This window comes from Enoplosus armatus, chromosome 1 (assembly GCF_043641665.1).
Source record: "Enoplosus armatus isolate fEnoArm2 chromosome 1, fEnoArm2.hap1, whole genome shotgun sequence".
Lineage (NCBI taxonomy): Eukaryota > Metazoa > Chordata > Actinopteri > Centrarchiformes > Enoplosidae > Enoplosus > Enoplosus armatus.
In genome coordinates, this window is record NC_092180.1 from 1,159,925 (window position 1) to 1,304,103 (window position 144,179).

Sequence of the window (144,179 nt, forward strand, 5' to 3'; positions counted from 1 at the left end):
TTTGGGCGAGTACACTGCTGTCGTTCTTGATGCTGTCACCAGGTGGCGCTAAAGTCTAAAGGGGTTTCACATCCTGCACACAGAAACTTGTGGACACTCTCTTCTGGCTCCAGAACCTTGTGAAATGAAAAATGAACTGAACAGAAAAACACAAACAATTATACAATAAAATAACCTTAAAACTCTCTTTTAAAGATTCAGGACGTTCATATTGAGAAAAACCTTCAAACTAGACAATTGATGATATTTTTGGATTTTGCTTTGAATTTGAAATAAATTTGTCTCCCTGTATAATCCTCATCATTTGACTGGTTTGACAAACGTGATGTCTTGTCTAGAGCAGCCTCTCTTTCTTTACAAGTTTTTTAAGTACTTCATTGGAAATAATGAACAATGTGTGTAGCCAGATTAGAGTGTAAAACACAACCTGCATACAGCTGAAGGCGTTGTTGGCTGTAGCAGATCTTCATCTCCATCTGATGAAGAGCTGACGGAGGACGCTGGTGGTGACAGCGAAAGGAGGACCTCTTCATCTTTCCAATTATGAAGCACCCAGGAAGCCACAAGATGGCGCTCCAACACCACAATGATACAGAGAAGTGACCAGCGGGCATAGTTCTGCTTTCACCTCACATTACTTGAGGTAGCGGTGTTGGATCAGCTGTTTAAATTATTTAGTAAGTAGGTAGTTATACAATATAATACATACTTGATATTCGCTGGTTCAGTTCGTACAAATTCACTGCATGGAACCTGTAATGCTGTCTCGATTGAAGCTTTGCAGGTGTAATTGGCCGTGTTCAGACAGATCAGCACAGTGTGAAAATGCAGCCCCCCTCATTCACTTCAATGACTCTACTGTGCTGGCACAGTGGGGGTCCTGGGCAAAACAAACGTAGCATCACCCGGCAAAAAATCCCAACCTGACTCAAGTTCTGATGACATTGACTCACGCAACGTGATCAGGTGACGCGGCCTGTACAAGCACACTTTGTCGTTTCAGTTACAGGCTTCAACATCGGGCCTCCGGGCTTTAGATGGGAATGTTTTTTGACTAAAAAACTCAAATCTATAATAATCACGAAATGTAAATAATCACACTCAGCAGACGTAACAACACTACACCAAAAAGGTAAGGTATAAGTCCCACTCGTGACCGTACGGCCCCTACATTTGAGAACTACAGGTTTATTGACTAATTTAGCTAAGCAAACCTACCAGCCTACATGAAGTAGATTTTTGTTTTGTCGGGGCTGAACTCGCCCCAGGTCTCTGTTTATCTGGCGACAGTGGAAGCTGTCGCTTCTTGATAGTTGTATAAACCTCTGTGCAGTGTTTTAGTGTCCGATACGCCTTCGAACTCATGCATGTGTTAATCAAACTGGACTTCTTGAGGCCCATTTTACCAAATTTGCAACGTTTGAGCTGTGATTTGACGTCACTTCCTACAACGCTGCAGGACCTGATAACGTATCCCTACGCAGCCTCTTGCAACTCAAAGCTGTTTTCAGTTCCCAAACGTCAGATAAAGTCCTCATCTTAAGTGTACAAACATACAATTAGAGAAATAAAGTTACTAACTTTTCCACGAAGAGGCAGGATATTTATATCCACTTTGTGTATATAATGTACGGCGACGCAGTGTTTGACCCTCAGAGTTTCAGAGTTCAATGTTTCACAGTGAAGTTACACACCGAGTAGAAAAAGAGTCAGAATACAACTACGCAATTAAGGAATTGCCTTAATTGCCTGACTTTTTACATCATTTGTTGAGCCACATTTTTACAGACTCTGACAACTTTATTCTGGTTGGTTTTCCTGGTTTGTTCTTGTGCAGCTCTAAACTGAGACACTTTGAAACTTTGAAAGGTTGGGATTGAAAAGGAAGGCCGACGATGGGATTATGGGAGCGTGACAATTGAGGATTAGCTCTGCTTTAAACAAATAACACTCGTGCAGGTCAGCAGATCAACACTCAGTGTGGAGAGCTGACAGAAGAGCTGCTGCTGACTTCATTAATACATCATCAGTCCATCTACCTGTCTGTCTGTCTGTCTGTCTGACATAGAAAGTCCTGAATCTGCTGGCTAACGGCCGTAAAGTTTGATCCTTTATAGAAATCTTGAAAGAATTTGCTTTCAAACACCAGTAAATAGTTTTTGTGATCCTCTGACTTTTCATCTAGCGCCATCATCAGGTCAACATGTTAATGTGTCCAAATACCTGCAGAAATAATGACGTTCATCAGCCTCAGCTGGACTCTGTCTTTACTGCTAATTAGCTAATGTTAGCATGCTAACACACTAAACTAAGATGATGAACATTATACCTGCTAAACATTAGCATGCTAGCATTGTCACAGCGAGGATGTTAGCATTTAGCTCAAAGCACCACTGTGCAGCATCACAGGGCGGCTAGCATGGCTGCACACTCTTACAGCTGTCTGTAATAATACACCTTAAAGTGCGCACGTATTGTCAGCTGAATAACTATCGCCTGTGTCGTTGTATCGCGAAGCCTCTCTGCATCTGCAACATGTGCACGATACTAAAGTTCAACAGCAGCTGAACACAGCAGCATGCAGCAGCCCAAAAGACACCATTTTATTCAAATATGTTAATTTGTGTCAAACAGTCTCAAAATGCTGTTTTGAATAATCCTTTAAGACTTAAGTTATCCATAATGACAGCTGCCGTCTTCATATCTGTGACTGTACATGTTCAGACTCAGTCAGGAGAAGTTTCACCAGCTGTCAACACGTCCAGTCTTCAGTTCACGCTCACAGTGTTTTAAAGGGAGGAGACAGAGTGAGACATCGAAGCTTCTTCACTGTTCCTGACGTAAAGCTTCATTTCTCGCCGCTCGACAAGACGCTGTGTGATTCTTTGTTGCTGATAACTGAGGCAGAGAGACAGCCGATGTGTCTGTCTCTCAGTCTAACAGGAGACATTTAAAAAGGGTTCAGTACCAAAAATGTGATGTCCTTCCTCTCACATACCTGCAGCCGGCAGAGACGTTCAGTCCGTCCAGAGTGAGACATCTTAACATGTCCTGCTCAGACTTACATCAGATGCTCCTCAATGACCTGATGGCCTTCAGGACAAACTTCACATTTTTATCTCCACTCCTGGTGAGACTCTCAGGCCATGTTCAGATTGACTTGAGCCAACGTCATCATGCAAAAACAAAGACGCAACTTCATCATCAACCATCAATCATCCAGCAAGAAGCTGCTTTGGCCACTCAAACACATGCAAGCGCACACTCCTGGTAGATGACTTTGTAACATGGACGCTGTATTTCTGCTGTTTACCTCGTCACAACGAAAGATAAAACAGTTATCTTTGCCGTGATAACTTTCCAGAGTTGTTCAGAGTTTTAGCATCTGATAAACCTTTAAATTCATGAATCTGTTACTCAAACTGGACTTCCTGTCTGGATCACATTTGTCTTACAGATGCCTGAAGCTGTAACGCTGTTTTTTGGCAGTTTTAACACCGGCCTGATTTCAACAAATCTTCAGGCTGTTGTTTGTTCATATTGTGGCTGTAATGAACCCTTCAGTCTCGAGGGGACACGAGCAACACTTCAGACTGTGGGTTTCGATCCAAAATGATTTCTGATCAGTTTCAGATAATGGCTAAACAAAATAATTTGTCTCTTCAATTCAAGTAAGGGCTGCAACTAACGTTTTGTTATTATCAATGAATCTACCAATTACTCTTGATTAAATCATGAATTAGTCATTTGAAATATTAGAAAATGGGGGGAATGTCCTTCATAATGAAGGTGACATCTTCGGTTCTCTGTTTTATCTGACGATCAGACCAAGAAGCAAAGATATTCATCATATGTGATATTCATCAGACGGACGGACGGACAGACAGAATGATGGACAGACAGACTGACAGAATGATGGACAGACAGACTGACGGACGGACAGACAGAATGATGGACAGACAAACAGACAGACTGATGGACGGACAGAGAGAATGATGGACAGACAGACAGACACAATGATGGACAGACAGACTGACAGAATGATGGACAGACAGACTGATGGACGGACAGACAGACTGATGGACAGACAGACACAGATAGAATGATGGACAGACAGACAGAATGATGGACAGACAGACAGACACAATGATGGACAGACAGACTGACAGAATGATGGACAGACAGACTGATGGACGGACAGACAGACTGATGGACAGACAAACAGACAGAATGATGGACAGACAGACTGATGGACGGACAGACAGAATGATGGACAGATAGACTGATGGACGGACAGACAGACAGACAGACAGACAGAATGATGGACAGATAGACAGACAGAATGATGGACAGACAGACTGATAGACGGACAGACAGACAGACAGACAGAATGATGGACAGACAGACTGACGGACGGACAGACAGAATGATGGACAGACAGACAGAATGATGGATGGACAGACAGGCAGACACAGACAGAATGATGGACAGACAGACAGAATGATGGAAAGACAGACACAGACAGACAGACAGACTGATGGACGGACAGACAGACAGACTGATAGAAGGACAGACAGACTGATGGATGGACAGACAGACAGACAGAATGATGGACAGACAGACAGACAGAATGATGGACACACAGACAGACACAGACAGACAGAATTATGGAAAGACAGACACAGACAGACAGACTGATGGACGGACGGACAGACAGACAGAATGATGGATGGACAGACAGACAGACACAGACAGAAAGACAGACACAGACACACAGACTGATGGACGGACAGACAGACAGACTGATAGAAGGACAGACAGACTGATGGATGGACAGACAGACAGACAGAATGATGGACAGACAGACAGACAGACAGAATGATAAAAAGACAGACAGACACAGACAGACAGAATGATGGAAAGACAGACAGACTGATGGACGGACGGACAGACAGAATGATGGACATACAGACAGACAGACAGAATGATGGATGGACAGACAGACAGACACAGACAGAATGATGGACAGACAGACAGACAGACAGAATGATGGACAGACAGACAGACAGACAGACAGAATGATGGAAAGACAGACACAGACAGACTGATGGACGGACAGACAGACAGACTGATAGAACGACAGACAGACTGATCGATGGACAGACAGACAGACAGACAGAATGATGGACAGACAGACAGACACAGACAGACAGACTGATGGACGGACGGACGGACGGACGGACAGACTGATAGAAGGACAGACAGACTGATGGACAACAGACAGAATGATGTGGTTCACGAGTGCCGTCCCAGCATGCTTTGCACCTTCAGTGGAGGAGAGAGGGAAACGCTGCAGCGTCTCTCTTCATGATCACAGATGAATCTGTCCAGCCATAAATGTACAAACTGCAGCTCTGGAACCAGACTTCATTATGAAGTGGGATGTTCTACTTCATCATCGCTACTTACATTTTTTCATTTTCAGAACAGAATTCATCACCTGCCTGACAAAGACCTTCATTACATTAATGTGTGTTTCATTCGTGTACATTTATAGACAAACTCATTTGTCCAACAATAAAATGATTACTGAAATTTTATAGAACTTTGCAGAAGATCCTTTGAGATATCAAGTTGAGCTGACTGAAATTAGACATTTGCTCAGATAAAAGATTTTATCCTCAACACACAGTTTAAAACCATCACACACACTCTGCCTTGGACTTCTGCAGAGAGGAACACATCCAGTGTGTTTTGAGATGTGTTGGGGGTTTTGAACACTTGTTGATGTTTAGCAGCTATAACGTTCACCATGTTCACCATCTTAGTTTAGCGTGTTAGCATGCTAACATGAGCTAACTAGCAGTAAACACAGAGTCCAGCTGAGGCTGATGAACGTCATCAGTTCTGCAGGTATTTGGTCATAAACCAAAGTGTTGGACACACACTGACTGACTGACAGACAAGCAGACAACAAGACGGAGAGACAGACAGACAGACAGGTACGCTTCTTCATTACTTTGACTTTGAGTTTGTGGACGTCCTGCAGACGTGTGAGTGAACAGCGAGGACTTGTTCTGTGTCATGTTGGTGAAAAGGTAAATGAAAGGCCGTCTGTGTTCCTGAAGTCACCACTTAGCTGAGACTTTAAATAACAATATTCACATATTCTATCATGTGACTGCATGTTGTCGGTAACAGAAATGATCTGTGTAACGTTTCCAGGTCATATTCCAGCTGTGACGTGCTGACAGAGTCAGAGAGTCCTGAGCCATGCGTCCTGTTGTGGTAACTGCCATCCTCCTTCTGGTGGTTCTGATGTTCATGTCGGACTCTGAGGCCTGTAAGAACCAAACAGTCACAAAATAATACCGACAACAAGAACACAAAACTCATCGTTTTCTGTTTTACAGTTAATATCGGGAAAACGTGCAAAAGACATCCACCCAAACCATGTAGGAAGTCTGTGTTCCTGAAGTCACCACTCACACAGTGACCTGCTGCATCTTTTCTCTTACTGGACACCAGAGCTTCAGTACAACACTCAGCCTCTGCTGCCCTCTAGTGGCAGTTTGATCAAACAGCAACAAACAGGTGAAACGTTTAATCACAAGCTGAATAAATACATGATTTCTTACTTTTATCTATACCATGCAGAGAGAAGATTGGTAATGAAGACTGGTTCCAGGTGGTGACAACCGCTGTGTGAAGGCATTCTTCTGCACCACATTTGAGCTTTGATAATGCGGAGGTGATAAAAACAAACACACACTTCAGAGTACAGACAGTAAATGTGACCTTGTCCTGTTCAGTCATGGTGAATTGTCAGTGAAGGCTAATTTCTGGCTTATTTCTGTCTATTCCAGGGAACCTGTCACAAGTACGGAGGTCATCCGGTGTCAATCCACAACATAGTGGAGCTGGATCAAGTGGTGTGTACCATGTACCGAGTCCACTCCAGAAGACCTTTCAATCATAAAGCAGCTGACTGAGTGGTTTGAGGGGAATTAGGATTCATCATTGTATTCCTGCCAAGATGGAGATGATGTTGAGGATGATGTTATGAAATAACATTTAAGGCCATGTGTCTCAGTGTCATGTGCCTCGTTATATTAAAATACACACCCCACTTGTACTAATACAACATGCCACTTACTTCTTCACACGCTGTTCTTTTCTGTGTTTGAACATTAAAATCGACATGTATCCAGGGCATCAGAGATGAGTGCTGAAGTGCAAACATGAGACTGGCATCCAGACACAGATAGACGTGAAACAACCTGCTTTGGCATTACTGCTAATGTTGCAACATATTTTTTAAACGTACAGCAGATATAGCTTGTAATGAAGTTCCATAAACACATTATGAATTTGACAAATGTCTCTTTGTTATGGTGTTGGGTCTTTTCATTTTGCACCTCTTTGTGGTTGTTTTGCGTCTCTTTGTGGTTGTTTTGCATCTCTTTGTGGTCATTTTTTGTTTTGCATCTCTCTGTGGTTGTTTTGCGTCTCTTTGTGGTCATTTTTTGTTTTGCATCTCTCTGTGGTTGTTTTGCATCTCTTTGTGGTTGTTTCGTGTCTCTTTGTGGTTGTTTTGCAACTCTTTGAGGTCATTTTTCGTTTTGAGTTTCTGCAGCACACCGGATTTGAAATCAAACAATGAATATCAAGTTAAAGTGCTGACTTTCTGCTTTAATGTTGAACTGAAATTAAAATTCCTTTTCGCTAACTGCACCACAGTTACTGACTGAGTTTTACTGGGTTTTCGATCAGTAATGAATAGACTCAGTATCTCCTTGTATTAGAATTGTATATCTGGATGGAGGAGACTGAAAGAACATTCAGACCCTCAGGAAGGTCTCTGTGAGCAGCAGCACACAGGCCATGTGTCTCAGCGTCTCTTTAAAATGCAAATCAAGTTCACTGCACGATGATGTGTCTTTGTTTACATTACTGGAACATTTCACAGGTTTCAGGTGTACTTTTCTGTGTTTGCACATTAAAATCAAGATTGACTTTTATATATTTATATATGCTGCTAGGTGGAGTGGATCGTTGCCAAACCAAACTTCTAGTGTTACGGCAATAACGTTTTATCTATCTTTGAATGTATCCAGGGCATCAGAGATGAGTATTAAAGTGCCAAAGATCAGGGTGACATCCAGACGGCAGACGGACTTGGAGCAACACCGACACACCTGAGGTGAGTCCTCTTTGGAGTAAAAACTGAACCAACAGTCAGCAGCTCAGATACTTTGTCTCTGAACTGCAGCACATTGGATTTGAAATATCGTCTATGAGGTTAAAGTGTTGACTCTCAGCTTTAAATGAATGTGTTCACATCACATCTATACTGGGTGACCAGTTTAGGAATGGACTCGTCGTTGTCCTCGTCTGTCCTCTTGTCTGTATTGTCCTCTCTCAGGCGTCCTCTTTACCATGTTGATAGTTTTGTCTTTAGGGGTCCTGGGGAGCTCATTGATCCTAATTTGGTTTCTTTCATTTTGTTAATCTACCAATTATTTCATGGAATAATTGAATTGTTTAGTCTGTCAAACATCAGAAAACAGAATGTCTTGCTTTGTGTTTGCAAGAAATTCTCACATTTGAGAACCTGCCATCATTCATTGTTTGGCATGTTTGCTTGAAAAATGACTTCAACAATTCATCAATTATTAAAATAGTTGACCATTCATTTTCTGTCAGACGACTAATCGTTGCAGCTCTAATGTCTTTAGCTTATTATGTTGGTCTCGTCCACCCTGAAGTCAATCAGAATCGGGACTTTACTCTAATTATCTGGTTTTATTGTTGCTGTGTAATTTTAATACTTTCTCTCATGTCCTCTGTTAAAAGCACTTTGTACCTATGTTAAAAAAAAGTCTCACCATCAGAAAAATAAAACAAAATGAATTAACTGAGACTTTAAATAACAATATTCACATATTCTATCATGTGACTGCATGTTGTCGGTAACAGAAATGATCTGTGTAACGTTTCCAGGTCATATTCCAGCTGTGCCGTGTTGACAGAGTCAGAGAGTCCTGAGCCATGCGTCCTGTTGTGGTAACTGCCATCCTCCTTCTGGTGGTTCTGATGTTCATGTCGGACTCTGAGGCCTGTAAGAACCAAACAGTCACAACATAATACCGACAACAAGAACACAAAACTCATCGTTTTCTGTTTTACAGTTAATATCAGGGAAGGGTGCAAAAACCATCCACCCAAACCATGTAGGAAGACCGTGAGAAATGAAAAATGGCACCAGATTGGGAAGAACCAGTGTGTGAAGGCCTTCTACACTTACAAAACCCATGACAATGCAGAGGTGACACACACACACACACACACACACACACACACAGAATCAGAAGAGAAATCTGGTCTGGGACCTTGGTCGGTACCGATGTTTGGCCCAGATTATCTGGTGATGTGACGGGTTTACAGATCCAGTCTTAAACCTCCTGAACTGCTGGCAGACTCATCGGGGCCACCCTCATCATTTCAAACGTGTTTGACATTTAGGAGTTCAAATCTGGATCATTATGTACTTTCTGAGTGGGGCCACAATAGCCAATGAGAGACCAGTCCAGACCGGACCGGAGCAGCTGACGGTCTAGCTAAGCAATGGTAAACAAGCTAGCCCTTGAGGCTAACGTTAGCTAGCATGCTACTGTTGGTAGATATTAAAACTAAAATCTCCCCTCCAGTTCTCGCTGAAGAATAGACGACTCCAACCAGTTTCTCATCCAGATTCGCTCAGCCTTCTGCTTTTGTTGTTTTTCACAAGTTGTTGCGCCACGTCAGCCTCCATTTTGTTTACATCTGCTTCCCCATGAGATCCCGTTGGGTGGTGCACTGCTCCCTCTTACCACTAAGTAAGATTTCTAATTCTGCATCAGCTTTACTCTATAACTGATCCAAGTGGACTGTAATAAAAACTTTGTCTCAGAGTGATGTTGGTGCATCATTCAGGTTAAATGGGAGAACAGCCACAACAAACTAACACATAGCTGTTTCAACAGACTGCAGGACTATTACAGTGTTGTATGTATTAGTACTTTTACTCCAGTAAAAAGGATCTGACGACTTATTCCAACGCTCGTGGAGACTAATTCTTCTTCCTGTTGGATTTCAGAAAGCCTGCCGTGGGTATGGAGGTCATCTGGTGTCAGTAAGCAATGTTGAAGAGTTTGATGACTTGATGTGCACCGTGTACAGAACCAGGTCTGCAAAGTATCACTACTGGATTGGACTCAAAAGACATTCGGTATGTCCAGCTGACCTGTTTCTTAATTCATTTTTGATAAAAAGAATAACAGAAACAATTTGCAACTTACATTTGCTCCATTAAAGTACAATAAGAGCCACAAGTGTGACAAGTCTTATACCCTCGGAAACACAAGCAATCTTTGGAAACATCTAGTGAAAGTGCATCACATACAGGCGGGGAAATGCACATTTTGACCGCCTAGTTCATAATTCATCTCTGGTGTCCCCATCCACCTCAGGTACATGTTATGTATGCTAGCAGCCCACAGAAGTTAACTAAATGATACAAACACCTGTTTTAAAAGCAACGTTAACTGGTCCAAATAAAATATAGGAACGTTACAGGTAGTAACGTTATTCTAAATATGATATAAATGACAGTAAATCAGTCTGGTGTCACTTCACTGTTTTGGCTCGTTCGCCTACAGACTGCGGGCACGAGCAACAGGATGCTGACTGCAAAAGTAACCATTACCCAGCCATTGTTTAGTTATAAATATGAGTGTGTTCATAAACAAAGGAACCGATAAGAGTACCGTTAAAGTACCGGATAGATAAGCAGTAGTAATAAGAGTCGTAGTACCGTTAAAATCTTAACGATACCCATCCCTACCTATAGCAGCTTGTAGACTGATTGACTGATGACACATTTTCTGGGAAAATCCAAAGGTTTTGACATTGACGCTCCCGAGTGCCTGAGCCCCTCTTATGTGAAACTGAAATTAACCAGAATAAAATATATTACTAAGACAAACTTAATGCAAAATGAATACCATCATCATCATCATCATCACACCTTTTTATATGATCAGGAACCGGTGAAGTCGTCTTTTCTCTTTCTGTTTAGAGTCATGAGACCGATATGCAATATGGTGTCTTTTGGTTTGCCTGGACTGATGGAAGCAAATATGGGTACACAAGATGGTTCAGTGGCCAGCCAGACAACTTCTTGTTCCAAGAGAACTGTGTGGAGATGAACTATTGGCGTAAGTAAGAAAATAAGGATACATTTCATGTATCGTTCTACAAATTATTGTATTTAATTTAAGCAATAATTAAGGTAAATTATTTTGTAATACTTTAAGGAGTAGTTTGACATTTTGGGAAATGCACTTATTCGCTCTCTTGCCAAGTTAAAGGAGGAGATTGACACCACTGTCACGTCTGTGCGTTAAATATAAACCTAGAGCCAGCAGGCGGTTAGCTTAGCTTAGCATAAAGACTGGAACTGGGGGAAAGAGCTAGCCTTTCACTGAAGTAGAAGAACCTGCCTACTAGCACCTCTAAAACTCAGATGAAACAAATGAGATCTAACCTGTTATATCTTGATATATCTTGATTTCATCAAGTGTGATGTTTGTAACTCTGATGTTCTCCCGTGTGTTTTACAGATTGGGGAGTCTGGAACGACGAGAAATGTTGGTCCAAGAGGCCCTATGTGTGTTCAGTGCGATATTAAATAAGTGGACACGTGCGCCAGTCTGCTTCACTGTAACCACTGTGAACACAAGCTTTTACATTTACTGCAATAAATATTCAGCATCAGAAAACACGTTGGAGGTTCTTGTTTCATTTCTGTTTGTGTTCAGCAGTTTGATAGTTGTAGCCACTGTAGAGGCGCCCACCATCCATCGGTCCTAATGTCATGACATCAATCGGAAACACAAAGCCTTCTAATACGACTGTGTCAAGACAGAATGAAGGCTGAGAAACCAGGAAACCAGGACAGAATCAAGAGAAACGTGTTAAAACTCATATATAGTTTGTAAAGTTATGAATTTGACTAATGTTGAGTTTTCACCGACAACACAAATTAATGAGAGAGCGAGAGAGAGACCAACATAATAAACTAAAGACATCAGAGCTGCAACGATTAGTCGTCTGACAGAAAAACAGTGTGTGGTTCCTTCATTCAGTCATTTGATCATGTTTCCTGTTTTATTGTGATATTTTACTCTCGTTTCTGAGTCCTACACTTCCTGCCTTTGTGTGTTTCCCGCCTGTGTGATTGTCTTCACCATTGGTTAGCAGGTGTCACTAATTGTGTAACTTTAAAAATGAAGAGCTGAAGTCACAAAACCAACATGATCTTTGTGCAATGCCCATAACAACACTGGAAACTCTACCAACAATTAAGCGTGTGTGAAAGCAGGTGAATGTTTTACAACAGAAGTTTGAGGTCGGTGTGTTGCGGGCAAAAGGAAAAGCCACTTACTTCTAGAATACAAACTCCATAGCACAAGAATCTGAATCGTTAATGAAACATGGTATTCCACCTAAACTGGAATCCGACACTTGTTGGAAATCCGACTCCAGCTCGTTTGGTTTCTGATAGCAAGACGTTAGAGCAGAAAAGTCCTTTTGGGCCTGCCGCTGACCTTTCAAACTGTTGGACCCCGTTGTGAGATTGTCTCACTCACGGTTCTGCAGCAGCAGCAGCTGACTCACAGATGTTTTATTCACTGTCTATGCAATGTCTCCGCTTTCATCCACTTCCCTCGATTTCTAGAACTGCAGTTCAAATAAAGGAAGAGTCTGGGAATTTGCTTTCTTGCTGAGAGTTAGATGTTGGTTCCACTCTTACTTCCATATGATAAACATGAAGCTACAGATAGCAGCCACTTAGCTTAGCTTAGCATAAAAATTGGACAGAGGGGGAAGCAGCTATCCTGGCTCCGTCCAAAGGTAACATCCACCTACCAGCTTATCTAATGCTCACTGTGTCACAATCTCCTCCTGTCCCCTCAGCCCCCGTCCCCAGCCCCAACCTACAACCACTTACTAATGAATATACACCGATCAGGCATAACATTATGGCCATCTGCCTAATATTGTGTTGGTCCCCCTTTTGCTGCCAAAACAGCCATGACCCGTCGAGGCATGGACTCTACTAGACCCCTGAAGGTGTGCTGTAGTATCTGGCACCAAGATGTTAGCAGCAGATCCTTTAAGTCCTGTAAGTTGCGAGGTGGGGCCTCCATGGATCGGACTTGTTTGTCCAGCACATCCCACAGATGCTCAGTTGGATTGAGATCTGGGGAATTTGGAGGCCAAGTCAACACCTCAAACTCGTTGTTGTGCTCCTCAAACCATTCCTGAACCATTTTTGCTTTGTGGCAGGGCGCATTATCCTGCTGAAAGAGGCCACAGCCATCAGGGAATATCGTTTCCATGAAAGGGTGTACGTGGTCTGCAACAATGCTTAGGTAGGTGGTACGTGTCAAAGTAACATCCACATGGATGGCAGGACCCAAGGTTTCCCAGCAGAACATTGCCCAAAGCATCACACTGCCTCCGCCGGCTTGCCTTTTTCCCATAGTGCATCCTGGTGCCATGTGTTCCCCAGGTAAGCGACGCACACGCACCCACCCGGCCATCCACGTGATGTAAAAGAAAACGTGATTCATCAGACCAGGCCACCTTCTTCCATTGCTCCGTGGTCCCTTGTCAAACTCGCTCAAATCCTTACTCTTGCCCATTTTTCCTGCTTCTAACACATCAACTTTGAGGACGAAATGTTCATTTGTTGCCTAATATATCCCAGGTGCCATGATGAAGAGATAATCAGTGTTATTCACTTCACCTGTCAGTGGTCATAATGTTATGCCTGATCGGTGTAGGTCGGCATGTTAAGGTATGGCCACGTTACACCTCCATCCAGCAAATAGTTGTGCGGCCGTTTGTGCCATTCACGCCTTCATTAAGTCTGTTGAGACATCCTGGAAGTGAGAGAGTCCGCATCGGTGAGGGTCTCGGGTCTTGGTGATGAGGCCAGCTGCAGATGTGAGGAAACCGTTCTTGTGGCGTGAGGCAGAATCCTGCCGGGGAGGGGACTGACTCAAAAATGACTTTCTGTGATCCACTACTATCTCCACTGTCTTCAGAGTGTTGAGCTCCAAGTTGTCCCGACTGCACCAGGTCGTCGATCTCCCACCTGTAGACGTGCTGCCTCCAGTCCGGTGGAGTCAGGCACACGTAGCTTGTCCCGCACCAGATCCGGGGTGATGGTATTAAAGGCGGAACTGAAGTCCACAAACAGGATCCTGGCATAGGTTCCTGATGAGTCCAGGTGCTGAAGGATGAAGTGGAGAGCCATGTTTATTGCATCGTCTTCAGACCTGTTGGCTCTGTAGGCAAACTACAGGGGGTCCAGGAGTGGGTCAAGGATAGCGTTGAGGTGGGACCGCACAAGGCACTCAAATGACTTCATTACCAGAGGACAGGGCGGCGGGTCTGTAATCATTAAGTCCTGTTATTCATGTTTTTTTGGGGACGGGGATGATGGTGGAGGTTTTGAAGCAGGCTAGCATGTCTCCAGTTAGGTGTCTGACCAGAGCTGATCAGAGTTTGGTCTGGTTGCTTTGCGGGGGTCCTGCCTTTTGAACTAGTCCCGTGAGTAGTCACTAGTAGACTACTGCTAGAACCACATATTTTACAAAGACGCGGATTCATTCAGTTGTGGCCGTTTCTGTTCTTAAGGCTGAAGTTGGTCTTTTCCCCGGTGAAATGTGCGGTTCAACTCCAGCGGACAGCTGCTGGATAAGAGCTCAGACTTTTACTGTGGTCTCCAAAATCCTTTGAACAGTCTGCCGTCATGTATACAGCACTGATATGGACACGGCAGAGTCAGTCAGAGGGTCTGAGGACTGACCAACCCCTTCACGTTTAAGAGAAAAATAACATACCAGAAGTTATTCTGGTACCTCCTTTAAACTGTCAAAAAGTCAGTGGTATTCAACAAGTACCTCATTTTATTGAAATGCAAATCCAAGTTGATTTTAGGATGTGTCTGTTTATTCTTTGTGGCACAATTGTGTTCAAAATCACATGTCTTCGGGGCATCAGCTTTACTATTAAACTGTGACAAAGACCAGACTGACAGCCAGACGAGTGAGGATCGAGGATCGAGACTGACACACTTGAGGTGAGTCCTGTTTGACTGTGTGTTTCAGGAGAGCAGAAAAGGATCTTTTAGGAGCGTCTTTACATGAAACATAATGTGTCACTGACAGACATGAACTGAGTGACGGCTCCAATCAATCTGTTATTTAGACTATTTGTAAAGCAGCTTTCATCTTTTTAGAAAAATGTTCTGGTTGGATTATTATGAAAACCTTGAGTAGGGTTCCAGGAGGGGAAGCTCTTTTTTGATGACTTTGGATCAGAAAACAAAGTTCTTTATTTTTTTGTTTGTTTTATGTTATGTGTTGTATGTTCATGAAGTTCTGTTCATGTCTCTATGTGCTTGACACCATAGATAAGTTAACCAACATGCAGGTTAGTGGAATTCAAAGTGTTTCAGATTTTTAGTGAATTACAAATTAAAAATAAGACAAATATAAACCGTAAAACATTCTAATAAAAAAAATCAGCTAAAAGAGGTTTTAAATTCTCAACACTTCTGCTCTCAGATCAGCATTAAAACTAAAAGCTGCACTTTTAGACAACTAGCAGACTCCAGGACCTGAGGGGGGAATCCTGGTTCGTACATTAAAAACATGTCAGACAGACTGCTGCTGCAACACCATGAAGTAGAAGAATTTTAATCAACCAATACAAAAACTGTTTGAGCTATGTCATTTTGGTGAAGTGGTTAGCCCCATTTTCTTTTGGTTTGAACAAATTATGATGATTTAAGAGAGTCGATGTTCCATGAAATGTCCCAACAAAACCCTGAAATATTCTGGTGTACAGATGAGCAGCAGATTGATGTGTTTAACTTTGTTAATTTTGTCTCAAAAGCCTGGAAAAGAACGTAAGATGGGTTATTTTCTTATCCTTTATTTAGCCAGAAAGGTCCTGTTGAGATCTCTTCTTCCAGGGAGTCGTAGTCAAGACAGCAACACTAGCAAAAAAACATTTCACATGTTAGAACACATACAACACATGAAAACACATGCTATGATGTGATGACGGTATGATACAATAAAAGGCTGAAGATATAAGTAGGTAGTTTAGCTAACGTCTTAGCCAAAAATAGCAACATGTGTATTTTTCTCCTCTGGTATAGAGAGGACCATCCTAAAGATTCATATAAAATACAATGGTGAGTGCGTGAGCCTGCATTTGTTACAAAACGTAATGCAGCGTGGTATGCAGAATCCATTCTTTTTCAGTAGGGATGAAGATGCATGCATGTAAATCACATCACCAGACTTTAATACAGGTAGAAATGAGCTTTGCACAATTTTCTTTCTGGCTTCAAATGGAAAGCCCAGTTTTGGCCTCAGCCTTTTCAATAGATTATCAACATGCACATTAAAAGAGCCAACTTTTCCTCAAGCCATATGCCTCTGTATGTATAAGTAGTGACTCTTTCTATACATGTAGCTTCTAATGTCAAGATCAGCTTCCCTAGAGCGAGAAAGAGTGAAGGTCTTCTATTTGGTCCAGTTTTAAAACAGTGAGAGCTGCAGTCATTAAAAAGAGCTCTATGGCTTTATTCAAAGAGGGAGCCACCGTACAAAAGATTGTGTCATCAGCGTACAGATGTATCTTAGCTGGGTTCAGGATATATAGCTTCTATTTTCTAAACATGTCTGAATTATTATGATAGAAGACTGTAAAAAATATTCAAGTTTGTTATATTTGTATTGTTGTATAATGTCAAAATGTTAAAACAGATGAAAACTGAAATTAAAGTAAAGGCTATTACATATTTAAGATTTGGGAGCCTTAAAGAGGAATTAGCACTCGATTATTCTTGTATTTGTTTTGATTTATTTCTTTTTCTATCCATAATCACAGATTATGTAAGAACAGTCACAAAATAATACAGACAACAGGAACACAGAACTGACACTTCATCACTCTTTCTGTTACAGGGAATCCTAAGGCCTCGTGTGAAGCTAAATATCGCCCATACCATGTAAACATAAGATCAGTAATGAAGTCTGGTGGCAGATGGGTCCCAGACGCTGTGCAAAGGCCTTCTTCGATGTGCTGCACTTGTCCTTTGAGGGTGCAGAGGTGCTAAAAACAAACACACACTTCAGACTACAGACAATAAATGTGACCTCATACGGTTCAGACAGTCATTGGGTGCATCTCAATTCCCTTTATTGCATCTATGCTTCTTGCAAGTGACCGAAACGAGAGGAGGAAAGTGGATTTGATGAAACTCCTTTGGCAAATAAATGGTTATCATTTTAGTACTCAGGATAATCAGAATCAAATGTTACAAAGAAAAAGGAAAGAAATGCTCAAATGTAAATGTGTACTGGAAAAATAAAACATACATAAGAAAATTTGAAAGAGATACTACGATATTAAGTTATCTTTTTGTTTTCTCAACATTTTCTATAGTCGGTCTTGTGTATCCTCGCTCCTCAGGGCAAAGATAAGGGACTGGATCAATTTCTGAGGAAATAAGGGAATTGGGATGCAGCCATGGTGAAGTGTCGGTGAAAACGAATTCTTATTATTTCTGTTGATTTCAGAAAGCCTGTAACAAGTACAGCCATGGGAGATTTAAGAGTCATTTGGTGTCAATTCACGACATTGTGGAGCTGAATCGAGCGGTGTGCATCATGTACAGAGTCCACAGTCATTACTCAAAACCTCCTTACTGGATCGGACTCAAACTGATAATGGTAAGCAGTGAATGTTTCTGTTCAATCTTCAGTATATTCCCAGTTTGTCCCTCTAATTTGTCCCAACTCTGGAAATTAATCTACAGTATATCTGTAAAATATGTATTGGTATTAATGAAAAAAGGTAATATTAATGAGGTTTGTTACAACTTTTATTATTCTTTGTCTTACCTCAAGGGATGATGATGCTGTAAGTTATGGAGCTATAGTTCCCATGATGCTTTGAGGGATGTAACACAAAATGAAGTCAGCGAGTTAGCTGAGAGCAGAATCAGCTGTGAGCAGCTCCTGTCTGCAGTTACAGACAACCGGTCACGGTGACACTGAAGGAAACTTAAAAACAGGAGGATTCTCAGGTTCAAGTTCTGCCGTTTAAAAGACCATTTTATAAGTTTGTTCACAATGTACAGATATGTTCATATCCTCAGAATCCACAGACTGGGGCAATCATAAACCAGCTGACCCAGTAGATAGTCCATCTGAAAAAACACACCTTATGAATGACAGCAAAGTAATCACCATCAGGTAATAACTTCTTTTTCTTTTTAGGGCAAATATTATGGTATGGCTTATCAATGGACCGATGGAACTAAACAGGTTTTCACCAGATGGGCTTCTGGCCAGCCAGACTTCTTGGGGTACAAAGAGTATTGTGTGGAGATGAACTACTGGCGTAAGTGAACAAAAGGTTATCATTGAATGTAGAAGCTTTACTGAACCTCAGACAAGATAAGAGAGGATGAACACTTTTATTAAAGCAGCACACAAGAAGATGTGCTTCCCATTCTGCCACAGTATTTAAAAACAGATCTGTTTCAAAGTGATCCATTTTTATAATACAAGCTTTGTTGCACGAAATAATAGTAATAATAGTGGGAGTAATAATAATAGCTAGCTTGACTAGCTAAGTCATTTCAATCAGGAGAGTGAAGAAATATTGTATTGACGTGCAGAATAAAGATAATAAATGTGAAAGTGTTTGGCGATAGACCCCATCGCGACCTTGAGTAGCCTTGAGTAGTATAGGATACCCTGTATGGAGTCCAGACGCTGGTGGTGGTGAAAGGATGGAGCTCAACACGGACACTGAATGTGATGACTGGAGGTGAATGGCGAGCTGACAGCAAGCGAGAGGAGAACAGATTTAAGTTTCGGCAGCAGCAATATGATTGGCTGTTGGATAGTGAGAGAGTAAACGCCCATGATCAGCTGATTAGAGAAACAGGAAGAGAGAGAGGGATGTGGATGAATGAGTTGAGAGCTTCACTAAAACCCCACTGACACTGAATCACATGTTGTTTCTGTTTTCCAGACTGGGCCCTGTGGAACGACGAGCAGTGTCACCTGAAGAGGCCCTACATGTGTGCAGTGAACCTCTATTAGTTCACAGTGAACATGAAGAGCTGCAGGTGGACCAGTCAGCTGCACTGTAACCGCTGCAAACGCACACTCTGACTTGATTTACTGCAGTAAGTATTCAGCATCAGCATGTTGAGAGTCCTTGTTTCATTTCTGTTTGTGTTCAGCAGTGTGAGCGTTGAGGCCATCGTAGGTCCGTCTGTCCCGATGTCATGACATCAGTACAAAACACGAAGCTTCCTACTGTGAGAAACAGGCTGAGAAACCAGCGGAAACAGCAGAAAATGCAGGAATAATAAGGAAAAATAGACAGTTTGTGATCAGATTGTGTTATATACACAGATGAGACTGAATTCACTGCAGCCATATTTCATATATTTCATATATTTCTGAAATATAGTGAATAAACAGAAGTCACTGATTGATGAAAAAGGACAAAACATCTACACTGTAAAACATCATACGGCAATTTAGTGGAAACAACGAGTCTTTTACGATTACTTGATGTAAATACATACATTTTATTAATGTCAGGTTAAGTCAACTCAGATATTTAATACTGTACAGTTTTACCTCTTCAGGCCTCTAAAAATATCCAGAAGAAACGATCTACAAAGGAAACAGCACTTTGTGATTTTTCCTGTCATCGTAGGACGTGAGCATGTGCTCAGTGTGTGACGGACATGATTCGTTCTGTAGGGAGACATCGATGCTATGACTCATTCTGAGCATTAATAAAGTGTGACAAGAGATTTTCTTCTCTTCCTCTTTGGTAAGGTAGAAACAAAAGTCCCACTCGTGACCGTACTGCCGCCAGATTTGAGAACCACTGGTTTATTGACTAATGTGGCGAAGCAAACCCTGCCAGCCGACATAAAGTAGATTTTTGTTTTGTCTAAAACATTGTGTTCATCGGGGCTGAACGTGCCGCAGTTCTCTCTGTGTTACTGTCCAAACCAAACTAAAAGAGATGTTACACAGATAAAGAACAATCTGAGGCAATATACTTTTTACATTTCACAGAAGAACGTTTATGGAATCAATTAAATGTAAATGATTTCACTTTTCCCAGTTGTTTTTTTTAAGCTACAGGTGTGTTTAGCAGTCTGACGAAGCATCACAAGATTGTGACGTGAACAAAGCAGTTCAAACCTCTCCTATGCACCGAAGGTGGTTTGTTAGATTATTTGGGCGAGTACACTGCTGTCGTTCTTGATGCTGTCACCAGGTGGCGCTAAAGTCTAAAGGGGTTTCACATCCTGCACACAGAAACTTGTGGACACTCTCTTCTGGCTCCAGAACCTTGTGAAATGAAAAATGAACTGAACAGAAAAACACAAACAATTATACAATAAAATAACCTTAAAACTCTCTTTTAAAGATTCAGGACGTTCATATTGAGAAAAACCTTCAAACTAGACAATTGATGATATTTTTGGATTTTGCTTTGAATTTGAAATAAATTTGTCTCCCTGTATAATCCTCATCATTTGACTGGTTTGACAAACGTGATGTCTTGTCTAGAGCAGCCTCTCTTTCTTTACAAGTTTTTTAAGTACTTCATTGGAAATAATGAACAATGTGTGTAGCCAGATTAGAGTGTAAAACACAACCTGCATACAGCTGAAGGCGTTGTTGGCTGTAGCAGATCTTCATCTCCATCTGATGAAGAGCTGACGGAGGACGCTGGTGGTGACAGCGAAAGGAGGACCTCTTCATCTTTCCAATTATGAAGCACCCAGGAAGCCACAAGATGGCGCTCCAACACCACAATGATACAGAGAAGTGACCAGCGGGCATAGTTCTGCTTTCACCTCACATTACTTGAGGTAGCGGTGTTGGATCAGCTGTTTAAATTATTTAGTAAGTAGGTAGTTATACAATATAATACATACTTGATATTCGCTGGTTCAGTTCGTACAAATTCACTGCATGGAACCTGTAATGCTGTCTCGATTGAAGCTTTGCAGGTGTAATTGGCCGTGTTCAGACAGATCAGCACAGTGTGAAAATGCAGCCCCCCTCATTCACTTCAATGACTCTACTGTGCTGGCACAGTGGGGGTCCTGGGCAAAACAAACGTAGCATCACCCGGCAAAAAATCCCAACCTGACTCAAGTTCTGATGACATTGACTCACGCAACGTGATCAGGTGACGCGGCCTGTACAAGCACACTTTGTCGTTTCAGTTACAGGCTTCAACATCGGGCCTCCGGGCTTTAGATGGGAATGTTTTTTGACTAAAAAACTCAAATCTATAATAATCACGAAATGTAAATAATCACACTCAGCAGACATAACAACACTACACCAAAAAGGTAAGGTATAAGTCCCACTCGTGACCGTACGGCCCCTACATTTGAGAACTACAGGTTTATTGACTAATTTAGCTAAGCAAACCTACCAGCCTACATGAAGTAGATTTTTGTTTTGTCGGGGCTGAACTCGCCCCAGGTCTCTGTTTATCTGGCGACAGTGGAAGCTGTCGCTTCTTGATAGTTGTATAAACCTCTGTGCAGTGTTTTAGTGTCCGATACGCCTTCGAACTCATGCATGTGTTAATCAAACTGGACTTCTTGAGGCCCATTTTACCAAATTTGCAACGTTTGAGCTGTGATTTGACGTCACTTCCTACAACGCTGCAGGACCTGATAACGTATCCCTACGCAGCCTTTTGCAACTCAAAGCTGTTTTCAGTTCCCAAACGTCAGATAAAGTCCTCATCTTAAGTGTACAAACATACAATTAGAGAAATAAAGTTACTAACTTTTCCACGAAGAGGCAGGATATTTATATCCACTTTGTGTATATAATGTACGGCGACGCAGTGTTTGACCCTCAGAGTTTCAGAGTTCAATGTTTCACAGTGAAGTTACACACCGAGTAGAAAAAGAGTCAGAATACAACTAAAAGCAGACACGAATCCGGTGGAAATGATTACCGAGACACAACACGGCTCCTGTTGTCTTGGTAACAGGACCGTATGGTAGGCTACACCCAACACTGAGCTCCCACGGCAGACTCTGTGCAGTCACCGGGTCTAACCTTCTCCCCCCTCTCCAGAGTCCAGCCGGCGATGTGTTTCCTGGACTCTGAGCTCATCCCACTGGGGGCTCGTTACCAGGTCTTTACACAGTCAGGCTGGGGAGGGAAAGAAAGACAACATCCTCAGCCAGAGGGTCGCCTCACTGAGCGTCCTGCGCGAAGGGAGGAGGGCCGACGAGCCGGGTTTTAAAGAAGGACTGCAGAGGACTAGTCTGGTTCCAGACGTCTGAATCACTAGTCTGACGTCGCCCGACCAATTCGCAAATACACATTAGTCTGGGACCCCTCAGTTCATTTTCAGTTTCCAAGGGCCGTAATCAAAATGCCTCTGGATGCAAGGATAGACCTACAACCAATCAGAGCAGTGAGATGTGTGACGCAGCGCTGAGCGTCCTTTCAGCACGGCAAACAACAAAAGCAAACAAGTGCAGCTGTTTGTTCTTCTTTTAGAGAAAACATGCCGTAAAGTTCGTTTAATATTGACAGATATTGACAGACATATTCAACAGAACGTTCCAGTTCGTCATCAGCGGCAGCCATCTTGGGACTCCTCTGCCAGTCATTGTACCAAACCTGCCCAACATGAGATGAACAGTTGTGATTGGCCCGACCTGGGCCAGGTGGGCCTGGTCTGAACGAGGGGCGGGCCAGATGCATCTGCCAGAACAAATAAAACATGAGCTCACGGATTCGTCTGGTTCCTAGGCTACTGAATCACTGTCCTCCTCTCAGATTCTTTTGCCAGTTCATACAGAAACAAATGAGCCAATCAGAGCCGTGTAGGTGGGATTAAAGGTGCTTCCAGTGGGCAGTTACCACTTACAGTTACGCAGCACAGTGCGACTCTGGTTCTGAAACCTGCTTCCTGTGGTTGTTCCGTGCCTTCCAGGACAACACAGAAGTGTTTTCCGATCCGACTCCATTATCAGCCGAACAGCCTCATCCGTCTGTGTGTTACATATCACGTTCAAGAAAATAAATGTATGATGTGACAACGCTTTGGTCACACTTAGTGTTAGTTTAGGCACAAACTGGACTTAGTTAAGGTCAAGGAAACAGTCCAAAACCTGGCTTATTGCAGGTGATATGAACCAGACAGCTGTTATAGTTTTAATTCCTTAATTGTTATTCTGTCACTAAAGTTAGTTTTGATCACTTTTCCGGCAAAAAATGAATGAATCCATTTAGTTTCTGAATGTGTGGTGGATTTATAATAATAATGTGTGGTGTAATTGACTGGTGGCTCTGATGTCTCCTTTGGGCATTTGAGTTGAAATCTAACAAACTGGTTTGTCTGAAGGTTAGACTTACGGTTCATGTTTTTATGGGACAGTTAACATTTTGTGACCTCTGAGTCCTTTTGGCTTCTTATAGTCTCAGTTCTATAAAACCACAGCAGAAAGTCATGTTTATACAGACTTACTGTTCTCTGCTGGTGAAGAGGTGCATCATTCACTCCTGTGTCACTCTCCTTGCTGTGGTTGCCATGGTCATGCAGCAAGTTGGGAAAACGTTCAACCATCATCAACTCAGGTGTCAGAAGCAAATTACTGTACTGAGTTCACAAAGTGCTGCCACAGTGTAAACACACAAAATCACTTTTTACATCATTTGTTGAGCCACATTTTTACAGACTCTGACAACTTTATTCTGGTTGGTTTTCCTGGTTTGTTCTTGTGCAGCTCTAAACTGAGACACTTTGAAACTTTGAAAGGTTGCCGTGCAGCAAAACAAACAGTAGTTGCTGCGGGGCTGCCTCCCCACTGGGCCCTGTGGGGGCCCTGTTTGATAACAGATCAGCCATAACAAACTGACAGTAATGTGATAATATGTCTGTCTCTCAGCCCCAAAAATAACAATGAATGCAGCGTTAACAGTTTAAAATTGTGTTGTGTTCAGTCTGAACGCACAATAGTGCACCTGACCTGTGGCACGGATACAAAGATATATTGGGGTTCACTCCTCAAAGCTGCAGGGGCTTGGCATGATAATTGGGCTGGACCCCTTCATTCTTCAGTGTCATGTTCATGTTAACTGTTTCCTGTGTTGGAGCAGGGGGGTGTGGACACATAACAGACCGAATGTGAAAGAGTGAATGGTGTGCAGAATGAAGAATGAATGAAGAGCAGCTCATAACAGGATTATTAGCAAAGCAGCTAACTAGGATGCTAAGGACTACAACGTAATGTAAACAATCACAATATTCATTTTCGAACTCTCGGATGTTTTCTTGCATGCTTGCGATCTTTTACTCCAGCCCAGAGGAGCGTTAGAGCCACACAACTCTTCAAGAAAGGAATGTTTATTTGCAGAGTCGCTGTCTTCGTTGGAAATACTGGACCTGCTCAGCATGTCGCTCTTGTTGGTCTGAAAGCGCTGTAAGAGTTATCTGTTACAACAACTCGTACGGCTGCATTCATATCATCACCACACTTTCCTAGTTTCTATTGTTCTGGCTGTCGTGCAAAAAGTTGACTTCTCTGTTCTTAATCAGCTTCAAAGCTTCAAATACAGCAGTGATAAACAACAAAAAGGGACCGTGGAGTGAAATCATATCAGACGATGTCAGTGGAGATTGAAGAATCTTTCTAAACGTCTTTATTGAAACCTTTACTGCGGCTTCCTTCCTCACATGCCGTCCACGTCCAACACTTCTCCTCCGAGTCAGAGGAGTTTGCAGAAAATGCTAATTAATGCAGTGTGTCTTATTAAAATGCATCCGGTTAAAAAGAAAGGAAATATTCAGTGAGTGCTAATGCGCGGCATTATAATTTAAAAACTTCCCTTTGTAGTTTGTGTTTCATCAGGACCGGGTGTGATGAAATGACTGTGACACTTTATTAGCGATTCATGTGAAGATGAGAGAGGAAACCGTATGCAGACGGTTCAGTTTGTTGTAGTGCAATGATAAGATGAACAGCAGGCTGCATGTTAGAAGTAACAAGACTTTTGTTATATTAAACTACAGTTTAGAGTTTTTATGGCCTTTTAAAGGACTTTTTATGCACTCTCTACTAAAATCTGTACAGTAGATTTTACTCTTTACTCTTGGTGCTCAATATTAGCTCCCTAGTTCTGCTCAGTCGTCTGAAGGCAGCACATCTTTACATCCGTAAAGTATTTTCAAGACGTTCTCTCGAAGCGCATTCGGCCTTCAGCTGGTAAAGTTCCTCCTGGTATGTCTCCCGAATAGTTGCACTCGTCCAGAACACAGGAGCTTCTTCCGGTGTGTACTTTGTCGCTCCTGGTCCTGACACATCTGACACATCTGTGGTTTGTAGTGATGCATTTTGGTTTGCTTGGACTTTTCTCTGCGTGAAAAGAAAGCAAACCAAGAAAACGCTCCATCAACTAATTCAGACCAGAGCAAACAGACTATAGCTGTGCTAAATTTAACTTGAAAAAGTGAAAACCAAGTGTGGTTACGTTGGTGATGCAACAACATCAGTGAAGCTCAGAGTGTTCACTCTCGTTCTGCTAAGACGTGCCACCGTGACAGCGTGTCAGATGCTTGTGTATTTGTATGCGTTTCTTATTCATATTGTTTGTATGCACTGTTGAGTTTAAAAACCGAACGCTGTTACACTCTCCTGACTCCAGATCATCTGAGAAGAGAAAAGCTGTTCCTGATAAGAGGAGAAATATTCAGCCGAATGGTTTCACAGTCTCCAGACTCAATAATTCATGCTTACAGAGGAGCGCTGAATTATTGAACTGAGCTGTTAGTCCGATGATGACTCGCACACTGTTATTCTGAGAGCACGAAGCTTGTGTTTCCTCTGATCGGCGAGGAGACGTCTGATCTTCTATCAGAGCAGCTGATCTGTACAGGATGTATGTTATCAGAGCTGGGCTTCAACACCATCATCTGCTAATTCACTTATTTAGTTAAAAAACAAAAATCAATCTGGCATCTTATTGACTGGAACAGATGAGTAAACAGCAGGATAATAGACTTTTTCACAGCAGAGTTTGGCTTCTCAAAGCAGGAAAAGATGTAATCGACAGGGCAACTAAGTACATTCACTCAAGGACTGTACTAAAGTGCAAATTTGAGGTACTTGTACTTTGCTTGAGTATTTCCATTTTATGCAATTTAACATCACTACATCTCAGAGGCAAATATTGTACTTTGTACTACATTTGCTTTAGTTTTAGTTACTTTACAGATTCCACTTTTCAGAGGAACGAATCAGGAACGACCTGATGATTAATGAATCGTTAATGGTTCCTGAATAACTATGTAGTAGATAATGATGAGTTACTAGAGGACAGACTGGGAGATGCTATATTCATGAATCATTTGTTACTCTGTTTGTGCACCTTGGACTTAAATAGTTTAATAGTTGTAAAGTCCAATCAAAACTTTCACAAAAAGTTGGTCCAGTAATCACGAAGTGACGAGGGACTACATTGTATGGGGGTGCACAAACAGGGTAACTGATTATTAATTAATTAGTTTGACAGTAACTCATATCAAAATAAAAGGAGCCTTCTCCTTCATGTTAGATCATCTTTTGAACTTCCGTCTGGACTTCAGCAGACCTCGGCTCCTCTGCACATCTGAGCCCTGTGAACGCTCCTCTGGACCCGGCTGAACTCTGCTGGTATGTTAGTCTGCAGAGACGCTGCTGGTCTGAGGCTCACATTAACCCTTCAAAACTCAGAGCTACTACCAGGCGTCACAGTCAGACGGGAGCAGCAGTCGTGTTCATTTCCCCCATTTAGTGTGTCGAGACGCAATCAACATCTTTTATTTCTCTTTTTATTCAGATATAACGTGACGAAGGATTTGCTTTATTTATGCTGATGCTGTTTCATAAAAACTCCTGAATCATTAACGAAGGTTTGAAAGAAAAGTGAGATTTTCTGTATTCGCAAAAACACACCAACAGCAGTATTTTAGACTCAAATCTAAAAACTTTTATTAAAAATAGTGATGGCGGTAGAGTTCAGGTAGTTATGAAGTAATGTTTTTATACCTTATGATTAGTTGTAATTCCAGTTTAATTTTGAACTTGTTTCCGTGAACTTGTATTATTCCAAAATAATAAGGAACCTTTGAAAACAAGAGCATCGAAGGAATGTATTACATTTGTCATTTTATTTAACAAAAGGGACAAATGAACTAATTCCATCTGTGGAAACACATGAGGATCCTGATTGGTTAAATCCTCGGCCGACCGTTTGGACCAATAAGCAGCATCTTGATGTTAGCTTTAGAGACAGATTCATTGACTAGATTTATTTATTTGATTAGATTCAACTTTATTGTCAGTACACAGAGTACAAGTACTGCAATGAAATGCAGTCATCATCCAAAATCCCACTGAAAATGAGAGCAGCATGACAGCTGGCAGGCCAGCATTTATAAAAAGGTAAACTAGCGTTGATGGGACGTCATGGAGGGCTGTGTGTAGACGCAGCATTGTAACATGTTGGCCAGCTTTTGTGTTTATAGGCAGAATTAATGTCCGCTGTCAACCCACAGAAACGTCCTGCAGGTGTTTTACTAAAGAAATATTACGGCGTTCATGTTCTCCATCGTTGTAGCTGCCGCTCTCCAGCTGAACAGAGTTTAGTGAACAGGTGAGTGAATAATAACGACAGACGTGAACACCTGTAACCATGGTAACCGCACACATCAAAGATGCCTCAGGATGATTAGAAGACATAAAATGAAAATGTACATGTAAACTAGACTAAAGGTGTTAATGATCAAATGAGTAAAATGTGACTAAAGTTAATTTACAACTCGTTAAATGAGTCAAACTGAATCAAAACCAGGTGCCAGAACTAACATCATCTCTGACAGACTTTAGGCTGATTCCCAGTCAGTGATTTCCACGACAACATGTTAATCTCTGGATCGACACATCATTAGTCACAGACGTATTTAACCAGCAAGATGACAGAATATCACAGCTGAAGTTCTGTCTTTGTCATCTGAGTCGGACTCGCTCTGCGGACTCGTCCTTTTCTTCGCTCGCTGTCACTTCACTGTCGTTCACAACGAGGACAAACCGGCTGCTGAGAGCTTCACTCACCGACAAGATAAATGATGGCTGCTGCCGAGGAGGGGGGAGGAGGCAGAGAGGCGGACGCACTCTCCCCACAGCGTGGACAATGATGGATGAGGCGGTGAGACGGCGACAGAGGTGTCACAGCTCGTGTGAACGGGTCACACAAGCTGTATTTACACGAAGGCCGAAATCTGCCTCAGGTCTGAGGCTGCATTACACCGAGGTGTTTCAGCTCCGGGACAGCAGGTGCTGGCTCAGTGGATCACTGGGACTCCTGCTGGTCAGCTGTCACTGGTTCAAGGGGCTCAATGCCAGGGGTAAAGATAAACAGGTAGAAGGTTCTTTCTGACATCAGCAGCTCAGCTGGACTCATGTGATTACACTTCTACACACCTCAACTTCCAGCTGCATCAACAGATACTTCTGCTCTTTCCACTGTAATGTAAATGTACAAAACCGTACATACACACAAACCACACTGCCTCTGTTCATTTTCAGATATATTCTCCAAAAACATCAGAGCAAATGTTGAAACATGCATTATTTTACACATATTCAAAATCTAAAATCTAAATTTCTCACCTACAACAAATGTTGAAACTTAATTCAGTGACAGAACAACAGACGTAGAAGGAAAACACTTGCGAGTCTTGTTCTTAACCCCCACCACTGCCGCTGGGTGATGTAAAATGCTTGCGTAATTTGTCCCAGTGGCTACCCACGGTACTGCAGCAAAAAGCATTCTCCCCATAGACCTCCATTACAAAAGAGACGTCTGTAAAACTGTTGCCAAGCCACCTCCACCTGCAAACAAGGTCAGTTATTACTCTTTGTATTATGAATTTTTAAACCATGGAGGTTTAATATTTGTAAGTTTCCACAATGTGAAAACAAAGCAGCCAGCGAGCAATTTAATGGGTGCCATCTTTGAGTCCGGTAACCAGTTCTTATGTGACATCCATACACACAAGTCAGCTCCCAAAGCATCCTGGGTAAAACAGGCAGAGCCAGGACACTTTGACAAAAGTGGACCACCTACAGGTCTGTAGACGACGCCGTCAACCTGGCTCTACACTTCATCCTCCAGCACCTGGACTCCGCAGGATCCTATGCCAGGATGCTGTTTGTGGACTTCAGCTCTGCCTTCAACACGATCGTCCCGGCTCTTCTTCAGGACAAGCTCTCCCAGCTGAACGTGCCTGACCCCCCCTGCAGGTGGATCACAGATTTCCTGTCTGACAGGAAGCAGCACGTGAAGCTGGGGAAACACGTCTCAGACTCGCGGACGATCAGCACCGGCTCCCCTCAAGGCTGCGTTCTTTCTCCACTACTCTTCTCCCTCTACACCAACAGCTGCACCTCCAGTCACCAGTCTGTCAAGCTCCTGAAGTTCGCGGACGACACCACCCTCATCGGACTCATCTCTGGAGAGGATGAGTCTGCCTACAGGTGGGAGATTGACCACCTGGTGACCTGGTGCAACAGCAACAACCTGGAGCTTAACGCTTCAAAGACAGTGGAGATGGTTGTAGACTTCAGGAAGAGCGCAGCCCCACCCGCCCCCATCACCCTGTGTGACTCCCCAGTGGACACTGTGGAGTCCTTCCGTTTCCTGGGCTCCATCATCAGCCAGGACCTCCGGTGGGAGCTGAACATCAGCTCCCTCATCAAGAAAGCCCAACAGAGGATGTACTTCCTGAGGCAGCTGAGGAAGTTTAACCTGCCACAAACAATGCTGGTTCACTTCTACACCATCATAGAGTCCATCCTCACCTCCTCCATCACCGTCTGGTACGCTGCTGCCTCCACCAAGGACAGACGCAGACTGCAGCGTATCATCCGCTCTGCAGAGAGGGTGATCGGCTGCAACCTCCCATCTCTTCAGGACCTGTACTCCTCCAGGACCCTGAGGAGAGCAGGGAAGATCGCTGCCGACCCCTCCCACCCCGGACACCATCTGTTTGACCCCCTCCCCTCTGGCAGGAGGCTGCGGTCCATCAGGACCCCTCTGCAGTCAACCTGACAAACTCACACTGACCCCCCCCCCCCCCCCAGAACACAAACACAAGTTATACGTTATATTAACGTACATCACCCCTGTCCCCACTGCGTTACATTAACGCACCCACCCCCTACTGGACACTTTATCTGGACACTTTACTTTATTCTGTCACTGCACTGTTTGTTATTTATCTTATTTTTATTCTTATTTTACCTTTTATATTCTACTTATTTGTTATCGAAACAATAGCACCATCAGACCACAGCAAATTCCTTGTAATGTATGTTACTTGGCAATAAACAGTTTCTGATTCTGATTCTGATTCAGGATAACCATCAGTCCAGGATTACATGACAGCGGCTGTCCGGTTCCTCTGAAGTGTTCTGTGTCACTGTGATCTCATCAAAATATTTATACACCAGAAATAATGTAAGAATATGAAAATGAGAACCAGGTTTGAGACAGATTACAGATCTTTTGCAGATTTTTCGCAGTGCACAGGTGTGTATGTGTTTCCACTTTATGTCTGTTACACAGCAGAAGAGAGAATGGTTGGTCATAGTTATTATATATAAAGGAGGCTAGTCATAGTTATTATATATAAAGAGGAGGCTGGTCATAGTTATTATATATAAAGGAGGCTGGTCATAGTTATTATATATAGAGAGGAGGCTGGTCATAGTTATTATATATAAAGGAGGCTAGTCATAGTTATTATATATAAAGAGGAGGCTGGTCATAGTTATTATATATAAAGGAGGCTAGTCATAGTTATTATATATAAAGAGGAGGCTGGTCATAGTTATTATATATAGAGAGGAGGCTGGTCATAGTCATTATATATAGAGAGGAGGCTGGTCATAGTTATTATATATAAAGGAGGCTGGTCATAGTTATTATATATAGAGAGGAGGCTGGTCATAGTCATTATATATAGAGAGGAGGCTGGTCATAGTTATTATATATAAAGGAGGCTAGTCATAGTTATCATATATATAAAGGAGGCTGGTCATAGTTATTATATATAAAGGAGGCTAGTCATAGTTATCATATATAGAGAGGAGGCTGGTCATAGTCATTATATATAGAGAAGAGGCTGGTCATAGTTATTATATATAGAGAGGAGGCTGGTCATAGTCATTATATATATAGAGGAGGCTGGTCATAGTTATTATATATAGAGAGGAGGCTGGTCATAGTCATTATATATATGGAGGAGGCTGGTCATAGTCATTATATATAGAGAGGAGGCTGGTCATAGTCCTTATATATATAAAGGAGGCTGGTCATAGTTATTATATATAAAGGAGGCTAGTCATAGTTATTATATATAGAGAGGAGGCTGGTCATAGTCATTATATATATGGAGGAGGCTGGTCATAGTCATTGTATATATAGAGGAGGCTGGTCATAGTTATTATATATAGAGAGGAGGCTGGTCATAGTTATTATATATAAAGGAGGCTAGTCATAGTTATTATATATAGAGAGGAGGGTGGTCATAGTCATTATATATAGAGAAGAGGCTGGTCATAGTTATTATATATAGAGAGGAGGCTGGTGATAGTCATTATATATACAAAGGAGGCTGGTCATAGTTAATATATATATAGAGGAGGCTGGTCATAGTTATATATAAAGGGGAGGCTGGTCATAGTTATTATATATGGAGAGGAGGCTGGTCATAGTTATTATATATAAAGAGGAGGCTGGTCATAGTTATTATATATGGAGAGGAGGCTGGTCATAGTTATTATATATAAAGAGGAGGCTGGTCATAGTTATTACATATAGAGAGGAGGCTGGTCATAGTTATTATATATAAAGAGGAGGCTGGACATAGTTATTATATATAAAGAGGAGGCTGGTCATAGTTATATATAAAGAGGAGGCTGGTCATAGTTATTATATATGGAGAGGAGGCTGGTCATAGTTACTATATATAAAGAGGAGGCTGGACATAGTTATTATATATATAGAGGAGGCTGGTCATAGTTATTATATATAAAGGAGGCTGGTCATAGTCATTATATATAAAGGGGGCTGGTCATAGTTATTATATATAAAGGAGGCTGGTCATAGTCATTATATATATGGAGGAGGCTGGTCATAGTTATCATATATATAAAGGAGGCTGGTCATAGTTATTATATATAAAGGAGGCTAGTCATAGTTATTACATATAAAGGAGGCTAGTCATAGTTATCATATATAGAGAGGAGGATGGTCATAGTCATTATATATAGAGAAGAGGCTGGTCATAGTTATTATATATAAAGAGGAGGCTGGACATAGTTATTATATATAGAGAGGAGGCTGGTCATAGTCATTGTATATATAGAGGAGGCTGGTCATAGTTATTATATATAGAGAGGAGGCTGGTCATAGTTATTATATATAAAGGAGGCTAGTCATAGTTATTATATATAGAGAGGAGGCTGGTCATAGTTATTATATATAAAGGAGGCTAGTCATAGTTATTATATATAGAGAAGAGGCTGGTCATAGTTATTATATATAGAGAGGAGGCTGGTGATAGTCATTATATATACAAAGGAGGCTGGTCATAGTTAATATATATGTAGAGGAGGCTGGTCATAGTTATATATAAAGAGGAGGCTGGTCATAGTTATTATATATGGAGAGGAGGCTGGTCATAGTTATTATATATAAAGAGGAGGCTGGTCATAGTCATTATATATATGGAGGAGGCTGGTCATAGTCATTATATATATGGAGGAGGCTGGTCATAGTCATTGTATATATAGAGGAGGCTGGTCATAGTTATTATATATAAAGGAGGCTGGTCATAGTCATTATATATAAAGGGGGCTGGTCATAGTTATTATATATAAAGGAGGCTGGTCATAGTCATTATATATATGGAGGAGGCTGGTCATAGTTATTATATATATAAAGGAGGCTGGTCATAGTTATTATATATAAAGGAGGCTAGTCATAGTTATTACATATAGAGAGGAGTCTGGTCATAGTCATTATATATAGAGAAGAGGCTGGTCATAGTCATTATATATATAAAGGAGGCTGGTCATAGTTATTATATATAAAGGAGGCTAGTCATAGTTATCATATATAGAGAGGAGGCTGGTCATAGTCATTATATATAGAGAAGAGGCTGGTCATAGTTATTATATATAAAGGAGGCTGGTCATAGCCATTATATATATAGAGGAGGCTGGTCATAGTTATTATATATAGAGAGGAGGCTGGTCATAGTCATTATATATAAAGGAGGCTGGTCATAGTCATTATATATAGAGAGGAGGCTGGTCATAGTCATTATATATAGAGAAGAGGCTGGTCATAGTTATTATATATAGAGAGGAGGCTGGTCATAGTCATTATATATAGAGAGGAGGCTGGTCATAGTCCTTATATATATAAAGGAGGCTGGTCATAGTTATTATATATAAAGGAGGCTAGTCATAGTTATTATATATAGAGAGGAGGCTGGTCATAGTTATTATATATAGAGAGGAGGCTGGTCATAGTCCTTATATATATAAAGGAGGCTGGTCATAGTTATTATATATAAAGGAGGCTAGTCATAGTTATTATATATAGAGAGGAGGCTGGTCATAGTTATTATATATAGAGAGGAGGCTGGTGATAGTCATTATATATACAAAGGAGGCTGGTCATAGTTAATATATATATAGAGGAGGCTGGTCATAGTTATATATAAAGGGGAGGCTGGTCATAGTTATTATATATGGAGAGGAGGCTGGTCATAGTTATTATATATAAAGAGGAGGCTGGACATAGTTATTATATATAAAGAGGAGGCTGGTCATAGTTATATATAAAGAGGAGGCTGGTCATAGTTATATATGGAGAGGAGGCTGGTCATAGTTACTATATATAAAGAGGAGGCTGGACATAGTTATTATATATATAGAGGAGGCTGGTCATAGTTATTATATATAAAGGAGGCTGGTCATAGTCATTATATATAAAGGGGGCTGGTCATAGTTATTATATATAAAGGAGGCTGGTCGTAGTCATTATATATGGAGGAGGCTGGTCATAGTCATTATATATAGAGAGGAGGCTGGTCATAGTCCTTATATATATAAAGGAGGCTGGTCATAGTTATTATATATAAAGGAGGCTAGTCATAGTTATTATATATAGAGAGGAGGCTGGTCATAGTCATTATATATATGGAGGAGGCTGGTCATAGTCATTATATATATAAAGGAGGCTGGTCATAGTCATTGTATATATAGAGGAGGCTGGTCATAGTTATTATATAGAGAGGAGGCTGGTCATAGTTATTATATATAAAGGAGGCTAGTCATAGTTATTATATATAGAGAGGAGGGTGGTCATAGTCATTATATATAGAGAAGAGGCTGGTCATAGTTTTTATATATAGAGAGGAGGCTGGTGATAGTCATTATATATACAAAGGAGGCTGGTCATAGTTAATATATATATAGAGGAGGCTGGTCATAGTTATATATAAAGGGGAGGCTGGTCATAGTTATTATATATGGAGAGGAGGCTGGTCATAGTTATTATATATAAAGAGGAGGCTGGTCATAGTTATTATATATGGAGAGGAGGCTGGTCATAGTTATATATAAAGAGGAGGCTGGTCATAGTTATTATATATGGAGAGGAGGCTGGTCATAGTTACTATATATAAAGAGGAGGCTGGACATAGTTATTATATATATGGAGGAGGCTGGTCATAGTTATTATATATAAAGGAGGCTGGTCATAGTCATTATATATAAAGGGGGCTGGTCATAGTTATTATATATAAAGGACGCTGGTCATAGTCATTATATATATGGAGGAGGGTGGTCATAGTTATTATATATATAAAGGAGGCTGGTCATAGTTATTATATATAAAGGAGGCTAGTCATAGTTATCATATATAGAGAGGAGGCTGGTCATAGTCATTATATATAGAGAAGAGGCTGGTCATAGTTATTATATATAAAGGAGGCTGGTCATAGCCATTATATATATAGAGGAGGCTGGTCATAGTTATTATATATAGAGAGGAGGCTGGTCATTATTATATATAAAGGAGGCTGGTCATAGTCATTATATATAGAGAGGAGGCTGGTCATAGTCATTATATATAGAGGAGGCTGGTCATAGTTATTATATATAGAGAGGAGGCTGGTCATAGTCATTATATATAAAGGAGGCTGGTCATAGTCATTATATATAAAGGAGGCTAGTCATAGTTATCATATATAGAGAGGAGGCTGGTCATAGTCATTATATATAGAGAAGAGGCTGGTCATAGTTATCATATATAGAGAGGAGGCTGGTCATAGTCATTATATATATAGAGGAGGCTGGTCATAGTTATTATATATAGAGGAGGCTGGTCATAGTCATTATATATATGGAGGAGGCTGGTCATAGTTATTATATATAGAGAGGAGGCTGGTCATAGTTAATATATATGTAGAGGAGGCTGGTCATAGTTATATATAAAGAGGAGGCTGGTCATAGTTATTATATATGGAGAGGAGGCTGGTCATAGTTATTATATATAAAGAGGAGGCTGGTCATAGTTATTATATATAGAGAGGAGGCTGGTCATAGTTATTATATATAAAGAGGAGGCTGGACATAGTTATTATATATATAGAGGAGGCTGGTCATAGTTATTATATATAAAGGAGGCTGGTCATAGTCATTATATATAAAGGGGGCTGGTCATAGTTATTATATATAAAGGAGGCTGGTCATAGTCATTATATATAAAGGAGGCTAGTCATAGTTATCATATATAGAGAGGAGGCTGGTCATAGTCATTATATATAGAGAAGAGGCTGGTCATAGTCATTATATATAAAGGAGGCTGGTCATAGTTATTATATATAAAGGAGGCTAGTCATAGTTATCATATATAGAGAGGAGGCTGGTCATAGTCATTATATATAGAGAAGAGGCTGGTCATAGTTATTATAAATAAAGGAGGCTGGCCATAGCCATTATATATAGAGAGGAGGCTGGTCATAGTCATTATATATAAAGGAGGCTGGTCATAATTATTATATATAAAGGAGGCTAGTCATAGTTATCATATATAGAGAGGAGGCTGGTCATAGTCATTATATATAGAGAAGAGGCTGGTCATAGTTATTATATATAAAGGAGGCTGGTCATAGCCATTATATATATAGAGGAGGCTGGTCATAGTTATTATATATAGAGAGGAGGCTGGTCATAGTCATTATATATATGGAGGAGGCTGGTCATAGTCATTATATATAAAGGAGGCTGGTCATAGTTATTATATATAAAGGAGGCTGGTCATAGTTATTATATATAGAGTCCGAATCCCAGAGTGAAAAATAGTGAAACCTCCTCAAGACTGGTATGATCTGTTGTTTTGGTTTAGCAACAATCATCGATTTGTGTCATTTTGTTCCTATTTGTTCCTATTTGTTCCTATTTGTTCAGGACTCTAATCACAAGCCGGGTGAGCGCTCCCTTTATTTCTCCGTTTAATGGCATCATTCCACACGTGACTTGTACATGTTCCAGTAATTGTTTAATTAAAAAAGGGAGTTCAAAATATGTTATTAATTCAGAGAACTCAATATATCCGTTTTTACAGCGTGAAAAATCATGCACAAACTTTGTCAACACTTAATAGTCACTTAAAATGACGTTTAAATAACTATTCTACCAGATGTTAGATTTTAGATTTGTCAGGAGCCTCTGACCACCATTATTATTATTATTGTCATTATCGGTCATAAGTTTTGCTGGTCTAATTTAATTTCCACTGTTGAGGTCAGACTGGATGAGAATATCAGATCAAAGCTTAAACTTCTCTGATCCGAGATCAGTTTCAAAGAAGCAGCAGTTTGAAGCAGGTGAACGGTTTCTTTACACGGCGGTGAGATGGAAATGAGTAAAATGTGAGCGTTCCTGAGGCTTTTCACTGCAGGCTAAAGAAGGCTGCCAACTGCTTCAGTCCTCATCCCGGCTCTAAATAATCATCATATTCAGCGCTTTTATTTCATCTGAACTAATTAAAGTGATGAAATCTGGAGCAATATCCTCTTTTTAAAATGTTCCAGGCACTGTGAAGCTTTTGGCAAAAGGAAATTAGTGGTAGAAAAAGCTGCTGATGAAAAGGTAGAGAGGGAGGCAGTAACACAGCTGGCAGGGCTCACTGAGCGGAGGACGGCTGCAGGAGGGAGGCCAAGACCACATGAAAACCTGAATCTGGGGATAACTATGACTCTGGACTAACGATTATTTCCTTACCGTTCATTTGTTTCATTTAGTCGTGTTGTCTCGATTCACTGGGCTGCTGTTTTGTCTATAAAATGTCAGAAAATAATGAAAAATGTCCCTCACAGTTTTCCAGAGTTCAAGGTGACGTCCTGAAACGTCTTGATTTGTCCAACCAGCAGTCCAAAACAGTCAAAAATCTGTCTGTCTGTCAGTCTGTCTGTCTGTCTGTCAGTCCGTTTGTCTGTCTGTCTGTAAGTCTGTTTGTCTGTAAGTCTGTTTGTCTGTCTGTCAGTCAGTCAGTCTCTCTGTCTGTCAGTCTGTCTGTCTGTCTGTCCGTCTGTCTCTCTGTCTCTGTCTCTCTGTCTGTCAGTCTGTCTGTCTGTCTGTCTGTCAGTCAGTCAGTCTCTCAGTCTGTCTCTCAGTCTGTCCATCTGTCTCTCTGTCAGTCAGTCAGTCTCTCAGTCTGTCCATCTGTCTGTCTGTCTCTCTCTCAGTCTGTCTCTCTGTCAGTCAGTCAGTCTCTCAGTCTGTCTGTCTGTCAGTCAGTCTGTCTCTCTGTCAGCCTGTTTGTCTGTCTGTCAGTCAGTCTGTCTCTCTGTCAGTCCGTTTGTCTGTCTGTCTGTAAGTCTGTTTGTCTGTAAGTCTGTTTGTCTGTCTGTCAGTCAGTCAGTCTCTCTGTCTGTCTGTCTCTCTGTCCATCTGTCTCTCTGTCTGTCAGTCTGTCTCTCTGTCAGTCAGTCTGTCTCCCTGTCTGTCTGTCAGTCAGTCAGTCTCTCAGTCTGTCCATCTGTCTGTCTGTCTCTAGATGAGAGGGTTTTGCTGATAGTCCATTAAGCACGAAAGACAAATAAACAAAAAAGAAACACTGATAAAAAATGACAATACAAACAACATATCAAAGAAATATATAAAACTAGCTCACTCATCATCCCTATATCAGCACACACCTTCAAACTTATTTCATAATCATAAGTTGAAACAAAACACTTTAAGTAAAGAAGCGGAGTAGTTGGTCCACCTCTGCAGTTCTGGAACATGTGGCTCCTCACTGACCTGCCAACATCAAACCCACTTCAGATCCTCCTCCATGTAATCAGGGTCATGTTATTGCCACGTGTGACATTTTCAATATTCATATCTGGGAGTGATGAGGGATCATTTCTGACTCTGTAATGTGACTGCAGTGTTCAGTCATAGTGACACTTAATGACAGCAGTCAGAAACTTTATTGTTCATGACCGTTATGACAGTGTTTCCCGGGTTTCTTTGCATCTCAGGTTGTGCTGCAGATTCAGAGGAGGTTCAATATGAACTACTTCACCTTCACCTGCTTCATCAGTAGTCTACAGACAGACTGACAGACTGACACACTTTACATCTGATTTGTTTGCTTTGCACTGAGAGACTTGAAAGTCCGGGTCTCAGCCTCCAGGGAGGGCAGCCCAGCTCTCCACAGCGCCGCCCTCCCTCTCTCTCAGGCGGCTTCTTCTTCCTCCAAACGGCGCGCACAGCAGCGACCTGACAGCCGCCCAGCAGCCGCGCTCCTCCCGCCGTTGTCGCTCCGCTCCGCCGGCTGTTCTTCTGTCCTTCTGGCAGCTACTGACCGCGGAGGAGGATTTTGTTCGTTTTGGAGTTTTCTTCGGTGCATGGATGGAGTCGTCCCTGCAGGATTCGGCGAGCGACGCGGGCAGGAGCGGCTCTGAGCCCGCTACGCTGGTCACGGAGACTCCGGCGAGGAGACACAACAGCTCCGGCTCCAGCTCCTCTGGATCCGGATCCGGCTACAGCAAAGGTAAGACTATCCTGTCTGTCTGCCTGTCTGTCTGTCTGTCTGTCAGGCTGCAGCTGCAACTTGAAACGGTCTGTGGAGCAGCTGGTCTGTTGAGGCTCAGACGCGGCTTTGCTTCATTACAACACACACATTTCCACCTCCACACACACTCATGATACACTCCTGCACGGGACTGTGTGACACCTTGACCCGCAGTGTGTGGAGCCTCTGTTGTTGGTGGAGTCGGACACTGAGAGGAGTGAAGTGGGTGGAGTAAGTCACTTTAATTTGACACTACATGTCTGCCTGCTTCGGTCTCTTAGTTCCACTGAAGGTGAAACTCTTAATGTCACAACTACAAAGATTTTTCAGACAACAGTGTTCCTCCATCTTTGTGTTCGTCTCTTTCCTGTTTCAACACGACCACGTCCCCGAGCACCAAGCAGCTCCAGAGGGAAATGCTTTTCCCAGTTTGATGTGGAAGAACTTGACCTCGACCCCATCCAGCACCTGTGGGATGAACTGGAACTAGATTAATTGATCCATTAGTGGATTGACACAAATTAATTCTGTAATATTTCAAGCAAACATTTGGGAGTTCCAGCTCCTCCGACGTGAGGATTTGATACTTTCTTTGTCATATATGAAAGTGAACGTCATATTTTTGTCTTTTGGACTGTTGGTCGGAGAAAACAAGAACTCTGAAGACGTCACATTCGTCTGTGGGAAATTATAATGAGCATTTTGAACTACTTTGTGTCCTTTGTAGACAGAAAGATGAATCCATAATGTGATAATGTAATAATAATTGTTAGCTGATTGGAACTCCGACTGTGAGCTAGACCTGATCACCGACATCAGGGTTGGACCTCATGATGCTCTGGTGTCTCTGGTGGAAAGACTGAAACCAGGAGCAGCACGTTCATGAACACGGTCACAACATCACGTCACGCTGTCACCAAGTGCGTTTCCATCCACCTGTTTTTATACACAATTTGTACTCGGGCGCTGATCCCAGGGGGGTCGGAGGGCACGAAGTCTCCAACCCATGAAAAATATGAAGTTTTCCCCCCAGTAAATGATTTGTAAATAAACTATGTAATTGAATATATATGTTTAAGCTTCCTGCTCAGCGGTCTGAACCGTTTACTAAACTAAGCGTGAATTCAGGAAATGAAGTGAACAGTTTACTTCAGCCTGAGACCTTTGCTTGCTATTGAACTCCGTTTCCCAGGTTCCATCTCTGTAGCACGTGAGTTGCGTCCTCAGTGAGTCTGCTGGCTGATGGGACTCTAGGCTGGTCCTGAGACAGATGCCCTGTAAGTCATTTTGTTGTCTCTGTCTTGTTACTTGTTCTATCAACAGAAGAAAAGGTTTAAAATGCCTTTATGCCTTTTTTCAAAGAATGAATCATTTGATATGCGCTGGTGGGATATTATTGATATTATTGATATTATTGATACTCCTGTTTGTGGTCCCCCACAATGAATCATTTCCACCAAGCTGCGCTCTCTCACTCGTGCACTCTCAGCTGGCAGCTGGCAGTCGTGTTATTTCTGACAGCCCCTGAAGGCAGCAGGCGTGTGTTATGTAAGAGGTGACGGGTTCGAAGGGCACCGAGCCAGAGCAGCCAGTGACAGCTTCAAGAACAGACCTGTGAACAGCTTCAAGGCTGAAATCACTAACTAACCTGTTGACCGGCATTCCTGCTGCCTGCAGGAGAACAGCAGCAGCAGACTGTATTCATAAATCTGAACTATCACGAAGAGATTCTCTCGATCCAAACGTCACATTTATTTAATACAATATTCTATTATAAAATACTCGATACGATATTATAATGAAGGTTTCAGTGAATCCTTTTAAGCACTCACTAATATTCTGGTTGGGATCATATTCAGGATGTGATATCTTCATGGAACATGAGAAACCTGCTTCTTCTTCTCATTGTTTACATGATTCTAACATCGTCCAGGTTTCAAACCAAAAATATCACCACTTTCCAACATATGTCCTCACTAACCAAAATCTTCTCACTTTTTCAGAAATGTCCTAACTTTCCAAATCAACCCACTTTTAGAATATTGTCATCACTTTTCAAAAATATCCATATTTTCCAAAAACTTACTTAAATATGTCCTCACAATTTGACCAAAATGGTCCCACTTTTCAAACTTACGAAAAATGTGCATACGATCAAAAAATGAATGAAAGTGTCCCCACTTCTTCAAAATGCCTCCTGACTGTTTATACTCTCCAGAAATAATGTCAATTTCCAAAAATGTCCACAGTTTCTACGACAATGAAATAAGTCCTAACTGTCCAAAATGTCCTCATTTCATAAAGAAACTCTAAAAGTGAAGGTTTAAAACTCGTATTGGTCCTCGCAAAGGTAGAAATACAACATTACACACACAGTTCATTCCCCCTCTGCGTTCAGTGTCTTTACTTTAGTTTCTGTGTTTGTTCTCGTCTTCGCAGCGTTTCTGTCCTCACACAGTTTTGATGTTGTTGTGTCGTCACTTGTCATTTTGTTTTTTTCTTCTTCTCTTCTCTTTCTTCTTCTTCTCCTCCGGGATGAGACGAGCGTCTCAGCCCCTCGAGGTTTCTCTGTCTCACCCACACAGCTCGTCTTCCTCTGTCCTCCTCTTCTTCCAGTCGCTTTTAGCATCATTACAGACAATAACTCTGAACCTTTATCTTCTGCTGTCTCACTCTGGACTTCGTCTCGTCTCGTCTGGCGTTCTCTGGTGATAATGAAGGTCCCTCGCAGTCAGACGATGGAGATGAACACGACTTTTCCGTTCTGTGATTCTGTGTGATTCATGAATGAAGGAGATGAGGTTCTTCAGATCTCTTCAGAAATGTAGCAGCCGTTATCACAGTGGAAGTAAAACTCTGGGCCTGTTCTCATGAAGTGTCTCCGAGTTTGTCCTGAGAATCACTGTGAAAGTGAACCGACACTAAAGACACTTGGAGCAGGAGTCACCTGAAGCGTCCTCCAGAGAATCACTTCCTGCCTGTAACCGTTTGAAATATTAGACCATAGTTATTATTATATTAAGCATGTAAAAGAAAGAAAAGGACATGTAGTCGTTTTTACCTGCTGTAGTTGACACATTCCACCATTTAACTGATGAAGTCGTTGCTTCTGCCAGAATCCGTTTGCTCTGTTGTAAAACATCGAATGGTACGAGCTGCTTTAGTTCCTAGTTCTAAAAGTAGTTGGCAGTGATTTCTCTGATAGATAAAGTCAGAAACACAACACCCAATTTCACAAAGGAGCTACATCCCTGAGCATCAAAGCGTCTCTGAACTCCACAAACCCCGTCAGGTCAAAGGTCACATGCCGTTTAGTTGTTATCAACCCCGATGCACCTCCTGCCGCTGCTCTGGCTTTACTAGAGCCTCGCAGCTCTGCTCAGACCTCAGATCAGTTTTACATGAACTGCTTTTGTCACTTTCCGAGAAGTTGAATGTGAATGTGTGACCCAGTTTAAAGTGTTTCACAAACTGGGTGACGATGTGCTCAGAACACAGCAGAGAGTCTGGCCACGCTGGTGGGAAGTTATTTTGGCCGGCGGGTCCCCGGTGGCTCAGTGGTTTGGATGCTGGAGGAGGTTTGGTGTGTTTCAGGCTGGATGGGACTTCTGGTGTTTTGATATGTTGAAATAAAGTCCAGCAGCAGCAGAATGTTTTCATGAAACTAACAGGATTTAATTGTCTGATTTGGGATGTGATCAGCTGGACTTTTGACTTTGTTTTCTTCTTTTATACAAAGAGAAACTGGTCTGAGTCTCTGAGACGAGCAGAGCAGACATGCTCCCTCACGAGGATGCTTTTCTGTTCTGTGTGCTCGTATCACGTGCACACGCCTGGTTTCGTGGTTCCGTGTGCAGGTTTTGGGACAAATGAAACGGCATACATAACGGTGTGTGTTTCAGATGGCGCTCAGCCTCGCGGCCTCACGCTGACTCTGAATGAGCTCCAGACAATCTGCTGCCAGTCGGTGACTCGTCCTGCAGTCTGTGTCGTACAGGCTGCTGCCGATCTGCCCGGATACCTGCCCTGCCAGGAGGCCCCCGCCGCCTGATTGGTCACCTCTGATGTTTTTCCATCTGAATATTTCAGATGATCGTCTGCTGATTTGGAGCTGAGCAGGTTCAGTGAGCACAGCTGGAGGTTTGAGGCTCGCTGCTAATTAAAACATCTAACGGAGGCTCCGAGGAGTTCTGCTCATCTGTACAAATACATCACATGTTGCACAGAAACAACCACTTGTTATGAACTGACGTGCCATGCTCAAGTCTCGTGATGACACCGATGATGGAGACCAAAAGATGCGGTTGAAAGCTAGTCAAAAAGCTAGTAAGTGGACCTCGATTTAAACTAAGTCTCCTGATGATGCTGCCACAGCGAGTGTCTGAACCTTTGGAAAATGTATTTAAACATTTTCACAGATTTTGGCCTAAAGGCTTTTTGACTCACTGGAACCAAGTGGATCAAATCTAATTCATCACTGTGATTCATTTTTTAAAACTGAAACGTACCAGATTAGACACGCGGTTACCCGTGTACATGACCAAGAGATCAGGTTTCTCTAATCCCCTACCCTGATCACTGAAACCAGGTTTGTTGTTGACGTGACAGTAAAGAAATCAAGCCGAGGTTTTACTTTGAGAGAAACATGAGGATTCACTTCTCCTTTCCTTCCTGCTTGGTAAGAACTGTCCATCAGGTTATTACACCTCCTCCTCCTCCTCCACCTCCTCCTCCTCCCTCCAGACTCATACATGAGGTGAATTACTCCGCTCTAATGATAATTACCCAGAGTGCCTCTTGCTCTGGTCCGAAGCCAGCTGTTAATTAGCGTGTTGACGGCTGCTTTGTGCAGCGGCGGGCCTGTTTGGCCGAACACGCCTCGTCGCTCCCTGATAAAGACAGAACAGAGCGGTCATGGAAACTTCATTATCTCTGTCAGAACTGGATCCGGCTGCAGGATCAGACGGAGGAGAGCTGCGATCAGATGTTCAGAAGCAGAAGAAGACACAGTCTCACTCCTCGGATCCATTACTATATCATGACTTCTGTGTTTCACAATTTCACAATGTGTTACACGACTACAGATCGACTTCTCGTCCTGACGAAACACTTTCAAAAACACCGAAATAAACGTAATAAAATTGATACAAGTTTTTCCTTTTAGTCTAAAAATATGTATGAAAAAAACATGATTTATTATTTACACCCTGGCTTTTCTTTTTCTTTTGTGAACTCTGCCTCTGATTCATTTACAGTTTCTGACTTTGACATCCAAGAAAAGCTTTTCTCATTTCATTAACTTGCCCTGACAGATCTTCTAACCATGACCACAGCCGTATCCTAAAGTTAACCAAGTAGTTGGGGTCTGATTCAATTTATAAGCTTAAAATATGGATATTATTTGAAAGAAAGTTTAACTGGAGAATGTGACCCCTGACATTGATGTGATGAGATCCACTGGAGAGAAGACGTCTCACTCTGTTGGAACTACAGACTCAGTCCACTCCGATTGAACAGCGGTGTTACAGAGTGGAGCTTCTTCCCTCATAGATGATCTTTGGCTGAGTACAGACACACAAACCGACAGCAGACAGTCAAAAAATCCATAAACAACAACAACCATAAATGATAAAGAGGGAAGTTTTGAGTTTCACTGACATTAAGTTAAACATGCTCGAAACTGTGACCATTCCATAAAACTTTCATACTTTATTAGTTACAAATCATATTTTTGTCACTGAATTCACCAGCAGGTCTTTAGGATGTGCAGAACATCTGGATCTCAGAGCAGGGATCCACTTCCCTCGTCCGTCTGAGCTTTTGTTCTGGAGTTGTTCTTAAATTCCAGGCAGCGTTAAAAGATCTTGAACATCCTTAAATTTGTCGTCCTGAGTGTTGGTGGCCTGTTTCTGCTGCTGGTGTCCCTCCTTCCTCCTCCATTAGCCCTCCTCCTCCTCCCTTTCCTCCCCGACAGGTGGCCGACCTGACTGCAAATATCAATTAGCAGTTAAAGAGAGTCAACTCCTGGCTGGAGTCTGCTCAGAGAGTCCAGATGGCGAGGAGCGGTGAGTCGGAGCAGTGGAGGAGGACAGGACTGAGGAGGTTTCCCCGGTCAGTTCATGCGTCGGATGCCGGCGTTTCACATTCGTTATGTTAACGACGCGACTGCAGTTATTAATAAGTGTCTCTCCCTCATGTGGCATGCAGCCTCAGCAGGTTTGATATGTTCATACGTCGCTGCTGACGGAACACGTTTCACTGAAAAACACCTCAATAAAGAAAAGAGGTATTTAAATGACTGTGAAGCGACACACAGATCTCCTCGCTGATACAGTTTATGATGTCTGATGTGGTGAACTTCAGGTTTCCTTTAACTTGTATCATGTAGAAAACGTCATTAAAGTTAATAGAACGTGGTTCTTCAGCTCCTTAAAGAAACATGGAGCTGACCGGAGTGAACGTCAGCAGGCAACGCTAGACATGGCGGCCATATTGGATTGATCAAAGTTATAACATGAACTAAATAATAATGCAGTTCTATTACAATGGAAATTTGCTCTGTTGTTCTCATCAACACCACACTCGAGTTTGATGAATTGTGGAATCCAGAGCTACGATTACCATGACTGATCGATCAATCGATCAATTAACAGCAGATCTACATGTCGTCTGTTCAGACTGTAGCTGTCTCTTTAAAAACCTCCGGCTGACTCCTGTTTCACTGAAAATCTGAGAATCTGTCACAGTCTGAACCTCCTCCTGCAGAGATTAGACCGCTCCCGTTTATACACTCGCCTCCCAGCAGTGTCGCGCGCACACACACACACACACACACACACACACACGTTTCTGCTCCCCTCATTGATTTATAACGCGTTCCCGACCAAAACCTTTGTAGCCTTAATGTTAGAATCACTAAATTCAAGATAATTTCAGACAGTAATAATGATGATAATGCCATTTATTTAGCTATTGCTATGTACGTTTTCCTCCTTACCAACACTTAAATACCTTTATACTTCTAAATATATATGTATAATAGTATAATTAATATAAATATATTGATGTATGCATGTAGAGTGGGGGGGGGGGGTTGAGTTCTTCCTGCTGAGAGTGAAGCGGCTGCATGAACATCATTCACGTCTTCAGATATCATCAGAGTTCAGCCTTTAATGATGAAATGATGAGGACGATCCGTCTGTGTGACGGCTGATCAGACCTTTTCTTTATCTGCGTGCTTCCTGCTGCACATTGTCATTAGAGTCAACATTAGTTAATTAATCAATTCAATTAATTAAAATTTTAAAATCTGAGTCCCTTACTAATAATGCTAATGTAGCAGTTGTATCGAATATTTCTTCTATAACACAGAAAATGTCCAACAGATTTTTGTCTTTCACTCAAAACAAATCACCACTAAATGTAGAAGTTGTGTGTGTGTGTGTGTGTGTGTGTGTGTGTTCACCTCTGTGGTTCCCCTTAAAGGAAAAACAAAAGCATTTTCAGATTTAACATTTCCGTGGTGTTGCTCGGTGGTCAAAGCGTTTGCTTGGACACTAGCGTTAGCATGCTAAAAGCGCTTGACTTGAGCGCTGGGATGTTCTCAGAAAGCACTGTGTTCGTGGGGAATCCTGGGTAACGTAGTAACTGTTGAAAACACTGAACTTTAATCAGTAAAATAGCATTTTCTCAGCCAATATTGGGTACGCCTGAAAAATGAACCACCAACATTGTTTCCTGGCATCAGAATGTGGTTAGCTTAGCATAAAGACTGGACGCAGGGGGAAATAGCTAGTCTGGCTCTGCCCAAAGCTCAAAAATACACCTCCCAACACCTCCAAAGGTCAGTAATTAACATGTTGTATCTCTGCTAGCTGCTGTAAACAAGCAACACATGCTAACTTCAGCTCCATACTTAACACACAAACATGAGATTGATATCAATCTTTTCATCTCAGACTCAACAAGAAAGCTACTAAGCCTTTTTTGCAAAATGGCAAAAATTAGTTCTTAATCAGTTGTTTTAAAAAATATATATTTTGTTGCGTTGTTGCTCGGTCTAACACTTTGGTTCAGACTGAATTATCTCTAAAGGTTTTGGATAAATTGCCATGACATTTGATACAATCATTCATGGTTCCCAGATGGTGAATCCCAATGACTTTGCATCTAGCGCCACCTTGAGGTTGACATTTTTGGTCCAGACTGAAATATTTTGAGAACTATTAGATGGATTGTGATGAAATGTGGTTCAGACCATAGACTGTATATAAAGATGGACGACATGACAGCTCCCCAAAAGTGGAGCCAAAACATCTCGATCGCCCCCCTGGTGGCGGGCTGCAGTATAGGTCATAAGCCCCGCCCCCTCTATGTTAGCAGATGGGACATGGGCCAAACTAAAAAAATCAGTCATATCAGGTAGTTCTTATCATGCTGATGTTTGTTCAAGTGTTCATTTTTCTGATCAGTTTGGTTTTAATTAGTTATTAGATGCTATAAAAACGGGGTGAAACGTCTTGACTGACAGCTGAGATTGACTGTGGTGTGCTCGCAATTGGGTCTGGCGGGTGTATCGGCGGGAGCTTGATACCGCGGCCTTGCCCCCGATCACTACTGTGCAGATTCTGGCTCCAAATGACGTCACCAGTGCAAGATGGCAGTGGCCGTATCCGGCAGAGTTTTGCTTCATTTTTGTACAGTGGGGAGGAAGAGGAGACACGTCGGCCATCTTTATAGACATGTTTCTGTCAGGATGAATTTGAATAACTTTGGTGATCCTTTGACTTTCTTATCTCATCTAACTCCATCATCAGTTCATCCAGTCCTTCGGTTCATGAGCAAACACCTGCAGAACTAAAGACATATTCAGCCTCAGCTGGACTGGTCTCATGCTGAAATAAGATGTTGAACATGGTGAACATCATACCTACTAAACATCATCATGTTAGCATGACATTAGGTGAAAGTAAGTACAGCCTCACAGAGCAGTTAGCATGACTGGAGACCAGTCTGGTTCCCTTTGAAGCACTTTGTAAGTGCTGTGAAGATGAACACAGTGGTTGTGTTGATATTATTCTGACTGCTGTATGTGTGTGTGTGTGTGTGTGTTCAGGTGAAGTTTCTCTGCAGGATTAAAGTGAACTATCATTTAACTGCCGTGAATCCTGATCAGCCTCTTGCTGTACGCTGCAGTCAAGTCAGCCGCTGCCTTTGATGTCGGTACGTTTTTTCCAGCGTCGGTGGAGGTGGAGCGAGGGTGGGGGTGGGGGTTGATTTGCATTTTTCAGGCTATTCTTGCCTCTTTGTTCTTGCGCAGAGAGTGGAAAGAGTAATTGTCTTCATCAGTCAGAAGTGTTTATCTCACTGGTTCGGTGCAGATTCTGCGTGACGTCGGGCGCCGGCAGAAAATGCAGAATGGAAACACTCCTGTGTGGGATTATTGCTGAAGACCCTCACACTGTTCTGTCAGATGGCTGCAGTGAAAGAGACGGTGTGCTCTGAATGCAGATGAACTGAAGAACAATCAACTTTGTTTGGTTTGTTTCTTCATCCTCTCCACAATCTCACCAGCTGTGTCTCAGACAGCAGGCTGAGCGCACAGTTTACTAAATCGTTTCCACGTCGTCTTTCTTATTCTGACCACCAGGGGTCCTGTACTTCTATCATTTCATACATTTCTTTTAAATTGACTTTGGCCTCCCGCTGTTTCTCCTAGATGGGTCCTAGAACACCTGTTGGCCTCGAGTAACATGTTATCTTCACCTGGTTCACTGTGAGTGTGTGTGTGTGGAGGGGGGGGGCAGAGGCAGCGCCACCAGACAGAACGTGTGTCAGCATAGTTTGTTTATCTTCATTGGTTTTTCGGAGGGAGGGAGAACCCGGCTGTCTGTCGCGACAGGAAATACTGATGTCAGAAGAAATCCAACCTCTTCTGTGGCTGATAGATGGTAAATAGATGGTTGCACTCTCCATACCATGCCTTTCAGTCTTTCCAACAACTTCCACTCATCTACATGGACTCCTGAATACCTGACATCAGGCCAGTAATGGCCCCACCCAGCAGAACAAACATGAGCAACAGCAGTAACAAGCTGCTTGTTTTATCTTGTGATAGTGGAACATCGTGGAGCATCTTTGTTTGCTTTCTCTCTTTGAGTTCCAGCTCCTCATTTATAAAACCCTGATTGATTATTGGTGCTGTCAGCTGGAACAGTTTACTGTACCAATCACCTCTGTCAAAGACAGCGAGCTGTGATTGGTCAGGGCCTTACAGGTGTGTACGTATAGGTTGTTAAATACCAACTTGTATGAGCCGTTCTTTTGCACAACATAGACTTCAGCAAACGTCACAACTCGTAAACTTTTGGGGGAAATTCTACTTAGAAAGTCATGAAAACAACATTAGTGGGTCGTTCAAATGGACTATGGTGAACACAGTAAACAAGACTGTAAGTGAAGGCACCATGAGATGTTCAAGGTGTCCTGACAACCGTTTCACAGGTGAGTCTTTTATAACGGAGGTTTATGGACTCTTAATGGAGCAGCATTGAGTTGAAGGAACAATGTTCAGTAGTACACTGAGACCCACTGTCAGATCATAGGTGTGTGTGTGTGTGTGTGTGTGTGTGTGTGTTGGTGAGTCCCTGAAGACTCTGAAACCAAAAGAAAAATGAAAGTAGTTCTTCTGCCTCTGATTATTTTCTCTCTGTGAATCCACCAGGGAGCCACACATGACGCAGAGATGTTTGTTTTTCTATCTGAGATGAAAAACAGTGTGTGTGTGTGTGTGTGTGTGTGTGTGTGTGTGTGTGTGTGTGTGTTGTACAGGAAGCAGACCAGCTTGTCCTTCAGTTTATCATCTGCTGAAAAAAGTAAAGGAGCAGCGTGTTCAAGGTGACAAACTGTGTTATCACGTCTGTTTCTGGCTGCTGGCGGCTCTTTGCGCCACAACAGCTTCACAAACTGATTCTGTATCAGATCTGTTTTTGAGTCTTTCGGCCTCTTAGTGGTGCAGAATCACTTAATGCAGCTTTGTGAGTCTCCAATGAGTTACTGCAGTAAATAAAGACACAGATTCAAGAAACATTGGTCAAAATCTTTGCGGATCTGGATCCTACATTTCCCATAATGCAAATGGAAAGCACCTTTCGTTAGACCCTCCCTACCTGGTAAATTTGAACTCCACCACCAGGCTTTCTGTTGGGGTGTTAATAATTAACCGTTTAACCATTAACAATATGAATAAATATAAACAATAATTAGTTAATCAATACTAATATCGGTAGTGTCTTTAATAGCCTGGGAGACGACTACACCCCTTCATCAAGCTAATGACCCAGAGGCAGAGGTGGACACCTCTCATTGAACCCTCCTGACCAGTGGAAAGTATTTGGTACCATCTCATTAGTCCCCGCCGCGGGTCTCGCAGTCAACAGGAGCAACCAAGCTGCCTGGCTGCCTGCGAGTCAGGACTGAGGTAGGCCTGCCCCGAGTGTTTTATTTTAGGCCTATCTGAGGTCTGAAAATGTGGCTACAAGTTTCCGTTTTGTTAACCTGTCGATCCAGGCTGTCATGCAGACTCAAGGTTAGGTCAGTTAACAGTTAATGATCGATTAACAAGGGTCAGCAATCGGTCGGAAAAAAGCATATTATATGTATATATATACATATATATATATATATATATATTACAAGCCCAGTTACCCCGATGACATCACTATGACATCACCACCGGGGTTATTATTATTTCAAGATTGGGTAGTTTTGAATTTCCCAGATCAGCTGAAGGACTCAGGTCCAGATGTTTTCCGGGTGCAGACGTGACACATTCTGCCCCAAACACACTGATGTGTTTATCAAACCAGACTGCAGGCAAAGTTTGCATGTTTTTTGAGTCTGCGTGGTGCATCGCTCTCCTGATGGCAGGATCGTGTAAATAACAGGAGGAGACATCTTAACAGAGGTTGGTTATTTATTCTGCTGGATTTATTTAAGACATGCAAAATGTGACAGTCAGTTTTGTGGGCAAAGTTCTCCGCCTCTGAAGACCAGGCGTAAACAAGTGCAGGCTTTCATACAACTAAAGACTGATTGTTAGAGAGAAAAGTGAGGCAGTTTGGCTTTTAATGAACACAATATTTGATTATTGGGATTACTCGTGTGTTTGGCTGCTTTTAGCTCAGTATTAACATCCATATCAACACCACCTCCACCTCCACCGGCTGCTCGTTCTCTCTCATCCACCTGCTTTTATTCCATTTTCAGCTTGCTGACTGTGTAACGAGCTGCTGTCTCAGTGAATCAGACGTTGAACACACACAGATTTCAGATGCGAACTCTGCAGGCACTTTCTTAGTGAACCTGGCCTTCAGTGTTCCTGTATGGGCTGAGAATAGAAATCATTTAAAAACCTTCCCAGTAGATTATTAGACTATTTTACTATCTTTTCTCATGAAAGCTTTTTGAAGATACGTGGTTTTGGCAGGACAGTGACGTATGGTAAATCCACTGAAGCTAACAGACCGAACTGTAAACCTGGTCTCATCTCATACTGGACTGGAGAGACTTCCAAACACTGACAGCCAGCGGCTCTTTGAAATGCAAAACTGAAGCACTCGGCCGAGATCAAAGCAGGTGTTTCCTGTCAGCTGGATCTGATCTGGTGTCAGTCTGCAGCTCAGCCTGCTGCTGCTGCTGCAGTTTTAAGGCCTCAGCATGCTCATGGTATCTCCTCTGCAGACTTTACAGGAGTCGTCAGAGCAAAAAGCCACCAGAGGCTCCACATAGAACCAGGAGAACCCGTCTTTCCATGAACCCGGTGTACCCTGCTCCAGTCGCAGCACCAAACTGAACAGGGGACCCTGCTGACCGCAAACCTTTGTCCCCCCCGGTTTCCACCTGCCACCAGTTCTGTCTCTGTGTCTGCAATTGGGTCCTACTCCCAGTGTGCCTCTGCCCCCCCCCCCCCCCCCCCCCCCAACAGAAATCCTGTAGCAGATCCTGTAGAACCTGAAAAGATGTTCATCCAAATGCCGTTGAAGGAAAAGTTGTAATCTGAAACACTTTCACTTACAACAAAATATAGTCCAGATTTTAGCCGTCTGTCTGTAACCAGCTGCCTCAGCAATAAACTTCTTTCCACTTTGGAAAAAAGACAAAAGGCAAAATCCATAAGCTTCTGCTCCATGAAATGAATTTCACTTTCATTCATCCTCATTAAATCCTCACATTCAGACGGCTGAAGGCAGGAAAGAAACGGATCTCTGCGTAATGTTCCCTGAGTGAATCCACTTTCACAATTTCACGCTTTTTACATTTCATTTCATTGAATTATGTCTTGAATTTGATTACAATACAAGAAATCTTGGCTCGCAAGTTTGTAGATCACAAGATAACAAGTAATGCACTTTCACGTCCACCCTGTGGAGCTCGCACAACAACTTTCATGATGAAATTATTTTTATTTAATAAAACACAGTCTTTTTTCCAAGGCTTTGCCAACTGCCAAGGTCCGATGTGCCCTGCCCCCCCCCCCCCAGCTGACAGAGACTCGCTTCATACTCGTCTGCTTTATGTCCGAAATATTTTGTCGTTGCTGAATTGCATGACAACATAAACTGTGTTGACGTGACGAAGGATCTGAGTCTCCGAAGGTTCTTCGTTGGTTTGGTTTGAAATGTTTCATCGGGAAGATATGAGGTTGTATGAGGTTCTGAAGGGACACCCTGACTGTCCATGCTGTAGTTTTATTATGTTGGTCTTTTGTGTACACACGCCATCTGTTTCCTGTCTGTCCTGCAGAGGGATCCCTCCTCTGCTGCTCTTCCTGAGCTTTCTTCCATTTTGTCCAGGGTTTCCTTCCCCGTATGGAGGGTCTAAGGGCCGAGGGAGTCGTGTGCTGCACAGACTGTAAAGCCCTCTGAGGCAAATTAGAGAGAGTTTAAGAAGGCCTCCTTTTAAAACATTAGAAGCCCTGGGGGGTTTTGAAGGGTCCAAAAGGGTTTTTGAAGGTTTTGAGTGTTTTAACACGTCTGACAGTGGCTTGACTTATAATATTTCAAAGGTTTTTGACGAGTTGTGGAGGCGTGTGGAAGGTGATAATACCTGTTTGTGCCTATTAATCCGTTGGGAACATACTGATCATGGACGTGAGGAGTAAAGAAGGGGGTTGTATAGTATGTTTTTATCTTTGTCACTGTGATAAAGATTAACCGCAGCTCCTTCAGTGAGGCTACTACAGTTTTTGGGTGGTGTGTCACTTTTTCAGTCCAGTTTCCTCAAAAAGAGCAGCAGGAAGTTGAAAGAAATGAATATAATCTAAATGTGTGTAGCAGTTACGGAGCGCTGTGTGTTCAGAGTCGTGCTGAGAGAACATCACACATACTAACACACAGTGTGGCCTCCTGCCTGCTCTCTGAGCTTCAGGCCAAAACAGCAGAGATCACTTTGATCTGACTCTGCTCTGTCTCAGCCAATCAGGAGCCTGGCAGCCACCGGCTTTGGCCAATCACTGTCTCCTGCTGAGAGAGAGAGAGAGAGTGTGTAAGAGAAAAATGAGTCAATATAATGTATGGCTGTTACACTGCTGTCCAAATACTTGAGTGTGCTTTTGCTCTTCAGCTCCAGTGAGGGTGAATCTCGATGCTCACAACAATATTTCAGACAAAGTGTTCGTCCGTCTTTGTGTCAACAGTTTGTCTCTTTCCTGTTTCAACATGACAACGTCCCCGAGCACAAAGCAGCTCCAGAGAGAAAGAAATGCTTTTCCCAGTTTGGAGGTGACGAACTTGCCCTCGATCCCATCTAACACCTTTAGGATGAACCGGAACACCGACTGTGAGCCAGACCTGGTCACCAACGTCAGTGCTGGACCTCACTGATGCCGGGTCTGTTAGAGCATCGTCACCATCACATACATGGACGGACTATGAGACAATGGGTACAGACCAGTAAAGGCCGCCCCCTCCTGTCAGAGCGCCCGGTCACTGACTCTGCAGGTTAAAGTGACCTCTGAAGTGCTGCTGTTGTTCTACTTTGTTCTAGATTAAAGTGTCCCAAAGCTACCTGCTGCAGCAGGTCCACACTGACACACACCTCCAGTTATATCTCACAAAGTGTGAGGCAGGTTAGACACCAGTGAAGCATCTTTACTCACAGGTGTAATGGACAGGTGTCCACGTATTTATGGCCATGTAGAAGGTGACCAGAGTGGAAAACGGAAGATTAAAGACATTAAAGAAAGATGAAATGAAACAAAAAGAACTGAGAAAAAAGATGTCAGATTTCTGAACAACCACACGTCCTTTCACACCTCGACTGAAGACACTTCCATCCACAACATCCTGTCTGTCCACGTGCTGTTTCTTTCAAATCCAAAGTGACCATTAAAGCGCTTGAGAAAAGTTTCCTTCTTCCATCAGAGTCCTGCGGCGTCACCTTGGTGTCCGCTCGCCTTTCAGGATCTCCACGAAGGAGAGCGAAGAGGCGGCGGCCATCTTATTCTCTGAAAGTGGGACAATATTTGGGCAGCTGGTGATCGATGAGGAAGTTTCTCCCATCTTTTATACCGGCGGGTCGGTGTGAGCTGGTATTCTTAGACTGACCTCACACACACACACACTCGCGTCGTCTTTGTATAATAATGTTTCTGAAGGAGGTCGTCGTGTCTTTTCGCTGTGAAACGTGTCGCGATGGATCCACTTCTGATGGTGTGTTTGTCTTCTGTAACTTTGAGCAAAGTTAACCAAAGTTGAAGTGAAAGTGATGTTTCACTTTTTCTTTTTTCATCTCTCTCGTTGGCCCTCAGGAGCTCAGCAGCTTCTCACAGTGTTGATTCATTTCTGTTTCCCAGACGAGATTTTTAGGGAGAAAACACACGCGCAGACTTACAAAATGACTGATAGCATCAAGTGGAAACAAGCTGTGTTGCTCTTTTTAAAGGACAGCAGGGAAGTTTAGTCCTCAGGTGACAGAACGTTACAGACTGGATCTTCTGTATTTAGGGTTCTAAGCTTCAGATAATGAGGTTTAGTTCCAGAGCAAAGAAACACCACAATAACTATCCGATATGAAGTTTTAAAGTAACTGTAATAATAATAATAATAACAACAACAACAATCTGTGAGACCTCAACACAAAAGGAATGGTAGTAACTTTTCACCTGTCTTCCTGGCAGGTCAGACATGACGTGATCAAATCAAATCAGGTTCATTGATTTAGCACGTTTACGGATTATTACTGCAGTATACATCATACTGCGTACTACTATGAACAGCAGTGTGCAGTACGCGGTAGGCGGTTTGGAATACAGCCTGTGAGTCCGGACGGTGGACGTTAGGATTCAGCCAAAGTCATCGAGCTCAGAGGCCGCAGTTTAAATGATCGATGCGTTCACAGGCCGTCGGAAACCAGAGTGACTGAAACTGAGGCGAGAACGCCGCACGACACCGAAACACAAAGTCAAGAACAAGCTGTCAGCGGTCAAATCCAGAGTGTAATATTTCTCCTGAGGCAGAAACACCATCATCTCAGTGATGTGACACACACACACACACACACACAGTCCAGTGTGTGCTGTTATCGCTCAGCCACATGTGTGTGTGTGGGAGGCTGGCGTTTCCAAACCCATTTCAATTCCAATATCAGGCTTTACAGCTCGTCATTCACTGCGCAGCCCGACGGGTTTCCTGTACGTCGTCTATTCATGGAAACTGGAATCAAACAAAGTTGTTTGTCAGAAAAACTTAAAGCGTGTCATCACGTGTGTGTGTGTGTGTGTGTGTGTGTGTGTGTGTGAGAGAGAGGAGGTCGTTTACATTACTTCATGTTTAGATACAAAATGTGCAGATGTGTTGGAAAATAAACACTGTGTCCTTCCACGTTAATGTTCTCCTCCGTCCTCTCCTCCATCCTCTCCTCCGTCCCCTCCTCCGTCACCTCTCTTCTGTCCTCTCCTCGGTCTCCTCTCCTCCGTCCTCTCCTCCATCCTCTCCTCCTTCACCTCTCTTCTGTCCTCTCCTCCGTCCCCTCCTCCGTCACCTCTCTTCTGTCCTCTCCTCCATCTCCTCTCCTCCGTCCTCTCCTCCGTCACCCCTCCTCCGTCACCTCCTCCGTCACCTCTCCTCGCTGTCTTCTCCTCTGTCCCCTCCTCCGTCCCCTCCTCCGTCCTCTCCTCCGTCCCCTCCTCCGTCACCTCTCCTCCGTCCTCTCCTCCGTCCTCTCCTCCGTCCCCTCCTCCGTCCTCTCCTCCGTCCCCTCCTCCGTCACCTCTCTTCTGTCCTCTCCTCCGTCCTCTCCTCCGTCACCCCTCCTCCGTCACCTCCTCCGTCACCTCCGTCCCCTCCTCCGTCACCTCTCTTCTGTCCTCTCCTCCGTCCTCTCCTCCGTCCCCTCCTCCGTCACCTCTCTTCTGTCCCCTCCTCCATCACCTCTCTTCTGTCCTCTCCTCGCTCTCTTCTCCTCTGTCCCCTCCTCCGTCCTCTCCTCCGTCCTCTCCTCCGTCCCCTCCTCCGTCACCTCTCTTCTGTCCTCTCCTCCGTCCCCTCCTCCGTCCTCTCCTCCGTCCCCTCCTCCGTCACCCCTCCTTCGTCCCCTCCTCCGTCACCTCTCTTCTGTCCTCTCCTCGGTCTCTTCTCCTCTGTCCCCTCCTCCGTCCTCTCCTCCGTCCCCTCCTCTGTCACCTCTCTTCTGTCCTCTCCTCGGTCTCCTCTCCTCCGTCCCCTCCTCCGTCACCTCTCTTCTGTCCTCTCCTCGGTCTCTTCTCCTCTGTCCCCTCCTCCGTCCTCTCCTCCTTCACCTCTCTTCTGTCCTCTCCTCGGTCTCTTCTCCTCTGTCCCCTCCTCCGTCCCCTCCTCCGTCACCTCTCTTCTGTCCTCTCCTCCGTCCCCTCCTCCGTCCTCTCCTCCGTCCCCTCCTCCGTCACCCCTCCTTCGTCCCCTCCTCCGTCACCTCTCTTCTGTCCTCTCCTCGGTCTCTTCTCCTCTGTCCCCTCTTCCGTCCTCTCCTCCGTCCCCTCCTCTGTCACCTCTCTTCTGTCCTCTCCTCGGTCTCCTCTCCTCCGTCCCCTCCTCCGTCACCTCTCTTCTGTCCTCTCCTCGGTCTCTTCTCCTCTGTCCCCTCCTCCGTCCTCTCCTCCTTCACCTCTCTTCTGTCCTCTCCTCGGTCTCTTCTCCTCTGTCCCCTCTTCCGTCCTCTCCTCCGTCCCCTCCTCTGTCACCTCTCTTCTGTCCTCTCCTCGGTCTCCTCTCCTCCGTCCCCTCCTCCGTCACCTCTCTTCTGTCCTCTCCTCGGTCTCTTCTCCTCTGTCCCCTCCTCCGTCCTCTCCTCCTTCACCTCTCTTCTGTCCTCTCCTCGGTCTCTTCTCCTCTGTCCCCTCCTCCGTCCTCTCCTCCGTCCCCTCCTCCGTCACCTCTCTTCTGTCCTCTCCCTCCTGCACAAATTAAACTCAGATTGGCCGCTCGCCTCCTGCTTCGAGAAGTAAATTAACTTGGGGAAATTGAATTTTTTAGGTGTGAAATATTTCTGTCCCATCAGTTGATGATTCAGCGTGGAGGAGGGAGTGGGGGTGAAGAGGTGGGAGGGGGTTGGAGGGGTATCAGACTTGGAAGCATGCTTAAGGACGCTCAGTAACAATGATGTGTCCTTCTTCTTTGATCTAAACTAGAGTTAGGCAGCGTCCTCCTTCCTCGCCCCTCACCAGTGGCTAATTTAAACCGACATGAAACCATCCTACAGACGCCTAAATGGGCGGGAAATCGCCCACTTTGGCAACATGATCCAGTTATTTTCTGGTGCCGTGTCAACCAATCAGACAAAGACTGTAGGCAGAGCTTTTTTATTAGTCATCGCACGTTTCTGTAATAATGTCTGATTTATGTGAGAGTAACAACTTAAATGTACACACACACACACACACACACAACGCTAACATTAACGATTTGTCATTAAAATATGTATTTTTCAATTGGAATTGCAGGAGGGGCGGCGCCCCAACGCCCTTAATGCACCACACGCCACCGCCCCTCACATAGGAAGCTTCCTGCTGTGTTTCTCCTTCCTGTTCCCCACATTAGGAAACGTTCTTTATCCTTGTCTTGGAAACCTTTTCTTTCCTTTTCCCCTGCTTGCTAATATGGAAGCTTCCCTCTGTCTCGCTCTCTAGGATGGATGGAAGCTTTCTGAATTAGAAAACCTCTTTCTTCCTCGTCCTGTGACTAGACAGCCTCCTGCTTCATTGTTCATAACTAGGAAGCTTTCTAATAAAGCTTCTCTGATCTGATTTCACAATAAAACACTAAATTACACAGCAAACACACACACACACACACACACACAGGTGGTGTTCAAAGACACTCCTCTCATATTTCACTGTGAATTTGGGGAGCATGTTGCGTAACAAGCTGCAGGTTATATCACCGCTCCTCCAATTATTAACTGGAGGAATTCATTCTTACACACATTATTTTCATTACTGAGTGATTTCTCCACCTCTGCTAGTCCTTCAAATCTTTACACTTGAAGCTTCTACTGTGTTTGTGAGAATAAAGGGTTGAAAAAGACATTGACTGCCCCCCATGTTCTTCTCTTAGAGAGAGACGCTCAGCTGCAGTTTTAACTGAAGACTCTCTGAGTGATAATCAGCAGATTGTGTAAATGAAGACGTGTGACAGTGTGCGTTTGATTCGTCATCCTGGCTCTCACCTCCTGACAGTGAGGTGGGCGGGGCATCACCTTTCACCTCCTCAGTCTGCTGCGAGCAGATGGAGGAGGAGACGCTCCGTCACCTCTTCCTCCTCAAACACACCGAGGCGACAAAACCAGAGCGCTTGTTGGCCACCTGAAGTCCTTTGCAGACGTGGAATACGTGACGCCGCCGCCTCATCTATCTGTCGCCGTCATGCAGAGAGACTCGAGGTTCACGAGACGTTTGGCTCCTGGTGGTGTGATGGATTTATAAAACTTAAGCCGATTCACATTTTATTGAGCAGAAACGACTGAAACGTTCACACTAATGTCTGAACGCAGCTTTTGTAATATGTCTGTTTCCTCGCTGGCCTTGCCCCCCCCCCCTTCAGGGTCTGTTGTCGTCTTGGCTCGAACACCGACAGATTCGGAGTCCTCTAATGGGATTCATCTCTGTTAGATTTGTCTGACCGGGGTTTATGTGTTTTCTTGTTGTTGGGGGGTTTTTGATTTTGGCTGGGGTTGAACAGAAATGTGTTGGCCTTTGATTTGTCTTTGACAGTTCGGTGCTGCAGAGAACATGCGCTGTGTTCAGGCTCCTGATGGAGCTTTGTACCGCTGGTCTGTGATATGTGGCTGATGAAACCTTGATGTAACACAAACCCTCAGAGCTGTTTGTGAAGTACACAACCAACACTATCAGGACATTCAGTACAGATACACACAGCAGGCAGCTAACATCTGTGATTCAGTTATTATTATGAGAGAAATAATAAAACAAATGATTTTATCCTTCAGTGTTTGCTGAGCCGCTGAGTGTCACGTGACAACAAGCTGCAGGCCGATAACATTTACAAAACTCTTTCATCAGGTTAAGAAATGGACCAGAAAACACTTCAGCAGGTTTATTTGCAGCTTTCAATGTCGAGTGCTTTCCACGAGACATAAAAGGCATCAAGAAAAGAAACACAAGGTGATTTAAAAAGAGAAAAATGAAATAGAAACTATAAATTAGCAAGAAGACTAAGAATAAGACGGATTAAACAGTAGAACAAACAGTGCAGATGTGAATGAATAGAACCAAGTTTAACTTAATAAAATGCAAACAGGAAAGTCTTCAGCTCTGATTTAGAAGAACTGAGTCGGAGCTGACCCACCTGATGAGAACTGGACTGATGTGGTCTCTCCTGGTCTTAGTGAGACCTGTTTAGACTACTGAAGATAGATGGACGGGATTTTCTAAATCAGAAGACAGAAGTCCTTTAATTCTTGATATATTCCTAAAGTGACAGTCGGCTGATTTACTTACAGAAATGAAAGTCTGAGGAAACTTCAAAGCGTAACTTGATTTTGGGAGTCAGATTGGAACGTAACAGGAAAACCAATTTAAATTTGATTCAGTTCATAATGATTTTATGAATTGGAGCCTACAGTCAGAGAGAGATCCAGTACAGAAGCCTGAACCCAAAACGTCGGATTGTAAAAGACAAACGCGGTCTTACTGATTGTGAGACGCTGCATTGTTTTGTCTCTGAACTCCGGCACAGTTGATCTGAGAGGCTGAAATGCTCACATATATATTAAAGTTCTGTGGCCTCTACCTGCATCTGTAATACCCGACCTGACTAAACCCGACTGGCCACAATGCAAACCCAAACCAGGACCCACATATATATATATATATATATATATATATATATATATATATATATATTATATTATATATGTGTATATATATATAAGTATATTTAGTTTTATCACAGTTTGTTGAGCTAACAGGGAGTTAAACATCACTGGGGTCTAACTCACCACATGAGTTAACATGAGGGTTACATCACTCGAAAGAAATATAATATAATAATATATATTTGTTCATGCACAGTCCAAATAACATAAAACAGAAGAAATGAAGAAGTCAAGCAAAAAAACCCACGAGGTTTAACTTCATCAGTTTACTCAAAGTATCTTTTGCAGTAAAACTATCTGCACACATGAAAACAAACAGTCTGTGGTGAATTATTGATAATCTGATATGATGAAATAGTCGCAATACACAAAGACTATAAATCACTTCAGTGTGTTCTGTAACCTAAGACACATTCAGGTTCATTCTGTATACCTGAGCGCCGTCTGTTGTGTTTAAATGCATCACTGATAGTTCGAACTGATGAGCCTGCAGGTCTGTTTTCTCCTCTTGAAGGTTTCTTCTGCATCGTCCTTCACACATTGATTTTTCACCACTGAGTCCCCTGATGGATGGAGCCCGTCTGAACCTGGAGGCGTGTGTGTTTAAGTGTGTGTGCTTCTGAGCAGCGTCACATGTGGGGACACATTGTGGACGAGGGACAGCTTGTTTGACTGGGACAAACCTGCTTTTCTACAACTGGATGCAGCAGAAGTGGTAACGTTCAGGTGGGGGTTAGCCTCCAGAATACAAAAACAATGCTGTGTCCCCCATTGAATATTAAACCAATGATTGTTTATTCATGTAGAGAATACGGGTGAGAAATCCAGGATAACAGGAGTGGAACAAGGCGAAAATATTCTCCTCAACTGCAGCCCATGTTCCTCTGCTGAAATTACTAGAAATAAAAATAGATTAAAACGCAACGTTATTATTTGAAACAAACTCAAAGACAGAAAACCTCAGAGAGAAGAAAGGGACTGGAGACTCTGACTGATTTGCAGCCTTTAATTGTGGAAACAGACAAACGTTTCGACACCACTGCGTCAATAGACATGAAGCAAACACACGTATAGAACCTGGGGCAGCTGGACAGGATTTCAAGTCTATTGGAAAATAGATCCCGGGGTGGGATTTGCCCAAATGTGGTGGTGGATGGGGGAGACTTTCACTCTGGAGAGATTGGGGTTCATTTCCTTTGTGAAACCAAAAGTCAACGATGACTTATCTTAACCACGTAACGAACTTAAGTTACGTAACTAACGTACTCTTTGTGACCCAAACCGTGATCTATCCCTAAACCTGAACAGGTAGTTTGGGTGCCTAAGCCAAACTGCGACTGTCAGCTGAAATGTTTCTCAGCAAGCTTTATTTTGAAAGTCTAACTGGACGTTGCATATTTATTTTTGCTAACTCGACCGCAGAATGACGACGTATTCTTTTCGGACGCGGTGGACCGGCGGGTCTATAACACGCTTTGCCATGAGATATACACATCTGATCTGTCATCATTTTAATTGTGTTTATTTCTTTTTTATGTTGTTGTTGTTGTTGTTGTTTATTCTGCTGGTAAATGGTAAAAAAAATATCTTTTTCGAAAAGGGCAACATCCACTTCTGTTGTCAGCTGCCTCGTAACAGGATGCAAGGACTCTAAGTGCTTGAGCACCAAACACAAAATGCATTTGACTTCTGTGGAAAATACAACCTCACAGGTTCCCTCTGAAAGCAGTACGACCTCACAGCGTAGTATAAACGTGTAACTCCGGCAGGTTAACACACTGCACTGCGGTCAGTGTCAAAGTCGGCGGTTTAAACTCTGTTTCCAGTTTCACAGCAGGAAGCGATGAGCTCACTGATGAAGCCTCAAATTTCACATTCAAATTGAAACACTTTACAGGAACATGTTATCCATCGAAAAAAAAGCCTCATTAAAGCAATTTACAGCCGCTCGAACAAGAAGCGGGCAGAGAGCCGTGGAAACTCCACTGATTAAACATCTGAGGGAGAATAAGAGAATGATGGAGGGCAGAGGAGACGGGAGAATCTAAAGCAGCAGAGATGGATGACCGGGGGGCATCTGTTGGTTTGATGGGTAACAGGCTGCACAACAGTTCAGCAGCAGAGGCAGCAGGGAGAAAACCTTCCAACTGTTTCTCCCATTTTCACATTGTGTTAAGGATAATTAGTCTGTTTCTCCACCAGGTTTAGAGTTAAACTGATTTTCATGGAGTTTATGTTGCCATGATTCAACACGTGTGTGCCCTGTTTTGTTAGTGTGTGTGTGTGTGTGTGTGTGTGTGTGCATGGTTTCAGTATTGTGTGTGCACCAGGGTTCAACAAACACTGGTGTAATGCAGTGTATCGATGTCTGAAAAAGTTTGAATCACTTAACGTCCATTTTAATCAATACAAATGTAATAATCTCCATGAAACACACTGTTTGTTTTCATTTGAACAGCAGCTGACAACATACAGTGCAGACATTGTTTTGATTGGCCAAAGTTTGAGAGTTTTGAATACATTATCACGCTGGCACACAGACCTGTTATTGTTTGAGGCTCATTGTTTGTCGTAGTGTGGAGCTAGCATACGTGTGTGTCCACTGACTGAATCATTTTAGCATTTAAATTGTAAATTTGAACAGTTTTTAGCCACGTTAGCAGCGCGGCTCTATGAATGGAAAGGTTGGCCAGTCAGTCATCATCTCATCAACTACTGGAGATTCATTCCTGGTTCCCAGAGGATGAATCCTGTTCACTTTGGTGATCCTCTTTTCTGGTGTTGAGTGAAATATCTCTAACTATCCTCTTGTGGACCAGTGGCACTCGTCATTCTCAGTCAGTCAGTTATCTTCTCCTTCAGAGAAACTAAGCTAATGCTCAAGATCTGACCTCTTCTGTCGTCTGGCTTTTCTCATTTTTTTCATGCAAAGTGTGTTTCTAGTTTCTCTTTGTGTTCTCAGCCTGTGCGTTAAATAACCGGAGTCCTTGACTAACACTAGCCTCCTCTCGTGTTTGTCGAGGCCCCGCTGTCTCCATCATCTACCTCCCGTGGCGGCAGAACAAACAGTGTGTTTGTTCATTAGCCGGCCGTGTCTCCTGCAGGCCGAGCTTCATCCTGAGCCGAGGATGAGGAGTAGAGCAGGAGTTAATCAGACTGTTTGGGATCTCCTGCTGCCTGATCATCCACATCACTGGCTGCAGCTGCAGGAGCTCATATGTTTCATATTACAAACTCAGACTTATGTTTGACTGTTACACAACTTCAGCTCAGAGGAATGTGAATGTGAACTGGCAGAAAAACAAGACTGAAAAAGAGAGAAAAGAACTTCCAGGCAGGAAACTGAGAAAGCTGGTTCAGGGCTGCTGTCTTCATATTACTTTTACTGCACTTAACCTTGAATGATCTCCACATTATGACAATTTATCGAAAAACGTTCACACACACACACACACACACTTTTACCTCAGGTGTCAATTTTTTCTCACTGAACTTTGGGTGACTCATATTTTCTGTGTTAGCCTCCATCATAATGAGTTCACCTCTCCATCAACCCGGGGGGAAGTGTGTGTGTGTGTGTGTGTGTTTGAAGGACGGGCATGTTGATCACTGACGGCCTGGACCTATCTCTTTCTCCCATCATGCCTTGCTGCAGGCAGGACTCTCCTCATTCTCACCTTTGATCGTATTGAGGAATGAAAACAGAAAGGCATCACATGCAAAAATCTTAAAGCAGCAGTTTAGTGGTGAAATGATTATTTAAATGATTGATCAAAAGAACAACATTATCAGTTAAAGTGGACTCCTCTTTTAGCTCTAACATTATGACATGAAGTGATACCCACAGTCCAATATGGATAATTAGACAGAAGAGCCAATCAGCATTAAGATTGATCCTAATTAGAAGATGTATCTAACTATTCACTATTGTCATAAATCGCACATTTATAACTTTTCTGTGAACATTTGCACATTCCATACTCTTCGTTGTAAACACTCTTTTCAATTTAAAAACCAAAGTATTTTACATATTTTTAATACATTTTAAATATATTTTATTGTTAATTTGTTTCTATTTCATGTTTATGATAATTGACTTTTGCAGCAGTTGTTTTGTCATATTTCTTAATTCTTACTATGTTTATTGTTATCCACCAAACACCAAGGCACACTCCTTGTATGTGAAAACTTAATAAACAATAAATGTGAGAGCTGCTATATTCTAAGAAGTTATTAAGAACAAATACAAAAGTAGATGTGAAGCACAGGATGAAGAAAGTGCTGTCTTTCAGGAGGTTCATTCTACACCACTCCACACATTTAATAGTAATGACATACAGTAAAATGTGAGTACCCCTAATGGAAAATTAAAAAAATAAGGTCACTGGTGTGATAGAGTATCCTTTATATGACTAAAATTAGTGTTCACCGCAGCCCATTTCTCTGCAGGCTGTGGATGTCCCCTCTTTGATATGTACACATTGTTCAGGTTTGCAAGTTGCCACTTGGCATTTTTTGTTTTAAATGGGGATAAAAAAGCATATTTGCATTTATATTATGAAAAAAGATCTTCAAAGAGAATTTCTATTACTTTTTGTTTTTTCAAAATGACCAGAAACAGAGGTCCGTATTTTGTTGGTGTATAATTATAGTCCACTGTTGGTACGGTATACGTGTGTGTGTGTGTGTGTGTGTGTGTGTGTGTGTGTGTGATGGATGCAGTGTGCAGCCTCAGGTAATAATAGCCATGATGGATTCTCACCTGGCTGCGGCTCGGTCGAGGAAGATAAAGATGTGTTGGAGCTCCTGCTGCTGAGCTCCGGGTCCAAGGGGCCCGAGCCCGGGGAGATATTAATGACAACCCCCTAACACCAACACCCCCACCCCTCCCTACGTACCACCACACCATTGGTCATCAGCTAACAATACTGTTTTTAGGGCAAGAGCATCAATCTGCGTGGCTCCCAGCATGCAGCTAATTCAACAGGGAAACAGTGTTTGTGAGTTATTAATGAGAAATAATATCAACATGTGAATTTGAGTCCTTTGTGTAACAGCATCAGTTGGACTGTGGCATAATATGGCAACACAACAACGTCATGTCCAAATGTTGTCTTTAATATTAACAAATCAAACCTGGATTCAGAGATGTCCGTTTGGGACTCACGCCTGCATCTTGCTGATTGTCTTGCTGGTTGGTCAGTGTTATCAGCTGACATGTATGTAGATTCAGATACGTATCGTCCATCATTGTCAAATATACGTCCTTCACACTGTATAGAGACCAGTGGTGGCTGGTGACTCAAAAGATTGGGGAGAAGACAAGACGATAACCAACCCAGTGTGACGAACTGGCGGTAAAGAGAGAGAGTCAGAATTTCATACAGTAGATTATGAGAAAAGAAATTATAAAGTGCAAATTGCGAACTACTTTTAAACACAGGTGGTGTACACCGAGTTTGTCAGAAAACAGCTGCTGCTGGAAACTCCTTTTCATCTTTCCTCCCTGGCTTTTATTTGGGACTGGCCTTTTATTTCGTTTGTACAGGCCCTTTAGCTTGCTTCCATTTTAATCGATGCAGCTGTCTACGCCAGCATATTCGTTTGTGATTCACTCCTGCTTTACTCCATACACCATTATAAGATGTTAGAGTAGATGTGGCTACATGAAATGACTAGGAGATAGACACAGGAGTGGTGTGACTCTCGTTCCACAGATCGACTGTGGACTGACTGACATGGCCACCACTCCTCCCAGACGGGTGAAAACTGTCCTGGAAGTGAGCTGAGAGACTTTCTTTACTCTTTGTCATGTTTAAAATGACTCTGGTCGAGGGATGTTCTGTCGAGTGGTTTAAGACACAAAGGTTTGAGCCCGGCCTGGGACTTTTGATGCACGGCAGGTAAAAACACCATAAACAATGTTAGAAAAAAAGACACTGGTCATGGTGGGAGGATAGAGCTCAAGAAACAAGCAGTCAGATACCTTGTTTTCTGTGTAGAGCTTGTGTTCTGAGTCATTTGTTGGAGCGGCAGTAAAAACTTTGCATCCATTTTTCTCAGTTTGCCCAGGAGCGTAGCAGCCTGCGGCCTTTGCAGAGCAGCAGAGATATTTCAGATGTTTCTCGACGCTCCGCAGGGACGAGCGAGCCGGCCTCTCTCTGTCTCTGCTGTCCTGTTTTTAGCTCCTGAGCGTCTGGAGACGCTGCTGTGATTTATTCAGCCTCTCTGCTGCTGCTCAGGTGAGAGTCGGCTGAACCAGCAGGATGAATGAGCGGCTGTCACGCCTGCTCACTCACTCACACGTACAGGCTTATTTTAGGCTGCCAGGACCGTGTTTACTGTACATCCAGTGAAGTAGTGAGTGACAGAAATACTAAGTAAATAAAGTAAAAGGAGTTAAACTGACAGATTAAGTGTGAGCATTAAAAGGAACTGAAAGTGTCAGTGGAAGTTGAAGTACTGAGTGGTGTGTGGCGCATGAAGAGCAAGTACTGAAAAGAGTTTAAGTTGTCATTTGAAGTGTAAGCAGTAAAAGGAGTCGAAGTGACAGTTGACGTGTAAGCACTAAAAACAGTTGAAGTGTCAGTTTAAGCTGTAAAACCAAAGGGAGCTGAAAGTGTCGATGGAAATTGAAGCACTGAAAGGAGTTCAAGTGCCAGATGAGGTGTAACTACAGATCCAGCCCAGTGTCCCGAGGAATCGCGTCCATATTGACCTCACGGTGTACATCCAGTGTCCACTTCAGTGCCGCTGCAGGAAGTAGTGTTGTCCTTTATGAAGAGAGGTGGGAAAGAATGAATGTGGAGACCAGAGTTTGCCTCCCACCACATTTGTGTTTTCATTAACCATAACCAAGATGTCCTCCTAACCCCAGCCAAGTGTTTTGTTGCCTAATAATAACCATGCCGTACCCACATTGTATTTGCCATAACCACAACCTAAATTTGATGTTTTTGTCATTTGAAGAGTTCATCAAACCCTTTGTTGGAGTATTTTATTCTCTGAGTGCGTTCGAGTAGAAGAGTGCGACGTGGAGTCATGCACAGAAACATGGCTTTAACACGAGTTATTCCCTTTGGTGAAAGCTTCAGTTTTAGACTGGGGGCTTTCTAGTGCCCCCCCCCCCCGTGTTGCTACTGCAATGCCCTTTTATCCACACAAGTCAAGTACAGTTTCAAGACGAGAGGAAGTCAGGGAGAAGCCGACTGTAAATCTATTAAGCAGAAGTCACATTTATTCACTCTTGCAGTCAAATACAAACGCAGTTGATATCTTTGTTAATTCCCTCTCAGTTCTCGCCTTCGGTGCTGTGTTTCCCTGTTCCCTCCTCTCACACTCGCAGCTCTTAGACTTTCCTCTGTCACCAGATTCCTCCCAACTCCCATTTCAGCGTTTATTTTGGTCGCCCCGCGGCAAGGATACGGATAAAAGGATTAACTTATCGTCTACCAGTTTAGAGCTCTTAAACTCAGCCTGACGGCCCCCCTGAAAATTGACAAGATGGATGCCAGAGAGGCTCCATTCAATACACGTTAAATTCATTTCCCCTGTTTATTACACAGAGGGATGTTGATGTTTAAAGCCTGAAGAGTTTGGAGGCTGAAAGATGGAAGAAAGCCAAAGCAGCAAATGCAGCAACAGTATGAGCAGGTAGGAGGGAATCAAAAACCGTGTTTAAGCTCCACTAATCAATATCTTTTAAATAAGTAATGGACCAAATGACAGGGATTGCTTATATGGAGCCATATAATTTTCCTCAAAGTTTCCTCAGAAGAGACCGTTGTAATGTTGTCAGTGTTTTTTACCAGCAAGTGGCCAAATATTCAATAAATGCAGCTTTAAATATCATAGTTTTTCAGTGTAATTAAAGTATATTTACACGATGAGTTCAGCTTCAGTCAAGCAGTTCTCTTGGTGGTCAAAGATGTTTTTTGAGTTGATGATTTTTTCCTAAAATATCCTTGAATGCATTGCCTGCCTACAAGGTCTTCAGGGCTACTCGTAATTATAATGATCTTTTTAAGTATTTCAATTCATTGGTTACTCGTTTAGTTTATTAAAAGTCAAAACGAACTGCCGGCCAACAGTCCACTCTAACATCAGTTTCACATTTGTTCACATTTCATTTCATGTTATATTTAACATGTGAGAACATTAATTTCACGTGTTTTTTCAGAAGGCTGAACGAGTAAATAATCGATATTGTCATTTACTGAAGGGACTTCTAATGATGAATCATTCCCGCCGTACTGGTGCTGCATTTATTGGTTGAATTTTAAATAAATGAGTGAATTTATTTAGCAAAACACCGTATTTAAGTGTCATACAAATGGTGGCTGCTCTGCGAGGACTCAGTATGAAAGTAATTACTGAGGTAAACAAACAAACAGGCATGAGCAAACAGACAGATGAACACACACATGGCAGCAGCAGCAGCAGTGAAGCTGCAGCCCATCACCAACACCCACTCTGTTCCCAGCAGATGTCAGTGTTACATAATGACTCTCTGATGTAACACACACACTGAGCATGTGTTCACTGGCACATACAGATGAGGAAACACAGGGAACCATCTCCAGAACAAATGCAGCCAGAACACCTGGAAATTTCAGGTAGTCAAATATACAATTTGAGATTTACAACATCTTTGTTTGCTGATAAATTTGAGCCACAGTGATTTTTATTGTTTGATGAATCAGAAAATGTACCACATCTCTACAAAGTGATTTTCATTCATTACAAGTACTGAATCATTTATTACATAAGTATTCATTACAGTTGGGTGATATTGCCTTAAAATAAAATCACAATATTGCAGAGTAGTTTTGTAGTTCTGTAGTTTTGCGGTTACAATATTTATGACAATATGATGCAATTCTTTATTGTTAATTGCAGCCAACGTAAGCTCTCAGTGTTCTCAGCTTGGTGATCTTCTTCTTACAATTTTACATTTTTATATCCAAACCTCTTCCACACTTTCCATGTTTTTACCTTTTTGCTGGCAGCAGTGACACTTTCAGCCGTGCTTCCTGCTTCTGTATGAAGTCATGAGGAATGATGTGACACGTCTTTATTACATAAAAAATGTAACTGAGGTTATGAACAACATAATATGGAACACCTCTAGTATTCACTCTATTCCAAGTCAACCTTTAGTAGAGGACATTATTTAGTTTGAAGGCCAAAAAGCTTAATTTTGGTGTCATGATACTGAAGATCTGGTCTCGTCTCAGACCTGTTAATCAGTGAGTCAAACAGGTCTGGTATTGTGTTCACTGACGACTGATTACTCAGTCTGGAGAAACAACTAACCAACCAGAGCCACTCTTAAAAAGCAGACGAAACTCTTAAATCATTATGTTTCTTCAGTTGTGAGTTTTATTGCTCTTACTAACCGCCACTGCTTCTGTGAACTGAAAAAGACAGTTTGATATACAAAGACTTTTTATACACAGAGAAACTCTGTGTGGCTGAACTCGGAGTTCTTTATGGATTTCAGGCATTAAAGCAAGACTGTCACTTTTTTTATGCAACTTTTGTTCAGTGTGTCTCCTGTCAGCAGGTCACTGAACAACCAGCATGTGACATTCTCCCCTTGTTCATGTGATGCTTTGTGATGTCAGATAATACTTTGAAAAGATAAAGATGAGATGCTTTAGAAACATCCTGTCTGATAAGGACGTGACTTTGTGCAGGCAGGTGATGTGCACATTCAGCTGATTGAATACTTGATATCTCAGGTGACAGTGAGGATTAATGAGAGCTGCTCCGCTGTTACTCTCTCTGCACTTTGAATTACACCAACCAGTCTGGTTTTTATCCACAGAAGTATGTTATCATGCGTCTAGCTTCTGTTCACAGCTTGGAAAGTCATTCTGTCAGTTGGTTATTGTTCACTTTGCGTGTGCGGCAGCTATACAAAGCCAAACATATGACTCCGTGATTGAAATCACTGTTTTCTATACAACACAGAATCAACTTTATACATCTACAGATAGTCTTTAAAGACTCTTACCGTAACTTGAATGAGATCCAGATCTGGATCTGTTCTCTGGAACAAACTGCCTGAAAACGTTTGTATTTTCTCAGGTTTATGATTAGTTACTGTCTGTGTGTCTGTGCTTGTTCCTTGTTGCTGTATGCATTTCAATATAAAGTTATAGTTTGCTTGTAATGAACGTACTTTATGTTACGCCCCACGCTGAGACGGCCGTATGGGGCGAACAAACACTCCACCACTGACCCGATCAACCACAGAGAAACACCTTTAAACCACCAAAGACATGGGATTTATTAATATAAAGACATACAAACAACCAAGACACTAAATCAAGACAACCAAACAGCACAAAGGAGCTTTTCAGCACATCATGCCCAGGCCAGGTGCACCTCGCTGGGCAATCATGATGTAGCACACCTGGGCAGAGAGGACAGAAGAGAAGGGACAAACAGCACAGGGAAACACATACAGCCGTAACATATATACATAAAGTAGTCTTGCCATGAGTATGATAGAAAATGCAGTGACAGGTCACGGGTTTGTTGCAGCTACAGGGGAAACAAAGAGAGATCGAATCACACACATGTTCACAGTTGGAGTATCTTCAGTCCTTCAGCATCTCGTCTGTCTGCAGAACAGAACAGCAGTTAGTGCAGAGATAACACACACACACACACACAAGCAGCTTTGTTTTCATATTAACTTCTACGTGTTCTCCGGAGACGTCCTCCTGAGACCAGCTGTAGGTGTAGTGGTGCATGTGCTCCGGTGTACAGCGTACAGGTACCTCTAGTCAGGGGGATTTACCGTATATACCTACCTGGCCAGAGCTACGTAGCACTGCTGGTGTTACAGTCTTTCATGTAATCTGTGGAGTTTATTGTGCTTGTGAGACTTTTTCTCCCTGACTTCAGTGCTTAAGGCAGCGCCTACTCCCAGGCAACATAAGTAACCGACACCAAGCCTGGAGAGAAGCGCTGTCTGAAGGACAAACTGGACCACGTCATCTGCAAAGAGCAGGGTTTTTTTAAGCATTTCTAACTGCTAAAGTGTTCAGAACCACATTTACATCTTAACTACAAAGAGGTTCCATAGTGTAGTAGTCATCACGTCTGCTTTACACGCAGAAGGTCCTGGGTTCAATCCCCAGTGGAACCAGAGCTTTTTCACCGCAGTTGATATGTACGTGTACGTACATGTTCTGCCAAAGCCAGATGTCAATACGAGTTTACCTTTGATTATCGTCACATTTATGTGTCTTAACTTCACAATTCATTTTCTCCATGTGTCCTTCTACGAGTGAAGCTGACGTGACGACCGCTGCACTATGAAACCTCTGATCTTCATTCAGTTGAGAAATTAAAAGTGCTGCCTCCGGAGTCGTCCAAGATGTCAACCTGACTGAAATGTTTATTTTTAACAACATAAATAAAGATCCAGACCGGATTGAAAGTCACAGTCTTACTTTTAGCAGACCTGCTTCTCAACCACTCATATGAGCCCTACATGCTGCGCTGGACTTATTGCTATACTGCACTGGTGCACGGTAGTGTTTGCCATGTGCAGGGCTTTCTGCTCATGTCTGTGCAAGCAGCTTTGAAAAGGCGCATCCATCGGGTCCATATGGGGGCCCTGAGGGCGGGAAGGGGGGGTGTGTGTGTGTGTGTGTGTGTGTGTGTGTGTGTGGTTTGGGGAGGGTGCACAGAAGGCTGAGCAGCATGTTTCTCTCTCAATATGGAGTCCAACTGGAGCACCAAGAGGCTCAAACTACCTATTTAATATATTTAATAAGCATGGGAGGGGATGGTGTGTGTGTGTGTGTGTGTGTGTGTGTGTGTGTTGGGGGAGACTGTTACTGAAGGGCCAGTGGGTTGTTTTACATTCATTTTTAAGGATAAGTGTGGTGATATTTTATATTGTGTGTGTATCACAGCCTGATGTGTCTTCTTCCTCTGAGCCATTAAAATCATTAAAACACACCAATGAGCCACACTGTTGTTTCCTCCATCACCATGAACACACACACTGTAGTTTATCTCGACACACACCGTCCTGCTGCCCCAAACACTCACAAGAGCACCATGTGGATTCATCCGCCGCTGAAAATAGCCCCCAACTGCACTTTTTCCTCCTGTTTGTGTAACGTTCACTAAAAACTACAGTTCAATATTTTTCAACTTCTGTGGCAGCATTTTGTAGCCACAATAATAACTGAGTAACGACAGGTAACAGGACAGGTGAAGAAAGTGCAGTGACGTCTTGAGCCTGTAGGTCCAGTCCTCCCAACATAACAGCAGAGTGGGGACTTTCTTTGACCACAGACACCTTTACAGCAGCGCGTGACTGCTGTTCGGTTGCTCGCTGGTACTTCCCCGGCTCAGACACCTGACGAACACAGTGTTCGGAGCTGCTTCAGTTGCAGCAGCAGTGTGTCAGTTGTGTTTGGCTGCTGGTGATAAGCTGCTGCTCTTTCATGTGTCACTGTCTGAGGTGGCAGAGAACGTTACTGTGGTTAGACAGGAAACAACCACCAGGAGCCCTGTGTGTGTGTGTGTGTGTGTGTGTGTGTGTGTGTGTGTGTGTTTGTTTGTACTCTCAGTGTGTATGCACTGCACTGTTGTCATAAAACCTTGCATCTTCCTAATAGCCCATGAACTTCAGTTCCAGTGTGATTAGAGGCATTATCTACACAGTTTTAGACTGATACCGCGCTCATGTTTGTACGATGAACATGAAGCTACAGCCAGGAAACCCTTAGCTTAGCTTAAAGAAAGGACAGAGGTTCCATGTTGTAGTAGTCGTCACGTCTGCTTTAACTAAGAAAAACCGGACCTAAACCTGGCTTACTGACATATCCTCAGTAATGCTTACTTATCAAACGTGCACTGATTGAGAGGCATAGGGGTTCCATAGTGTAGTAGTCATCACGTCTGCTTTACACGCAGAAGGTCCTGGGTTCAATCCCCAGTGGAACCACCTCTGTGAGTTGCCTACGTACCTTTTCTGTTTGTTCTGCATTTGCACTGCTTGCCAAGGTAGTTCTGAACTGTGTAGTGGTTAACATGGCCGTTTCTAGCTTTCTGGGGGCCCTATGCAAAGTGTTGTTTGGAGTTTGAGAACTATTTTGCTCACAAGACATACAGTAGCTCCCCTATCCATAGCAGATTACAGATCACATGAAAGACTGTAACATGATTGGCTGCAGCATTGGTATTTCATTTATAGGTGGGTATAATTATTGTCAGTCTGATTGTCAAATTTTCAGTAATTCTGTTTCACAGGAACATGTTTGGGTTTTGGTAGATATGTACAAATCAACTCCCATGAGGCTTAATGGGAACAAAGAGATATGAGGTAGACGTAAAAACAGTTAGAAATGCTCTAAATAAAAGCTATAAGTAGGCCCTCGTCTCAGCTGATATAAGGTTCTATGTTGTAGTAGTCATCACGTCACTCCCCAGTGGAACCAGTCTTTGGTCTCATTGCCTGAAGTCAGTTGTAAATCCTTCTCATACTGAGCTTAACATCGTGGACGGCAGGTCGTCTTCTACTGGTGCTGAAGTGTCCTTAAACCTCAAACTGATCCCAATTGTTGGAGCAGCAACGTGCTGAGTTTTGGATGAAAGTGCTGTATGAACTCCTTGTTAAAACTTTATTCAACACGGGTGCTGCTCAGTGACGGCAGGTAAAATGCAGATCAAATATCTGGAAGTGTGTTAAAATGCGCTATGAATCATTAATATGTGCAACTCATGTGAGTTGTTGTTTTTCTTTCTGTCTGTTGTGGTTTTATTGAAACCATCTTTTCTGTCATCCTCAGCAGCAGCAGCAGCAGCAGCGTTACTCACTTCCTCTTGTCATTTTAAAACAAGTCACCAGAAGTTCACTCACATCTCTCTGTCTAATCCTTAAATCTCTTTTTATCTGCACCATCTTAAATCCTCAGTTCATTTGATGCTGCGGACGAGGAAGAGTGTTTTTTTTTGTCTTCTTGTTTTGAGCTCCCTGATGAGCGGCGATGAAATGACTTTGGCGGCTGCTGCTAATGCGCTATAATTGGTACGAGGAGCCACTCGCTCTGAACAATTATAAGATGCAGGAGCTGTAATCTCTGCTGAGACTCTGAGGAAGACAGATTCTCTCCATCGTTGGTGTCAGCCTGCTGGGTTTTATGTCTCAGAGTTTAGTAGTTTTTGACAGCGCAGGTTGTACCTGCTACGACTACCTACTTTAGTCTTTCTGTTGTGGGTTGTTGACACCTGACAGCCTCAGCATCAGTCCTTAAAAGGTCTTGAAATGTCTGAAATCTAACTTGACAAAGAGCAGGCCTTGAAAGCAGCCCTGTGGAGTTTTGGTGTAAACAAACAGAGTTATGTTGGTGTATCCAAACATGTTGAACATTTCCTTCCTCGTAAAACATTTGGAATATTTTGAAGCTTGCATTGTTTGCATCATGTTTGCCAGCTAGCCGCCCTCTTCTTGGTTTGTTACCACCATCAACTGTGCAACAGCGTGAAACGGCAGCAGGTGTTCGTATCGTGTCCCCCGTGTCCTTCAGAAGCCTTCACTCTTTATTGTGCTACAGATTCATTTAAAATGGATTATATTGATTTATGATTTCTACAGGAAGTGATGCATAATCACAAAGTGGAAACACATTTTTACACCTCAGCAGATTTAGTTAAAATCAAAACCCTCTCATTTACTTAAGTATTCAGACCCTTTGCTCTGACAGGTGCGTCCTGTTTGCTCTGATTATTGTTGAGCGACGTGTAGAACTTGAATGAAGATGGCAGTTTGCAGACGCCGTCCTCCAACCAAATCCATTTGTCCAAGAAGACTTGAAACTCTAAATACTGTTGCGGTGTTTAAATGCAAATCTAAGACTCTTCTCTTTGTCACTACGGGTTACTGCATGTGGAATTGATTTAAATTCGATCAACAACACAATACAGTGTGAAAAGATGCGTCTCCTTGTCCGTCCGCTCTCTTCAGGTCGTCCCGTCACTCCAACATGTGACTCTAACGGTCTGACAACAGATCACTTAGTGCCAGCCGTCAGCCGCCTGTGTTCTTCACTTCTGCAAAATGGCAGAAAGTCGAGGCACTCTGTGGTTGGAGAGGGAAACCTGAAGCTGTTTGAAACAAATCAAAGCCTTTTTCAAATCAAAATAGAAACGTCTGTGCAGGGGGAATGAATGAAATGACAACGTCAACATTAGAATCAAACCAAAAAACCTTTCAATATTGACTGTTTTCCAGAAATGTCTTCTTGTCCAGGTGAAAAGCACATAAGTACCGTTTCCTCTGCAGTCTGGTGCCCTGCAAAGTGCTGAAATCCAGTCCTGGGGTGTCTGGTCCATGTCCACTAAACAGCACATGTATTCACTGGTATCCAGTTATGTTTTTGAATATTTGTTTAAACACAACTTCATCATGTTCACATTAAAACATATCTAGAAATCCATAACAGAAGCAGACAGCTGGCTAAAAGATTCATGAGCAGGGAGTGTTAGTGTGTGGAGTGACGTGCTGGTGGGAAAAGAACCAAAGACAGATAAAACATTGGGTCTGTAATAAAGCTGTTCTTGCTGAAGAGTTCACTACAGTAGAATTCAGTTGGATTTACTTGAGCTCCGCTGTAGATGGCTGCCTGAGCTGTTTGTCAGCATCCTCGAGGCTCGGCTCGTTGCGAGCAAATGTTTCTCCCCTCCATCCATCAGAGCCCTGAGGGATCCACTCACCATGTTGCCGCCTTCTTCTTCTTGTTAAAGCCTCCTCGCTCTGCCACGGCGTCCGGCACGGCCCAACCCTACAGGGAGGCAGCTTCTACGTCCCTCATGTGTTTCCTTATGTTGCTGCCTTCTGCTCAGCTCAACTGATGAATTATGGAGGCGAGCAGGATGACAGAAACTCCCCGATATTGAGTGCATACTCAATGTTTGATTAGGTTCAGAATGCAACAGTAAAATACAACAGAAGACTAAGAGTCTGCAGTCATGCTAGCAGCTCTGTGAGGCTGATGTTTAGCAGGTATAATGCTGTTCACCATCTTAGTTTACATTAGCTCATTAGCACTAATCTCAAAGTACAGCTGAGGCTGATGAGAGGGTCTTTGAGTGTTTCTCCAGGTTCAGTTCACAGTCGTGTCTTCGGTGTTTGAGTCTGTATGTGTGAAGGGGGTGTAAGGTTTGTGGTATTGTATTACTGAATAATGTTATATCATGAGTTCTTCTCCTCCTCTTTCTGACAGATACCAAAACAGATAAACAACTAGTTCCATGTCTCCAATTTTCTTCTCGAGTCGTCATAAGAGAAACTCATCTCACTTTAGGCCCCAAATAAAACGTTGAAATACAAAAGTTAACATGAAAAGGAAGATAGATGCATACATATAAAAAACAGTTCTCTTCATAAATATCATGACCTTTCACCTCTGTGATCGTCCGTAGTGCCCATCAGTGCATCTACTTTGTTTTTCAATGTGAAGATGTCAGGTTCATCTTTAGGGAGGAGGTCACTTGTGAACATGCTGGTGGATCCTTCGCCGTCATCTGTAACAAGACTGTTAATGTCCCGCATAGTGAATCCCAGGCCGTCCCCTGACAGACCGGCAGTCAGAGTCGTCTCCTTTCCTCAGTGAAGCTTTGAATATTTCAGCAGTGAGCTGCAGGTTCTGGGTCAGTGTGTCAGTGTGTGATCTGCTGTGACAGACTGCAGAGAAACTGAACCAGGAGCAGGGAGGAGACGGTCTACCCAGACTGAAGAGGAGGAGGAGGAGGGAGGAGGAGGGAGGAGAAAGGGCAGCTCACTAAATAAAGAGTAAATCACCAACTGCTGATAACTGAGCGACTTGAATGGTGATATTACAGACAGACATTGTTCCATATCTGTAAAACAGGAGTCGACATCTTTGTGACACTAATGCACTCGTTCATCTGCTGTGCTGATGCGGTCTGTTGTAGATCTGATTCCGACACGGTCACTGTGGACACACAAAACTCGAAGACATGGACAGGAAGTTAGACCCAGTTCCACGGGCAACACTAAAGGGTCAAATCACCACTTTCAGCTTCTTTCATCAGCTACTCACAGCTCACATATGGATGGATTATTGAACGGGCCTGCTGGGTCCAGGGGCCCATGGGGCCTCGACTGACTACATAGAGACGTAAACGCACCATAAAGAGACCAAAACCACAACGGGGGGACGCAAAACAACCGCAGAGACTCCAAATGTCTACAAAGAGACACGAAACGACCAGAAAGAGACGCACAGCGATCACGAAGAAACACAAACCAACTAAAAGGAAACGCAGAGAGATGCTTCTCTCCTTCTCAGGCCGTTGTGCTGATTCGCATCATTTTCTTGCCGCGTCCTGACATCCTAAAGTATTCTGGGTTTCTGGGTTTCTGCGAGCCGAAGCAGCTGCTCCTCCTCCTGCAGCCTGGAGTTGAAAAGGGCAGAGCTAATGAATATTCTAATCTGGCCTAGATTCCATGATAAAGCCTTGTAGGTGCTTGATGACAGCGCCTACTATCCATATGTCTTTGAAATATGAAGTGTATGGGGGGGGGGGTCAAAGGTTGCTGCAGATAAACATCGTCGCCCGCTGAACTCGGAAACAGACAGCGAGTGTTTTTCTGCTGATGAGGGTTTTTGCAGCCACATGAAACCAGGTCAGCGTTTGATGATCAATGAAATCAACAGGATCGTTTATTTTTACCTTTTTTTTCTTCTTCTGCAGCGTGAGTGGTGGCATGCACCTCGCTCAGGTTTTCTCAGTAATACCACAATACGCTCCGTTTGTTCTGCATCCTCTGACAGGACGCAGATCACATCAGGGGGCTGTAAAGTTGTGAGTGTTATCTGACACCATCAGGAACAGATCCAGGGTCAGTGTGGGCAGATGTGCAGCACGTTGTGAAGCTGTAACAGCAGCATGAATGTTTGTGATGTAAAGTGAGTGCCAGAGATCCTTCACCTCCTCTGAGATATTTACAGAGCAGTTTTATTCAGAGAGTAAAGCTCTTTGTCTTTGAATGATAAGAATAACAACAGGACTAAAAATACTTTTATTACAACTAGTTTTGGCCATTTTACTCCCTTCTGTCCTCACACGGCACATATGCAGTTTCAAATGATAACGCTGAAATTCATATACATCTTTGATACAATCGGTCCTTGATTTCACACAGAAATAAACAAACAAGTTTCTTTCTAGAAGCTTCATCTTCTAGCTGGCGACCATTGACAGTGTTGGACAGCATGTACACAGGTGTGCACATGAACATGGACACTGTGATGGTTTACTCACGAACAACAAGTGAAGTGTCATAGTGGCGAGCTCAAGACCTCAACAGTCTTGTGGCCTGAGGGATGAAGCCGTCCCTGAGCCTGGTGGTGTGGGGCCGGATGCTGCCGGACGGCAGCAGGCAGAACAGTTTGTGGTTGAGGTCTCTGATGATCCTGTTGGCCTTCTTCCTGCACCGCTGGATGTAAAGGTCCTCCATGGGTGGCAGCTTTGTCCTGGTGGTGTGCTGTGCTGTCCCTTTGCAGAGCCATACTGTTCAGGGCGGTGCAACTGCCGTAACAGTCGGGATACTCTCAATGGTGCACCTGTAGAAGTTGCAGTATCCTGGAGTCCATGTTGATCCTCCTCAGCCTGCGGTGGAAGAGCAGCCGTTGTCTCGCTGATTTTATTATGGTGTTGGTCTTGTTAGTCCAGGTCAGGTCCTCGCTGACTCTCTCCACCATAGTCCCATTGATGGTGATGGGGGTGTGTTAGTTAGTTAGCATTGTCTCTGTGAGCATGTTAGCATGCTGATGTTAGCATTTAGCTCAAAGCGTCGCTGTAAGTAGAGCTCCACAGAGCTGCTGGCTCGATCCTGTAACCCCACAAACAAATGCACTCAGGTCATGAAATGCTCGGTGGCTACTTTTCCACTGAGAGTCTTTTCTCATTATAACAAGGGACTGGCTTGTTCCCTTCCATTTGTCTCTCCCAGTATGACCTGGAAACAACAACATGCCAACGGGCATGAATCACCTTCTGTGGCCCCCGGGGGACAGTCGTCCTGTTATAGGCAGTAAGATGTAAAGAGGGTGACATGCAAAAAGGTTACCAACCCATCAAGGTCATTTTTCTCCTTCAGTATTAAATACATAGTCTTTCCTGGACATAAGTATTTCCTGGACAGTTTGAGGACAAAATGCTGTCGGTCACAAGATGTTTATTTTCCACTTTAACAACATGACGTCCTCTTTGTCCTTCAGGAGGCAGCTGGAGGTAAACTGTCAGTTTAAAAGTGACGCCTCAGAGCTGAAGGAGCGGTTTTTCTTCCTGGTGTTCAGACTCCAAAAAACATTCAATGGCAGCAAAGGAAAGAAAGACATCATTATCTGCTCTTAAACACCCGAGACAGTTCAGCTTCAAATCAGAGATTGTTTTTCATCATCAGTTCAAACTGTAACTTTGTCTTTCAGTCTCTCTTCACCTCCGTACCTTCCAGTTCAGCTGCTCCAGTCCGTCACACTGACAGTATAAAGAGATGCAGCTCTTAATGTGGAACAAATGCTTTAATCAAACCAAAGTGAAGATGTGATGGGATCATAAGGGAATCAGTGTTTTTGTCTGAAAAGATGAATTGTGTCTGCAGATGTGAGCAAACATCTGCTTGTTCATTTTCAAAGCTGCGACGTGTCCACGAGTATCCAGCTGTGGGGGTTCTGTTCGGACATGAGCCGTAAAACCTGCCACTTTCAATTTCAAGACTGCAGGTGTGGACGTTGTGACAGACCCTCTGGGGGTCTTATTCTCAGAATGATCTGTCAGATGTTTTATTTGTCGAGATGTCACGAGGTATCGAGCATATTTCAATAGATATTTGTTAGTGTTGCAGCGCTGCTCTCCTTCACGACAGAGCTGCATTTCACTGCGTATAAGAGTGAAAATCAGAGTGTGAAAAACTACTCAGAGGTTAGCAAACTATGTATGTATGTGTGTGTATGAATCAAAGAGTAGGAAACTGACGTCACCTTCACCAGTTACAATGAGAAACATATCAGCCGTCCATAAACGTTCATTCTGTGAGTGACTTGATGACAAAGGGAAACTCGTCTGTTGTTGGTTTGTGTTGTGGGCAGCTGTGTCATCAGGTCAGGCTCCGTATCAGTCGATACTATGGACTCAGAAGGCCAAAGGGATTCATACTGTGAAGTTAAATGTTCAATCCGAGAAGAGAAGAAAATGTAAAAACAATAAATATCATTAGAGACTTTAAAAGTTTTGTTGGCCTCAGAAGCTGAAGAAGGAGACGCAGCGCTGCATGTCTGTGTGTGTGTATGTGTGGTGTGTGTGTGTGTGTCTGTCTGTGTGTGTGTGTGTGTGTGTGTGTGTGTGTGTGTGTGTGTGTGTGTGTGTCTGTGTGTGTGTGTGTGTGTGTGTGTGTGTGTGTGTGTGTGTGTGTGTGTGTCTGTCTGTGTGTGTGTGTGTGTCTGGTGTGTGTGTTGTGTGTCCTGTCTGTGTGTGTGTGTGTGTCTGTGTGTGTGTGTGTGTGTGTGTGTGTGTGTGTGTCTGTGTGTGTGGTGTCTGAGTGTGTGTGTGTGTGTGTGTCTGTGTGTGTGTGTGTGTGTGTCTGTGTGTGTGTGTCTGTGTGTGTGTGTCTGTGTGTGTGTGTGTGTGTGTGTGTGTGTGTGTGTCTGTGTGTGTGTGTCTGTGTGTGTGTGTGTGTGTGTCTGTGTGTGTGTGTGTGTGTGTGTGTCTGTGTGTGTGTGTGTGGTGTGTGTGTGTGTGTGTGTGTGTGTGTCTGTGTCTGTGTGTGTGTGTCTGTGTGTGTGTGTGTGCTGTGTGTCTGTGTGTGTGTGTCTGTGTGTGCTGTGTCTGTGTGTGTGTCTGTGTGTGTGTGTCTGTGTGTGTGTGTGTGTGTGGTGTGTCTGCTGTGTGTGTGTGTGTCTGTGTGTGTGTCTGTGTGTGTGTGTGTGTGCTGTGTGTCTGTGTGTGTGTGTCTGTGTGTGTGTGTGTGTGTGTGTTGTCGTGTGTGTGTGTGTCTGTGTGTGTGTGTGTGTGTGTGTGTGTGTGTGTCTGTGTGTGTGTGTGTCGTGTGTGTGTCTGTGTGTGTGTGTGTGTGTGTCGTGTGTCGTGTGTGTGTGCTGTGTGTGTGTGTGTTGTGTGTGTGTGTGTGTGTGTGTGTCGTGTGTGTGTGTGTGTGTGTGTGTGTGTCTGTGTGTGTGTGTGTGTCTGTGTGTGTGTGTGTGTGTGTGTGTCTGTGTGTGTGTGTGTGTGGTGTCTGTGGTCTGTGTCTGTGTGTGTGTGTGTGTGTGTCTGTGTGTGTGTGTGTGTGTGTGTGTCTGTGTGTGTGTGTGTGTGTGTGTCTGTGTGTGTGTGTGTGTGTGTGTGTGTCTGTGTGTGTGTGTGTGTGTGTGTGTGTGTGTGTGTGTGTGTCTGTGTGTGTGTGTGATGGCAGACGACCAGATGGCTGATGTTAGGAGACTTGACAGAAGAGGTGAATTGTACCGTGTGGGGGAGAGCTGAAGGGAAAAACACACTTAATACACAGACTTAACCTCGTGATTTGATCTGTTTTCAAAGACGGATTTATTCAGACGTGAGACCGACATGTTTAAGTGACGAGCTGTTGTCATGGAAACCTCTCAAGCCACCGCTGGGTGTTCAAACAGCCAATCAAAGGTCACTCCAATGATCTGTGTTCCTTAAAGAGGAGAAATGTTCTGCACTCTTTTAACAGCGCTGTTGTGACACATTTCTGTTTCAGTGACCGTCATGTTACAGTCACGCTGCAGAGCTGCACAGCTGCAGAGCTGCAGAGCTGCACAGCTGCAGAGCTGCACAGCTGCAGAGCTGCACGCACAGCTGCAGAGCTGCACAGCTGCAGAGCTGCACAGCTGCACAGCTGCAGAGCTGCAGAGCTGCACAGCTGCAGAGCTGCACAGCTGCAGAGCTGCACAGCTGCACAGCTGCAGAGCTGCAGAGCTGAGGACAGACTTACATCTAACCAAGCCGCATAGAAAAGATGCCTGAAATCATCTTCTTCTTCATGACCACGAAAGGTTTAAGAACAGTGTTCAGATGACCCCCCCCCCCCCACACACACACACACACACACACATGAATTGCCATTTATGATCTTGCCTGATCACTTTGGACTTGTACTGAGGTGAGACCTGGTCGCCACGGTAACAGCCTCCTGTCAGTACTGAAATGCAAAAAGACACACATACATTTCGCAGATGGACACACATGTTCAAGTAATCACACACACACACACACTCTGTGCCCTCGTCCAGATGGGCTGAGCGAGCGGAGCGTCACCAGAGGAGCGAGTCACCGTGGCCCCGACAGATTTTGGCCCCAGGACCGTCTCCGGCCCCCCACGGCCTTCTGGAGGGCGGCCAGACGACGAGCTGCACCAAACATTTATCCCAAAATATCAGTCGCACATTGGGACTGATAACACACTGAGATGTGTCTTCAGTCGTGAGGGCTTATGGGAAATAATGTATGTGTATGTAAAGTAAAACACACGAAGCGATCTGTACACATGGTGTCACATGTGCTCCTCAAAAACCTGAAAAACCAGTGAGCGACAAGATCTGAGCCGAAAACGATGATCGTATCTCTTGTTTTCTGTGTTGCAGGTTTGTCGGCAGCAGTGAAGAAGACACACACATGTAAGTTCACTGTTTCTTCCTCTCTGTCACCAGCTGTTTGTTGCACGGGGTGGGTGGGGTGGGGGGGCTGGAGCACCCGGTCTGGTTAACTCTGAGCTGGTTTATCTGGTTTATCTGGTCGCTGCGATGGCTGCTCGTGGATTTTGGGTTGAAAGAGACATTTAAGATGCTGCTTGTGGGTGCAGGAGCTGGACTGACTTCCCAGAATTCTTAGCTCTGGGGCCTGTTTGTTTTACAATACTCTGGTTGTTAATGAATGTGATCAGGTGTGTTATCTGTTGATGAAGAGGCAGAGATGGTTTGTCATAGATGGATGTTGTCATTTGGGGAGATCTGACCCGTAACGGCCAACTGCTCCAATGATTCTATAAATGTTTCGCACAAAGACTATTTAAAGAAATGCTTTGTCTTCCTTCCTTCTGTCTCTTTCTACTTCCTCTCTCCTCTTTGAGGAATTCATATCAAACATGATGCTTTTCACTTGTGTGTGTCAAGATTTTGAGATATCTGTCTGTGTTCTGTGTGATTAAGACACTGTTTCTCAAAAAACACTTTGCTGTCAAGTTTTTCAGATGTCGTTTTTCAGCTCCACGAACTGGGTTCCATTCACCAGGATTGTATTGGGGTGGATAAACTAAGCATGACCAGATACCACGAGGGGGTCTCAGCTGAACTGAAACACGTTCACTAGGAGACTTTAATTTGCAGTTTTTGCTCTCTGTGGTGCACTGAAAGTTTATTTTTCCACATTAGAACCAGTTTTTACTGTAAAACATGTCAGACTTGCGAGCGTGCAGGATAGATGAAGATAAATGAGTGACGGGGACTGCTGCCAGAGTTTAGTCTCTCTCATTAGAGCTGATAAGGATGGATAATGAATGTGAGATCCTCCTGCAGTCGACTGTGCGTGGGATGATCGGAGGGAGAAACACTGATCCTTCAGGCGCTGTGGAGGCATTTTCCAAACAACTCGTAACGTGCTGCTGTGAATCTATTGACTGGGTGTGATGAGGGGAGGCGGAGAGCTCCGCCGCCAGCCGACGAGCCCTTCGAAGCGTAAATCGTCCCCCTGTTCTGCCAATTTGGAGGAAGAATGAAGCTCCTGCTGCTCCTCAGTTTCCTCTCTCTGCTGGCAGGAGTCGTTCTCGCCTGCAGCCCTCACGTCTTCAACACACTGAGGTTTATTCTGCGCGGCTGTTTTCAGGCAGTTCAATCGTCTTCAATGAGGCTCCGCAGCTCAGTCGGGATTTGTTTTACGAAGCAGAGTGGGATGTCGGGTGAAGCGCTCTGTTAGCTCGAGCTGCACTTTAGTCCTTTCAGTTATGTAACTTTTTTTAAGGAAGTTTTTCTTCACTGCACAGATCCGCCGGAACAACATGGGAGCAAAAGAACACCGTCCTGTTACAGTGGATGGGTGATACAGGTCACAGTTATAATAGTCAAGCTTTTTCTGGCATTGACCCCCATCTGAGTCCTTTAATATTATCTGTCGATACAGAGTCCAATAAGATGCTTATATTCAATTGAATGATGATTAAATATGATTCTGACACATTCAAACCGTCTGCTTAATGTGACACACCTTATATTTATGATCCTTCAGAGCTGCTAACTTTATACATTCAGATTATTGATATGATGTGAAATATTTTACTCTGCTGCTCTTTGCTAATGACGAGTGACTAGTGTCACACTCACATAGCCGGCTTTCACTGAGGACAGCAGAGGAGGAACAAAAACACAGAGAGAGGTGGCAACAAGCTGCAGATCAGCCAGGACTCCTCTGTTGAGGCCGCGATGGACAATAAATGATGAACTCTGAAGTATTTTAGTTAGTAGTTTAGTTTCTTGCTGCGGTCAGTGGGTGGGCGGTCCGGAGACGTTTCACTGTGGACAGACAAACTTCTGTCTGGCCTTGTTGTAGTAACTTCACCCTCAGCTCCCAAAATGTTCCAGTTTTTTCATCCTTCATGCTGAGGACGATGGACAGTTTGATATCCCCCCCCCCCCCAACATCCGCAGGTGCTTTACTGCAGGTGCACGTGAGACGGATATTCATAGAGGATGTTTACTTGAGGCTGATGAGCAGTCAGGACTCCTGCTGCTTGTTGTTCGCTGGTCAGCTGATGGACATCTTTAGATTTGTGCAGCTGGAGGATGAACGGATGGACGTGATTGGTGGACAGATTTGTGCTGAAGCTGCGTTTGGCTGTGGTTTCTTGTTGTGTCGTCCTCTGTTCTCTTCCTCTTTGTTGTTGGCTCTTTTCTCTCTTGTTCTCTGTATCACACCCCCTCCTTGCCTTTTCCTGTCTCGTCTTCTGTCTTTGAACTGTTTGTTTAGTGAACCGCAGTGACGTGAGGAGGCAGCACGATCACGTCATGTGGGTGACGGCGTGTCCATCGTGACGCTGCTCTCAGTCTGTCCGGATGAGGAAAACAGATGTCTTTTAATCGTAGTGAGAAAACTCAGTAAATACTAAACCATGACACACACACCCACGGGAACACACACCTGGTTGTTTGCTTTGCAATGTTTTCCATCAACGCACAGACCTGAGACTGAGAACCATTTTCTCAAATAAAACGAAGCAAAGGGTCAAACTCTTCTCTTTGTCATTGAAAGCATGTAAGCCTGCTGACATCCATTCGTTTATTTCATCTTGATTTGTTCTGGAAAGATTTAGGAGACGCAAAGAAGGAGTTGAGGAAGTTGACAATGGCTATAATAATTAGCATTGCAGCCTCACAGAGCTTATTTAAGAAAATGAATGAATGTAAAGGTTTAGGGGAATGTGCCTATTTTCTTTCTTGCTGTGAGTTCGATGTTCAGACTGATGCCACTCTCATGTCTTTACGCTAAATATGAAGCTGCAGCCAGCAGCCGGCTAACTTAGCTTAGCATAAAGACTGGAAACGGAGGGAAACATGTAGCCTGGCTGTCATGGGGTAACAAAATCCAGCACCTTGAAGCTGATTAACATGTTATATCTTGTTTAAACTGAAGAATGAAAACGTCAAATCGCTGTTTACACACTTTATTTAAACAGAACAAAAGCCGTGCTTTACATGGCTGAACTTGGATTAAAACATTTCAGGACATCAATGAAACAAATAAAATCAGACAATTAAAAATAAAATAAAATCAGTCTTCTCCTGTTGGAGCTGTCCTTAAATCTGAATTTGAACCGAAACTTTATTGAGAAGTGAGGAGCGGGAAAACCTCCTCTCATTAGAGGAATTTCACACTCACACACACACAAGTAGCCTATCAGAGCTGTCTCTTGCCTCCCTTCTGTTCTGATTGGCTGACAGCTGTGTCAGTCAGAGGGGCAGGCCAGGGGGAGGGCGGGGCCAGAGGATGACGTCACAGTCACATGGATCCTGGTGTGGTGCAGAGAGCAGCAGAGGATGTCAGAGCTGAGAGGGAGCTGCCGCTGGTCTCACACACAGAGAGGATTCTCCTGCTGCTGTTTCCTCCATGAGTCGGGATTATAAATATGTATTTTGTGATTTCTGCCATGAAAGGTAAGAGTTAAAAAACCTGTGTGTGCTTGATGGTTTCTGTTGAGGCAGACCGAAGGTTTCATGTTTATCCTTCAGATTCTTAAGTTCTCTCTCTGTACACAGGAGTTCTGTCAGAGACGTTTTCTGTGTTTTGTCTGAGAAGATGCTCCACTCTGTGTGTCTCTGTCCAGCTGCTTGTCCTCCTCAAAGCGTCTCTGAAGGGGTGATGTGTCCTAGTTTCACTTCAACAGATTCTTCTCTTGCTGTTTTAACAGTGGTGGAAAATAAATAAGTACATATACTAAATACTGTACTTCACTACATTTTGAGGTACTTGTACAATTTCTACTTTACAGTATCTCTACTCCACATTTTGGAAGCCAATATTGTAGTTTTTACTCCACTACATTTATCTGACAACATCAATAACTAGTTACTTTGTCGATTCAGATTATTAATACAAAATATAGATCAACTAATAAATGATAATCCTTTATGTATTATTGAAAAGAGCTCCATCGTACCGGCTGCAACATGAATGACGTACACATTCATAACTGATTATAATCCAGTAATATTATATTTATTATTGTGAAATGAGCCATTTTACATAGCAAGTACTTTTACTTTAAGTACTTTGAATATATTTTGATGCTAATACTTTTACTTTTACTTTTACTTCAGTAAAAAAAAGTTAGTGTGTTCTTGTGTTTACTGTGGAGCCTGGAGACATGACACCTTCACTGATCTGTAAATACTATTTTGGGAATCGTCGGTCAAATGAATTACAGTGTAAAGGAATGTGATGAGAGGCGACAGGGAGCAGGAGAGGAGGTGTGTGTGTGTGTGTGTGTGTGTGTGGACAGGAGGAGGATGTGAAACATGGATGATGAGGATGTGGTTGTCAGATCTGCGTCTGGTAAATCTAGTGTGACAGTTTGAGTAAATAAAAGTTTCTGGTCTGGATGAAACCTGACAAGGTTTTAGTTGTTTCATTAAGTCAGATCCTCAGTGGATTTTCATATGAAACACACACACACACACACACACACGCACACACACACACACACACACACACACACACGCACACACACACAAAGCTATAATGGATGCATGCACCCTCCAACATTACATGGAAGAAAGAAGATTCATGTTTATGTTAAACTGTCGTTCCACTTTGGTCCAGACTGAAACACATCAACAAATATTAGAGGGATTGTCATGACATTGAATACAGACATTCATGTTCCCCAGAGGATGAATCCTGCTGACGATGATGATCCTCTGACTTTTCATTTAGCTATTGCTATGTTCCCCTCAAGATGAATTGTAATAACTTTGGTTTAATTACTTTTCTATGCCGTACACAGAATCACATGGATTCTTGTTGGTGTATTATGTTACTACACATCTCAGTACCAGCTGGTATTCACCTCCTCGAAGTTGAAAGTTAAGTAAAGCAGAACTCTGTTTCTCCTCCTCAACACTGAGGAAATAACCAAAAGGAGGTATATTTTGTTTGTTGACCCCCCAACTGTGCAGCAAGTACAAAAAGGGGAATACTAGCTCTGAGAATATAATGCACGAGGTTCACGAATATCAAAATAACACCCCCTTCGGTGGGGGGGGTTCAGACCTCCGTGATGTTCTGACCCATTATCGTGGGGAGGCGCTGGAGAGTCGCCGCAATCCCTGCTAGCTAAAAGTGGCTAATGCGATCGTGATGGTGAATGTGTCTCTGTACCTTGCCCCCCCCCCATGCTACCATGGCTGTAGACTAGTTATTGTTAGCTGTAGTTATCGTTAGCTCTAGTTATTGTTAGACTAGTTATTGTTAGCTCTAGTTATTGTTAGACTAGTTATTGTTAGTCTAGTTATTGTTAGCTCTAGTTATTGTTAGACTAGTTATTGTCAGCTCTAGTTATTGTTAGTCTAGTTATTGTTAGCTCTAGTTATTGTTAGACTAGTTATTGTCAGCTCTAGTTATTGTTAGCTGTAGTTATTGTTAGACTAGTTGTTGTTAGCTCTAGTTATTGTTAGACTAGTTATTGTTAGACTAGTTATTGTTAGCTCTAGTTATTGTTAGACTAGTTATTGTTAGCTCTAGTCATTGTTAGACTAGTTATTGTCAGCTCTAGTTATTGTTAGCCTAGTTATTGTTAGCTGTAGTTATCGTTAGCTCTAGTTATTGTTAGACTAGTTATTGTCAGCTCTAGTTATTGTTAGACTAGTTATTGTTAGACTAGTTATTGTCAGCTCTAGTTATTGTTAGACTAGTTATTGTTAGTCTAGTTATTGTCAGCTCTAGTTATTGTTAGACTAGTTATTGTCAGCTCTAGTTATTGTTAGCTCTAGTTATTGTTAGACTAGTTATTGTTAGCTCTAGTCATTGTTAGACTAGTTATTGTTAGACTAGTTATTGTCAGCTCTAGTTATTGTTAGCTCTAGTTATTGTTAGACTAGTTATTGTTAGTCTAGTTATTGTTATCTCTAGTTATTGTTAGACTAGTTATTGTTAGCTCTAGTTATTGTTAGCTCCAGTTATTGTTAGCTGTAGTTATTGTTAGACTAGTTATTGTTAGACTAGTTATTGTTAGCTCTAGTTATTGTTAGCTCTAGTTATTGTCAGCTCTAGTTATTGTTAGCTCTAGTTATTGTTAGCTCTAGTTATTGTTAGCTCCAGTTATTGTTAGACTAGTTATTGTTAGACTAGTCATTGTTAGACTAGTTATTGTTAGCTCTAGTTATTGTTAGACTAGTTATTGTTAGCTATAGTTATTGTTAGACTAGTTATTGTCAGCTCTAGTTATTGTTAGACTAGTTATTGTTAGCTCTGGTTATTGTTAGCTCTAGTTATTGTTAGACTAGTTATTGTTAGACTAGTTATTGTTAGCTCTAGTTATTGTTAGACTAGTTATTGTTAGCTCTAGTTATTGTTAGACTAGTTATTGTTAGACTAGTTATTGTTAGACTAGTTATTGTTAGCTCTAGTTATTGTTAGACTAGTTATTGTTAGCTCTGTGTGGTGGTTGTTTTAGGACATAGAGAGTTCAGAGCTTTAAGCTCTTATCAGATTTGATTATAATGCATCAACACCTCTGACATGAAGTGTGTGTTCTGGTGATGACGGTTCACTGTGGCTGTTTGGCATCACATGATTATTGTGAACGTTGCACACTGTAATGCTGGTTGGCATAAAATCATCCATGTTGTTAGTGCAGTTCGCAGTGGCAGTGTTTTATTTTGACCCACAGTTTGATTTTTTTCATGTCCTCTCAGAAACTGATTCACATTCTCAGTTTCACTATTTTTTTCTGCATCTTTTTACCTTTTTATTAAAGTTTTAGTACATTTGTCCTAACTTTAATAGTTGCCCAATATGCACTTTGCTTTAATGCCAGTCATCATTCTTTTAGGAGAGGGGTTAGTGTTTCTCCTTCAGAGAAACTTTTCATTCATTCAAACTGTTCAAATCTGTATTATCCAGGCTTGGCACTGTGTGTGTGTGTGTGTGTGTGTGTGTTAAATCTGTCTGGTCCAGATTCACAGTCTGTGAGAAAACGCTGCAGGAGGCGTTGAGCCAGCCTGTTATGTCACAGGATTACAACAGCCAGGAGATTATTTAACTGTTCTCTGCGGGGAGGGGGGGTTGGGGGTGGTGACATCACTGGTCACATCACTTCTACTTCAGCCTCTAAAACACATGAAGAAATGGCTGAACACGACGAGCATCAGTCCAACTCATTTTATTTTCTCGTGCAGCTGCTGCGTCCGTCTCACGTCATCACATGAGGTTTTCATCTTTAGCTGTCTGTTGTTGCTTTTCATGAGTGAAAAGGCAAAGTGAACTGATGGAGATTCACTGGAGGTTGATGGAGGTTTGGATGAGTGGCAGGTTGACGGTTTTGGAGGTTAGACAGACCTCCCGACTTGAGCAGGAGGAGACAGTCGGCCGTGGACCGGTCAGGCCAGCAGGAGGCGCTGAAGGTCGGACTATAGGTCAGGAGAGCAGGCCTGCGGTCCACCAGCCTGTGGAGACACATACAATCCTGGCTCAGACACTGTTAGCTAAACTGTCAGGTTAGAGGTGGATGTTGAGACGATGATACAGCAGCTGATTTTTACATTAAAACAGAAATGACATCCAGATCTGATCTGAGTTCCAGCTTAAAACGCCTGCTCTCTCTTTAGCTTCATATTTAGAAACAGTTTTTGTTTCCGAAACAAATGGAAAAACTTGTGAGCCAGAGGAAAAACAAGCGATAAGGAGGAGAAAAAAGGAGAATGGGGGTGTTGGAGAATTGCGGTTTTACATTTCCCAACCAAACCTTGACATATTTCAAAGGCTCAGTGGCAGCTAAATGGCCCTCCTCTCTCCTCCCTCTTTGATCCGGTCTCTGAGAAACTTTATTTTAGCTCTGGATTTCAGATAATTTATCCATCAGGGATTTGTTTTGCCCGAGCTTTAGCATTTCTGGAGTAAACACAGTAAGCAGCGGTGGCTCTCATGACGTTATTCCAGCTCATTAGCCTTCAATTAGCACTGCTATACTGCTAATTATTATGCTATACAGTGGTATCTATACAGCGAGCATCTGCGGCGTCCACAGGGAAAACACTCTGACTTTAATTACTTTAGATGCAGAATATGTTTTTAATCGCCACACAGAGTCTGCGTCAGCACAGATCTGGAGACTTCACACCAGCATCTATAGCTTCCAATTTCAGTACAAAGATGTTGAAGATAAGTGTGAAACGTACTGTACGGTACAAGATGCGGAGATGTTCTCTGAGCTGAACCACGTCCGTTTGCTACAAGATCGTCCAGATACAGAGATGTTGCCGTTTTATGGTCTGACAGACAAACGGCCCCGGAAAGTGTTGAAGTAGGTCACCAGAAGCTGGTGTAAGTGAGGGGTTTAGTTTATCAGCAGATTCAGATTCAGCAGAACTACATGAGGACCACAGATCAGGTAACAAGACCAAGAGTCTACATCCATGCTAGCAGCTCTATGAGGCTGCACTTAATGCTACTAACCAACCGGTCAAAGCAGATGACCGCCCACCTGCTAACATGCTCACAATGACAATGCTAACATGCTGATGTTTAGCAGGTATAATGTTCACCATGTTCACCATCTTAGCTTAGTGTGTTAGCATGCTAACATTTGCTAATTAGCACTAAACACAAAGTACAGCCGAGGCTGATGGGAATGTTATTTGTACTTGGTGATAAGTATTGGACAAATTAAAAGGTTGACCTGATGATGGCGCTAGATGAAAAGTCAGTAGGATTCATCCTCTGGGAACCAAGAATGTCTGAAGCACACTTTGACCTGCTGGTGACAATAGAGGACACTTTGATCATAAATGTCAATAGGATTCCTCCATGAATGTCTGTGCAGAATATTATGGTATCTATCCAACAGATGCAGAGATACTTCAGTCCGTCCATAGTCAAGCTGCTAGCATGAAAAATGTGACAAGTTCCTGAAGGGACATCTATAAACAGGGAGCTTGGGTTTACTCCTTGTCAGCATCTTTGTCAGTTAATGGACACATCAGAATTTGCGAATCATGTTATTGGCTGTCGATTAGTGTCAAGCGACTGCAGCAGTAGGAACAGAGAGGAGCACCAGTGAACAGCAGGCGGCAGCTGGGTTTTAGAGCAGAGGTGCCGACACATACTGGACTAATTCTACCATATTAACGTCATTTGTTCTGGACCCCTCAACACTTTCATACAGTTGTGATGACAGACTGAACGTTGCTCCGGCATCACTTGTTAAGTTGGGCTGCTATCAGCTAGCTGATGTTGCCTGATGCTGAGCAAAAAGTGTGAAAGTTGTCCCAGTCAAAACAAGCTGCATGGGTTTAATACAGTTTTGTTCGTGGATGTACTTCTACTTCACAACTTTGTGTTTATTTGACATGTGTTTTACAGGATAAAAGATTTTTCAAATCTGAGCAGCACAATTGTCTTGTCTTTAGTTTGGAAAGTGATTCTGCAGAAGTATAAATAGGTGGAGTTGGTTGCTGATCGTGATGTTAACGTCAGAGTTAATGTATGTGAATATAAAGAGACTCACAGTTTGGAGATTACTATGCCGACCAACTGGAGAGGTGACTAAGCGAACCACCAACTGTGGCTATTGAACAAGCTGCTGCTTCATCTGCTGACAGGCTGAATGGGTGTGTTGGTGCTCCATGTGCGCTGCCATATGTCTGCCGTTATTACATCCACTCTGAGATTATCTGGAAGCTGGACGAGGAGATTAAAGAACGGAGCCTGCTGGCAACGTCTCAGTGAGAGAATGGATGGAAGATGTTTGGTCCTCCCACCACAGCGGCCCACGAGCAAGGCATTGCATCCTCAGTTTGCTGAAGAAAGTCGAAGTCGACGACAGCATCGTGAAACAACAATTACAATTACTACGAGTGAGGCTGTAGTGAATTATAGTGGAACTGCACCAGTTCTTCACACCAACACGTGGAAAGGGAGCACGACTGCTGATGGGAAATAGAAGAGCTGTGTGACGTCTGATAGATGTCCTCAGTGAGGAAAGAGAAGTGGATAGAAGAAGAAGATAGAAGGACAATGCTAGAGAGGTGGAGTCTTTTAAGGTTCACGTTTGTTATATTGGACCTTTGACCTTTGACTTCACATTATCTTGTCACTCGAGACGTGTAGGTAGACATGTTGATGTGTTGAGGTGGCAAATTGAGCGTACTGCTGTTGTAAACTTGCCAAGTTGAACTCCAAGGACACAAGTTCACACTTGGCGTACTGAGAGAGGCCTAAACGGACAATGGAGACGTATCCCATGATGCCTTGAGGCTTGAGGATCTGCAGTGGAAAGCCACCACAAAGGCAAACAATCACATTTAACTCTTAGTTTGACTGAAAAGTACTGACGATGAAGAAAAGGAGATAAAGAGAAAAATGAAGAAGAAGAAGAAGAAGAAGAAGAAGAAGAGGGGCATCAGGACCAACAGTCAAACGCTGAGGCTTCGTTGCACACGGCTGAGCAGAGGCTGACGAAAATGAAAGCTTTCTGTGTGTTTGAGGGGTGCCGCTCTGATGGCTGATGAGTCATTACAACAATTTCCTCTGAGGTTCACTGATTTAGAAACTGAGGAGAGGAGGAGGAGGAGGAGGAGGAGGAGGATGACATGCTGTCACATCTTACTCAACAGAAAGTCAATCTGAGCTCCAGGCGATACGGACAAAACTGATATGATAATTATTACTGCGGTATCTTGATAAACATGCCGTCTTCAAATGTCGTGTTTTGTCTGAAAATGTCCAAAAACCCAAAGAGAGTCAGTTTTCTGGGATATGAAATAAAGAACAGCAGCGTATTTGAGACACTAACCAATCAGAAGAGACAGACGTATCCTTCCCGTCGACGGAAGACCACCAATTAAGATCTTTGTTTTTGGATTTCGTTACCTTTGAACAGAGCCAGGCTAGCTGTTTCCAGTCCTTATGCTAAGCTAACCAGCTGCTGGCTGTAGCTTCATATTTACTGTGGGATAAAACATGAGGTTTCTGTGTTCACACTCACACGCTTCGCACCTCAGAGGCTTCATGAACACAAAGAATGATGTTTTTATAGGATGTGACTTGAAACCAACTCAACGCCACCATCGTTCTGTTATCACACAGACTTCCTGTCCTCCGTCGCTCATTCCTTTTTCTTGTCGGCCGGAGAAGAAGAAAAACAAGAAGACTCAGTAGCCGTCACAGCTCCTCCCGTGAGCCTGGGGGGGGGCACTTAAAAAACAAAGCAGATGTTTGTGTTTGCAGCTGGCTGTGTATAAATATCTGCTGCTCTCACATCAGCTCTAATTTCAGGCGGTGGCTTTGTTGAACGTCGTCTTTGATGTTGAAATGCAGAATTCAGACGGGATTAACACTCAGCGAGCTAATTACTGCAGAGAGGAAACTGCAGCACAGACGCCTGCGCGTGTGTGTGTGTGTGTGTGTGTGTGTGTGTGTGTGTGTGGTTTCAGTAGTGGGTTTGCATCATTGGTGTGTATGTGGAAGCTTTTTTTGTTGTTATTGACTTTGAAACATTTATTAATGCCAAAATATCTACAATATCTGAAATATGTCCCTCTATTCATCATCAGCAGCCTCCGTTTTGGTTAAACTTTATTTACATAATATTTCATGTGTGGAACAGGAAATAATCACATAACCCCCATGAAGGATTTGTACAGGCTTTAGAGGAGCTGGTTGGTGGATTTTGTTACCTTTGGACACAGCAAGGCTTTTCTAGTGTTTCTAATCAGGTTTTGTTGTGCACAATTTTTTAATAAAATAAAAATGTCATCATTTCCATTTCAGTTTGAAACACACAGCTTGGAGTGTTTTGTGATCACAGAAGAACTTCTTGTTCCCGCTAAACCGACGCTTGTACTCGCGCTAACCGCCGCTTCGTGAAACGGTGATTTCCACATTCAACGCACGCACGGGTTGTGGGCATCCTGTGCACTTCACGTTGGCATGGCAACAACCATAAACAGTCATGTGGTCCATGCAGTGCACAGCAGGGAGCTGACAGCAGCATCTGAGAAGAGAGATGTTGATCTTGGCCAGTTGTTCTCTGCCAGGGGGGGGGGTTAACAGACATCGTCACAGTTAGAATCTGGGCTTTGATTTGTTGCTGGGTGTGTCCGCCGCAGGAATCTGACAGCTGATTGGTCACTTTAAACTGCTGTTTAAAACTTGATACAAAGACAGACATGCGAGTATTCTGGAGTGTCCTGACTGAATATTGTCCTTATTTTCATGGTAAAATGACACACACACACACACACACACCTCTGCTGTAGACACGGGGTTAGGGTTAACCTATTAATCTTTTATTTTATAATTAGTTGTACAGAACAGACGATTCTTGGCCGTGAAGTGGTTGATGGTTTAAATCCAACAACAAGTGTTTTGATTTTGTTTTTTTCATTTTCAAAGTGTTGATTTTATGTAAACAGATGAACAGAATAAATCTGATCCAGGAGCAGATTTATTGCCCAGACAAGAGAGCGAAGAGTGTTTGTGTCCTGCAGACAAACAGCTGGGTGAAGATCCTTCCTTCCTTCTGCGTCTCAAGACTCCTCTACACCTTGTTTGTAATGTGTGTGTGTGTTCATGTGGCTGCACACTTACATAACTTCCCGCTGCTAAATATAGCAGCTCAGAGCCGAGATGTCACTCCGTTACAAGCTGCTGAGTGTATAAATACACGCCGTCCGTGTGTTTTCAGACTCGGTCTGAAAGATGAGATCCTTCACGTCTCAACTGATCTTTTAAGGAGTGAAACAGGAGAAGTGACGCGTAAACAACTCCTCGCCGCGACGAAGAAGAACTGCATTACCGTTAATATCAGCAGAGTTTAGAGATATTTGGATATATGTAAAGCATAGACAGAAAGAAGAGCGCATGTTCATGTCATGTTTGTTATAGTTCAGTATTTTACATCATAGTTCTGTTTTATGTGCAGTGTCTGAATCTTATTTTATATATCTCAACATTAATATATATTTGATATGTTGTTGGTTGGTTGTTGATGACAATAATTTAATATCCAAAGAAGGTTATGCATTTTTTTAATGGTCAAATATTGATATCTGTGTCAGTTTCTCCTAAATCTCACCAAACCTTAACGAGAGTTATCACATTATAAAACCAATAACTTACATAAACGTATTCTTCCAACTGTGACAGTTTTGAAAGACAAACGATGGCCTCGACAAACAACATATTTTGTGGTTGCATGTGGAAGACTTGTTGAGTACAAACTAATTCAAATGTTCTGTTCTTATAGATTGGGAATGTGTCAACCTTTACAGGATGAATATTTCATTTTTTCCCTGTTCAAAGATTCGTCAGTCTTTCAGTAAAGACTGTTTCTGGCTTGTTTGCTGCTCCTCTGTTTTTTGTTTTGTCACCGCCTCCAGGTGTGCTGACGTGGCTCAGCCTAACCCTCAAACGCCATGTCATCTGATGGAGAACTAATCTGAGAATAAAGCTGCTGTTGTACTGAAGCCTCCAGGACTGTTTTCAGTGTTTGTTTTCTCTCTCTGTCTGCAGCTCAGATTGAAATCATTCCCTGTAAGATCTGTGGAGATAAATCGTCAGGGATCCACTACGGGGTGATCACCTGTGAAGGCTGTAAGGTAGGCCCCGCCCTCTCCTCTTCACCGTGTCACTTCCTGTTGAGCCCGAGCATCGGCTTCGTTTGAACGGTCTTTTTAGCTCAGGAGGGTTTCTGACGATGAGAGCTGGTCGAACTCTCAGATGCTAAGGAAAGGTTCTTCAGGGCTTCCTTTCTTACCTCCTTTAGAATAAGGTACTCTGGACCATCCTGTACCAAAGGAACACAAGTCCTTACAGCAACAGCATCCACTTCTCCATCCATCCCCACCTTTAGATCCCAGCTAAAGACCCACCTTTTTACAATTGAGTTCCCCTTCATTGCTAATGTGACTATAGTTTGAACCTTGTCTTTTACAGTTATTTATTTTGTTTAAATGTGCTCTTTAATTTATTTATCCACAAAACTCACTATCGTCCAACAAATGTGCAGTTTCCCATTATTCTTCCAGTCTCCTGCCTGCGGAGCATCAGTCACAACCTTCTGGCACAGAAAACCTTCTCCTGGTTAGAAAGCTTCCCTAAACGAGCTCGTGTGTGCAGCTGCAGCAGCTGCTGTTGGCAGCTGGAGGCTCATTTCACAGCCAACAAGCAGCGGACGGAGATTCACCTGTGTGCAAACACAAGAGACAGAGAGAGGCTGGCGTATGGATCACAGATCCAGAGGATCATGGTCGAGATAGGCAGGATAGTGAATCAAAGATCCGCCTAAAGAAGCTGTGATATCTTTTAAATGCGCTGACAAGACGAGTAAAGGCCTGACCGTGCAACACAGCTGTATATAAAAATAAAAACTGTAGTATTTCCTCCCCTCTCAGGGTTTCTTCAGGCGGAGTCAGCAGAGTAACGCCGCCTACTCGTGTCCTCGCCAGAAAAACTGTCTGATCGACCGAACGAGCCGCAACCGCTGCCAACACTGCCGTCTGCAGAAATGTCTGACTGTGGGCATGTCCCGAGACGGTGAGACACACACACACACACACACAGGTACATACACATAACTAAGGAATGGACACACTAGCCTGCAGACGCACCAGCAGTGCAGAAGAGTCTGTCTGTGTGCGACATGTCGTCTGGTTCATTTAAGGAACAATGCAGGTTCAACCTCTGTGTCATGTCTTTACGTTTGCTGAGTGTGAAAGCAACTTTGAAATGAGAAACTTGGCGGATGCAGTTTAATATAATATAATAAGTGTTTTAATTGCAGAAGTCAAAGCTGCGGCTGTGACGTGCACTGAGTGTAAATCCCTCTGCAGAGTTTGAGTCTGCTCAGATGTTGTTGGTTTGTTGTAACAGATAGGCCTAAATGAAGCATGTGTGTCTGTATCTGCGTCGACTTCTAGGCCAAAGTCCTTCACAGCCGAGGAGGAAGGTATTTTATCTAATGAACGAAGAAACCTGCGAGCCGGTCAACTCAAGTCTGCCGCTGCATTCACACGACTCTTCTCACTCGACTCACAGTAGTGTGAGGCCTTTAGTGTCTCAGAGGGAGCTGTGTGATGTCAGATGAAGTCTTAAAGAAATTCAGTTTTATAACTCTTGTTTCTACCTCAAACGCAGCTGTAAAGTTTGGTCGCATGTCCAAGAAGCAGCGGGACAGTTTGTACGCTGAGGTGCAGAAACACCGCCTCCAGCAGCAGCAGCAGCAGCAGCAGCAGCAGGGTCCCCTCCTGTCCCACCCCAGCCTCGGCAGCCCGAGCTCGGGCGAGGCAGAGCCGCTGTCCCCTCACTACGGCCTCTCGTCCACGGGCCTCACGGAGCTGCCGGATGAGCTGGGAGGCTACATGGAACAAAACTCACCTGAAGGAGGATCCGTCTCGTCCAAAGTCTGTGGTTTTTACTTTCCAGAGGTGTTTGAGCAAAAAATACACCCTAAAAATGGATGGAGTTACTTACAGTGTATGTGTATCGACCTTCTCTTCCACAAACAGGCAGACTCTGGAGGAGGAGGGGAAGGAGGTGGTGCCTTCTACCTGGACTTCCAGCCGTCCCCGGACCAGTCCGGCCTCGATATTAATGGCATCAAACCGGAGCCGCTGTGCGACTATGGATCCAGTAACGGCTTCTTCCCTTACTGCTCCTTCAGTGATGGAGACACATCGCCCACTGCGTCCATGGCTGAACTCGGTGAGATGGAGGAGTGTGAACAAAGGTGGAGGTACAGGAGGAGGGGTGGGGGGGGGCAGTGGGGACACATCTCCCCCTAACTTTTCTGACTGTTGTGCTCTTGAATGATCTGAGTTGATAAAAATCCAGATTCAGTCATTTCATCTGTGACATGAAAGCTTCAGGAGCAGCAACAGGATGAATGGAGAGTAAGGTCTGCGGACAAACTCCAACCAGGGACGGTACTACCCCATCCACAACACCACCCCCACCCCCGGCCCCATGTCCAGTGTCGGGCCCCCAGGACGCCCTCTGTCTCCGGGTCTCTCTTTGTGTCACTGTCTCTTTAGCTTGTTGATGCCGTCTCATATTTTATTTTCAGTCACTTTTATTCATCTCAAAATTAAGAAGAACTCTAAATCAGATTTTAGTCGACAGAGTCAGTGGGCGGAGCCCTGCTGACAGCTTTGTGACATCCCAAAACACTGTCCACTTGTGGAGGGAAAAACAAACAGAGAGAAGATGAGGAAATATCCTGAAAGAGGTGAAGCAGAGAGGAAGAGGAGGAGGAGGAGATGAGGAATAAGAAGCCACAAAGAAGAGTTAGGAAGAGACAAAAGGAAGAAAGTAAGAGAGAGAACTGTGGGGCAAACAGAGACAGAAAGGTGGTTTAAAATAGCAGGAGGCTGGAAACTCATCTTCAGAGCTCATTAAAGTCTCTGTGTGGTAATTAGCTGTCTGTTAATTAGGGCCAAGTGGGACGTGGCAGGGCACTCGGTGGGGGAAATCATATTTTTATTCTCCCTGGAGACTTTTTTTATTCCCGGTTTTTCTTTGACAAAAGCATTTATCATAATACCCCCCCCCCACACCCCCCCATCCAGAAGCTGTATGAGCGGACTGTATTTTTGTACTTTGTTGTTTTGCTCTCTGGTGTTATTTCGTATTCAGTCATGCTGGAACAATTAGCAGCAGCACCGAACAATCGTTGCTGTTACTTTGAGTTTGTTTCTTGTCTGAGCTGCGTTCACCAACATTTTGTTGACACAGTTTCATACAGTATAAAAATGTGCCACAAAACAACTGGATATTTAAAACACCACAAACACACATCCGATGTAGGAAATGGAGCCAGGAAGTTATACAGAGTCTTCAAACCTCTGAGTTACTGACTTCTGGACATTGAGCACGTGCTGAAACACCGAACAGGTTGTTCTATATTTTATCATCTCGTTGATTGTGACTACAGCATGAAGTCATCTACCAGAAATATGTGCTTGCATGTATTTGATGATGATGACTCTGCATTACGATCCAGCACATGTAGAACCAGGTTCAGCCTTTTTCTGCTGTCCTGCTGCGTTTCTTCATGCAGTCGGTCTGAACGCGTCCCGAGGACGTGCTGAAGTAAAGCATCTCATTCCAAAATATTTACTTGTATGCTACATTAAAAAAACGAAGTGAAATCAAATCAAGTGTTACTTTACTGGGATAACTGTGTCGATGCTACGTGCTACACTATGCTGTGTGTTATTTATCACAATGCAAAACAAGCAGCGAGTCTCTGCAAACTCAACAGGCTGCAGGAAAAACACCCACAAGCACTGCAGGAGACTGAGACCTGATCCTGCAGAAGGGACCAGGGTCGGGGTGTCAGAAATCCGGCCTCCATCGGGACAAACGTTACCTGTTTAGCTGCACTACTGGTCCTCGGTCCGGCCGTGTTCACCTGCTCTCTGTCATGGTTTGTTGCAGATCACCTGGCTCAGATCATCTCAAAGTCTCACTTGGAGACGTGTCAGTACCTGAAGGAGGAGCTGCATCAGATGAGCTGGCAGAACGTCCTGCAGGACGAGGTGGAGAGCTACCAGAGCAAGGTGCGTTCACTGCACCGTCACACACTATGTGCACGCGTTCGTCCTGTAGTCCTGTAGTCCTGTAGTCCTGTTCAACAAGCTTCAGTTCACTTCAGTTCCGACGTGTCTTGTTTTACTATCTGTGCAGCCGCAGGAGGTGATGTGGCAGCTCTGTGCCGTAAAGGTCACTGAGGCCATCCAGCACGTGGTGGAGTTCGCCAAACGCATCGACGGCTTCATGGATCTCTGTCAAAATGACCAGATCGTGCTGCTGAAAGCTGGTGAGAGGGACCGCCGCGGGTCAGAAGTCTGGTCCCATGTGCAGAGCCAAACCCAGATCTACTGCACCACAGCCTGATACATCTTATTATTATTATTATTATTATTATTATTGTTGTTAAAAAGTCATCAGTGAGCTGTAGTTCATTGTGACTCACACACACCGTCCTGCTGTACAGTGTACAGTAAAGTACACTGTACAGTGTACAGTAAAGTACAGTGATGAAAGTTCACAGTTCACAGGACAAAATGTTTCTTTAGTGTCCCGTAGAAAAGGAAATGTTTGACATGTTGACTGATTAATCAGATGAATCAGATATTAAGCAGTGAGTCATTAAATCATCATCAGCGTCTCCATGTTCTCTCTGTCAGGCTCTCTGGAGGTCGTCTTCGTCCGGATGTGTCGGGTGTTTGACTCGCAGAACAACACCGTCTACTTCGACGGGAAGTTCGCAGGTCCTGATGCTTTCAAGGCTTTAGGTGAGTGGAGGAACTTTCTAACAGGTTCCTGATCAGAGAGGCAGCTACAATAACATCTCCTCTTCACCCACCATGTGCTCAGTTGAAGAGGACGTTTGAATACTTTTCTTGAGATGTGTCTTGTGGCGCCCCCTGTGGGTCATATGGTAGAAAAGAAATATGAGCATGCTACACAAAGTGAATGGATTGATCAGCTGAGCAGAGGAGACATTTTGAAGTCCGGCCTCCAGAATATGCACCTGGCATTCAGAATATATATATATATATATATGAATGTGTAAAGATGGAGAGGGAGAGGAGGAAAGCTCAGTGCATCATGGGAAGTCCCCCAGCAGTCTAGGCCTACAGCAGCATAACTAGGGGGCCGGTCCAGGCAGGCCTGAGCCAGCCCTTAACTATAAGCCTGATCAAAAAGCAAAGTTTGAAGCCTCCTCTTGAAAGTAGAGAGTGTGTCTGCCTCCCGGACCCACAGGCTGATATATTATTCTCAAATGAACCATTCTGCATAATTTTACTTTTGGTGCTTAATTTTGATGCTAATACTTGGTTCATTATATTTTGGCAATTTTGAATGCAGGACTCTTACTTGTAACATAATATTTATACACTGTGGTAGATAGATAAGTACTTCTTCCACCACTGAAACTTATGAATCACACACCATCATTAACAGCTCTCTCTTCACAGAACTAGCTGTAATTTTAAAATATGTCATCTATGTCTGTCCTTCAGTCATTTAATGATTTGTTTTAAACTCTTTCATAGATTCATACATTTCAGTGAGGAGGTAAATATCAGATCTGTGCGCCCTCAGTCACAATAAACAGACTCCAAGTTGAATCTCACTGTTTCTCTTTTTCTTTCTGAGCTATAAACACTCACTCACTATTTCCCTGTGTGTGTGTGTGTGTGTGTGTGTGTGTGTGTGTTACCAGGTTGTGATGACTTGATCACGTCAGTGTTCGACTTTGCTAAAAGCATGTGTTTGCTGCATCTGTCGGAGGACGAGCTCGCCCTGTTCTCAGCATTCGTTCTGCTCTCTGCAGGTACGTCTCATCACTCTCCTCCTCCGTCGTCCTAAACATCGAACTTCACAAGCTGAAACAGGTTGTGTGTGTGTGTGTGTGTGTGTGTGTGTTTGCTGCAGACCGCTCGTGGCTGCAGGAGAAGCTGCAGGTGGAGAAGCTGCAGCAGAAGACTCAGCTGGCTCTGCAACACGTCCTGCAGAAGAACCAGAGAGAGGACGGACTGCTAAACAAGGTACACGCAGTACGGTAACCATCACCTCCAGTATACGTTTGAAGCAGTGAGACAAAATGTCCTCACTGACATTGTCTCAAATTGTCTCAGAGTTAGAGGAGCACTCACATTCAAAAGCTGCTCCGGACAAACTGCTCGAGGTCCGGTCTCCATAACTGATGAGAACAGCGTTGAAGATGAGACGTGAGGCTCAGATTTACTTATTAAACCCTCATAAACAAACCTAAATTACAAAACTATTGCTTCATAAAAAGAACTCAAATGTAGAAGCTTACATGAAGCAGATCTCTGTGTGCACACTTACATTACTCATAGAAACAGGCAGGTGTAGTTATACAGCTGTATCTCTGCTGAAGTGTTAAAGATACTGGAAGGAGTCAAAGGCTGTTTCACCACCACAGCCCTTTAGGATGACAGTGAGTACAAAATAAATCAAATGATATCAGTGATGAATGAATTTGGCAGAAACATCAACACGTTGTGACATTAAAGTACTTTACCGTTGTTATACAGTAACCACGTCTGTTAGTGGACGGCCTCACGCTGCCCTCCTGTGGCGAAGAGGTGAACTACAACAGAAACAACAACACATTCATGTTGTCTTTAAACAGCTCGATGACGAATGAACCTCTTATACAAGTATGAAGTTGTATTTCTATACTTGTGAGGCCCTCGTTGACTTAATGCATTACCTCACTTAACATCTGAACGTTAACCCTTAAAGGACCAGACCAGTTCATCGCTCCTCCTCTCTTCTTTCTCTCCTTCTGTCCACCTCCTCTTCCTCCTCCCTTTGTCACGTCTCTCCTCTTGTTTCCTCCTGTCTCCTTCCCTCCTGTCCTTGTCTTCCCTCCTCTCCCCACTCCTGGTTTCCTCTCCCCTCGTCTCCCCTCCTATCTCCCCTCCTCTCTCCCCTCCTCTCCTCTCTCCCCTCTCCTCCTTGTTTCCTCTCCTCTCTCCCCTCCTCTCCTCTCTCCCCTCCTCTCTCCCCTCCTCTCCTCTCTCCCCTCCCCTCCTTGTTTTCTCTCCTCTCTCCTCTCCTCTCTCCCCTCCCCTCCTTGTTTTCTCTCCTCTCTCCCCTCTCCTCCTCTCTCCCCTCCTCTCCTATCTCCCCTCCCCTCCTTGTTTTCTCTCCTCTCTCCCCTCTCCTCCTTGTTTTCTCCCCTCTCTCCCCTCCCCTCCTCTCTCCTCTCCTCTCTCCCCTTGTCTCCCCTCCTCTCTCCCCTCCTCCTCTCCTCTCCTCTCTCCCCTCGTCTCCCCTCTCTCCTCTCCTCTCTCCTCTCCTCTCCTCTCTCCCCTCTCTCCCCTCCTCTCTCCTCCTCTCTTCTCTCCTCTCCTCTCTCCCCTCCCCCCCTCCTCTCTCCTCTCCTCTCTCCCCTCGTCTCTCCTCTCTCCTCTCCTCTCCTCTCTCCCCTCCCCTCCTTGTTTTCTCTCCTCTCTCCCCTCGTCTCCCCTCTCTCCTCTCCTCTCTCCTCTCCTCTCCTCTCCTCTCTCCCCTCTCTCCCCCCCCCTCCTCTCTCCCCTCGTCTCCCCTCCTCTCTCCCCTCCTTGTTTTCTCTCCTCTCTCCCCTCCCCTCCTCTCCCCCCCCCCTCCTCTCTCTCCCCTCCTCTCTCCCCTCCTCTCCCCTCCTTTCTCCCCTCGTCTCTCCTCTCTCCCCTCTCTCCCCTCCTCTCTTCTCTCCTCTCCTCTCTCCCCTCCCCTCCTCTCTCCCCTCCTTGTTTTCTCTCCTCTCTCCCCTCCCCTCCTCTCTCCCCTCCCCCCCTCCTCTCTCCCCTCCTTGTTTTCTCTCCTCTCTCCCCTCCTCTCCTCTCTCCCCTCCCCTCCTTGTTTTCTCTCTCCTCTCCCCTCTCTCCTCTCCTATCTCCCCTCCTCTCTCCCCTCTCTCCTCTCCTCTCTCCCCTCCTCTCCTCTCTCCCCTCTCTCCCCTCCTCTCTCCCCTCCTTGTTTTCTCTCCTCTCTCCCCTCTCTCCCCTCTCCTCCTCTCTCCCCTCCTATCTCCCCTCCCCCCCTCCTCTCTCCCCTCCCCCCTTCCTCTCCTGTTTCCTGTCCCCAGCTCAGATGTAAGGTGTCAGCGTTGCGTTCACTGTGCAGTCGGCACACAGAGAAGCTGTCAGCGTTCAGAGCAGTTCACCCCGACGTGGTGGGGACACACTTCCCTCCTCTCTATAAGGAGCTGTTTGGTGCCGACCTCGAACTGACTCTGCAGACCGACGACGACTAAACGTTGACCACAAGCTCCGCAGAGCCGAGCGGTGAACCGATGGGCCACGGAGGACGGGACGCCAGAAACTGTGTGGCCGCTGCACTTCTCCTGGACAGCTGAGTCCACAAGAACGGAGAGATTTGAACTCCTCAGTTTGTCCGTCTTCACCTCCTCCTCCTCTCATGACTCTGGTTTTGGATGCAGTGAGAAGTCAGGTCGTCTCCCTCCACCTGCAGTAATACACGTCTTGCACCCAGGATCCTGGATCTGGATCAGTTTCACCTCTGACATTAAAAGACACCTTCGATATTCAGATTGTCAGGACATCACCTCTTCTTCTAACAGTTACTTCACATCTGAGTGCAGCAAAAATCATTTGTATGAGTTTGATCCAGAAATTGGTTTATCTGGAAGCTTGTTGACGCGGTGACGACTACCGTTAGTTGGTGAGCTACTGTGGCCATAACATGCAGGCTGCCGCTATCCAGCCAATATAGCTCACCAAGCTAGCTAGCTAGCTCAGTCGCTACATGAGACAAAGAGTTGACTCAACTTTTGTGGAGCAGTTTACACTCCGAGCAGAGCAGGTTTTATAAAAGTGGACGGTGCAACAAGCTGATATGAAAGCGTCTCCTGTTTTTAACTCTCCAGCTCACAGGTTCGCTCTGATGAGGCCGTTTACATTTGTGCAGTGATGCAAATTTGTCATAAATGCTTGCGTGACCAAGCCCTGACAGTGAACGCCTCATCTGTATGTTTCTATGTAAATGTTGCAAAAATCTAAACTTTTGATCCCCCATTTAGCTTCTTAATGAATCACCTCCTCTATGTTTCTATGGCTGCACCAGCCCATAAAAACATATCTTGTAAATCATTTTGAAAGTAGAATTGAAAGTAAAGGGGTCTGAATAATGTTTGAGCAAACATGAGGTTGGACAGGCCTGTAAAGATAAGAAGAAGACATCATCACTTCATCCCAAAAGAAACATCTGGTTTTGCTGCATCCTCCCTTTTGATATCCTAAATGTCCTAAATATACCACCTGATTACTTTTTTCATTCACGGCAACTTTTACCGGCCAGTTTGTTTCTGTCCACCTCAAACAGCAAAGTTTGTTCAGTTTGTTTAAATGAGATCAGCTGGTTCCGAGCAGAAATCCAGTCTGTTGATGCGTCACTCAGGTTAATGCAGATCGTTAAGCCCCAAATAATTCAACTAGACACCAAACGTCATGTTCACATCTCTTCTCAGGCAGTTTAACTTTATTAATTAGCAGAAACATAAAGTCAGGATTTAATCGTGAAAATGGACCCCATGTTTTGGTTGGTGACTCAAGTTAGATTTGATGATTTGTCGATCACATTAATTCTCTTTTCTAGTTTTTGTGTTGAATTTCAGGAACACTGACCTGGTAAACAACATTTCCTCTGTGGTTTTCAGAGTCCCTGAGAAAAAGCAGGAAACACAAGACCAAGTCAATATGCACAAGTGGAGAAAAAAACAAGCTCAAACACAGCAGACTGATCCACCTGAAGACGTTTGTACCTGAAAGTGATATTTACTGTTCAAAAAAACATTCAGGAGCTTCTGAATATAGCAGCGACCGCTGAGGCTCATGGGTACTGTAGTATTTAGAACCATGTGTATTTAGAAACACACTCCTTAAGAGTTTTACATGTGAAACTGACTTCCAGAGGCAGCAGCTCTACTGATGTTATAACTCTTTAAGAGTGAACAGACAGACACAGTCCAGACTTCTTCAGACTCTCCACAGATAGAACCTGACGATGGACTGGGCGGCAGAAATTCTTGAGTTATCATTCATGAGTTCTGAATTCGTTTCATCCTCCATGATCTCATTCCTCCTCCCAGCAGCCTCTTTCTCCTCTGAGCCTTCAGGCCGCAGCGTCAGACACAGAGCACCAAATTCAATCTAATTTAGCAGTGAGTCTGCAGCGCCATCTGGTGGCCGTGACAGTAAAGTGTCAGTTTGTCTGCAGCTCTGGGCTGCTGCAGTTAAGAGCTGCGGTTTGATGGCATTTCATCAGATCTGCATTCCGTGTCTATTTCACTCTAATGAGGTTTATCTTACCTCAACATTTGCAAGTAATCACAGTTAAGACAAACCAACTTTAAATTCGTTGGCTGAAAAGACAGACAGCCTAATTAATGATGATAACCTGAAGCTTTGATGAGCAGAAGATATGGCATGTTAAAGTACGAGTGAAGAGCCAAACCAACAACATGTCAGTCCGTCTCTCAATCCTTTCTGACTTCCTGTCTGTGGCTCGCAGCTCACAGCCTATTGGTTCCTACAGAAGATGTAACTCTTATAGTACATAGTTTCACGTGTTAAAAAGGCTCAGTAATTTACTCAAACAGCTGCTGATTAAAAAGTCTTGAAATGAGACAAATCCAAGAAAGAAATATCTCGCTTGAGTTGACATGGGCATGTTTGTTTAAATATAACTGATAGAGGAAGATTAATATAGGATTCAACCAGCGTTTTAAGAGCAATATAGACACTATGCAGTCAAATGTGGTAAAGTGGTGAAAATATGAATGTGTTGCACTACAGTGAGTCTATCTGCTGCCTACCCATTAGTGTGTGAGTGATGTGTGTTTATGTGTGTGTGTGTGTGTGTGTGCACATTTTGTTGTCTGTGGTCATTGTCAACTTTTTGGACCAAGTTTGGACAGCAGACTGCTGGGAGGAGGGACATTTTTAGCAGTGACTCATTACATCTTGTTGTCCCACCATCGAGAATCAGCAAGTGCATCCGTCTCACCTTCAAACGTCAGCAAAGTGTTTAAACAGTCAACCAATTTCAAATACAATGATCAATAACATCATGACTGATACGTTTGACCACCTGCTCCACCTCACCACAACATCAGTCTCGAGGTCCAAAGCCCAACAGAAATCTGTGTTTCTGGCAAATAATGAACGTAACTTTAGCCATAACTGAATGTCAAGCAATAATGTAAATGTATTTTTATCTCTGTTTATTGTGTATAGTTTGAAAATAAGGCATGTCAATGCAGATTCTAATTTATAAGATTTCATTTGGGAGTTTGTCTTCTGAATGTCGTGTGCTATTGGCTTACTATTTCGTCTCGACTCGTCACGTGATCACGTATGCTGATGATACACTTTTCTCCCTCCATGCCACCTTATTGGTTTGGCCCTCGTCCTTTAAGTAACTTTATTAATAAGTCTGTACAGGCCACAGGAAAATACTGCTATAGAAGCCTAATGAGCGTCAAACTTTATCTGTTGATTGATATGCATCATGATGTATAATATCTGGTTTGATATGCACTGCTCTCCTTTAGATTTAGTTTAGTTACAGAGAGCATTTTTGTGTTTTAAATATGCGTGTGGTGCTAGGTTACCTTTTGTTAGCAGGGTCTTGATTTTACCAACTATGCCACATTGTATGTTTCCTCACAGGGTAATACGGTTAAAGTAAAATTCTGTTTTTTAACAACCTGACAGCAACAACATTTTCAGAGTCATATGATAATAACCTACAAGTGCAACCGTGTTCTTGTGTTTCTGGTGACCAAAATGTTCATTCTAAATCCAGAATGTCAAAACTGAAAGTAATGATTGGCAAAGCTACACACATGTGGTAAAACACGTTTTGTAGCCTGTAGACAGATTTTGGGGGAAGTTGGATTTTTGCCAAAAGCTACCTGTTGGATGTTTTTGACCACCTAACATATGCTGTCAATGAATGTATTACATTCAAATGGGACAAAGTAACACTTTCAAAACAAGGTTAGCAAGCTTGTTGATTAATTGCGACTTTGAGCCAATCAAAAGTGTGCATATAGTTTAGGTAAAGCAACAACAACAACATTTCAGGGAAATTTGGGAGATGCTCAAACCAGGAAATCGTCTACCTGGCTGCTGTCTGAGTTGTATAAAAACTGAATTTTCCTTTAAGTTGTCAAATGTTATTATGATAATGAAACATCATAGTACAAAGATGTTATTTCCCAGCCTGCACCTGTATCAGTGTGTCAGGCTCGGGCCTGTCAATTTCTTTGTTTAAACCGGTCAAACTTGTTTTGATACAAAGCAGAACTGCTGTATCTGAAATGTATTAAAAATAAAACAGAGAAAGAAATGCATTTGTCTTTTTCAGCATCTTTCAAATTCCATGTACTGCTGCTTTGAGCACAAAAATATAATGAATAAATCAATAAGTGTTAGCATAATCTCTGTGCTCTGCAAAAGGGCAGACTATCAACTGTTCATGGCCACCTTTCAAACAGAAAGTTCTGTGTTTGAACAATGAACATGGTGAGTTTGCAAAGATGAAGTCAACAGAAGGTCTGGTCGAGTTCATGAGATTAAAAATACAATATACAACTTCTCCTCAATGTTTCGGCACAGCCCTCCACCCATCAGCTCAGTCACTAACACATTGTTTCTGGAAAGTCTTTGTAAAAGTAAGTTTTATATTCTGTGAGCACTACAAATTAAGTTCCATTTACTTCCCTTATTACGGGGAAATCTCAGAAATCTCAGCATCTGAGCTGATAAACCATCTGCATGGCATGACACCAGTGTGACTGACCCTTTAAACTATCTCTCATCCTGTATTCTCTCGAGTCTCCATCTCCTATCCATTTTGATTTATTCGGACCACTGAATCAAGTAATGTAATTTAAAAAAGGAAAGCAAAAGAGGGAGGAAGAGAGGACAGGTGACGAGGAAGGAGAGGAAAACAGGAAAGAGGAGAAGGAGAGAGGCCAGACAAAGCATGTGCTGAACTTCCTGCATCTGTCTGCCATCTGCTTATCTCCAGTAGATGGCAGTAGAGTACAGGTGTGTCTGTTATGACCTGCAGTAGAAGAGGAGACCGTTTTCAGCAGAAAACAGGCAGATTAAAGCAATTTTCCCCCCCGACACTGACTGCAGAGCTCATCGCGGCGCTGAGGCTCGGATCACACACTGTGTTTGAAAGAGATGATTTTATGGTTGATGGAGTTTGTATCTATGTTCAGGCACAATATCAAGTTGTATATTTTTGTGTTTCACTTGAAGAAAAAGTTGTCAGCTGATGGACTTTATTTCTCTTTCAAACAACCTTGTTTTTCTTCTGTTTTTAACGTTTTTCTCCTGTTGTTTTGTACGTCTCACCTGCTCTTTACAAACTCTGAACCTCTTCCTGTGATCCCAGCTTCCAAAACAGAAGTAGCCTTTGCTGTTTCCTGTCTGACGCCTTCAATTTCTTTGACTGTTTTTTTACTTCTCTGTCAGACCTTCTGCTCTCTGCAAACCTGCTGACAAAACCTGTCAGCACTATCGTTTCCATTTGGCCTGTTCTGAATGTCTGGAAGTCTTCAGCGATGACGTTGAACACATTCCAAGAGTTGCGGGTTTTGTAAAAATTTTTATAATGTCATTTTTGTCTCCGGGGCCATAGATACCATTGTGGGACACTGTGTCCTCTGGGAGTTGGGGGATTCTACAATTTTAGGCCAAAAATGAACAAGTAAGTAAAGGATTCAGTGTTTCTCCACCAGTCTGGAATCATGTCTGGAAAAGGAAGTGAGAAGATCAATATTACTCTGTCTGTATTTTAACTATGGAGCTAGAGCCATAAAGCAATAAGCTTAGCTTAGCATAAAGACTGGAAGCATGGGGAAACAACTAGCCGGGATCTGTTCAAAGTTAAAAAAAATACAACTACCAACACCTCTAAAGCTCACGGGCGCTTTAACCCTTTCTGTATCTGTACACTAACGGTAATGTAAATGTGGGACTATTTCTTGAGGACCATCTCCAGTAATTTTGGGCCCATCCAGGAGAGCTGCCCCCATCCCTCTTTAGCGTCACATTTGCTGCACAGACATGAGATTGCTATTAATTGTCTCATCTAACTTTTGCAAGAAAGCAAATAAGTTTTGGAGTTTTGTAATGATGTTTGCTTCAGAGGATTTTTAAAAATGTATTACCGTCTTCAGGCAGATCGAAAGCTCATTTTCGCCTCACTTTCTTTGAGCAAATTTGGCCACTGGAGTGTTTTTACCATCCATATGTAGTAGTAGTACTAGTAGTAGTAGTAGTAGTAGTAGTAGCTTTCTGTCTCTTTCCTAAAAGTTAAGGTGGACTCTAGAAACACACATATTCGAGTGATGGAAACCAAAGGGTGAGGTGACTGAGGCAACTGCCACAATTAGTCATCATAATTGATTTTCAAACTTGGATTGAATCCCTGCTACTCAGAAATGTTCCACTGTCGGTGTCGATTTTTCAGTGATGATTATTTGGAGCTGACTGGTGTTGATTGTTTGTTCGCTCACAGCTGATTCGTCTCTGAGGTGGTTGTTAAAGCTAAATGACTTCTCTGACACGTGGACTGACATATTGATGTAGTGTTTCTTTTGACACTGTCGGTTCAATTTCACCGTCTGTATGATAAAAATATGGATGAAGTTGTCGGAGGAGAACCTACAAACGAATCGATATGATTTTTTTTGTGACACCTAAATCATACGCGAACCAAGACGAGGAAGAGGAGAGGTGCACTTGTGTCTGCACGGAGGTAAAATGAGTGTGGCAGCCTTATTAAGTTATCCATCCGTAATGAGAATTCCTTTGGCAAATTAGCCCCTCACTAATGAACAAGCATCAGAAGCTGTGAAGGGGCTTTAATGAAACAGGAAGTTTTAAACAGGTTATAGCAACACCAGCTCAAACATTTAATTTGCTCATTTTGTCCTCATTACAACCTGTTTACGTCTCTCCTGGATGTGCGTAAGACTGAGGAACATCAGGGAATATAAAAAAAACTACAAAGAAATCACTTTAGCTCACGCTGTCATTTTTACTCAAAAATGTCCTCGCCATAACTCTGAAAACACGTGTAGAAATAAAATGTTCAACAAAGACAAAATGTTCAACAAAGTTCAGTGGGACATTGTAAAATACACAGTGTTTGATGCTTTGTGACATAGTGATACTCAGGGCTAGAAGGTGAATGATTGTAGCTAGTGAGCTAACTGCTAACACGCTAGTCTATTGTGGAGATGCGTCGGCCATCTTTATAAACAGTCTACGGTGGAGACGTGTCGGCCATCTTTATAAACAGTCTGTGGTGGAGACGTGTCGGCCATCTTTATATACAGTCTGTGGTGGAGACGCGTCGTCCATCTTTATATACAGTCTACGGTAGAGACGTGTCGGCCATCTTTATAAACAGTCTGTGGTGGAGACGCGTCGGCCATCTTTATATACAGTCCGTGGTGGAGACGCGTCGTCCATCTTTATATACAGTCTGTGGTGGAGACGTGTCGGCCATCTTTATATACAGTCCGTGGTGGAGACGCGTCGTCCATCTTTATATTGTCATGTCTCGTCATTTATTTTAAGTTAAGTTACCGTTTTTGTCTCGTTTAGTCATGTTGTCTTGTCATTTCCTGTTTTATTTTGTAGTAACTGTGTTCCCTCTTGTCTCAGACCACTTGACTTCCTGCCCTCGTGTTTCCCGCCTTTGTGATTGTCAGCCCCGCCCTGATTGTTTCCACCTGTGTTCACTCACCTCTTGTTTAAATAGTCTGCGTCTCCCTTTGTCTCGTGCCAGTCCGTCTTGTCCGTTGGCTCCAGGCTTGTCCCCCTGGAGGAGGTGGTTGAGGAGAGGATGCTAGCTAAACTGCTAGCAATCTCGGACAACACCTCCCACCCCCTCCATAGATTCAGGAAATCGTTCCTCCCGCCTGCTGTCAGACTTTTTAATACATCTGCCTCTGCCAGACCGGTCCTCACAGAACTGGACTGAACCGGACTTTCTGCACTACCTCACTGCACCCTCACACTTATATATATATCATATATATATATTAAGCCTACACAGTCATCACATAACATACACTATATTGATATTATATATCATACTATTCTGTGTATGTATGCTTGCGTCTGTATTATCTGCCACCCCCCCTCCCTACTACTTGTGCACCTATTTATTTATTTTAGACTTTGCTGGTTAATGTACGTTTCTGTATAATTTTCTTTGTGTATTTGTTCTTATATTTCTTGTGTATTCTGTGTTTTGGCTGCTATGACAATTTCATTTCCCTTTGGGGATTAATAAAGTTATCTATCTATCTTATGCCATGATTACCAGCCGTAAGTCCGTGTCTTGTTACCCTGTTAGTTCCTGTGTGAGTTGGTTCAGTGTTCTTGTTATTTTGTTCATTTTTCTGTCTATTTTACCAGTTTTGTTCCTCTACTTGTAGGAGTGATTTTGATTTATTACTTTGTAGAGACATCTTGCCTGTTCAAGCTTCTTATTTTGTTATCAATAAAGACTCTTTATTTGTACTTTGTTTGAGTCGTGCATGTGGGTTCATTTTTGCCTTGCCCAGTCGTGACATATATACAGTCTGTGGTGGAGACGCGTCGGCCATCTTTATATACAGTCAGTGGTGGAGACGCGTGGTCCATCTTTATATACAGTCTGTGGTGGAGACGCGTCGGCCATCTTTATATACAGTCTGTGGTGGAGACGCGTCGTCCATCTTTACATGCAGTCTGTGGTGGAGACGCGTCAGCCATCTTTATATACAGTCTGTGGTGGAGACGCGTCGGCCACCTCGGTCTATGGTGTAAACCAGGTCTGTGTTGTGGAGCACTTGACGTGAAAGATCTGCGCTGACTTACTTGCTTGCTCGAACAGTCTCATTGTGACGATTCCATTCAATCAATTTGTCACGAATTTCTGCCTTTTTAAATGCTGGTGTGTCATTTCACACATTTTAACTCTGCAAGATGAGTCAGTGTGTTGCTGCCTGCCCTGCCTACATGGAGTATGTCAACAGGCCTCAATCACATTACACGGTGTCTTCCGTCTTTACACACAACTTTGTGAAAGCTAAGCTTCAGTTGCATTTGGTTTAAGATTTAAAATATTTGCAATAGATGGCATATTGTTCTGTGAGCCAGCCTCCCCTAATACTGTTGGCAAACTCCCTTTTGTTTTCTGGAGCAGTGTTCACACATAACAGTTTACATTTAGCAGCTGCCTGTTGTTTTTTCTGTCCTCGTCCTGACTGAAGACAATCTCCATTAAATCCTGAGAGAGACCAGTATTAGAATAAACAACCGAGCCAAAAACAAGGCTCAGCAACGCCTGTCTGTTCACCGCCAAGCTGTAATAACCAAACACTCCCTCTGTCTCCTGAATGACACTTTGATTTACACAAACAGCTTACATGTGCCTCCTCTTCTTTACCTCTTTACCCCTTCATCCGGCCCTCCGGCTCTAATTACCAGGACACGCAGGAGGACGTCCCTGACGACAGACTGAGGGGACGGGGAGAGGAGGGAAGTCACTGGGGAGGTGTGTTTGTTAATGAGATGGATCAGACTTGGCAGGCAGCAAAGCCTGGCAGCAAACTGTGGACAGAGAGAGACGGACGCCCAAATCTGTGAGCTCCACTCGCACTTAACCAAACAAATCTGGAGCAACAGCAAAGAGCTGGACTGTAAATAGCCTCAGAGTCCATTTTAGAGCCTGGGGATTATCTGCATTTTCATACCGTCAGTTTGATAAAACCTCAGTGAAGCATATGTGAAGAAGGACGGATTTCACGGTGGAACAGGGTGGCAGATTGTTGCTTTAGTTACAGAAAGCTTCTCAGAGGCAGAAATAATCCGTCTGAATAATCAGGCAGAAAACTGGAGTTTCTGTGATCTCTGTGGAAACACCTCAAACACTGACGTCAGAACAGGTGTTTATGCTTTTATAGGAAACACCTGTTGGGGTATCGCTGGCTTCAAGTTCAACATGTTGGTGGTTTGAAACAAATAACACAAATAACATTTGTCTTCCCTGTAAATTACTGGTGACTTAACCTTTGAACCTGAATGGTCCAACATGATCCCCGGGGGATCAATAAAGTATTTCTGATTCTGAGCACTTTCCCTATGTTTTGGTTGGCTAAGCTAAATGGCTAACATTGTGTTTTCCAGTGTTAGCCTAAGTGGTCATTTTATGCTGTGACATTTTGTCAGAGTAATTAAATATACAGATACTGAAACTAGTGTTTCTTGACGTTTAAAATGAAAGAAGCGCCTGACAAGGCAAACATATGGACGGCCCACGTCTGCCAGAGTCTGTTCACAGTGAATAAAGGATGTAGCTTTCCCATCTCCTCCATCCATCTATATAATGTAAAATACGGGATAAGAGTCTACAGCCATGCTAGCAGCTCAGCAAGGATGTATTCAACGGTGCTCTGAGCTAAGTGCTAACATTAGCATGCCCACAGTGAGGATGCTAACATGCTGATGTTTATCAGGTATAATTTTCACCATGTTCACCATCATGCTAACGTGCAATCAGCACAAAAGGCTGAGGCTGATGGGAATGTCTGTAGTTCTCCAGGTATTGACCTGATGATGGTGCTTAATGAAAGGTCAGCTCCCCAATTTTGTAGGATTCATCCTCTAGGAACCATGCCTGAACAAACCTTTGCTCCATTTCATCTGCAAGACTTTGAGATATTTCACTGAATAATTGAAAACTTTGACCAGCTGGTGGCGCTAGATGAAAGGTTCATCCTCTGAGGGCTGTAAATGTCTGTACAAGGTTTTCTGGTGATGGACTGCAACGTCCATGGTTGCATGTCTTGCTCCGGTCTCTCTGCCTTCACTTCCTGTCATCTCTCTACTGACTCTCTCTAATACAGCCACGACAAATCTGGCAACACATCCAATATTTGTTGAGATATCTCAGTCTCAGTCTGAAGTAGTGGACCAACAGACCGACCGACATACCATGTCTGCAGTTTGTTGCTGAGAGTCTTTTCTTCCAAAACAACCGGACTGCAGCATTAAAACGAAGAGCAGAGCGAGACTATTAGCAGGAGGATGAGTGGCAGCAGGACACAGAGGTGCAGGACAGACACCCTCCGGCCGTCGTTCACCTCAGATGGATCACATTAAGCAGCTTTCACCCCTCCACACTCTATCCACTGTTCTCCCTTTTCTTATCTCCACCGCCTCCACACACAGCGCCCACTTCTGTTCATCATATTATCTGCTCAGCGTGGCCACATCTCCTGTCTGTCTGCCTCCTGTGTCAGAGCTCTTCAGGGGTTTATCACTTTATCAGCCCACTCAGGGCCGAACAGATCGTCTGATACAATCGCATCATGGTTTCTGTCCAATGACACGCCTGAAACTGCTGCAGGCCGAAGCCATTAGCTACTCTTCTTTTCACTCAGGTCCTCGAACATTGCTGCTGACTGCAATCATTACATTCACCGGAGCTTGGACATATTTTATATTTTCATGTACACATATAATCATGTATTTTAGATTCATTCCCAGTATGCCGTGTATGAACAGCTTAAAAACCAGTGCCAGTCCAGTTGCTGTTGACAGTACACTTGTTATATCCAGCTGCAGTCACATATTCAGGGGAACAGACGTCTGGAAGTGATCAATGTGCAACTGATTGATGACGTAGATGTTTGTAAAACTATAACTTATCTCATAACTGACAAACGGCATTGTAGGTTGAAGGAACAGTCGGCCATTTTGCTAAACGTTTGTGGTTAAATCAAGTTACATATTTCACAGCTAATGGATTATTATGCATAATTATGATTGGATGTTACTAGCAACACAGCTGTGAGTGAGCCAATCAATGTAAAGCATATTGCACAGCTGATGCCAATCAGCCAATACAAGCCTGACTTCAGTGCTCTGCCTGAACTGTGCTTCAACAAAATAATCATCTGTTGACATGAAGATTTGTTTCCTCAGATTTCACCTGTGAGTCACCATCACTTTATGTTTGACTGACACACACACACACACACACACACACACACACACACACACACACACACACACTGTGGGCTTAAGCAGTTTTGGTTTATGTATTAAAACTAATATTTTCATTCATATCTCTTCTCAGCAGCAGAGTGACTGAGCTTTTATCTGTAATTCACAGACACAAGTTTCACTTTTTCATCTCTTCCCTCCAACCAGTTACCTTTAGCTCCATCTTCTTCCATTCCCTCCCACCATCTACCATTACCACCACCCCCGTCCGTCTCTGCGCCGCCTCCTCCACCTGACATCATCCTGCATCCATCTATTTCTTCCTCTCTCTCTGTTTCCTTCTAAATCACATCTGAGTGCCAGCAGGACTGATCCACACCTCTCATTACCTGCACCCCGCATTCCCGCCATTTCTCACTTATTTCCCAGGTTCCCCTTCTCTCCGGTGTCTTCTCTTAACCTCTCCTGTGGTGTGTGGAGAGGCGCACAGCCCAGCTTCTCTTCAGCCTTGTTACATTCAGAAATAACTTCATGTTACCTGCGTCTCGAGGTAGAGATCTAACAGCGGTGTCTGAGTCACTTCCCACCCTGTTCTCACTTTCATCCTCCTCCACTCCACTTTTCATCTCTCTCCCCATTGTGTCTCTCTGGCTTTCCTCTTTCCTTCTCCTTCTGTTTCAGACTTTCTGTTTACCGTGTACCTTCCTAATCTTTCCATCTCCTGACAAATATTGGCAGTTTTGTCATCTCTTACAGTCGTTCTCCTGCTCCCTCCTTCATGTCTCTGGCTCTCTGAGTGCAGCTGCAGTGCACTGAAACTGCTTTATACAGAGGTATGCTACTTCACACAAGTAGCTAACTAAACTGCAGTCATTGCCAACTTGCTAAGTTTGCGCTCCACAACTGCCGCAAGTCTCAGTCCCAGTTCTAAACCTGGGTGTCGAGTCTGAAACAAGATAAACCAATCGCTCATTTTAAACACCCAGGGTCATAGTGACAAAGTTTAGTACTTTTCAAAACATGAACATGTCAACATTTCACACCAAAAGTACAGTGCAGTGCAAACGTACAGAGCTCAGTAGGTGTCATGGAGAATAAAAGATCATGATTCCTGCCCACACTGCTGATGGCTGCAGGTATTTAACTCATGAAGAACTGTATACATTCTTACAACAGGCGATTTTAGAGATCTGAGTGTTCCAAAAATTCCCTTTTCTCCATGACACCTGACAGGCAGCGTATAAATACAGTGTGGACTGTTTCAGAAGCAAAACACAAATGAACAAATCATTTGGTGTAGAAGTGACACGATAACTCCCTGCTGTTCTCGGTTAATGCTGACCGTCAGACTGAAGGTTCGTGTGTCTGATGTGTTTGGTCAATGTGTGTGTGTCCTTACTGGAGTCTGCTGGTGTTTTCTCATCCTGAACGGGTCCATAAACCAGACTATCCCCATGAAAATAGACACAAGATTATTCACAATAAACTGCTGCTTTCTTAGATAATTCTTTAGAGTGAACAGAGCTGTTCATATAACAACAAGTCGCCTATAACTCTCTCTATGTCTGCTCATTTTGTGATAATCTATAAAAGTATGGAGTCCAAAATAACGATTTGATTGAGTTTTTTAAAGCAGCAGCCCAGGAGCTGCGATTCACCATTACTTCTGCAGTCGTCTTGACAACAGAAACATAAAGATATGTTAACAGCTGTAACTACACTGAATGAACCTGCTGAGAGCCAATGTGATGATGACGATGATGATGGTAGAGCACCAGTTTGAAGGGAAAAGAAGGGGAAGAAAACCTGCTGTTTATAATAAAGATAATGAACCTTAATCAGGGTCCACTCGGCATTAGAGATGTATCAGAGCCTATTTTTTTAATGGCTTGGTGTTGGTATTTCTTACTGAACTCTTCTGTTTTGTCCACCTCAGCCTGCTACAGCTGCACTCCTTAATGACAGTATGAACGACTGAGTTCTGACACGGAGGGTATACGTGGATTTGCTAAACTCTGATGGTAACAAAGAGTTATCGTTTCCAGCGTCATATCAGCGGCCACTAATGAAAGTGAATTCAGAGAGTAACTTGATGGCAGAACAAAATGAACTTGTCTGGTTAAAGGGCTCTCTGCAAGCTGATGTCTGTACTCCAAAGATCATTTCAGTCAGGAGAGACGAGTGACTGAAGTAAAGATAACTGTTTATTAAACAGATGGGACAGAAAGTCTTTGGCGCTGAGACTCCACAGGGAAATTTGATAATCTGTTCTGTCTGTAAAAGTTTCTTCTGTCGAATGTTTAACTTCAAAAGTTACAATCAAATATCAATTTGTCATTTCTCAAAGACCAAACTGAATCTTCCCGTGAGCTGCAGTATTTGTGACCCTAACCCTCTCCTACAAATTACTTTTTACTTATCTTAAAAATCTGCAACAACAAATATATTCTGAGAGAAAGCAAATAAGTGCATTTCCCAAAATGTCAAACTATTCTTTTATATATATATATATATGGTCCTTTGACCTTCCATGGTTCCATTATCAGCTCACATGGTTTCTCTTACCGTCGCTATGCTGATGATACCCAGCTCTATTTGTCCTTCCTGCCAGACAACCGTCGTCACCTTGTGGCTCATGTTTGTAACAAAATGTCTTCTCCTCGATCTACTGCAGCTTGGATTGTACCTCATTTGTACATCACTTTAGACGAAAATGTCAAAATGAATCAGTGTAAATGTAATGGCAATGTATTCATTGTACTTATAGTACCGTAACTTAAGATAAGATATTTTAAGACCCTTCCAGGACTTGCAGCACATAAAGCAAAAAATTGACACTAGTGTAGAAGATCAAATACACGCAGTTGCTCTGTTTTAACTTTACTTTTTACTAACTTTTGAATTGTCATGTTACAGGTTTTTATTCCTATTTGCAGCTGCATCCCATTGTGCTGCTACAACCTGTGTGTGTGCCCTGTTGTGTTTAGTATGCACACAGGTGTCTCCTCCTGCAGTGATGGATGAGCTGAATACAAATATTTATTAATTAAGGGCTAATTTCCTGCTCCATTGATTCCAGCTCCCACGTAGCTCTGCTCCTCAGAGGATCAATGAGAGTGCAGACAAACCCCCAAGGTCCCAACATGCATGTGGATTTTCTTCTTGAAATAAGGTGAAGTGGGAGCTTCCACAAACTCCTGATATCAGGGGAGAGAGATGTTGCCCCGGGGTTTTGCTGTAGGTGGGATCAAAAGGTAAAAAAACACTCCCAGTTATTGACCAGAGCTTGATTTTCCTTAAGTTGATCTGCAATATACATTTTAGGGAGTAAAACTGATTTGTACTATCATCTCGTGATATAGAAGGAATAAACAGAAGCATTAATATCTGTGTTTCATGTCTTATTCCACTCTGGTGCTTCACCAGTTCTGATAACCTACTGATGGTTTTTTTAACCTAAATAGATTTGTTCTTATTACTGTTTACTAGATTTTGAGCACATTTTCAGAAAGATGCTACAATGATTTGGTCGTATTTGAATGTTCTCAGGTCAGTCACTGAGTTCTGTCAAACCTGATGGCCTTTAATTTTACAAGGTTGCGATCTGCCTTGGTTTTCCTGGTCTACATGCAAATCAGGGTTGGCTCCACTCCAGTCCAGATTGTGAATAATAATAATAATAATTGACGAATAACTAGTGACAACAGTTGCACATGTACATCACGTTAGACCCTCTGATTGTATCCTTGTCCTGTACGTAGCTGGATGACTGATGCCTGCTGGGTACCTAACCGCTCAGATTCACTATGATAAAGATTTGATGGTCTGATTAGAAAACAACAGCTGTGTTATTCTGTTCCTCTGAGCTCATAGAAAGTATTTTCCTCCACTGAGCACCGACAGTGATGTGAGCAGTGTTGAGGAATCTGAGTCACGTCTGTAGTCACTGTTCTTTCGTGTCTGTTATCTTCTATATTTCCTCCCTGATCACAGCAAACAGCATTATGCTCAGAGAAACCCGCCGAGCTTATCAACACTTTTACCATCTTCTAATGTGTTTATCCGGCTTCCTGGAGTTTAAAGTAGCTTTGTGCTGCTCAGATTTATCTCAAATAAAGGTTGTTATCTGGCTGCACACACAACGCTGCTGAAATAATACAAAAATGTTAGATATTATGGCTGTCAAGGTTATCTCGCTGTAAACACGATGCACTTTTTGCATCATGAATAAAGAAATTGAATACACACACAATCACACACACACACCAACTGTATGAAGCACAAAGGAAGTTGAAGTTCTAAGGTGAAGTTCTATCTCTCCTGTTCAGACTGAAATGCAAGTCACCCTGAATACTGAGGACTGACAGTTTACGTACACAATCGTGTACTTCGACTGAAAGTGGGGAAAATACACTTGTAGTCTTAATACATCTCATCTAGAAACTAACAACAAAGTTAAACACAAAGTCCAGCTGAGGCTGATGGGAAGCCTTTAGTTCTGCAGGTGTTCGGTCGTGAACCAAAGTATTGACATTTTGGCCTGCTGGTGGCGCTACGGGAAAAATCCACACAATTCATCCTGTCTTTATAAAATGTCATTTATTTTGCCCAAACCAAAGCGTTTCCAGTGACATTATTTTCATTCATTATCGTTCTCAGTGAACATGTCTGGGTCCGTCTCATCAGCTCGTCGTCGAGGTGTTTCAGAGCTGAAGTGTAGTAACAGTTCTGATTAGTTTTAACACACCATGTGTTCTCCATGAATCCAACATACATGTGCTTGTCCCTTCATATCTGCCTGAGACTCAAAAGGAACTTGACAAAATGATTAAAAATATGTCGACCAGAAGAAAAAGAAAGTTGCTCCGTTCCTGCAGATGGACTGAAATGTTTGTAGAGAACAGACTGAAGCAGCTGGAGGATAGAAACCAGAGGGCAGATTGAGAAACCACCGAGGTGGTGATGTGGTAGTTTGATACTGACAATGTGATATATCTGAGTGTGTGTGTGTGTGTGTGTTAGTGTGAGTGTGTGTGTGTGTGTGTGTGAGTGTGTGTGGCCTGTTAGTTTGGGTTAGGATCTTTCCCACAGTGAAGAGAAATGCAGCACTAACAGCCTGTATCCTTCCTTCCTCCTGAGGTGGTTGAAAGTGGAAAGTTGAGTCTGAATTAGATCTCTCCTCTCTTGATAAGAGCACCATGCTGCCGGGCGCCATCGACCATCGCCTCCTGAGTTCCTCTGCTCCGCCCAAAGCTCCACCAAAGCTAAAACAGCCGGTAATTACATCCACCGCGCCGGAACACAGAGTCACACTGCCTAAACAAAGAGTCGATAAAGTGCTGCAGCTTTTAAACAACAATAAAGACCAAAGGCAGAGCAGAGCATCCGAATATTACTGAGAGTTATAGAGGGAGAGCATTTGGTTTTTATTTAGCCGTTAATGGCCGAGGTGAGCGTTCGATGAAGCGGAATAATGAGGCGGATCAATGTCCATCGACCTGCTGCCCAGCCCACCACACTTCCCATTACACTGATGCCTCAGGGTAGTCTAATCTGCTCCCTAAGTAAGAGGGTAACTGGAAATAACATTCAAGAAAGGAGAAGCTGCAGAGTCGGGAAGGACTATTGATTCATGCCATAAATGATAAAAAATATTGATTGTTTTAAGGATTCAGACATTAGTTTGGACCCAGAGAGGCAGCTCTGTACCTCAGGACATGTTTGATTATTGGTGGTTTGAGTCAAGTTCTGCTCTTTTACAGCAACGTGTCACATAATTATTAGGCCATATTTTATATATATATACATATATATATAAGTCCATAAAAAAGAACATTTTTTAAAACTTTTTTTCTTTTCTAAACTTTTAATCATTTTCAGGTGGTCTAATGACTTGATTGAGAGAGGGCGTGGCTTAAAATGATCCATACCTTATATTAAAATGGGCCCTCTAAAGAAAGCTAACACACACTGAAAAGGCAAATTATAAAATGCCTTTCAGAATGATGCAAAATAATCAGAATCCAAATTGTTAAAGCATGATCATCGCACAATTAAACGCTTCATCAGTGAGAGTCAACAGGGTCGCATAAAACAAAAAAAAACTAGAAAAGCTGCACATTAACTTCACGAGAGCTACGAAGAATTAAGCATGAAGCCTCCTGGAACCGTTTAGCCTCTAGTGCTACCATGAACTGCAACCTACCCGGAGTCTGCAGCCTGCAGCTCAGGAGCCTCATTCATAAAACTGAGCCCGCGCACAAAAGCTGAAAACGGCGTGCGTACAAATAAAAAATTAAATTCATAAAACAAGGCCAGTCCTCTGACAGAGTGAGCATCATTGCAGCGCAGTTCCCCAACAAATGTATTTTCATCCAGAACTGGAGGCATTATTGATCCCAGACCTAGGATAGAATTTAACAGAAGTATATTATTCCCAAAATGGACTTTAGGCAGAAAAGTCAACATTATATAATCATATCAAACACATACAACACTGTTGGCTGATTCCCGCTGGTAACTGCCAGTTTCCAGAAACCCCAGAGTGGTCAGTACTTGTATTTGTCCCTGTCTGTTGTACATCATTATATTTAGGATGCATCGTCTGAGAACCATCTGTACAATCTGAATCCGTACGATTCGTCCTCTGTGGACCGTGAATGTCTGCACAAGATTTCATGGCAATCTAATAGTTGTTAGTGAGCTAAAAGTAAAGCTACGCTGACATTATGTTGTGAATCTGTGAAAATCAGTTGCAGTTTTACAACCACACACACACACCTACAACCTGCCATAGTGTTATATATAACATGCTACCACCAATCTGCTCTCACACACGCACACACACGCACACACACACACACACACGCACACAAACACACACACACACACACACACACACACACACACACACACACACACACACACACACACACACAATGATAAAATTGTTCTGCAGAGAATAGAATAGAAATAGACAATAAAACTCGTCCTTGCCGTTTTCAGTGCTTTGTCTGCTGTGTGATCACATCACTTCCTGTTACACTCTGGACTTCTGAAGTGTTATTAATCCCCCCCCCCCTCCTGTTTGTAAAAATACAGCCAGCATTTCTCACACTGTGGTTTCCCGCTGTACTCGAGACACACGATGGAAGCAAATGTAAATTCTGTGCGATATTGGAGGCACGCTGTAAGAATAGTCGTTTTAATAATGAGGTGATGAGGTGATGAGGTGTCTCGTGTTCAGGAGGATTGAAAGCACAGTCAGAGTCTGATCTCAGCACAAACACACACATTAAATCAGAAACTAAAAGTGATTTTTGACCACTAGGAGGCAGTCGAGTGTTACAATCTACATTAATACACTTAAAGAGCATTAATATAATAGGCTATATTGGTGTATTAATTACCTAAAGCCTGTGTTTTTCAACAAATGTCACCTTTCACTGAAGCTGTTGTTGAGCTTCCAGAGAAAACATGAATGTGGACGTGACTCCTTCTGTTATTGTAGAGGTTCATCAGTCAGCTTTAGAGGTGTATTATGCATCATCAGTCTGGACCAATCACCTTTTCATAATAATGTGTCATCACTACTGAAGGAAACATGTTGCCGAACAAATAAAAAAATTCATCTGACTCAACAACCTCCCTCATCAGAGAACAGTTTCCCACAAACAAACACGCCTCGTATGAAACATGACTAACATTCATTTCCCGAGGCTGCAGTGATGGCAGAGTCTCAGGGGGGCCGTTGGGCTCAGAGCGGCTCCCCGGGAGCTCTCAGGTGGGTGCAGCGACAGCCGAGCGGCTGCCTCGACTCATTCGCTTGTAAATTGGGGGAAATGACAGGACCAGATGTTCTCATTATTTCTACTCAGCCCAAGAGCAGCACCACCAGTCAGTGTTTTGGACAATTTTCAACAGCCAGAAACCTCTAATTTTACAGAGACCAGTGTCCCCCTGTCCTCCCCAGCCCCCCCTGCTGCTGCTGACAACAGGTTACGTGAAGGAAACATGTCTGACTCTGCTGCTGCTTCTACTACAGACCATGTTTTGTGGTTTATGTGTTTAAAAGTCCACAAACACTATTGTGAATGGAAGCAGTACAGCATGAATGCATTAAATAACCAAATGATACTGCGTCTTGGTTCCACACAAGAATACATGCCAGATATCATCATCCAGCATTTGGAGCCAGTTTGAGGTGTTTGAGGTGTTTCTGCCACAGAAAGGGACGAACTTGATGCCAGCATGCTAACTACACCGTGGTGACGTGCTGCCTTTTTCTTTTTTCTTCCTCCTATTTGTTCTAATGAATTATAAAATAATCATCCAATAAGTATTGTTGTGATGACAGTGATAAAAAGTTAAACTATACCCTGACAGTCAGTATTAGTATGAAAGAGTTGCCGAGGGTGTTTGTGTGTTTTGTGCGCTGCAGCCTGGACCGTCTGTTCTTCGTCACTGCCGAGCGTCCCGGCTCTCATATCTATTAGGAGATTCAGGCCTGAGAAAACACTAATTAGGCCTTCATCTTCATACGTGACTGACAGCGAGGAGGCCTGAGAGGAAGACAGAGAAGCACCATGTTCGAGCTCTTCTGATCGCCAAACAAACCAACCAGCCGACAAATGTTTGCCAACCTCACGCCCACCCACTCGCAGTACATCAGGCACACTCCAAAGGTTGTGTTTGCCGAATTGAATTAGCGCCTGTGGTCTCGTTAATGTGCAGCATCAACAAGGGCTTAACAGGAGTCAGAGCTTTGATTGGAGCTGGTGCGGCTCGACAATAATTCCCTGGCAAACAGCGCTATCAGGAACGCCAATGACCAAGCCCGGATTAGTGCTGACTAAACCATAATTGGATTTCCTGTACAGTTAATTGAATTGGTCGAAGTGTGTTTTTGGGTTTGGTGTATCTGCACAGAATATCCTACTATCAATACCAGAGTGGGAAGTATATCACCCTCAGTCATTCTGAATGTTCTTCTGAACTTCATCTACTGTTTGTCTTTTGAAGCCATGTAGTTTAGTAATGTTTTCACCTCGTGTGTGAGTACTCACGTAATACTGCAGTAATGACTGCTGAGTACTCAGGTAATACTGCAGTAATGACTGCTGAGTACTCACGTAATACTGCAGTAATGACTGCTGAGTATTTTTTTAATACTGCAGTAATGACTGCTGAGTACTCATGTAATACTGCAGTAATGACTACTGAGTATTTTTGTAATACTGCAGTAATGACTACTGAGTACTCATGTGATACTGTAGTAATGACTGCTGAGTACTCATGTAATACTGTAGTAATGACTACAGAGTACTCATGTGATAATGTAGTAATGACTACTGAGTACTCATGTGATACTGTAGTAATGACTGCTGAGTACTCATGTAATACTGTAGTAATGACTACTGAGTAGTCATGTGATAATGTAGTAATGACTACTGAGTACTCATCTGATACTGTAGTAATGACTACTGACGTCCTAGCATGCTGACTTCCTAAACTAAGATGGTGAACATGGTAAACATTATACCTGCTAATCATTAACATGTTAGCATTGTCAGTCCAAGCATCTTGGCAACCTAGCATTAGCATTTAGCTCAAGTACAGCCTCACAGAGCCACTAGCATGGCTGTAGACTCTTTGTGCTGTTAAACAATATATAATAATGGCCGCCAGGAGAAAGAAACATAAAACACATTAAAATCAAGCAATCATTCCAATTTGTGATTACCTGTATACCACAATATTTTGGGGGTATTGTCGTGCCGCTGTACAGTACTTCAGAATACTAGAATCAAGATCTTTGGCTTCTGGATAAGATATGGTACACTTATATAATAATATATATTTAAAATATACATGTATGGCCTTGATTGTGGTTTTGACAAGATTTGTACTTGGATACATGAAGATATACATGTATACATAAAAAACTGCAACCTGTAAAAGGAACTATTTGTTCCGTTAAATCAACACGAGAAGCTGAAACCAATTAGATGATGAGTGAAGAAGTTTTAACTTAACATTTCTTTAGTCTGTAAATTGTTGTCATTAAGGTCCTCTGGGCCTTTAATGAGTCATTAACGCTGCTCTGTGTTTTCTGCAGCTTGATCTCAACAAGTCGGCGCAAAAACACAAGCGAGACACGTCACGGGCCGATGAGGCTGCAGTGCAGTGTGGGTAATTAGGCAGCTCGACTAATCAACCGTCGCACTCCTCTTTTAAAGGAGGAGCGGAGCAGATTAGCAGCTGGTTGGTTCTTTAATGTGTTACAGTGAATCAAACCAATAACAGGCTTTCAGCTGAAGAACATTGGAGAGGCAATTTTTCACCTGCCAGCTCTCATCAGATCAAACACCTGAAGATTTTGATTTAATGACATTCTGTTCACCATCTGAGAAAAAGTGTCAACAGACTTCTTAAACAGAAAAAATGCTGTTTACGCTCTCAGCCATGATCGATGCACACAGCTCATCACTGTGGGTTCATTCAAAATGAAACAAGTCCAGAAATGTATCAGAGACAAGAGGAACACATATAGATGATCCACTGATGACATGCTGAAGTGTTGCCAGAGGAGCAGAAGAGTTAGTGTGTTGTCTTCAGGGCCGTAGTTCATGTCCTCAGTTATACTTTCCGGGGGTTTAGAAACCTTGGGGGGGGGGGTAAAACTCACACATGGAGTGTAGTTTTTGGTCTGATTCCAGTAATTTTAGACTCCGTATATTTAAAGTCACCCGTCAATCAAAAATGTGTTTTGCTTGCCGTCGTCAGCTTTAGTCTAAGAGATGTATGTTTACTGCTCATCATCAGCATCACACCAGTATGACCCCCCCCCCCCCCCCCCCAAACTTCCTATAACATGCTTATTGTCTCGTGGATGTTTGAGCTTCACTGTGCAGAATGATGATTGTTTGTTTTCACATTATTCTGCTGAAGGGGGAAACTTTCTCTGAGCTCACCTGAAATCAGTTTAACACCTGGACGCACCTGCAGGATTTATGACATCACAACTAGTAGTTTGGAGCCAATCACAGTCCAGTATAAAAGTCAGTTAGGAGACATCTTGTGTCCAGCTGTTAAACTTTGAAATGAACAATATTTACATATTTTTACATTCTGAACTGTTAGTAGCAGCAGATATCATTTTTAGAATTTGGAATGAGGTTATTGAACTGTTTTGTGGAAAAACCAAATCAGACAAATTATTTTCACGCGTCTGCACTCGTGTCTAGAGGGGATCATTAAATTGGATCACTTTCAACAACAAATTGCATGAATAAAGGTGTCGCAGCTGGTGTGTGCGGGGCAGCAGGGGAAGGAGTCCATAAAATTAAGATTTCCCTGCAATCAGCATGCAGGTGCAGGTAGCCAGAAAACAGAGGCATGAAACAACAACGTAGGATAGCAACTCTGATCAACTGACAGAGTACAAGTGGAAACGAACCTGTACATGTACAACTGGGCTGGGTTGGGGAAATGGGAAGCAGGTGAGCGGGCAGGAAAGGTCAGGTAACTGCAGTGCCGATGGGGAGGGGGGTGAGTTCTGACTTCAGTCAGAGGCTGATGAACACAAAGACACAGGGACACTCCCACAGATACACGGTCGGTGCGTCCATTGCTAGCTAGTTTACAGCTAACGTCTCTAGAGCCGGCACGTTGGCTGTTTGTTCAGTCTGTGTTGATTTTACAGTGGAGGTCAAAGTTGTACAAATGATGCAAAGCAAAAATGCTCTTCACTTTCTGTCCGAACAAACCCCTTTCACATCTGACCACTTTTTATATAAGAATATTGACTTGTGCAGCTAAAAACACCTCACAAATATAAAGTTTCATTTTTTTTAAAAAAGGCTCAGTAATTTCCTAAAACATGTTTTATCAAACTAACAGGAGGAAATAGTGCATTTGCTGGGGACTACTTTCAGCGGCGGATGAATCCACATGTGGTGCTCTAGTGAGTGTTTGTGGCAGCAGGACGGTGTGTGTGTGAGTCCAGATAAACTACAATGTGTGTGTTCATGGTGATGAAGGAAACACCAGCGAGGCTCATTGATGAGGAAGAAGATACATCAGGCTGTGAAACACACACAGCACTCGTTAGTGGGTGCATTCACTGCTGGTTTGAGTCTGTGGGATTCTTTGACAGTAGAAAAATATTGAACATCACCAGCTTTATGTTTTAAGTGTATTTGAATCAGAGTTGTAAGTTTCATGACCTCCTACAATAAATACACACCATGTACACTGAACATTTTGCCCTCAGACAGGACTGATAAGGTGATGTGCAGGTTTTCAGCCATGTTGGCCATGCTGCTCAGGCTCCTTTAAAGTGTTTCTCCCTCAGGATGAAAGGCGGAGTACAGTAATATCCCCCTTGGAGGCTGGTGGGACTCCAACAGGACTTTCTCCAATAGTGTAGCGTGAGAAAAAAAGCTCTTCAGAGTCACGGTCGATTCATCACGGTGCTGAGGACGCTGGGAAAACATCACCTCTGCTGGGGCGCCAGAACCCACACTGGACGAGAGGAAAGAGGATGGAGAGAAGAAGGGTAGCAACAGGAAAGGGAGGAGGAAAAGATGGAAATCAGTCCTCTTCATAACATAATCATAGAGACGGAAATTTATGCATTGAACAATCACAGCTTGCTGCATTACAAGACTTGCGTGATGAACTGAAATCATTCATGGTCACTGGGCAGTGAAGGTGGGCTGTGTCTTTTTCCTTCATTCAGTAGAAAGAGGATGAGCAGACAGACAGATGTATTTATCACATAAATATTAGCATGGAAATCTGTGAGCGCAGATCGATATTGTTACAAACCCTCGTACCTCGCCACTCTGAAACTAGAGGCCTTTGTGTCTTATATCCAAGAACAGCAGCTTTGTCTTTCTAATCAAGGTATATCAACCCCTGAAATAAACCCTTTTCACAGCCGGAAAAGCACAGATTAATCATTTATAATCAATAACATTAATGATGGCTGAATTCCGTCTTGGTGTGCAGGTTTCAGGGCCCTTTTATCGTGAATGCTGACTCAGTGGCTTTGCTTACTGGGACATGTGAATAGAACAGTCATCACCATCGTGACCAGTTACACCAGTGCTTTTCCTGTTATGATAAGTCAAACTGATGCTGTGAAAAGGCTCTATATTACTGAGTCTGTTGTAAATAATTCATGTGAATGATATTAAACTATGAATTCTGCAGAAAAATATTTACGATCAGCCGAGTCTTATATTTGTGCCAATACAGAACATAATGGACATAAAAAGGTTGTGTTGCACCAGGTGGGTTCCCCGTCCATCTTCAGAAGCTACTGTCTCTCACTTGTTTCTCGTCTCCATACGATCGTATGTCATATGTTTTGGTATTCCTGAGTGAAGCTCGGGCTTGTTGGAGATTGCTGTTCTGTGTTTCCTGTCTCCGTACATGTTTATCCTGTCCGGAGCCAGATAACAGACAGAATAACACAGCGCCGGCCCGCTGTATTAAGAGATAAGAGGCTGCAGACGAGGGTAACGACGGAGGAGCCAAATGTCAACCTGTCACCGCTCTGATGAGTCACAGGGTGAAAGAGTCGTGGTGACATTTCACCAGAGAGGAGGTGTGATGGATGGAGGAGGAGGGTCTGGGTGTATGTCCATCACCATTTTCCCTTCAACTACTACACTTACTGGAAAAGAAATGGCACATATATCCCATGATCGTCAATTTTATTCATATAGCCCAATATCACAAATTTGCCACAGGGTGCTTTACAATCTGTGCAGCATACGAAACACTCTGTCCTCAGACCGTTGATTCGGATAAAGAAAAACTTCCAAAAGATAACTTTAATGGAAAAAATACTGAAGAAGCCTCAGGCACAGCAACAGACGAGGGATCCCTCTCCCAGGACAGACAGGAAATAGATGTCATGTGTACAGAATAGACCAACAAGGTAAAATTACAGTATGGACAATCATAGATTGTAAACATATATGAAGAATATGGATCCAGGAGGGCATCGAGCTACTTCAGGTGTCACCAAACGGACCTGAGTCACATGACCTCCTCTCCACCATGGAGACCTGGAAGAGGACAGACTACACAAGCACCCAAGAGGCAAAACTCAAGCACACCATTCTCACAGGGAGGAGAAAGAAACAGAGAGACAGGAAAGGAGAGGCTGAATCTCCAGATCCAAACATGTGGAACGAGGCGCCGACAGCTTGGACGCTCATGTGCTGGTTCAACACCAAACAAACAGAGGGTCAGAGAGACACAGGGGTTTTCAACAATGGGGACAGACAGGAGTCCTGTTTTCTGAGAGCAGAGAGCACGGCATGGGACATGTGGTTTAAGGAAATCAGACAGGTATAAACGGACGAGCCCAATTACAGTTTTGTGAGTCATCAGAAGCACCTGTCACCTGTCTGATCTGACATGAATAGGGAGCTAATGAAGGGAAGCTAAAATCGGTGTGATATGATCAGATTTTGTAGTAAAAACCATTTGAAGACTTTTAGTACTTGCAGATCTGACGACAAAATGTTTCAATAATATTTCTGCATCAGCCGAGGATGGAAAAGATCTAATTTTAGCTCTGTTGTGTAGGTGAGAGAACCGCCTTCTTTCACCTACACAACAGAGCTACAATTGGTGATTTCTTTAATGTGTTGATCCAAAGATGTGAAGATCAAACGTAACACCAAGATTCTTGGCTGTCGAACTTTGAGAAAATCACACAGTTCACTCAGTTTCATTAGAAGTTAGAGGCAGGACATTATGTGACACCCAGTTTTTCTCAGCAGACAAGCAGGACTTTAATAATTTGAGAATGATGATCTGCCTTTACAGGCACATACAGCTGAGTATCATCAGCATAGCAGTCAAAAATAAGTCCATAATTGCATATCATTTGGCCAAGAGGTGAAATATAAAGAGAGAAAATCAGAAGGCCAAGAACAGAGCCCTGAGGTATACTCCATATTTCACATCAGATAATGTTGACTAAGTACTGCTATAGGAAACACGTGTTCTGTCAGATAAGTAAGACTTAAACCACACGAGAGCCAGGCCAGAGACACCAAATTGATTTTGGGGGATTTGGGAATGAGGACCAGGTGTGCAGGTGGATGTGGGAGTCAGGTGAGAGGGATTGGCAGGAAAGTCAGACGGCATCTTGTGGATGGGCTGAGAACAGCAAGAACTGGAAAGCTTCATAGAAATGCCGGCCTGGGGGAATGGCTGAAGAAAAGGCTGGACAGGAAGACTGGTGTCGTAATGGCAGGTTCATATAGTTCAGTAAGAGTCATTTTAAAAGCTTGAGAAATTTTAGACACAACTCTCTTTAGATTTCCCACATTACTAAAGAAAGAGGACGTGACTTTAGTGTCCTCGGCCAATGAACATCTGAGGGTCAGAGAAGATAAGGCGATTTTGGTTTTGGCCCTGAAGCTCACCATTAGACAGAATACAATCTTCAGACGTGTCAATCTGTGTGTTCGGTACAACATCGTGCACATGACTCCTTTAAAACAAGCTGACAGCAGAGTCAGACATGAACTGCCTCTCACAGTCAAACGTACGTAGATGTTCGGCCATTAAACTTCACAGTTCTCGCTGCCGTGAGGTTCATGGTTCTCAAGGCCAGAAGACCAAAGACTGACAGGAGCTGATGTGACAACACTTCTACTCCATATTTGTCTCTGAGGAGGTACAGTCGCCTTCACCTCATCCTCTCAAGAGATGACTGATGGGGGGGGGAATAAACCTGAAGGCACAATGTTGACAGAGATGTGCAGATTATAGAATATTTGAGAAGAAGTTAATAAGAAATCCCAAAGTTTTAATGGTCTGATATGACACAAAATAAATATGGTACAGATAGTGTCGAAGTCAAATTGGTTTTCTATAATTAAAACACAGCCTGTGTGGTCCTGGACACACTGAATTAAACAGACAACGTTAAATCCTGTCACAGATCTCTCAGATTAGGACTCATTTCTGGGGATTTGTGTGGCAGTATGGCTGGAGATAAGGATGACTTAAATAAGCAGACAGTCTGAATGTTTGACATGATGTTAGTCTTAAACATGGTTTGCATCAGTAATGCACACTCATACAGAAACAAGCTGGGGCACTTCTTAGAATCTGACAGCTGTTTTTCAAACTAAGAATAGAAAGATTTACGTTTTCTTCCCACCATGACATGACATTTCTAAGATGAATGACTATCTACTACAGGACAGCTTTTAAAGTTGGGAACGGTGGGACTTCACCGGCCATGGAAATTCACCAGCTCGTCACCCCCCCCATCTTCTCCTACATTATGGAGTGTATGAGGTGTCTGATTAACTGGTTGATCAGTCAGGACTCGCTCGTGAAGGTGGAGTGAGTGTGACCTGGAGAAACATCTGTCATGCAGGTGGTTTGTAGTTTCTGCTCACTGAATGAACCCACAGAGCTACATGTGAACTGTAAACCTCACTTTGGACTGATCTTGCCCCCCCCCCCCCCCCCCTCCTCTCCATCGTGAGGCGTCCTCTGGGACTTTGATGCTGGGCAGACTGCTGAAGGCTCCATCTCTGATGTGATTGATGGTTCTGCTGATGGCGAGCTGTCGGCTTCCATCGGCAGAGGAGATCTGCCGCGCTGCTCGTCCTGAATATCAAACGGCTCGCGACCTTCCCCAAACTTCTCCCCAGCTATGTGAGACACGCATGGAAGGTGACAGCACTCGTGGGTGTGTGTGTGTTTGATTATGTTTGTGTGTTCCTGAGAGCAGCTTTTCTACAAATTCGGAGACCGTTTCTCGTCTCGTCAGTCTCGGGCTGACTTTCAGTTACAGTGATGAGTCGTGCAGCAGCATCTTTGTTATGTAAAGTGAGACAGACGCTTCTCTCAGCATCACTTTCTGCTCAGCTTCGAACTTTTTTTCAGCAAAATGAGCATCCCGCTGTGTGTATCTACTGGCTAGAGTTTGTTTCTTCCTCTGAAGGACTGTCTGGGTGAATAACATTGCTCTTAAGGTCTAAGACCCTCGGGAACGCCGTCAATTCAACAGCAGCGCTGCTCTGTCTCTGTTAGTGATGTTTGAACCGCAGTATTTCCTGCCCCTGAGGACCCTACTGTACTGAATATACCTGCCGTGTGAATGACTTTATTGATTTTCAAAGACAGATTGATCCAATACACTGCTGATAATCAACTGTCCCTGCAGCTCCTGGGAAAGGTACCCTTGAGGTACTTTTTCTCAAATACACAAACTTTCTCTCCAGACAGATTGAGTTTCAAGGGAGTGAAGAAACTTTCACACTCCAGAAGTTTGGAGTTCTGCTAAGTTGATCTACTTATTTAAGGGGGATGATTTGGAAAGTCAACACAATGATAATGAATAAATATGTAATATCCTGGTGTCTTTGGTAAAAAAGAAAAAGCTTTAATCAATCAGCCTTAACTGTCGAAATCATTAGGATGGGTCAAATGTTTAACTTCCTGTCTACACAGGAAGCTGGAATGTGTGGTGTTGTGTAGTTTGACATCTGCTGCTTGTGATTTGATCAAATATCTGAGCAGTTTTATAACCTAATGTACAGCTGAAGCACTGACGCTCGCTCAGGGGACAGAGCCACTGCAGTGTTGTGTCTTTAGTATATTTTACTTTCATTCATCAACTCATGAGGAACATTTATGAAACAGGTCATGTTCTGGGTATCATTTCACTGAAATTCACGGTGGAGATTCACGGTTTGTTGGAAAGAATGATGACGAATTAGAACTGAAGAAATGTGGAGGGCACGTTCAACACTGGAGTTAAATGTAAAGAAATAAAACCCACAAAAGTGTTTTGTTTACAATGAAACTTCAACAACACACACACACACACACACACACACTCTGGCCTGTGTTGGTGCACCAGCTGCTACTGCTGCTGACACAGAGTATGATCGTCATTAGAATTTCAAAGCAGTGTGTACCAGCGTACCGTCAGTGTGTGCAGGTGACGAATTGTTCCGTTACCGTCAGTATGACACACACACACACACACATAAACATATTCAGAGGAACCCAGATCCCCAAAGTATTTCTGCTCTATTTCCAGCGATACGACTGGCTGTGCAGGGAACACAGTGCAGTTCTCAGCTTGCAGAGCTGCGATGTCATGGAGAGGTCGCGGCGGCTGAAGGCACGTGAATCACTGTTGCATGTGGAGGCATCATCAGGATACAGACACACCGCTCTGATGACCTCTCCGTCCTCATTACGTCAGGTCAGACAGAGTTTGAAGTCTTCCAAAACTTTAGTTTCAGGCTTTGGTACAAGCTGTTATCAGAGGAGCACCAGGCATTCTGGGAGATTTCTTTTGGAATATTCAAAGCATCATCGTGCCACAGCAGCAGTGCTGATGCGTCACACTATTGCCTGAAATGAACAACAAACTTTAAATGTTTAGGCACAAATGAAACACAGCCTGTCTGCTGTCCACTGGTCAGCATCCGCATCAAGTGTCAAGAAAATGACAAAGTGTCTTGACATTGGAAAATATTATACAAGGCAGAGAAATCTTTTAGTCTGCACCTCGACGCCCTGTAGCACCTACCTCCGCCTCATTTCTTATAAAAACTCTTGTACTGAATCTCTGACAGGGATTCACTTCCAACATCCAGCGAGTTTTATTGTCAGTTGCTTTCTGACAATCGAATGTAATGTAATCACTGAATATTCAAACCTAGATTCATAGATTTGGGAGCAGCACAACAAGCTGTGAACGCAACACAACACTGTAAAGTTGTGGGCTATAAAAACCAAAACAATGAGCTGAAAGATGCTAAACCACTGAGCGCAGAGTCGGAAATAACTCTCACTGTGAGCAACACCTTTGACCTGTTATTCGTGTAGAAATGTTGACTCATACTCAAACTTCACCGATGGCAAAACGAGTAAGGAATAGAGCATCACATTCCCGCCCTCACTCCTTGATTGACAAGTGATGTCAGTGCAGGAACAGCACAACCGTGTGCTCTGCAGCAGAGGACACGCTGAGGAGCGAGCGAAGACTTGATTTGTGAAAGCATTTCTTTATATTCCAAATATCACTGAAGAATAATAAATACAGTGAGAGGAATGATATGTAAATCCCATCTGGTGAGCTTCACAGCTTCAAAGCCCGTCTGAACACACTCATCTTATTTTAAATACTTATATATATTTATATATCCTTACTTTCCACGGCAGAGGTGAGAAGCAGAGGGATACGTATGCATTAGTGCATTCACTGCCTCCTCTAGATCTGTATGTCTGTGTGTATGTGTGACCTAAACAGCAGGTGGTACTGGTGGTGGGGGGGGGATCATTACAGGTGATAAATATTTAAATCACCCCCCCCCCCCCCTCGACGGCAGCGGGGAAACATTTACTGTGGATGGAAACAGAAGCTATTTGCTTTACAAGCCTGAGTGCACGGCTCACTGGGATCCAACAGAGTGAGGGGGGATACACAGGTGTGTGTGTGTGTGTGTGTGTGTGTGTGTGTGTGTGTGTGTGTGTGTGTGAGGAGGCAGGGAAGCAGTTAAAAAGACAGGCAGATTTAATTATTCCCAGATTTAGACAAACAGAACAACAGCTGACTGAGACCTGCACTTTGTGTGTTAACCATCTCAAATCGATCTCAGAATTAGATTCCAGGCAGGTAGCCTCCGTCGATACTGACCTTGAAAACACCTGCTTCTGTCTGCGAGGCTGAAAGACGAACAGACGGCGGGAGTGAAAGCTGTGTACGTACTCGGGCTGAAGCCTCAAACTGAAGTCTCTGTAGAACCCCACACAATGAATGCAGCAGACATACGCAGGTCTACCAGAGGGAAAGTAAAAAGAGTGAAATACGTAACAGTGAACCATGAAGCTATCGGCTGCGTGAATATGACCGTTTGTGTGTGTTTGTTCCGTTCTCACAGCTAATGTAGGGTGAGCATGTTTTCAAACCCCTGAAGTATTCATCTTCAGTTCATTTAATATTTAACTGTCACACCTGCTTCATACCAGGAGCGTTTCAGCAGCGCAGCGCTTTGCCTGCCCGATGTTGTTCATTTGGATTTACGATCGGGAGTCTGCACAGGGTGTTTTATTTAGAAAACTGACTGGATGCTCTATGCCGTTCTCGTGTCCGACTTCCTGCCCTGCTCGTCTGCTCTGAGCAGCTTCCGTCAAAAACCGACAAGGCGCGCAATTAAAGTGGAGCCGAGTGGAGAGACGCTTGTGAGACACGCTGCGCTGCGTTCGCTGGAATCACAGCATTGTTGAGTGTAATCGAGCCGTTAGCTGTGCAGCATAGGTTACCATGGTGATATACCCCAGGGGAGAAACAGCCTTTTCACACCAGAAAATCTGAGTGAGGCCTAAAGATCGCGGGATTACTCACTAATACTCACTAATGCTGAAAAAAACTGATGTATAACTGACTTCTGTTTACTCCAAGCTGTGTGTGAGTGTGTGTGTGAGTGTGTGTGTGTGTGTGTAATCCTGGACTACTTTTTAATTTCCTCTACCCACACACACAGCAGCAAAAGAACTGCATAAATGTAAATAAATACAGAAAATCCTCTTAGCTGAGGACACAATGGAACCTCATTCTAACACAAACACAATGAGTGTTTCTATCGGTTTGAATATTGTCTACACTCTTACGTAACACAACAGATGTTGAAGCTGGAGCACAACAATAACTCTCGTCTTAAACTAATGATCCGTGCTGAGATAAATAGATGAAGAGTTCAAAACAAGAGCGGAGATTAAGAAATGTTGCAGCTAGTGGAATAAAACTTTTGTCTCTGGCAGCCGACCATATGTTCATTCACACTTTAAATGCAATATTGACGCGGTTGGAGTTTTGGGAACATGCTGTGATTTGAGGCCGAGTCGCCACACTGCAGCGAGCTCTCCACAGGAAAATGACTCAATAATGTTTCATAATGAAAACTCAAAGGAAAGTGGCGACAGGAGAAGTGATTGATTCACTCACAGATCGCTCACATCAGCTCACCTCTGCTTCCGATTTCACTCAATATAATCATGGATATGAATGTTAGCACCGGCTCCCCTCCCTTCCTCTCCACCACTGATACTGCGACCAACGGGAGACAGAATGATACGATCAGTCGTTGCTGCATATATCACAGATCAATGCATATCCCCCGAACGGCAAAACTAACACACAGTTTAGCTCACATTGAGAAGGTAAATGGAGTTACGACGGGCTCGCGCAGCCAGACAGCAGCTCTTAATCAAATGCACTGAAAGGGAACAATGGGCATGTGCAGTATCACTATAAGGCAAGTCAATTTCATTTATATAGCCCAATATCACAAATCACAATTTGCCTCAAGGGGGCATGCACGGCTTGGCGGGTCAGAGAATGCAGTCGATATCAAAAGGTTTGCAGTCTGTTAGTTGAATTCTCGTCTGCAGGATAAATATGGGCTGTAGGTATTAATGTAAAGAGACTCACTGTAAGGAGGCAAAGCGGTCACAGGTACCAGGCCTGACGTATGGAAGAATAAGTACGAACTGAAAGTCAAAGCAAAAGGATGAGTTTCAGCTTGGATTTAAAGGCCTCTTTGTAACTGCGGGGACACACAGAGCCCAGTTCTCTGAGAGAAAGAGTTAATGAGACCAGAGAGATAAGAAGGGACGAGCCCATTTATCATTTTAGGAAACATCAGAAGCACCTTAAAGTCTGATCTGACATGGAGAGGGAGCCAATGAAGAGACACTAAAACTGGTGAAATATGGTCACGTTGTCTGGTTTAAGTGAAGATCCTAGCTGCAGCATTCTGAACCATTTGAAGACTTTTAGTAGTAGTGCGCAGGAGGCCAGACATCGAGACGTTACGGTAATCCAATCAGGATGAAACAAAGGCATAAATTAGGACCTCTGCATCAGCCACAAGACAGAAGAGGCCTCAGAGTGGAAAGCACAAATGAAATCCCTCTCTGTTTGTGCTCGGCAAGTATTGGTTGAATCCAATGAAAAGATATCGATCCTGAACAATCTCCATATGAATGTGAGGCCCAGAAAGAGAAGAGACATAAGACGGATTTTCAGGAATCGATCTGCTCCTGCTGCCCCTGCTGTGCTCAGATTGGCTGCACCGGCATGTCACCTGTCATGCAGCGGCAAGGGAGCAGATACCCATTTAAATGGAGTGCAAGTGGCTTATGAGGCGGCAGGTATGACGTTAACTCTCTATAAGCTGATAATCACAAAGCAGCGAGTAGTTGAGATGAAGATGTGGTGAACTTTAAAGCTGTGAAAAGTTCAAATTAAAGTGTTGGCAGACACATGAAAGCGCCTTTTCCATTTGGATTCCACCTCTACGTTCCAGCACGGTGCCAGTAGGGTTTTTGGAGCGCACAGTGGGAGCAGAGCCCACTTAAGGCCTCACTGTGCTTCAAACTAATTGCTTGTTGGATCGCCCTATACCATCTGAAACCAACTGCAGAAAATGTGTAACTTTCCAAAACAGACAATATGACTGAACTACGTGCGTTGCAGTGATTGGCCAGTGATTCATTCTTCAAGTTACTTTTCATGGGAACAAGTGTTTCAAGTGTATATATATATATATATATAGTGTATATAAAGATGGACGACATGACAGCTCTCTGAACGTGAAGCCAAAACATCGCGATCGCCCCCTGGTGGCTGGCTGCAGTATAGGTCATAAGCCCCGCCCCCTCCATGTTAGCGGATGGGACATGGGCCAAACTAAAAAATACACGTCAAATACATTTTTAGGTCATTTTAGTTAGTTCAGTAGTTTAGTGGTAGGTGTTTGTTCTGTGACGTCTCGTCCTGTTTGTTTGTTTTGTCTTATTTTGTTCATGTTTTGATTTGTGTTGCACATTTCCTGTTTTATTTTGTAGTACTTACCTCTCGTTTCAGACACTTCACTTCCTGCCCTTGTGTGTTTCCCGCCTTCTTGATTACCTGCCCCGCCTTGATTGGTTTCACCTGTCCCTCATTATTGTCCCACCTGTGTGTATTTAACCTGTGTCCTCCCCTCCTTCTGTGCCAGTCCGTCTTTGTCCTTAGTGTCCTTAGTGTTCTCCGTGTTCTCAGTGTTCTCAGTGTTCTCAGTGTTCTCCGTGTCCTCTGTGTTCTCACTACGTCTCTGCCTTCCCCCCTCTGGATTGTCTGACTGCTCTGCTGTGTTCTGAACCCTGCCTGAGTCTGAGTCGTGCTTTTGGGTCCTCTCCTCTGTGAAACCAGTCGTTACATGTTCAAGTGTTCACTTTTCTGATAAGTTTGGTTTTAATAAGTTATTTGATGCTATAAAAGGGAGTGTGACATCATGACGGGAGAGTTTGGCTTCATTTGTGTACAGTGGGAGGAAGTGGAGACGCGTCGGCCATCTTTACCTACAGTCTGTGGCTGCGATCCCCGTTTGTAGGTCTGATCACATTTCACTCCTCTCTATGATGGCAGACATTAGAGCGAGGCTGTTCAGAACAGCATACTGAGGCCTTCAGACGGACAATCCACACTCATGGACCCCAACAACTCCACTCTATGTGGAAGAAGTGAACACGGAAAGCAACCAAAACAAAGACGGCATGAGAGAACAGCAACTGCCATTAGGTCCAGGGTAGAGAGAGAGGATGAGGCAGATGATGAAGACTGGTGGTATCACATCGATGAAGAGGATGTCGCACCTCCTAAAACCTGGTCTTGGTAGCCTGATACCTTACTGAGACACTTTATGTTGCTTTTTCCTTTGATTTTTCACCCAGTTGTATGTAGAAGAAGTTGACGTAGTAAGTCCTGTCTGTGTTCACACAGCTGCCTGCTGCAGCCTCTGATGAGCCACCTTTGGGTCACCTGCCAGCGTGCTTTGCAGCTGAGATGAGCCTGTTAGCTGAATGGTCGCACCAGCTGCTAATTCATTTCATTTCAGTGGAAACGTCACATTCGGCGAATTCAATGAAGCTCTGAGAGCTATTGTGAGCGACTAGCACTAGCATGTACCGAGCAGCCCTGTGAGTCAGCTTCCAGAACCAAATGTTTTGCAAAGACATGCTGATGAACTGTTTTCAGGGGTGTGACTGAACCTTCAGGCAGGAATCAGGCCTCAGCCTGGAGCAGACATGTCTGGTCAGCAAAGCAAAGACAAGAAAGTCACCTGTCGATTGCAACACAGGCTAAAAACGATTTGTTTCAATGCAGTGAAATACAAATATGACATCTGGTCACCATGAACTATACCACCTGTAGAGATGTTAGCTGTAAGCTAGCTAACAACGGATGCACCGACCGTGTGTGTGTGTTCATCAGCCTCTGACCGAACGCAGAACTGATCTCGCCAGAACTTGGACGTCACTGGAGGTCAACGCTACGTTTGGCTTTTGAATGAGAATATCAAAACTGACTCTAATTAGTTGATGTGAACACCAGAAGAGGAGGCAGAGGACTCTTCGTTCCCCACAGCACCAAACCCTGCAATGTTTCTTTTAATAGCGAGTTCATTCAATTTCAGTCGGAGAACGAGTAAAAAAGGAAAGAATAAGTTCTGTTTGCTGATGTTAAAGAAGCTCAGAAGCTTTGCAGCCTCCCATCTGTGTTTCACTCAGAACAGCACTCAGCAGCTCTGCTGCCGCCTCTCATCTCAGATGTGGATCTAATGCACACCAGAGGCCTCATCAGTCTGTACGACTGCCCGCTGTGCATCAGCACTGATGCAGAATATGTAAATGGTGTAAGTGCACTTAGGCACATAACACATTGATGATAACTGAATAGGATTGCAGCATCTGTTGAGAGGGGGGTGTTGGGGGTGCACATCAGTATCATCACAGAAGAAATGCTTATAAACTTTAATATTTTGTGACTTAAATGCTGCTTTACCAGCAGCTGCATCACAAGTGGTATTGTTCAAACACTTTGTGTACCTGGACAACTGAGAGGCTGAATCATCCAAAATATTTGATCAGATGAACTGTACTGTCATTAGATTTATATTATAAATACCGTTCTTCCTGGAGAGAGTTAAGTAAACTCAACTAAACTTTTACTATATTGAAGTCTAATGAGATCAGACGAAGCTGCAGCAGCGACCAACTCTGTTAGTTGTAGTTCTGTTGTTGACCCATGAGGGTCGGCCTAATACTACTATTTTCTAGATGTGTATCTATATAACTTGTGAAATTATAGTGTGTACTTGAATTAATAATGTGCACACAAGTTTTCCAATATGATTATGTGCAACAAAATTAAATGAGATTAAATAAGAAAGGAGGGATTAAAGACATTTAGACATTCTCTTTAAATAGCAGGTTTAAACCTTTAACTTAAACCTGTATACTGGCCAAAACTACGTCCCCCAGTTTGTATAATGATCCTCTGCTTCTCACACGCTGACTCGAACTAAGAGCTCTGCTGCTGCTGAGGACGTCTCAGAGGGCCTGCGCTGCAGGAATACAAGGTTATATAGTAAACAGTAAAACATTACTCAGCACTGATGTGTTGTGGTCCAAACCTCAAGGGGTCTGTGGATGTACACACATGTGTATGTCCATGTTTAATGTCTGTCTCAGCTATAATCAGTGCCAGCGTCTGCTTCCTCTGTGATTTTCAGGAGAATCTGTTTCCATTGAACTCCTGTTGTCCTGTGAATGAAAGCAGCAGCAGCAGCAGCACTGTGTCTCCTACAGACACGAGCACGGCAGGAGGCTGCTACCGTCTTTAAAAGGACATTGATTCAGTAGCCAGTACATTTCTGTCTCAGTGGACATTGTGTCCACACATTCAATAGAACAAATCAACGCTGTAATGTAGTTTTCTCCGACTGCTTCCTGCTGCAATGAGTCACGGTCAAAGAGACATTTTAAGGCAACGTTTCAGCTGAATGGCTGCTGATGTTCACAGAGTTCCTTATTGTATGATGGAGGATTTAATTCATCCATTTTAACCTCAACCTGCCTCGTCTACTTCCACTTCAATTAGTCATTTCCTGCTTTTCCTAAAATGCCTTCTGACAACCTGCAGAGAGGCGATGTTGTTTTCAGCTGCGGGGTTTCATACGTGGTTTGACAGAAAATAGTTATTCCAGTTTAGAAAAAGACTTTCAATTATCTCATTTGCACCAGTGTTAATGTTCTTCCATCACACCTGTATAAAATAAACCCAAATGCTAAATCTTCTTTTGTCCTCCATGTTTGTGCTAATTTTTCCTCAAACTACACAATTAGGCTCATTTATTAATTGTATCTGCCTACGAGCTTGAAGCATTACATCAGATATTGTAGACACGATGTTGTTCTGCTGCAGGCCGTTACATCCAGTGCTCTATGTTAAGTGCCCTCTGTCTGTCATAATGATTTGACAGGTCATTATGGATGGTGAGTAGATGGACCGCGATAAGCAAAGCTTTTAGCTTGTCTCAACATGGCAAAAGATCCTTTCAGCTCTTCAGACCGGCGGGTCTCACTCTGAAATAAGTAGGGAGGAGAGAAGCGAGGATAATGGCTGTGAAACAGAGGCGGACGAGAGCTGAAACAGGAGAACAAAGCTGTCTAAAAATAAGACGAAATATGTTTGGAACAGCTGCATTTTGACATCACATTCACAAAAGCAAAACCAACAGACGCGACTGTCTGCACATGATTGTTGGGCTTTATGGTTAAAATAAAAATTGTGGCTCCCCAGCAACACTTTTATTTCAGGAAACTTTTGGAGCAAGAAAAAACACCCTTGTTTTAATTTTCATTAATCACGCAATTCGATTTAATGGAATCACTTTGATTGGAGTTAATCCAGAAAGGTTTTGAAAAGGTTTTGAAAAGGTTTCATCAGGCCGAGCGGTTGAACCTCGGTGCTATCTACCACAATGCACAACTGGTCACTAAGCATGAGGTGTCATCAGCAGAGGGGGACTCCATCCTCTCTTTCCAACCCCTCCAATATGACACGCCCACTGATGTCATCACTGTTCGCTCCTCAGGTTTGGTTCCAGTTGGGAACTTTTTCGGGTTATTTTTGGAACCCGTTCCATGTTGGTGTGAAATATTCGACCCCTCGACATGCATGCACTGCATTCACCGAGTCAACGCCACCTCA

The 144,179-nt window shown here is 43.3% G+C and overlaps 2 protein-coding genes and 2 non-coding genes across 4 annotated transcripts; all 4 read left to right on the plus strand.

Moving 5' to 3' along the window:
* The first annotated feature begins 16,393 nt into the window (after positions 1 to 16,393).
* LOC139284999 (C-type lectin BML-1-like) lies at positions 16,394 to 19,247 on the plus strand. Its single transcript, XM_070905420.1, is given in 6 exon segments — positions 16,394 to 16,409; positions 17,097 to 17,126; positions 17,129 to 17,241; positions 17,712 to 17,864; positions 18,414 to 18,537; positions 19,177 to 19,247. Coding segments are annotated over 6 exon segments (507 nt in total).
* A 19,940-nt stretch (positions 19,248 to 39,187) lies between these two features.
* LOC139285415 (nuclear receptor ROR-alpha A-like) lies at positions 39,188 to 105,279 on the plus strand. The gene is made up of 12 exons (XM_070906016.1): positions 39,188 to 39,329; positions 83,381 to 83,413; positions 97,014 to 97,099; positions 97,895 to 98,036; positions 98,637 to 98,902; positions 99,008 to 99,203; positions 100,938 to 101,059; positions 101,187 to 101,319; positions 101,690 to 101,797; positions 102,733 to 102,843; positions 102,945 to 103,057; positions 105,112 to 105,279. The coding sequence occupies exons 1-12, from the start codon at positions 39,188 to 39,190 to the stop codon at positions 105,277 to 105,279; spliced, it is 1,620 nt and encodes a 539-aa protein (XP_070762117.1).
* trnav-uac (transfer RNA valine (anticodon UAC)) lies at positions 71,808 to 71,880 on the plus strand. The gene has a single exon. It is a non-coding gene; the product is annotated as a tRNA-Val (tRNA).
* On the plus strand, positions 73,626 to 73,698 carry trnav-uac (transfer RNA valine (anticodon UAC)). Its single transcript has one exon. It is a non-coding gene; the product is annotated as a tRNA-Val (tRNA).
* Positions 105,280 to 144,179: the final 38,900 nt, after the last annotated feature.

Coding starts and splice junctions, on each gene's coding strand:
- LOC139285415 (XM_070906016.1), top strand. CDS start 39,188: ATGGAGTCGTCCCTGCAGGATTCGGCGAGCGACGCGGGCAGGAGCGGC. Junction 98,903..99,007: donor GAGGATCCGTCTCGTCCAAA/GTCTGTGGTTTT, acceptor TTCCACAAACAG/GCAGACTCTGGAGGAGGAGG. Junction 102,844..102,944: donor ATTCGTTCTGCTCTCTGCAG/GTACGTCTCATC, acceptor TGTTTGCTGCAG/ACCGCTCGTGGCTGCAGGAG.